The 144,179-nt window shown below is 43.7% G+C and overlaps 1 protein-coding gene and 1 long non-coding RNA gene across 2 annotated transcripts; both read right to left on the bottom strand.

Annotated features, from left to right (window-relative positions):
* Window positions 1-58,535: 58,535 nt before the first annotated feature.
* Window positions 58,536-88,300, bottom strand: LOC119704402. Its single transcript, XR_005257964.1, has 6 exons — window positions 87,480-88,300; window positions 71,874-72,039; window positions 70,482-70,851; window positions 66,149-66,320; window positions 65,070-65,161; window positions 58,536-59,937 (listed from the first exon to the last, which is right to left on the bottom strand). It is a non-coding gene; the product is annotated as an uncharacterized LOC119704402 (long non-coding RNA).
* Window positions 88,301-94,636: 6,336 nt separating this feature from the next.
* SOX2 (SRY-box transcription factor 2) lies at window positions 94,637-96,125 on the bottom strand. The gene has a single exon (XM_038145606.1). It carries the CDS (start codon window positions 95,725-95,727, stop codon window positions 94,780-94,782), a length of 948 nt encoding a protein of 315 aa, XP_038001534.1. The 5' UTR covers window positions 95,728-96,125; the 3' UTR covers window positions 94,637-94,779.
* Between the last annotated feature and the right edge of the window lie 48,054 nt (window positions 96,126-144,179).

Below are 144,179 nucleotides of genomic sequence, written 5' to 3' on the forward strand. Positions count from 1 at the left end.
TGTGTTTATGTGTTTGTTCTATTATCTTACCTATACTATCTACAGTTATCAGCTTGGATAAAACAATTGGAAACTTTGGTTACCCAGAATTATTAACTGTACAGGAATGCACATATTAAAAAGCATACATCCTCTAAAATGTTTATTCATGGTCATTTCTTACTTTCATATTGTGTCAATTTAGCACTGACAAGAAAATCCTGTGTGTTTGATGAAGAGCTTTTTCCATACTCTAATCTACTTCATACCAATCAAGAGAGGTGAAAAATATTCTTTAACAATTAGAACTCCACCGATACATGTTGTGCATTAAATGGTAACTATGTAATTAAAAGGAACAAATTTAAAATCTGACAACAATTGGTGCATCTCCAGCATTTAAAATGATTCAATTATTAATAATTCATGCTCAAAACCCCATATGTGGGCAATGAAGCAGAAGGAGAGATGAAAACGAGGTCTGATCCATGACTAACCTTACATCTGTACAGAGCCTGACTAAACAGAGTTACAGCATTATGTTTTCTACAACATTTACCCAAATACAGTAGGAAATTGTCATACCATAATATGTATTTGCAGTGATGCTCAACAGTTAGTTAATAGCATGGGGGAGGGAAAAGCCATGCTAATGCACAAGAACACAGTTACATGTAGAGTTCCATACCAAGCCCTGTGAATCAGAGCACTGAGTGGCTTAGACACCTGAAAGATTTACATTTCACATGAGTTAAAGACAAATTTGCTTTAAAAATTTTTGAGGCTCCAGTTGAGTCTTTATGATTTTTGGTGCTGTTTTGAACAAAAATCAGGAAGTTTAATCTCTAGTACTGTATGGTAAGACTTTTAATGAGAAACAGTCATCCTTCTAAGATGCTAGTCTTACATTTTAAATAGTAATTAGAAGATGATTCACATTGTCTCGTAGCTCACTTATCCCATCCAGCAACTTGTTCTGAAGTGTTATTAGATCTGCTCCCATGAATTTATCCTGAACTAGAAATTTGCACAAGCAACTCAGAATACCACAGATGTCTTTGTATCAATTCAGCCCAAAATCAAACCCCCTAAGTGAGAATTCATCTGTTAACCTACAAGAAACAATTCATTACTTCCAGATCTAGGTTTTTGCCTTTTCCTCTTTCCTTTTTTTTTTTAATCACCTTTCCTTATAAAGATTTCTTGGCAAATTTGATGCTGCAATAATCTGCATATGAAAACAACAGCAGTGATGTGTCTGATTTAGCTACATATCCATTTTTCAAGCAGCCCAACTCAACGAAGCTACACATTATGCTAAAGCCCTCCTGATCCAAGAAGCTTTAAAAGACTGAAGAGCACAGAAAGGGAAAAGGTACTAAATCCTTGCATTAATAATAATAAAGGAATATTGAATTACTACTGTAATTTGTACCACTACTGTATTGCTGGACAAAACCAAGAGGAGGAGACCTCCCAGGACAGAAATGCACAAACAGTATCCTTAAAAATACAAACTCTGACAGGCATATGCAGTGTTGTACCTTCCATTAAATGCCACAAATATTCAAGAAGCAGCCCACAATATATTTATGAAGAACATATTTTTACCATTATGAAAAACATAATTTTACCATTAAAATATATAGTTCATTTATGTGGATTGAAAGAGATTACAAATACAAAGTCAGTATTTTAAACACACTCAAAAAAAAGTGTCATAAGTAGATCTGTTTACTCCTGTGACCTTTTTGATGTCCTGGTTCTAATCACTGTTCCATATGTGGGGGAATGAGAAAAGAGACATGTTTATTCTGCAGCTGATTTATTACAAAATTAAGACCATTCAGATTCAAATTCCACTCCCCTTTAAATACATTGTTGCTGTTCTCTCTTTCACACAATTTGCCACCACATGTAAAGGTCAAGTCCACTGGTAAAGTAATTCATATGGTTATCCAGATCCTATCCAAGCCATAAATTAATGTGACATAAACTGCCTACAGCATTTCTTCTATTTCTAATGTTATACACAGGCAAGTCCATCCTAGTGAACTGATAATTAAAGCAAAAACTGCATATACCTCCTCCAAGAACACACAATCCTAACAGTTGGTTCCAGTGTAAGACTTGCTGAGGGAGACAAGCAATCACCTGTAGCAAATGTTAACTTTCAGCTTTCAGTGGAAAATTAAGTCTGCTTTACTTCACAGTTGCCACCTGTAACACGATCACAGAGTGAAGAGCCAAAGGAGGAAAAAGGAGCTGCAAAATCTCATCAGAATCCTGATGTTCCTGATTTTACACAAAGCAGCCACAAGAGCTGCAGGCTGGTCTCCTAATGTTCTGAAAATTAAGACTTATGGAAATCACATGTGAACATATTGTTTCTCAGAACTTGCTGCTTTCTTAAAAATCTCAAGCCCATGGTGGAAAATAGTTTGTAAATGGGCTTTACTTTCTGTAGCTAAAATAAGCTTCTTTATTTTGAAACCACAGACTGATCATCAGTAATGCCCTCAAGAATAGTCAGAGAAGATTAAAATAGGTGCGTTTTCCCCCTTTTTTTGGGTACAGCTAACAGTTTGATTACTAAACTTAATCCCATAAATAAACTAGAACAACTCACCCTGCAGACTTCACTGGAAATGAGCTAATATGCACCTGCTGAAGATTCAGCCCACAAGGAGGTAGTCTCCTTGGAAACCACTCCTGATGGTCTGAAATACAATAGAAATAGTCACTGAAGAAACTTAGATTAGTGTAGGCGCTGGGAAAGGTGATGAAAGATCAGGATTTTGCCCCAAAAATTAACTGTCTGAAGAGGGAACACTCAAGTATGTTATGTAGTGTAAGTAGCATGGGGAGTCCAGGGTAGACCTGGGAAGAATCTGTATTAAAGAAATCAAGCAGAGCCTATGATATGTCATCCATCCCTAAATTACTATTTCCTTCACCAAGGCTCTGTGGCTGAACTAACCTCTTCAGGGCAGTTTAACCCATGAGAAAGTAGTTTACCCAGCATGGCTCAAACTCTGGTCTAAGCCTGGACATTTACAGCACCTGCTAATATTGGCCTGTTCTCACATGTTTTTTAGAACATCTTTCATTCCTGATTAACATTACAAACAGCTACTTTCGGCTGTCCTCTCTCTCCTCCCAAGTCTTTCATAAAACCTGCTGACTGATTTATTCAAGCACTTATCTTTTAACCTGTTGTCACCAGACAGGTGCACACTTGCAACAGCCCTTGTAGCTGAGTCCATTTAACAGCTCTGTTAGGGGCCCATCCTTGCAAGACACTGAGCTGCAGAGAATTTAGATACACATCGAAAGCAATGATTTAGGGCCCTCTCCAGCTTGCAGGCAGTGCTCAGTGCCTTAGGCATCAGTTTCTTTCTTGTTAAGAAGACTGTAAAAGGACCATCCCATCTAACTGTTTAATGTTATTTTAATGGGCTACATTACATGAACTTGATACAGTAGTGGTTATCTGGGTCAGAGGCTCCATTTGCTCCAGGGACCTCAATCACAAAAGTAAATCCTAGAACACAGACAGATAAGAGAGCTTGGACAGTGTTAGGGTCCAAGCCTGGGTGATCTTGTTTGCATATTTCAAACCCACTTGACCACACCTGCACTCAGATATTTTTTGTTGACATTTTCCTGTCAGAGACTAGAGATGAAGAGGAAGAAAAAAAAAAAAAGAAGAGCAAATTCAGAGGCAGATTTACTCATTCTTTAAAGTCACTAAGACAGTAAAGAAAATCCTGAAGAGGTAATTCACTTAAGCAGTTTCCAGAATCCCTCTCTTCCTGCCATTCTCCACTACTCATATCACAGGCAGACCTTTCATAGGAGCTGAATTTTGACACTCTTGGGGAGCATGAGGGACAACGGCCACAGTTTACACAGACACATAAAAAGTGCATTACTTAGAAGCTAAAGCAAAAGCTAATAGGGACATTCTCCACAGAGATCACTCCAGCTGCAGGTGAATCATAGATGACCTCAGATACATCCACACACACTCCCTCTTCTGTGCTAAAACCAAGCTCACTGCAAAGAAAACACCACCACAGAATGTGAAGGGAATGTTTAAGCAGTTTCAGTTTACTTCCCAGATATCTTCCACTAGTTCTCCCACAGAAAATTATCTAGAACTCTGCATCTGAACTCTGGACTAAAGCTTTTTTGGAGGTGACAGAAGTCTTTGTAAGAAGGAAACCAAGTGCAGTCTCGGTAATTTCAAAGACAGAAGATTCTGTTGGGAACACTACAATGTTTCCTTCCAATTCCAGCTCAGTATCATACAGCATGTTCTGCAGCTACAGCCCAACAACTTGGCTAAAATATCTGGGCTCAATTCAAAAATCTTAACGTAGTAAACATTTACTATAATTTCCAGGAAAAGTTACAAGATCACAGTCAAACACACACACAGTATTGCACACAACACAAACAGCATCATGTGTAAAATTAACTGTCAGCTCCTGTAATTTAAATTTTTTTTGATTCAAACAATATGAGTGTTTTCATGAAACCTGAAATCCCAAAACAAACCTGAAATCCCTTGACAAAGCTCTTGAGTATAAGGTTTTTTTGTCCTAAACCATTGAATCAAATCGCATGAAAACAAAATAAAGAATTCAAGTAATTGCAGTGGGAAGAAATTCAAACCAGCACTAAGTTTAAGTGTCTTTTCTTTCATTCCTGGGGCTACCTTTTCATTTTCTTAACTTATATATCAGGAAAAAGTTTCTTGACAAACATCTTCTCATCTAGCCAGACTCCTAATGCCCTTATTAGCATACACTTAAATGTCTTGTTTTCAAGTAATCTTCTAACTTAGCTCTCAAATCAGTATTAGATAGTTCACTTTTGAACCTTAGTCAGCAGCATATCCTCCTCATACCTCGGGTACATTTTTTTCTCCCACACAATACAATCAGTGCAACCAACTCTCCTGCGTGGTGTGAGCCACAAAGCCAACAACAAAAGCTTCTGAGTTAGGGCTGACAGAGACAGCCTTCTCTGAGAGGACCAGGGGATAGTTTTGTGCTGGGAGTGTTCCACCTGTGGTTATGCCTTTTGGAGGGTGCTGGCAGGCTGGAGAAGGGGCAGCTCTGTGCTCATGTCCAGCTGCTTTCCAAGGTCTCAGGTTCAGAGGGTGCCATGAGGCTTTGGTCAGAAACAGATTATCCTGACACACTCCCCATGGTCAGCTTTGGGAAATGGCTGCATACCCAGAAAAATGTAATTTTTGAGGCACCCTAACAAGCAGCACTTTTGAACGAAGGGGACCATGGGGTTTGACATTTTTGTTACTTGCTTCAGGGCTGAAAAAGGAGGTTCACAACCCTGCCATTTCATTTATGGATAATGATACCCAGCATTTAGGACCAGACCTTTTTAAACATATCCTATGCTGAAAAGATGAAGGCTATTAATTTAATGAGAGTCATACCTCACATAAATCCTGTAAGGACAAGCATGATTAGAATGAACTTCTCACAAGAGACCAGACACATCAGTGCTGTGCCACAGCAGGTTAGCTGTATCAGAGGCAGAACTGTGGGAATAAGGACCACTTAGTCCCTAGACAAAAAAATCCACAGCAGGCTATGAGATGTGGGGATTTCATGTCATCATTCCGAGGGTGAGGTGAGGACTGAGGCTCTGAACCTGACCCAAAGCTTAGTTGCAGGGAGATGCAGCTGGGTGGCCTGGCTGAGGAGGAGCTTTTCCCACCTTCAGGGAGGATTTCTGCCCTGGTCCCAGTGAAGCTTCCTCACAACAAACCCCTTTATACTGCAAAACTACTCAGGACTGACCCAAAACCTGGAGGTTTCTTGTCAGAGAGAGCAGGCAGCTGAGGGCTCCTGAGGCACCTTCCCAGCCCCTCACCTTCCTCCTCATGGCACTGACACCAAATGGGAGTACCTCAATTTGCTGCTGAACAGGAGAGCCCCTGGAAGAGGGGCTCTTGTTCAGCCACTTCCCCAGAACAGGGTTCCCCCCTTCTTAGCCTTGATTGACATTGGATTTGTTCCAGACCATAAAGAGAATGAGTGAAACCTATGAGCCTCGAGCCTCAGGGCCAGATTTATAGGCAGAAAGAGAATTCTGTGATCTCGTTTCATGTGTTTATTGTTACGGTCAAAATGGGCCTCTTACTTTCAATCTGGAGTCACTTTTATTGCTCACCTTTTCTCACACGTCCTCAGGCACATGGAGTCACAGCAGAATTAAGGCAAGCCTGGGACTCAGTGCAAACCATTGCTTGTGTGGAAAGCTTTCTGCTCCCTGGGTTCCCTGGGAGAGGGCAGACAGCTTCATCTGCACTGGTGTAGATCAGTCTGGTACCAGCAACTGAGAGAGCTGAAGCAGTTCTCAACCTTTACAGCCCATAGTTAACCATTTCATTAAAAACACCATTTGAAAAATTTCCCTTGTCAAACAAGGGATCGAACTCAGGCAGATAATACATCTTCTAGAAAAATGTCACAAATTCAAAAGTTCCTACTCATTACACCTACTACAGTGTTTTCCTTGGCTTTAAATGAATTTCAAGTTGGACAAGGCACACGGTATAGTTGTTCTTGCTCCTTGGTAAGAGACTTCCTTTGGTTCTACACCTTTACAGCTCCCGAATTTAGGGAGATTGAACTGATTCTGACTACTTCCAGAAACTGGATCTTGCTCTGGCCAGTTAGTCACTAAGGAAGACACCTTTTCATATATAATATGTAGATGCTCGTAGTAGCCAAATAGTCACCAGAGTCACAACCTACTAACAGCAATTCAGCTGAAACAGTGACACTTTTTACTTTGCACTGAAAAATATTAAGGATGCTCAAATACAGACACATCTCTGCTTAGGGGGACTAGCTGCTTGAACTGTGGTGACAGATGACTGATTCACAGCTGAATATTTATTACATCCAAATTCTTCCTTTGAAGGTACTTGTGTGATTAATTTGCTTTTTATCCAACTGTTAAACCAATTTAAGTTATTATATGGAAGAAGAGGGTTCATTCCATTTAAAGCCTTCTGAAAACAAATACCATAACCATAAAGATGTGGGAGTGAGTTTCCTTGACTACTTAGTGTTCTTTTAACCTTAACTTGATCATGCCAGATTTAAAAAAAATTACTTTTACAACAAGAGTATTTATTATTCACAAGGCACAAACCTCTGCTTAGAGCTCTGGGAGATTCTGCAACTACAGTTCCATTGCTAGGAAAAATAAAAATTAAAATCATCTTTAGAAAGGTTGTGCGAAGGAGTAAATAGAGGAAGTTTCATGAGAAACAGGCAGACAAAAGTAGCCCCTCCATAGTTCTTCCCCATCCTCAAGAACTAAGTTCTGTTCTCAGTGAAACCTTTAGTGGTGACAAAATTGTCTCCACTGAAAAAAATGGAAAAATTCCAATGGCCACCAACTGGTGTCAGCTGGGGTGGGACTTGATCTTGAGAAACTTCTTTAGCCTCAGCTAAATGAGAAGGACAGATTAGACCCTGTTCAGAGTTTTTAGCATGTTTGCCTTCAATTCCTGCATACCTCAGAACAAGTTTCTGCTTTAAACTCTTTCACTGCCATTTTCTCTGCTGTAGCTTGAGAATATTTTGCTTTGCAACCATTAAGAAAATAAATTAATTCAAGGATATTTTAATTTATTCTTTGTTAAAGGAGAAAAGCAGACTTTTTTAAACAGGAAAAAAAAAAACCCTACTTGCTAAAGAACGTAGATAGCCCTTCTCTACCCAGCAAAGAAGAGAGCTGAGCTGACTTTATTAATTTGTCCCAAGTGGTTGAAGATCTTCTGATGGATTTTTACAAGATACAGAGCATTATTATTGCACTATTTAACCTGCTTCACTTAGCAGATTTTATGGCAAGATTCTCAGGGAGCTCCTGTAGAGTGTAAAAAGGTAACTTCAACTGAGCTGTCTGGGAGCCTGGCATTAACCCTTCCAAACAGGTTTTGCTTTATGCTCAGGACAGGGGTTTATTCATTGGTTGAATGAATCAGCCAGCACACTGAGGTCTTACAAATACAATCACTTATCTTTTTACATTCAGTATGGATATCTAAGTGCCTGAACTTCCATGCTTTTACCTCCACCAGCTTAAAAGGGGACTAATGCCTGCATTGCTGGGCTTGTTTTTCCCCCTGAAGCCTGCAAGCTGCATCATGCCAGAACGTGGCACTCCTCTGAGATATCAAAACTTTCAGACAGCTATGTTCCTAAAGCAAACACCACCAAAGATTATGACAGCCCACACACCTTTAGGGCACTTACATTACAGACATCACTACATGTCAGAAAGGTTTAAGATGGGATAAAATAAACAGGCATAGAGTTATTGTCCTTAATTATCCTATGGATTTTCCCCTTTTCCATCACCTTTTTTTTTTTTTTTTTAAGCACAGAACCAGAAAAACATGAATGATCAGCAAGTCTGGGAACACAGTGAGAATCAGTGCAGTTGGACAAAATCTTTACAGAAGCCTCAGAGCCAACTGGGACTTGCCAAGAGACCACCCACAAAAGCGTCTGGAGACCTCACCAGTGCAAATCAGACTGGCTCCCTGGAAAGTCCATGAAAAGAAAAAGCTTCAGAGCCTCACTTAGCCAGACTGCCTTGTGCAGACACTGCTATCATCTCCCTGATTTCAGTCCCTTTAAGCCATGCTCCAGCCATTCCTGAGCAGTACAGACTGTTCAGCACCATCCCCACAGCAGGCCTTGCCCATGATCATTCTGACAGTGGCAGCCAGGTTTCACAACACAGACACCAATGTGACTAAGGGTATTGCCACTTGTAGGCAATGGTAACAATCCCAACAAACTTCACTATTCTGCACATCAAGTGTTAGAACCCTCTTTCTGTTCCTGGACTTCTCAGGAGGACACCTGGGGATGTTGGGAGCAAGCACCAACTTGTCATCTCCTCTTTTTTTTTCCCCTCAGTTCCATTTCATTATTTCATTTCAGTGCCTAATGTACTGCATAGGATAAGGAAAATTTAACAACAGTTAAAAATCAGTGTATATTAATTGATAAATAAACTTCACAGAGTCATCATCTCCTATCACCATCATTGCAAATACTGGCTGCACAAAGGAATTGGATAAATGCATCTGAAACTACCAAATCCATTCAAAACAGTTCAACATAATGTTTGGATCATTCATTTTGAGCAAAGCCTTTAATTACCCTACAACTTTCTTTTTATTATTAATGTGTGCAAGATATGTAGTATGAACAAAATAACATCCTGCAGGGCTTGATATTATATATTGGATACATGGGGGTTTTTTTAATGAAACCAAAAAATTGATGTGGTCAAGTAAATATTGTAAAGTCTTTCTTTGAGAAAGGAAAATTTGGAGAGCAGAAGACATGAGGCACACCACTGCAGGTAGGATGTTACCCTACAGGAATCCTCTTCAATGAATCAAGCAGGAGACCAATAAGTTTGAGAAAAAAAAAAAAAAATAAATACTACTTAACAAAAAAAAATTCTTCTATCCAATTTTGTAATCACAAATTTCAGGCTGCTGGACAATTTTCTGCATCCGAAAATAAAGTAACATTTTAAGAAATGTTGACATCTGGTTGTGGAATTATTCATGTAGAGATTTCTTTGAAATTTAAGTGGAGCTACCTCAAACATATACAGGTGTGAGTAGCCCAGTCGCTTCAGGATTAGCTGTTCTTGAGAAACCTTAGCAATGATATGAAATTTGAAGCTCCTCTTGAACTTTTCTACTAATTCAGTAATTACTGCTGTGCCTGAAATTGGCCTCCTTCCTGTAATTGCTCAGCATGTATTTCCAATCAAAGAGGTTAACACCTGAATTTAGATTCCAATTAACACCCAAAACGGACTTTCAACAAAAAGCTGAATAAATCAGGGACTTTTCCCAGCATAATATTTCAGTAGCCCACATAGGCAAACACACAGTACGTGCTCTGGAAATTCGAAGATTTGCAACAGAGCATGATCAAACCATAGTCAACTCATCAGATTTGTGGAATATTAGGATTACAGACATCACCTGGGATTAAGCACTTTGCACGTGAGCACACAGACACATCTGTTGCTTTGTCACCAGCTACAATGCAGACTTTTCGCTCATGCAATTTAGCATGCACAGAGATGGCACTCCAAGTTCCAGCATTGAGAAATGCATATAGAAAACATTTTACATATTTGCACAACTGAAAACCACGCTTCTTTAAAGCCCAACTTCAAACTCAGGTGAAGGCATGCAATCCTCCTTAGAGCAGCCAGGAAGCACATTGTTTTAACCAGCTGTTTTCAAAGGGGTGTCCTGCTAGAGATGGATAGGGGCAGGGACAAAGGGCAAGTGAGGTGAACAAGCTTATATTAGACATGTGATATTTAAAGAATTGGACACATTATTAGCTCTTAGGATAAAAGTGTAATGTTATAAAGGGGGTTGCTATCTTCCACTTGTCATTCTGAAGGAAAGCTTATGACGCCAATTCTTCCCCCCAAAAAATATTTCCATGCTGAATTCTAGACAGTCTTGAAACATTTAAGGAAACAAACTAGAAGGCATTTTCCTTGAGGAATGACTGAATTAACAGCTAAAGGCTGTCAAAGTACCCCTATGTTCTCTATGAAATGACATTGCTGCAAGAGTCTGATCGTAAAGACATATCATTGTGCTGTACAAGGCTTTTCATGGTAGCAAAAAAAAAAAAAAATTATGTTGCTTGTAAGGCTGGCAGCTTTGGCTCAGGAAATCTTTGAGTCCAAAACTGCTAAAGCAGAATTTCTGGAGCAGTGTTGCCATATGCTTGTTATTGTTCTGATGCACCTCCCCAAGCACCTTCCATTGACCACAGCTGGATACAGGACACACATCTCAGTAGACCTTTGCTCCATCTTGCTATGGCTTTTTTTTTTTTTTTTTTTTTTTGTTCTCATGTGTCCTCTGTTGGGTTTTTTGTTATTTTCCTTAAAAATGAAAATTGTTTCCATGGAAACAATTATGCCAGTGGCATGTATGAGTTTAGTAATGTCCTTAGGAAACATTTACAGTCAGTTCACAGAGGTCAAGATGTCTTTATGAATATAGATCTTCAAGCAAAGGTACTGTTAAGACAACAAAAACAAGTTCAGAGGTTTTCCAAAGTGATAGGTAGTGACCACATTTCATCACTGTCCCTTATTTCAAGTTTTACATCAAAATGTTTCCTTTTGAAAATTTGGCCTCAGCTGCGAGTGCTGAGCTTTTGAAAATAGAATGCAGAATGCTCTGTAACGTACAACTTACTACAGGAAATGTTGTCACGCTCAATAAGTTCTTTGTCATAACTCTGAGTTTCTGTACACAGACTGTCCCAGAGGTCTTGGTATAAACATAATTCTATTATAATCAGTGCTAGAAGAACTACCATACAACTGGAGCTAAAGGGAGGAAAAAAATAAGATTAAGACACGCTCATATAATTATTCCTTTGACCGCAGAACAAACCACAAGACAATGTGACATTATACTCACTGTTTGCCAGCCCACATTTATAAAAAAAATCTTATCACGCTATAAAAATATTTCAACTTTTAACCTAGCAATCAAGATAGTGCTTTTCAGATAAACAGGAGCTTTGAGAGCCAGCCTGTGAATGCTTCTTCTTTGCATGAAAGGGATGCAAAGCATTCTTCTTTTTCTGGCCTTCTCTATAGCTACAAGAGCATCTCTGTGTGCTGGTTTGTGGATGTTCACACAGTCCACAGGGATGAAGTGATGGGCTTACAGCTCTGCAGAGAAGGAGAGCAGAAGCACAAGGCCATGCCAAGCTTCTCCCAGGGAATGTGTGAGGCTGCACTGCACTACTCCCTGCTCTGGGCTGCATCTTCGTGCAGCTGAAGCATGAGGTGAGAGGTGGCTTCAAAGGCTTATGGCACCGCTAAGCTGATATGCTGATCTCTGCCCAGCACTCAGCCATCCTGTCTCTTCTACAGCTCTGCAAAGAGGATGTGCAGCCAAATCCACACGTGGAAAGAAACTGGTTCACAGCTTGCTGGCTGGTAGAGCCTTAAAGGAGGTCAGGATTTTTAGCAGCATTTTGAAAAGGTACAGAGAGAATTAGTGTGGGAGACCAAGGTAGGCAAACTGTTCCAGACAGCTGATGCGGTGGCAGGAGGAGATCCAATTTAAATTCACTTTAGTATTAATTGTCAGAAAAGGATGAGATCAGTTTATGAACTAGGAGCACTGTGCAGTCAAAAGTTACAAGCCCAAGTTGTTGCCACAAAGTAGCTGAAAGGCTTTTCTTTTGAAAAGATTAAACTTCAAAGAATTGCAGAATAAGATACACAAGAAATGGCATGTGCTTTTGCTCGATAATGTTTGATTTTCAGCCACCTCCTCCCCAGCCCTATCACACTGTAAATTCTTAACACTGAAGTTGCAACTAAGTAGCTGTTTTATAAGATAAATGACTGGGAATAGGAAAGACTTTGACAAAAAAAAATAAAAAAAGGCTGCATAAAACGGATTGAAAGAAGCATGGATAGCAGAAAACATTACCCAGTGTAGGAGACCAAGGTTTTGCATATTTCTTGACCTAAGGAAGTAGTACAAACTAAGAGATCACTGTGTCCACGACAGCTTAACCCAGTGGGATGACATTTGCCTTGTAAAAAATACAGGATATAACATCTCAGACAGACCCTGATGCTGTGTAGAACTTTTCCCTCTGTGGTAGTAAGGGGTTTATTTCTCACTGAAACCAAAAGGAGAGTGGGTCACCAAAACATGTTTTCTAACTGGGACCTAAATGATTAAGGATAAGTAAAACCCTGAACATGTTACTTAATGCAAATAAAGGTAAACTGAGGTAGACCCACTGGTGACCAAACTTAAAGAGAGAAGGCAGTGGAAATATTTCCTCTTGAGGCATGAGAGGCCTTGCTGGCACTTCCCCTTTTTTAAAAACACATTGCTTTGACAATAAGAGCAATTCTCTGCCCAATTCAGTGGGCTGTGGGGCCAAAGACAGACAAAGGAAAAACTACACAAGGACTTCAGTCTGTTTGGAAACTGGGGCAGGCCTTTCCCAAGACAAGGCTGATTTAAGAGCTGAAAGTATATTTCTCCTTTTGTTTGTCCATATCTAATGAACTGAAGGATTTCACTGACTTAACTGTGTAGAAAAAGACAGAGAGATTCAAGGGAGATAGAAATAGGACAGTTAGCTAGAAAAATAATTTAATCTCTTTTAGGATAACTGCCCCTAATAATCTCTTGTGATCAAGAAATGCACTGATGTAATAGAAGTTGGAGCACATGTACCATACCAGGGAACTTGAGAGGTTTTTTCCATTCACTCTGAATGATCCCAGAGTTTCTGGTTTAGGATGATTTTTTTCTTCTGTGGTTCAAGAGGCAGTAATATTTCCAAATACAGCAAATGACCCCAAAATCCTGAAGATAATTAAGTAGTGCATCACAAAGCAGAGAAAAGCAACACTGATTAGAGAGGAGGAAGTGGAAAAGCAACACCCTTTTACTCATCACTTAGATCAGCTACAGCATCCATATGAGAGTCAAGAGTTCCTTGAGTCCAAAATCCCTCACAGACCAAGACTGAGCTGGCTGAGCAATCCTTTCTTCCTTAAAAATTATGTTCCTTGAGAACAACAAAATCCCACAACAACAGCCAAGGAGTAACCACACACCAGATATTTTGGCAACCAACATATAGCATGGAACATCCCTCCTGAAGAGGCAAAGTCAGCCTTGAGTCTACTGCTAAATTCACCTGAACACTTAGCTTTTCCCTGAGCAACAAGTACACTAATTTAAAAATTAATAGCAACAATTTGCTCAGAAACTTTGGGACAGGGAGGGAGAGACCTACCTGAACAGCAAGAATGAGCTTCTCGTCTTATTTTTTTGGTAAGGATTCATCTGCCACAATCCATGAGTGTATGGCATAAAGCCCTGAGTAAGCAAATGGCTTCAAATTATCCAGTGGCAATTATGAATGAGAGAATGCATGCTGGAGGTGGAATGAAAGAATATTAAGAGAGATTAATGTGAAATATAAGGTTATAATTAGGCATAGGTATCTGTTTTCTGCCTGCTTTTGCCCATGGGGAATTTGGAAAAATAAATACTCTTATTTAATAAAATTCTCAACGCCAACAGAGAAGCAGGGCAACTTTTTAAAAGCTGTGACAACATATGCCAGACAGGCTGTGTTGCAATGGGTTTACATTTCAACATGGAATGGGTTGTAAGAGAACACAGCCTGCTATAGCATGCTTTGACAATAAAAAAAAAATTATAGCTAAAAAATTATTTCCAAGGGGAAACAAAACCAATGCACTGATCCTGCACTAGGACTATCTGCAGAAGCCCCCATGCATGAAGGAACTGGTGTTTCTAAGATATGATTGAGATATTTTAACGCCTGGGGGAAGAAAAAAAAAAAACCCAAACCCACACCACCAGAAAAGCACCATTCACACAGACAAAAATCAACAGCACAGCTACTCTGTGAAAGAGACGACAGATTCAAACTGCTCAACTTGTTCTTTGCTCATCTTGGCAGTTATCTGGAGGCTGAGAAGCAGTATTCTGGTACAATGCAGGATTGAATACTGATTTTTCCAAACAGTTCTGTTATCCTCCCACTTTGAAGCACCACTACCTACAGCAGTTGAGGCAACCTCTAAGAACCTACTGACAGATGCAAAACAGTTTCAAGCATGTTTTTCCTGAAAATTCCAATCCCTCTTTAACACATTTTTCTACATCTAAATGTAGACTTTGGGCAGCTCTGAAGACGGTGATGTTTATTTGCAAGAGCTGAGCCTTGCTTTGTTGTTGCTTTTACTCTTCAGATACACATGGAGCTTTCTCTCCTCAGTCACAATGCCCAAAAACATCACCTGCTCTGAGCTGTGTTTTCAGGTTCACCACATCCCAGAATACTGTGAAGAAATTTCTCTTTGTTAATTTCTAGAAATCTAAGATGAGACACTACTGAGCGAACTGTCCATCAATTCACATCAGCCATATCAAGACTTGATACTGAACCACCAAGAGCAGCAGAGATTTGGGCATTCATGCCTGTAACCAAAGTATAAAATTACCTCACTTTTTGGTCCTAGCTGGAATAACACAGCTCTTGACAATCAATGGCATTTGTATTTTAGTCCCCTTCTATCTGAACCCATGTGCTTTAAATTTATTTCAGTAGGTTGTGGCAGATGCTGTTCTTAGAAAGATATCTTGGGCAACATTGCTTGTTAGACCTCTTTGAAAGAATAGAAGTTTATTACCCACCACAAAAGGCTTCTCTTTCTACCCGTAAACATCAGCACCAACTTCTAAGGCTCAAGCATTCATTCTTGGGCAAAAAAAGAAAAAAAGGACACTTTTGTTCATCTGCTGAAGAGTTCAACACAGCGAATTTACCCTAGACATCAGCTCCGTTTAAAAGAGCATAAGACATCTATGGCATCCATGCAGTCTATTTTCCTGCACTTGTTCCCTCTCTTCAAAGGGATTTTCTGTATCTAGATCAAAGTCTTTAGGAATTTTCTGGGGTTTATGCACCCTTCACATGTTTCCTACCAAACAATAGTTCACCTCTTTGCTCCTCCTCATCCTCTACCTGCCCTTTCCTACCTGAACAAGTTTCTTCAATTTCACTGGTCCAGCAGCTGGAAACAACGTTACATCCTATGACTCAGCAAGCCTTTCCCAGCTAAGGAAGTTATTCCTCCCACTCCAGCAGAAAACCCAGCTTGCGACATTTCATCTCCCAGATATTCCTTCATGGCCTTTCCACCAGCTACACCAACATAAATAATTGTCAGGCTGCAGCATTTCCATCCACAGTGCAGCCCCAAGGCTTTGTGTTGTGCTGGTTTTTAGGTGTCAATGAGCAAGCAGAAGTGGTGGGGTTGGGACTCCTCCAGGTGAGGGATGCCACCAAAGGCAGCACAACGTGAAACTGTGGAATAATTTCCTGCCAGCAAGCCTTTCACTGGGTTTAGATGAGTCAGAATGTCAGGGTCTGGCCAGCTGTCAGGGCTCTAAGTGTAGAAAGCTTTCCTTAATGGCATTATTTCTGATAAATAAACAATTGTCTGTCACTCATTACCACACGCAGGTCCTCGCATCTCTGAAATGCTAAAGACCAGCATCTTACAAACAAGGAAAATGAGTTGTTAAGCAATTGGAAAATGATTATACAATTATGTTCTGTTCAGGTACCATTAGTCACAAGGAAGATGGAATATATCCAAGCTTTAAAAGTCAATTACTCATACAAAATTATGTCTGCTGAGAGTCACTTCTCCTCTAGGGTTCAACAGCTACAGTGCAAGATTTTCAGAGGAGACAACGAAGGAGGGTATTGTGGTTAAACATAAATACAGAAGCCAGATTTGAGTTCTATTCCAGCAGCGGTGAGCAAGCTGCAATGGGCATTAAGTCTGAGCTGGTATAGACAGTCACAGACTGATGGCAGCAAAGCTAAGCAGGTTTGCAGCAATGCAGAAATCAGCTCCTGCTTCTCATTAGAATAGGTGTGCAAGAGTGGAAGCCAGTCATAGTTTACAGGCTGCAAATTCAGCAGTCCCACTACAGTTACGCTCTGTCCTACTTACAAGCAGGACATTTTCCCTTCAAACTAAAACAGAGCCCTGTTTGGCAAAGACTGCTCCTGATGGACCATTTTCACGCAAAGCTCTGTAACCTCCACGTACTCCGTGTCCTTAAAGAGATTAGAATGGCCTCAACTACACCTTTGGGTCTCAGTGGGCAGCTTTTGGTCTCTCCATTCTATAGCAAATTTTATGCAGTTAACAGTTCCAGTTTAAGTTCTCCAATTTTCTTTTCTGCTTGTACGTTCCAAATATGCTTCAAGTTCATTCTTGTGTCAGCATTAAACATTTCACACAGGTGTGGCCCCAGCAGAGCCGATAATAATGCCGCACTTTCCCTGACCTTTTGCCCAACCTTCCTGTAAACTGGCACATCATCTTCCCCCTTTCCCACCAAAAAAATAGTCATTTTGTAATATAATATGCAGCCTTCGACTGTGTTGGGGCTGCTGTGCTGCTCCATTGTGTCTCTTGGAATGCTTTTTACTGGTTCTTCAATGTAGTAAATGAAAGGGTGTGATACAGGACAGGTAATAGACAAGATTACAGATTGTGTCTACTTGTCATTAGCTGAAACTAAGTGCTGTATCAACAAACATCATCTGTCCTCTGCCAAAAAAAAAAAAAAAAATCAGGATGTTTCAGTTTAGGTAGCATAGGGTTAATAAAAGAAAACCAATCCCCTGTAGTTGATCCAGTACAAGTTTAGTCATTGTACCCATCCAGAGCTGACTCTGATTTCATTCCTTCACTTCCTCATCAAGCAAGCATCAACTTATAGCAAGTATCTTCTTTCCTCAGCTACTGTCTTATTCTGTTTCACTAAACACTTCAGGACATGAATTCCACCTTCAGGACTATCTTGTGCTTGTCATACTATGCAACTAAATAATTTCTAGTTACAAAGGAACCTGCATTTAAACCTAGAGTCTAGCTTTACCTGGCTAGTGAAGAAAGATGAGATCTGGGTCTGTCAGGGTGTTTTGCAACCCTGCTTACAGAAAGCACACTGAGAAGAGCTCCGGCACAGACTCTGAGTCATGGGCTATACCAGGGGTGGAAATCCTTCTCCTTCCCTGGACAAGCTAATGTTTGAGCAAACTCAGCCAAAGCCCCAGCCACATCCCTTTAGCCTGCTGAGGCAGTCACTCCCTGCCTCTGGTGCCAGTGCAGTTGCATGGATGGGTGCAGCCAGTGCACCTCCTGTACCGCTCCCACTGCAGCCTTCCAGCGTGGGGGATAGCACCAGCCCAGCTTGTTCAGACTTGTTTTTCAGAAGGACAACAATGAAACCTGTAGCCTGGATACTAGTAGCAAATTTAAATTAATAGCTCCTTGCACCTTGCCTAGCTTGCAGATACATTCTCACAGAAGTACATTTGCATTTAAGAAATATTCCCTGTATGAAGATTGTACAATAAAATATTTAAGTTCAGGGCTCCCTTTCATGAGCTGCAGGCTTTGGACCAGTACAAATCTACAGAGCTCCATCATGGTTCTGTAAGTCAACACCTGCCCAGCACATCAGTCCTTGCCCAACATCAATCTGTAGAAAAGTGCCATGAACTGGCATGGCAATCTGCCAAATCCCAACAGCTGAGGAACTGTCCTGATGAGCACACTGTTCTCAGGGATGACTCACCCTCGTCAACATCACCATTAGTCAGAATATTTTCCGAAGCAACTTTAACAAGGTTTAGGGGGCTCTTTAATAAACATGCATTTAAATAAGCTGTCTTGTAGCAGGGAGATAGATGAAGGAGGCCCACTGCAAGTTAGAACTGAAGTGTGGCAAAACAATTCTGCAAAATGTTTTATACCTTATATAATCTCTCCTGACAGAACCTCAGGGGTTCACATTAAACACCATAAATCAGACCACCTGGGGCTCCCCTATGATTATTGCAGCTGCATGCTGCAAGCTCCAGTAGAAGAAACGTTCCCTTTTATTGTAAGAAAGTAATAGGGCATAGCCCAAGTCTGCCAGAAAAATGCACAAATCAAAAGCAGGCCCTGCACAAAATCAGCTTCTGATGTGTTCGTTTGCTCTGGATGTACATGGCAAGCTGACAGTCAGAATCACTTTGTCCTCATTGATCACCAATGCTTTTGCCAGCAAGGTGAGTAACGTGTGGAACAGCCAATTCTAAAGAAATGTCAGTTCAATGGAAAATAAAACTGAGACATTTATTTTATTTTTCTATCTTCTCCTTAGTGAATTTCAGCAATTGGGAGAGGCGCCAGACTCTGCACTGAAGCCCAAGAGCACTCACAGCTCAGACAGCGATGCCACAGCCACCACAGACGTGCCTGCCCCTGGAAAGAGACCCTCAGGGTCAGCAGCACACACTCATCCACAGACCTGGACGCTTTGTGGCTTCTGCCATGTCCCTAAGGCCCATTTTCATTAGAGAGAAAGGCATCAACTGCTGACTGCCAGAGATGAGAAAGAGATGTGAAAAATCTCAGAATATATGCCCATGAAAAGTGATGGGGCAAAAAAGTAGCATTTTTTCCTGGTAGTATAGCAGTAACCTTCCTTCACTTCTGCCTTAGTCCCAAGCCTGACTGTTAACACTGATGAGGGGAAATTCTCTCTTGTGAGAACTTGTCTGAAGTGAGCCCATAACATCTTTCCTAGGAGAAATTCCCACTTGTCCTTAGAAACCCACATTGCCCAAGAAGTCAGAGATTGGTAGAGCCTTGATGTAGTGCTACAAAATCTTTGGTAACCAATATATGACAAAGAACATATCATTGCCATCAGTTAGCTTGAAGCAGGATCATGATGACTTGTTGAACATCCTCTCTGGTGGCCCTCCTATCTTTGGTACAACTGGCTAATTTCTATGGAAATGTCCTGCCTTGCTATCTGACCACCAAGATAGTGTTTGAAACATGCAACCACTCAGATAGGGCTTCATGCAGAACATTCTCTTATTGCAGTGATGACATCTCTCTTCTCAGACATCATGTCCCTTCCCATTCAATGAAACAAGGAGTGGATCTTCTGGTTGGGCTTAATTTAGTGTTTTTGTTGTGGGGGAGTGGATCTTCTGGTTGGGCTTAATTTAGTGTTTTTGTTGTGGGCTTCAACAGTACACACAAAATGTGACAGAACACATGTGTGTATCCAAGGAGATTGTGGAGGGAAAGAAAATGAGAATGTTTGCTAGATAATGGACTAGGGGAAAACTAAGTGCTGTTTCAGTCCAATACAACAACAGGAAAAAAACTTGCTAAGTTAAACTACCACCTGAAGGAAAGATTTTTGTAAGAGATCACCCACACCTGATGTTGATTTTGGTTAAGGTTTGAGGGTTTTTTAAATATACATTTTATTTATTTATATGCACACACAAGCTGCCTTCAGACATGTTTTCCTGTGCTCAGGCTGAGTACAGCACAGTCAGAGCAGAAAGTCTGTGCTTTATTAGGAAGCCTAGAGGAATTGCTGCTACCCAGATTGAGAGATGCAGGACTTGAGAATCATCTCAGTATTCAAGTCATCTTAAAGAAGAAAAAAAAAAGCCACCGAAACAACAAGCAACAAACCCAATAAAACAACCATATTTTCTTCCCAAGCAAATTAGTTACCAGAAAAAGCATTCTGCCTTCTAGCCCATCACCCTGTTTGACAGTACCTGTCAAAGATAAAATCTTTCAATGAATTAAGGGAGGGGAAAGGCCAATCCCTCCTAGTTATGGTGCAGCGATTTACATCAGTATAATTACATCTTCATTACTGTGGAGACTGACTAGACCTCCAGGGAAACACTACTGGTACACAAGAACTTTGATTTTTAATTGCAATAGATCTGCTACTATATATCTAAATCTATTAAAACACATTTGAACAAGCAAAGATTAATAAAAAGATAGTGCTACATAATTCAGATTTGTGAAATGTTAAACTAATTGCAGTGCATTCTTTCCAGCCTTGAAGTGGTAGTACACTGCAATTGGGTCATGACATTACATTGCAAGGGTAATATATAAATCTTTTTTTACTAGCAGTACTCTCTTCCAGATCAATCTTAATATAAATTCCTAATGCTTCACAATTCTGATACTTGCCCATAATTCAAATGCTAATATCAGTTTAACCTGGAATTTACTGCAATCACTTTCCCTCTGAAAAGTGCCCTCTTTTAATCAATGGAAACTGCCATTCTGAGGGCCTTCTCTTCAAACAGTGAAATCAATCCCCCTCATCACTGGCAGGCTCTTCAGATGGAAGAACCCCCAGCACTTGAAGAAACTAGTGCAAAGATGCAGAACGCACACACACACAGCCTTGCTTCTCCAGAGACACGCTCAGGTCTGACACCAGCAATAGCACATCTCACTTCACAGCCCCATCACACCAGCAAGCACCTGCAGCGAGCCTCACACTTTATCTGTGCCCTAAACAATTTCTCTCAGAGCTCTTAAAGATGAGGTTTTTTCCCCAAAAGAAAGCCTGAAACATCAGATCCCCCTATGCAGTACTTTTATACCCCTATGCACATATTTAAAGTGGGGAGTGTTGTTACCTCCCTTATGCTTTGTACAGGCTGGTGCTCATGTCTGTCTCTGTGCTTGGAAGGCACTTTACTAGGGCTGACCTGCAATATTCTTTTTTCAAGGTTTTCAGATCCTCTTGCAGTCTGCCCCCCCTCAGCCAGGTGGACCTGCAAGAATGGCTCCTGCTAAGATCTGTTCTCAAACTCAGTGCTTTATATAAGGTTACACTTTACACAAATAATCAAGAATATATGTGAAAATGAAGGAAAACAAATAAAACATTAAACCTATGGCATGTCCAAGAATTTTAAGATAAATACTAAATTTTCCCTGTTTTTTCAGTCTGTTGTTCATCCAGTTGATTTAAGTAGGGTGGATCCTTAAAACAGATTTCCATTTGTTTCAACTGAATTGGCAATTGTAGCATTAGAACCTTCATAGGCATATTTTAGACAAAAAAATAAATTAATATGCTTGCATGCCTGTATTGAGCATTAGTAAAGTTCCTGTAATTTAATTTTTAAAAACATCTTACATTTTCATAGTGCAGTTTTTCTGTCTCCATTCCACCAAAAGGGGTGGGGGGAGGGAAGGAGAGAAAGATCTAGGCTTAAAACATAATGCAAGGGACAAAAATCAAATCTCTTGTGAACTAAAACTTGTTCACCATGAGCTCAGAGGAGTTGGTACAGGCACTGCAACACAGGAATTCCATTTTGCCTGCACCCAAGAGACCCATTCCTTTCAGCAGACCTTCTTTCAGGTGCAAAGCATCCCCACAGCTTTTTGCACAGCAGGCAGAAAGCACCGCTCCTCATGTATGCAAATTCATCCATGTCTTTGGGGCTCCTCTAGTGCCCACCCATTCACAACAAGTAAATCACAGAGAGAAGCAGGATTTAACTCTGAATAGCTTTGCTTTTGCTGATATAACTTCGACCCTTGATGATAGTTAATGTCAGGGTTTTTTTGCATTCAATTAATTTAACGGTCCAGATTTTTAATTTGCATTTCATTTAACATTTCAGATTTTTAATTTGCCAGATATTGTTTATCAAGTATTCATTTCAGCGCCTTTCACTGTATATACAGTGCATACTCCTCAGTAATTAGTGTGCAGTAAATTAATTCTCTCCTTGTTCCTCCATCAGATATTGGATTAAGAAACTTCCACTGTAGCAACATAGTGAGCTAGATTAGGAATTTCCCATCTATAATACCTTTGTTGAATATTTGTCTTGTATATGTTATGCTGCCTTAATGCTTTACATGATAAGAAATGTTATAGTTAGAAGCAGAAACCTCCAATTAATTTGGAGTCACATATTTGTTTGAAATTATTAGACTCAAATTAAATGTGTTCACATGGTTCTACAGTGTCCACTCCTTTAGACATCCCTACATTTTCTTTAAGAAAAAATGGTTGTTGTATTTATATAAAGGATATTAAAGCCACCTGATGATTTTCATCAACTGTCATGAGCCTTAAATCAGATGCAAAGTAAACACGTCATTACAGATCTGTCTTCTACATTCTGTCAATATGGGCCAAAGACCAGCAAAAGTGTCCTCTTACAAATCCAGGGAAAATAATACACGGAAAGGAATTACCATCACAGTCCACTGAAATTCTGCATGTTTTGCAAACACTTTCACAGTTCATTTCACCTTTTCCACGTCCACTGAGACACACAGCACACAGACACGATTGTTCCCAGGTCAGTCCAACCTTGGAGAACACCTTTGCTCAGTGATTAAGGCTCCTCTGTGCAAACTATATTCATCTCAACCTGTAATGACCTTGAGAAGCTCACCCACCTGCATGGTTTTGATGTAGCAGGCCAGCTGTCCAAAAGGTTAGGAAATATCTTACAAGAGACATTTATGCCTATAGAGTCAGAGAACGTTTTATTGGGATGTGTTTGTTTTTCATGCTTTAAAAGTCTGCAAATTTATGAATACAACATATCCCTTCAATGACGAAAGCAGGTATATTGAGTGATGTGTGACAGAAGGAGGAAACACTGGTCCTTCCTGAACCTATGCCCAAAATGTCTTATGTCACATCAAGCGCCAGTGCAGACACACAGTACTGCAATCTGGTTTGGGCAAGCCCCTGCACTGGCCAACAGGGAAAGGCAAAGGAGTGGAGCAGGGATCTGGGGCAGAAGGGGTTTGGGGGTTGTTTTTTTTTTCCCCAAGCAACTCACTGCTGAGCAGTATGAACCACCTAGGATTGAAATTGTCCACAGCCATGTGGATAGCTCCCAGATTTCCCTATTGCTTTTCTATTTGAACCAGAAAGACATACAGGAATACCATTTACACCTGGGGAATAGCTGCAGAGGACAACTGCTGCTTCTGTTCTCCGCCAACATCTAATGTAAGACATACAAATGTACTGAAAAGAATGAATTTGCAACAAGGTGCAGGAAAAATATCACTGAAATTCTTTGGAAAGCTAGTAATGGAGATAACTGTGCCTTCCTTCTCATCCAAAGCAGTAAGAGCTTCCTTTTCAGATTTACCACATTTTTATTGAAAGGTTACAAAAATCACTAATACATGTGTGTGACTGTGGGAAACTCAAGTTAGAGCAAAGGGAAAAAAAAAACCCTGCACCTACAAACTAAGTAGGCCTGCTGTTTCTTTCTTAATGAGATAAGTAGATATTCCTAAAGATCAGGTTGCATTTGTACCTCTCTTCCCTGGCTGCTCACAGTCACAAAGGGGGCAAGGGCACATACCCTGTGCCAGCTCCACACTCCCACTCACTGAGTGTGCTTGGCACAGGAGAAGGGAACACACTTGAGCCACAGCCCCCACCAGTGCTGTCCAGAATTTTGTACGTACCCCAAACTCATGGCAAAGCACAGGCTTGGGAGCTGTCTACCCTCTGACAACTGTTTGCCAGTGGACACAGAAACAGCAGAATTTGGTTCCAAGCTCTCCATTGTAATTTCAGGAATAGAAAGTAAGTCATTAGTATGAGATATTGAATAAAAGCAGGTCTTTAAAGCTGTGACAAGTTGATAGTAATATTTCTTCTACTATTTGGGTCCCATAAGTCCCAGCAACGCACACCAAAACAAACAAAAACAAAACACCCCAACACACCACAATGATCTTACAAAAATGCAAAGTCAGATGAAGATCTTACATGTTGTATTTCTTCTCTGGTTGAAACATATTTTGTCTTTGAATAAAAGATAATGTTGGTGGGTTTTTTTTAGAAAGTTTAGGCTTCATTTTTTAAAAATGAAAATATTCATTTTATTCAGTAAACAGCCTATCAGGATAAAGGGTCACTGAGTGTGCCAAGGGAAAGTATATCTTTTGAATTAAAGGATCGAAAACTCAGTCAGGCAGAATACTGGTTGCTCTCAAGAACATTATGGGAACTAATGAAAGAACCCCATTTCCTGCCTTATACAATTAAGTAATCAGCTGCCTTTGGTTACCCCTAACAACTTACACAGACAAGGGGATTACTAAGCAAACAGACTGCAGCATTTCAGAATACACAGTCAACGGGAATGCTGAAACGACATGCATTCCCAGGGGAGTCACTACCTTTTCAATTTTAAGAGAAGGAAGTGGGATTATTGAAAATTTAGGACTTGGCAGACCTTTACAGAAATGCTCTGGCTGATGTAATGTGCACTATCCAAGGACAAAAATAACCCTTGCCATCTGAAGAATGTTTCCCTTACTACCTCTTCTCCAAGATACAATGAATTCCTGATCTGGTTCAAATGAAGGGACAAAATAAATCTTGTTTGGGCCAGAAGAGATTCTTATGATCATACTTAAGGTCTGAAGCAGTATGCTGTGGAAAAGTCTAACATTTAACAAACACCGTAGCCTCAGCTGGGGGTAAATTTTACATCTGAAAAGGAAGAAAATTTTTCTTAATGTCTTCAGAGAGACTTAGTTTGCACAAGCACTAAATAAGCAGTGAACAGCCTTCCCCACTGCCTCCATAGCAGAGTTTCAGTGCTCAGCAGTTACTAGAAGTTTATTAGATTTATGACTCTGGCAGAAGCAGTGCCAAGAAGTTTTGGGAATCCACCCCTAAACAAACACCTCGATGAGTGGTGGAATAAACACAGCTTAGTTTTCTCACAGCAGGGAAGTAGTATTTGGGGTTCTTTTCTCTTCATGTTAATAGACTTTGCTGTCCTCTTTTCAACTAATTGGTACTGCTGGTGGCAGGACTAGGAGTGTCATAACAAAACCCAGAGGTAGTTTTGTGACATTCTGCAGCCTTCTGGGGAGGGCAAGGGGAAATTTCCATTATGTCACTGCAACCTGTCAAATAAAAATCTGAAAGTTTGTAAGCAGAAAGGAGTAATGAAGATATTTATAATTTGTTGAGAAATAAAAAATAACGGGAGAAAGAACATGAGCAATAGTCTTGTTCTAGAGTGACAATGTCCAAAGTAAAGAAAAATTAAAATGCTACACTGCTCACTTCAAACTGCCAGAGTGCTAGAAGTGCTGACTGGAATAGTGCTTCAGAAAGAAGGTAAATATTCACTCTGACTTGCTATTATCTGCTGAGCCACTAGAGACATATTAAATAAACAGCTATGCAATGTTGAAAATACTTCCAAAAGAATAAAAGAAAATTGTCAGCATTGCCAAAAGAAAACACAGAAAGAGAGAAAAAAAAACTTGTCGTTATGAGACATGGAAAGTGAAATTCATTGTAGAAGCACATTGCCTCTCAGTTTTTATAAATGTGAACTCTCTCCTGCACCATCTGGCTCCACCATCCCCACTACAGGGTGATCTAATTATTGGGGAAACATTTGCTAAGGACAGCACCTGGCTGCTCTTTGGTGTTTAACTTTCTTTTCCTGCTCCCACAGCCTCAGGTTCACAAGACCCAGGCATATCTGCAGAGTTGCTCATGGATACAATAACAATCTGACTAGGCCAGTGGTGGCAAGTACAATAAGTGACTTGGCTGTCATTCCTCAATTGCGAAGCTTTGAGCTGCTCTAAAATACCATGATTTTCCATCTCATCTTGGACAGATCCAAAGCTGGCTCCAAAATTTCTGATTATTTAACTTATCCCCCTTCCCCAGTGTCCTCAGGTGTTGAGCTGAGCAATACAGCTGTATTTTACTGCTGTACAACAACTGTGTGCTGTTGGACAGGTGGAATTTATAAAGAGGATTAGGCAATCTGACATCAGAGATGAGATTAACCACTGAAAGAGAACCTCAGGTCTTTTGGTTGTCCTAGTGGGCTGGATTTAATTGCAAATAGATCCTTTACCAATTCCATCCAAAAATATCAAAAATGCCACTAAAATAAGCCTTCTTTGAAATCTATCGTGTAAGATCAGCCACAATTTCTAAAGAAAACTTAGGGGCCAAACTTCATGAGGCACCCCACCACTGCCTCTCACCGCAGATGTAAATCCCAAACCAGCTCAACCTCGTGAGCAGGTCAGACCTTACCTTGCCCCTGGAGCAGACATAGCTGCCACCTGTCTGGCTTGGACTGACATGAGTTTGTTGGTAAAACAAACCTGCTCCATGACTTCATGAAGTGCAGTTTGGCATATAACATCACATGACCCTCACACTGCTTTTAGTACACACTGATGGTATTTTCCTGCACAGCATTAGAGAGCCAACACTCGGAACCGTGCAGCTCCGTCCCTCCCCAGACACATTTTTGTCACTCAAAGTCTTCCTATACTATGCTGCCTCCTCTTGACCTGAGTTGTGGATTCAACAGCTGGGATACATGATCAGATTTAGACCCCTGGAAAGAATTTTTTAAAAGGTATTTTTCTCCTTGTTTCAATGCAAACAGAATAAGTTTTCATTTCACCTGAAAATAAAGTGTTTTTAAATGCCCTCTGTTTCTTTCCTGGGAAACTTCCCACAATTTGTTATCAAACCCAACATTATTTTTTGTGCTAATCCTGCCTCTGGTTTTGGGAAAGGAAAGAAGCAGTAAGACCTGAAATAGCAGACTTAGATCACAATCCAGAGAGAAGCTAACTCAGCAGAGAGGCAGCTAAGCAAATCAAGATGCCTTAAAGGAGGCAAGTGGTTTATTTGTATTGCTCTGCTCTTACAGGTGGAACAACACAGCTCCAGACAAAGGACAGGGGACTTGGTTACATCCTTTCTGTCACGGTGAGACAGAGCTCTGCTAACATTCCATGCATTTATTTAATTACTGCTGTTCAGCAGAGCTGGTCAGAGACTGCACTCCCTGGAGATGCTGTGCCAGATCCCTAAGGAGATCCATCCCCAATGTTCTTTTTTTTTACCATATTTAACAGCCACAGTGCAGAGTTGGCAAGGGGGCATTTCCCCGTTCCAGACAGGAAGGTTAGAAAAAAAGTACAAGGCATCACAGAAAGTGTCAACACAAACTGTAAGATTCAGTGAGTGACTAAAGGCTGCAAACAGAAATAGAAGCAAAAACTAAGCTGTGTTTTCCAATCATACTTCACAGAAATATAGGAATTGCTGTAGGTTTAGATTGTTCTCTGGACAGGAATAGCAACACACCCAGAAATCTTAATATCTCATGCCAGAATTCTGTACAGAAAACATCCAGCAGGTAGCTGTTATAACATAGATCTAGAAAGTAAACTATCAGCTTCCCAAGCAAGAAAAGGGCACTGAGTGCAGAGAGATGAAAGAGATTAAAGAAACAAATCAGACTACCAGCAATAATGGATGCTTCAGCCCCTTCCTATGCACTGCTTATGTATCACAGTGCTCAGAATTGCTTTTCTTACTTTGCCATCTTGAGATTGCTCTTTAGATTAGAGAAAAGCAAATAAAAACTAAGACATAATGAACTGTAAAGGATTAAACTGGGTTCTTCACACAACTTCTTCTGCAATACAAGAGCAGGGAGATGATCAGTGAAGTTAAAAGGCAATGCACCTAAACATACATGTTTAAATGCATAGTTTGCTGCATGCTGTGGGAAAGTCTATCCTCACTCCCCCTCAGCTTTCATGGTGACATGTTGGGAGATGGGTAGGTTTTATCCTGCCTTGCCTTTTTACACAGAAGGTCTTATTCACTAATTCATCATATCTTCATGGCCCTAAAAATCTACATCTTTACTCCAGATCTCCCTGCTGTTCCAAATTGATTCCTTTTCTACTGCTAGGATACCTGTGAAGGATAGTAATTTTAAAAAATAGCCACACCACATCCAAAGCAGATGGATTAAATTCTCTCCCTCCACAGTTTTGTCCTTTCCTCACTCTTGACCATACCACCATCTTTTCTATTACTTCAAACATAAGCTTATCTTGCTCGACAAGGTGTTTCACACCTTACCCCATCTTCTGCTTCATCATCATTCCATATACCAGTCTGAAAAACATTTGCTACAGTGACAGACAGAAAAAAAAAAAAAAAAAAAAAAAATACACACCTTCATGATTTTAACCACACCACCTCTGCATTCAGTGGGGCTTCCTTGCAAGAACCTGCAGGCCTGTTAATACCCTCATGTCCTTTCCCAACCACCTCACCAAAAATCGCAGGTGATGCTCTGACAATTCACATTGCCTCACCATTACTTTTTGTGTTGGTCAATAAAATCTCATAACATTCTTTCACATTTTCCTATCCATCTGCTCTTCTCCTCTAAGGTTGTAAGCTCTTTGAGGCAGCAATTCACTTTTTGTTTTCTGTGTTTGCTTAACACAAAGAGGTCCAGCCTTTGGACAAAGAACAAGCACTTACTGTGGTCATCATCACAAGATACCATTGGCATATAGAACTTCCATAATTTCAGGAGATAAAACAAATCATGCATCATCATTATTAACAGCTCTTTTCCCATTCTCTTTTGAGTCAGGGAGCCCATATGTTCTCACTATGGGTTTTATTGTATTCCCTCTGAAGAATCTATTACTGACCCTTGTCAGGCTACTACTATGGCAGCAAGGAAACCTGTTTTATGTAGGCTGATAGATGAGCCAATAAATTCTAAATCCACTGCCATGGATGCTTCAATTATTACTATTATTTATTGTCATCTGCTATGTGTTAACTGTCTCCTTGGGGCTGGACCAGTTGGCAATGCTGATCAGGGTGAAAAGTCTTCTGTTGTGCTAAAAAGAGAAAACTGGTCCTGTAGAACTTAACAGGGAGGATGAGAGGAATATTAAAATAGAAACGTTTCACATGTAAGCAAGAACTCCCTGTGCAAGAGTCCTCACATTGTTTGCCTCTTTTCACCTGTTGCATTGCTGATTACAAGCTTAAATTAAGAATATTTTGCAAAAGGAAACCTAAATATTTCAGAAAGATGGTTGGCTAGAAAACCAAAGATAACTGATCTAAAGAAATGACTGCGTGGGAAGAAAAAAGTTAAGGACAAGAGATATCACAAAAAGGAAGAGCAAGTCTTACACAGAGAGCCAAATTCTGAGATGTAAATACCAGTTGAATACCTCAAGTTGGGATTTTCCACAAAAATGTTAAGTCAGGGATAAACTGTTAGTGCTTGAAATACCTGAACTTGCTTGTCAAGTATGGGGGTGGGGGGAAGCCAACAAAATACCAAGGCCCACATAAACAAAAATCCCAACATATCTCTGTAGAATTCTGGAAAGGGAGATGGTGAAAAGGGATGAGTGAATGGCATGAAGAACACAGCACAGACTGCATAATATTAACTGGGGATTAGAAACTCTTTAACCCCTGCAATCAGAACATGATAGCAAAACTTTATGCCTTCTAAATGGGAAATGATGGAATATCTGGGTATTTATAATACAGCATACCATTTTTTAAAATTAGAATAAGCTAGTTTTTAAGAGAATTCAGATATAGAAATGTCATACACAAAATGCACTGAAATAGTGCTTTCCTAACCAGCACTGCCACATGCATCTAGGGTTGATTTGCTGTGAGATTTACAGAACTATACTGGGTTATTGCTCAGCTCAAAACACATCTCTGGTACAGACAAACAAAGTTGAAAATGATGGATTGGTTGTATGCAATTCATTTGACAAGCACCAGAAAGTGGAGAGCAGGGAGAGGAGAAAACCCTTTACTAAAGCCATGTAACCTGAGTTAATGAAATTATATTTAACTAAGGGTGTGTATTTAGACTTGATCTTACCTTGGTGACTTAGCCATTAGTAGGAATTCATTGTTTACCTCCACGATCCTTATCGGTACTTAGGCAGTGTTTGCACGTGATTTTCAACTGATTGCTCAACATGCTCTGTGTTAGACTGTTTTGAAATAAATGAAAACACAGCAAGATCACAGAGGGCTAATCTCAATTATCTAATCTGCTTAAAACTGCATGGTTTCTTTTCTTGTTGAGGCCACATTACGGCTTCCTCTATGGGCAGAACTGTACCTACTGATGCCAAACCAGATACTTGTTTCTGTTTCTACAAGACTAAAATTTCTGTCAGTGAAACGGAAACAGTTATTATTCGAAATTGTTTTTCTTAGGTCATTTGAGGACCACTCCTCAAGAGGTAATAACCACCTATAATGATTATGGGCCCCTATTGGTATCTGTGATAATTGTGAGTGACACATAGATGATCAAAAAAATTTAAAAAGCGCCTTTCCCCCCTAAAAAAAAAAAAAAAAAAAAAAAAACAAAAAAAAAACCAAAAAAAAACCAAAAAAAAAACCACCACCACAGAAACATCACGGACCTCTAAGAAACTTATCACAGGACAGAGAATACTGAGCTTTGAAAGCTCAAGAAAGCTGGATAACTCCTCAAATCTTTAACAATACAGGGTAGGGTTGAGAATCAAATCTGAATATTTTGACTTAAAGTCTGGCCTCTCACTGCCTCTGGAGCACAGATCCTGTCCAACAATTCATGAAAATGATGAAAAACCAAAGAGTTCCTGGAAAACCATTAATCCAATAGGCAATTTGCAAAAACAACACATAATCAAAAAGTTGCTCTTTATAGTTTGTGCGTTTGCACTGGAGAACATAACAGCCAAAACTCTCACCCAGAAGGACTTATGCAATCAGTTCTAAGATTTCACCTTGTGCACCTGAACTTCTCAACGGAACTCCCTGAGTAACTTCAATTTCTATGTCAGCTTCTTCCAAAGATAGCATTAACAATTAAGAGGAAAACATTCATCTTAGCACCTAGAGAGTTAATGCAGATACTAAAGAGTTTGCACATTAACCTGCCAAGATCTGATGTCTGTTGTCTTCTTAGAGAATAAGTTTGCCCTTGGGACACATCTTTCAAGCAGCCGGAGCCCTTGAGACAATTAATGAGAAAGACTTCCAGGAACACTTTCACTTAAACTTCCATGCAGTTCTCTCTCTCGTTCTACACCAGCCATTTTCGATGCATCCTCTGTTGTGGAGTTCAACAAAAGAGCAATACCCTTGTGCCCTATGATCCTTGTAACAGGCTCCCAGTAGCAACAGCCAGGTAAATAAACCAGAAGTATCACAAGGTGCTATTTTACAAGGGGGGAGCATCCATATCAAAGCTGTCGAACATCTGGGTTTGAAGCACGTGGCCAAACTGAGCTGCTACATTTTCATCTTTCCCAACATAACATTTCCCATCCAGCTTCCAATTGCCTCTAGGATTAGACTGAGCCACGTTTTCCCTCAGACTTTGTGACCATTGCTTCTCCAGGACTCCTCCAGCATAAGGCACCGCCACTGAGGGAATAATCAGCCTTCAGTGCAAGGGCCAGGGAGAAGCACATTAGAGCAGCAGGAATTAGAGCAGCTCTGGCATTTTCATTACAGAATACACCAGTAAGGAAGAGCCTGGCTCAGGATGGAGCAATTGAATGGCAAAAAGACTCCATAGGTTTGCTTAAGATTTCCTGAAGTCTCAGTACTTGGCTGATGACCTTCCTCTTGAGACAGGATCTCATTACAGGTTTTTAGCCAGGAGTTCAAAGGAGTAACACTGACAAAATAAGGGAGATGATTCCCTCTACACCCCAGATCACAGCTTGGCAGAGTGGTAAGGAATTATCTTGCAACCTTTTCTTCTACCATACAACATGAATGCTCAATCAAGAAGCAGCAATGAACATAAAGGTTCAGAGACAATTCCTGGTTAAGCACCAACATTTGCATGCTGTTGGAATTACTTGAACTTCTTGAGACTGCAAAATGAGGTTGATCTTTTTCCAGAGAACCACTGCTGTCTGATTGCATTCCTCATTCCTTTTTTTTCCCAAAAGGGAAAAAAAATCTGAAATATTGATTTTCCTCAAAGATGACTAGATACTAGTACGAAAATCACTTCTAGCTGAAGGAGAAAGCAAGATTGAAAAGTCTGGGCATTTTCTTATATTCTAACAGCATAAGACTACCTCCCATTTCAGCAGAGTTCAGACTTAAATGACAGAAGCCCAAATGCTCTAGAAAAACAATATGCAAGTGGAAAGTCTGAACACTCTCTTATCATAATGCTCCCTATAAACTACAGCTTTAGTTTGATTTCACACAAAATATGGTTCAGAGTCAAAGCTCCGTGTCTGTACTGTGATGTTTTCTCCAGAGCTGTCCAATGAGCAGTGCTAGCAATTTTACCATATACCATTAGAGCAAGACCAATTTATAACTGTTTAAACCCTGATTGAGCCAACAGGTCACAGATTTTTCTTTAGCACAATTGGCAACTGTATGGCTTGTTTGCACATGGCAGAATTGAGCTTTGTTTTTGCCATGACTATGAAATGCTGATGTTCGTACTGTGAAGCCTTAATTGGAATAGCAGCACATTCTATCCAGCAAGCAAGGAAAAATTCAGGAAATGAAAGTGTCCTTATTATTCTAAAACTACAGAAAACTGAAGGATACACTTTCAATAAAAATAACCTGGAAATATTGCAGGGGGAAAGACTTTTTTTTTTACGCATGAGAAAAAAACATGATTTGTTGTAAAAGAAGACATAGAAGTAGACTCTTGCTTTTGAAAAATGCCACAAATGTAAATGACTTGATTGGCCTGAAAGTTGGGGGATTTTTAAGTGGTCACAAAGCAACGTGATTGTTGCCAAAGCTTAGAATTTTACTATAGTATTTGTGATAACCTGATAAAAACCCACAAAATTTTCATAAACACAGTTTCCAGAACGTTGGCATTATTTGATAACCTGTTTTATTTACAAGGCACATATTTTCAATTCTCACTGATGTGAACAAAGTAATATTTTTAATCTCTTTCCATTGTTTTGAAAGATCTGACTCATAAATCATAAATATTCGGGATTGGCCTTGTGTATTTGACAATTTTTTTGCCTAAGGAGAGACTCAGGCAACACTTCTCTTTTGCCAGAAATAGTTGCTGGCTAATGATTTCTGGGAAGACTTGATCATTATTTTCACAGGGCAGTGGAACAGATTCTTTGCATGAGGCCAACAAAGGAGTCTGTCAGAGAGTAACATGAACCTTGCCATGCTGCCACCCAAAAAGGAAGCCTTTTATAGAGAGCTTCAGAGGTATCTGGGAAGGAGGCTGCTGCCTCTGCTCTACCCAAAAGCAAAAGGTTCCTGCTGCCTTTGAGGACTCAGGCAATATGCAACTTACCTCTGCAAAATTGAAATTTAGTTCTGACATGCTGCTCTTTCAATTTCGCTCAGGCTGTCGAGCCTGTGCCTGCCCACACCCTTTTACAGGCTGGATTTCACTCTTTGGCAACAAGCAAAGTAATTCCTGGGACTATCAAATCAACCAGATGAAGACTGCCTTCTTCTCACTCAAAATATTATGCAGCACAATTCTCCAGTTATTTCCCTGCAAGTGAGTCTGACAAGTGCTGTATAATGTGCAAACCAACTTACACAAACAAAAGCATAAGAGAGCATGAGCAGAAATAAAATTATGCAGAACAAACTTAGAACAGTTGTGAGGCTGCACAGACAGCAATTAGTTGACTGGCAATGCAAGAAAAGATGAATTTACCATTCAGAAAAGCCCTGAGCAGTACATCCAATATGTACTCTACAGGAACCAAAGACAATGCTTCCTCAGACAGAAGAGCTGTATTGACACCAGCATGAATACCTTTTTTTTCCCCCCTCTCTTTGCCAAAAATTAATTTTCTAAGGAGCAGTCTCAGGTGGTAATGTAAAGATTGCTGAATTCTATCACCAAGTCATTATGTGACCTTGAGGAAAAAAGATTCAGTCAAGTGCACAGGGTCTCCATTTACCTACTTTAGAATGGGTATATAATCATAACATTTATTGACAATGCAGAAGGGTACGGGTTGTGAGGCTTTAATGAATTGTTAAGCACTTCAAGGTCCTCAGCTGCGTAATAGCAATCTTCATTAGTAAAGTTGTATTTATTGGCTATCACAACTCTCAGTTCTGTAAATATAACAACATTTATAGCAGCTCTAGACATGTTTAGCCCTATTTTTTGCCATGTTGTAGCCCAAATATTAATTTTTATGAACAGCTAGGACTGACTAATGGAGGAGAAAGAGAACACTGTATCAAAACTCCAAATCTGTTCACCCATCGCATCCTCTTGGCTCTGTCAGAAGTATGTAGGGGGGCTACTGCTCGTCAAAGTTTGACCAATTAAATGCAGCAGGAATCCATGAAAAGGGAACAAAGGGATATGGCTGTTATGAAGAACGAAGTTGGTTTTTTTCCTCTTCCAATTCACAATCTGCCTTAAAGGCAAATTTTACAATTTCCCCTTCACAAACAATAAATAGGATATCACCAGTCTGCTTAAACACAGCATTTCTTCCCAAAACAATAAGCATCATTATCATAATGATTGGTGCCGCTTAACACCCTTTAAAAGTCAGGTTTTAAACGCAGCCTTTCTAATGCAAAGCTCAAAACCAGCTGTTGTGCATGCCCTGACCTGGGGTGAGAGGCGAGGCAAGAACATCCACAGCTCCTACTCAGCTCCTTCTGAGAGTTTCCCCAAGAACCCACTGACCATATCTGGCCTTTGGCATCTACTGCCTTTGGCTCCAGATCAGTATTTTACCCACTAAATTTAAAAATTAAACAGCAAGTGCATTAAGGATCCTACCTGCAAAGAACTGCAAGGAAATAGATAAAGTTCACTTCCATCTTAATTTAAGCAAAAAGGAAATGATGGGTTCTGGTGTCTTACCTGGGCTGACAGGGGGAGAAGGAAATCAATGAATGAAACATATTGTGGGGGAGGAAGAAAAAAAAAAAAAGATGATTTATGTTTCTATTTTTGGATATACACCAAATTACTTTCTGCCTCACAGTTCTGAACTATCACAGAAGTAATATTTGGTATGCAGCAAAACTAAGAAACTCTGTCTGTCAAAAGAAAGAGTGTATTGTCTTAGGCAGCAACACCTGATCTATTATTAATCCATACTTTAGAATAGACTTAAAATGTATTGACATCTTCAAGCAGAAAATGACAATGTACAGGCTCTTTTAAACTCCTAAGGGAAATCTAGAACCATAGGTGAAGCTACCATTAAGGGGAGAGGGGAGGGAAAGCCAAATTATACTTCTTTACAAATAGCCTGAATTAGTTATCATTAGTTATCAATTACATGTGCCATTATAAACATATTGTTGGGTCATTGATGAGCTCAACTTCATGAGGTGTCTGAGAACGTGTGTTTGGAAAGGGATACTCCAACTTGGGAGCATTTTGAAGTAACTCACAAATCATCTAACTCAGTCAAAAATAACTCACTTGAGAATGATATAATTACTTTCAGTTTGCTTAAAGCCAAGGAAAAGTTGACACAGTGATTAAAAGGAGGGGGGGAGCGCAAGCAAAGGAGGGAAAAAAAATAGTTACTTTATACTGCTTGAAATTGGGCTATTCGGAGGCCTAGGACCTGAGCTTATTTGAAGAAAGATTATCTTGACAAATTGAATAAACATTTTGTGCATGACAGGACGCTGATGGAGAGTCTGTTCTGCAAGCACACCTGGGGGATAGTTTGCTTAGTGTGTGACCAAGGTGTTCAGCTAACCCCGAGTCCTCCCAGGGCGCTTTGTTTACCCTGTGACAGGTATAGGCAGATCTGAAGTCGAGGCCTCCATAACAGTTCCTGCAGACTTTGCAGATGCATTTTTCCCTCCTCCTTGGGACAAAACACCTCTCTTGGCTAGACCAGACTACAAAAAGCTACACCAGCATTCAGCAAACAGCTTGCATTTAAGGAAGCCTGCAGTCTGGCATGCCCAAAGCCAGTGAGTGACCTGCGCAAGTAAGGCCTGACATCTCGTCCCTCCTCACCCCTCAGCATTGACCAGGGGGGCACCACTCCAACACCGTGCTAGAATCATCATCAAGTAGTGGAAGAAGAACATGCCTAAAAACACAACCTACTGGTTAATCAGAAGGGGAGTGATCACCTGTGGAGGCTTTGGGCTTCCCTGCCTCAGAAAACACAGTGGCCATTTTGTTCTGCCTCCACTTTGATGTCAGAGGCTGAGCAACACAAGACACCAGACCAAGGCAGCTGATGGCCGCTGTGCAGGTTGTTGGTGACACCTGTTAGCACCGCCTGAAGGATTCCTTTGTCCAGGCAGGCAGGATGCACACTCATGCTTCTTGCAACAGAAGCAGTTGTACTGGCAACTAAACCCTGCAGATCCCAACACTCCTCCCTCAGGGCTTTTTTCACGAGTGAGTTCAGGAGGACAAGGATTCCATTCTCAAGCCTCACATTCCCAAAACTGCCACAGAGCCCTCCTTCCACCTTCCTAGGGTGGGCTGGTTTTCAGCCAGATGAACTCTGGGGCTGTAGCAAGTTGGTTCAAAGACAAGCATTTATGGCAGAGCAAAGGGGCAGAAGGATGGAGAAAGGATAGTAAAAGAGAAACAATTTCATTAAGCTGAAGCTGTTATGTAGCCACTCTTTAGGACTACAGAAGTTTACACCAGCAGATGATAAAAGCTCAGATCAGAAATTGATCTGTCAATTTCCAAAGGCCAAAAATTTTGTCCTAGGACCACTTTCAGAAACTTAAACAAGCAATCCCTTAGATGTGCTGTCTCCCCAGCTCAGTGTGGCTTTTGCCTGCACTTAGTCCATAAACATGGCTTCAGCCACTTCCTACCTCAAAAGCAACAAGCAGGGCCCAGGGGGCAGTAATGGGGGAGACAAACCCTCTGGAAAAAGGCAGGATCAGGACTCTCCTCATTTTGGCTGCTGTGGGTTCTCTACAGGAGGTCAGTCCTAACCACCAACTGTCAGGGGAGCACACCCAGCTCCCTGAAACTGGATTCCTAATTTTTGGGTGGCTAAACTGCAGGGGCCTGTATATCATATCCTGTTTCTGAGCCAAGCTCAACTTCAAGCCAGTGTTCTGCAAAGTAATTAATAAGCAGTGTGGGTAGAGAAGAATATCCGTTTTACACTCAGCAGCACATCATCCCAAATCCTAATTCTCTACCTTGGCATTGCCTGGTCTGTTTGGGGACAATTGGCTTCCTCTACCTCTTTGTAATCACAAAATATTTTAAGAGGGGACATTAGAGGAAGAAGCCTAAAATTGATAGCTTGGATTGACCCTTTGGTAACAGCCATTGATGACAAAAAGTAAAGGTGGGAGAGGCCCATAATGCTTCTGCCTCTGGTGTCCTCTAGACCACAAAGGCAAGAAAGCACTGGTGACTTGCCATTTAGCACAATATTGCTTACTGGACCAAGGCAGGACCAGGGAGATGTTCACAGCATTTGTACTGAGAGGTAAGAATGGACCAGTTGCCTACAGCAACAATCAACCACTTCTGTACCACACCAATAAATTATTATTCTTCCCCTCTGACTAGCAGTGACAAGCAAACAAAAAGCCAGAGCTGTTCTGCAGCAAGGCTACAGAACCTAGGCTGTAACACCTAACACAGATTTAATTTAAAGCCTGCACAAGAAACAGGGAAGCATTACCAAATGCCTCAGAAATATTTAAGAAATTGTTTTTAACATGGGAAGGATCTTCATTGATTTTTGCCTTTTGAACTTAATTTTCCAGAATAGCTGCCATCACTGTATCCAAAAAGCAGCAATCAAAGCAGTTAAAGGTATTATAGAATTGCTCTGCTGCAGAAAACATTTTCACCCAGGCCATTTACATTCCCTCACGTGCTCAGGCAGAACACCCCAAAGCTAACACACATTTATCTTGTGAATTATGACAGCAACTCAGAATAACTTCAGATAGTGCTCCCCATGAAAGATATAAAGAGGTGAGAGAAATAATTTATCTCCATCCTGTGGAAGGAATATGAACCTTCATAGGTAGACCTGGATTTAGCAAACAAGTAGTCATCAGAAAGTGATCTGAAAATAAAGACATTGAATGATAGGAAACAAATATTTTTCCAGGATATAACAGCCTAAAGGACACCAGCAGAAAGTTGAGGAGCTCCTAAAAGCAGCTATGTATCTCTGGCGTGCCCTGGGGTTATTTAGGTGTTGAGGAACATTTTCATGATGCAACCCTTGCATCTTGTATTTCATTAGCTGAGAGTGTTGTCACTATCCTGACAGGAGGGATTGTCTTTTCAGGGTGACTGAAACAGAATTAGGACAATATTTCATTCCAATTCATACAGTTATTATTAAAAAGCTATTTTTCCTTATTTACCTGTGACACTACCCTGCACACACAGAAAGAACAAAGGTTGTCAAAGGCAGAGTCGGCCAAGCAGGAATGTTCTGGCTCTGAATGTACGTGATGATGTGAGCTATTGTGCCCCAGCTGACACGGCCATGGCTCCATGAGCACTCGCAGTCAGCGCATCTCTGCTTGTGGGAAGGAATCCAGGCTACAGAGGAAACAATGACTTTGCAGTTTAATAGAAATCCTCAGGTACAGAAGCAGCAAAAAAAGGCAACAAAAGCTTAGCACAAAAGAGGATATTTAGTGATCTAACACCAGACCTCGATGCAAATCTGCCTGTATCTAGGCATGAGTCTCAGGTGTAAGCATCCCTTTTTGATGGAATATGCATGAGACACACACATTATTAAAGTCCTTTCTCAAACAATAAACTATACACTATCCTTCCCAATTTTATTCTCTTACTTTCACACCTCAGATTTGACTTTATTCAGTTTCAGACAAATTATTTTAATTTTAAGCTGGAGAACATGCAAAATAATATTAATTTGCTCTGTAAAATTGATCTTTGCACACAAAATACCCCACAAGCCCCTTATATGTAAAATTCCAGGTGTCCTGACAAAACTTCCAAAAGTAAATTTAAAAAAAAAAAAAAAGACATCTTTGTCCTCAGATTAGTTTTGCATTTCCCTTTTAAGTGATCCCCACATTTCTGAAGATTACGCTTGTGCTCAAGCGGTAGAAGTCAGACAACAGCAATATGTGATACTGAGATGGGTATGCTTACAACAGAACTTTCCATCAGCACAATCTATCAGGCTCCAGAGGTACAAAATTAGGTTTTCAAAAGTAGGTTTCCTTTTTAAAAATAGGACTTGCATGATTTCTAAAAATGGAGCAGAGAACAGTGCCAGCAGAATGTCTGCAAACAAGCTCCCTCTATATATTCCAAGTTCAGAGAGCAGTGAAGCTGCAGCATTCCTGCTTATTCTGTTTTAAAAACTATGAATTTCAAGATCTGGAACCACTGATTTGATTTAGGTGGTCAACTCACTTTTGAAAAAAATCTGTTCTTCAAGCTTTGGCTACCTGTTCTATCTAAAATTGGCTACCCACGTGTGCATCAGCCTTGGGTGCTATAGAAAACCCTGTCTGTAACCAATACTGTCACCATACAGCCCATTCTTGTTTCTTCTTCTTTTTTTTTTTTTTCAAATAATGTGTGTGATTTTAATCTCATAAACAAAACATTCACAGCTGCAATGAGCACTCTCTCGCCTTACCCTGTACGTCAGGGTGTGCCCTCCCAGAATATCCATCCCAGCCCGTTATGCAAAAGACAACCAGTCCTTTATGGCAGAAACTGCCGAGCCCCATTAGCCAGGCAGACAGATGCTTTTGGAGCACAGATCCCAGAACATAGGGGAGCCATTGTTTCGTTTCAGAGCAGGCCAGGGAGCCTCCATCACGAGGGGGAAACCTTTGATGTCTCTTGGATTTAGAGGACAAGTCCAAACGAAAGCAGGGGCAGAGCAGCTTCTGCTAAGCAGGGCAAACTCTTCCTCTCTCTGATCAGGGGAGGTTTTTTGTAGGAGCAAAACAGGCTCCCACAGATGTGACCAGTGAGGAGACAGAGCTGACTGGCAGGACAGAAAACAAGGGCTACACAGGGACAGCCTGGCAAAGCAACTAGCCCTGAGCAGAAAAAACAACCTGGTGTGGTGACTAAGGGGAAGAAAAAGAACACTAAGGGTATATTTAAGTATATGTACATAAATATGATGATATTTTTAAGCTCTAAAATATTTTCTATCAAATTAACTTGCCATTAAAGATCTGACTGGTGATCTTCCTCACCACAATAATTCAGTATAAAGTGACAAGGCCTGGCAATATGAGCATCTTGAGGACCAACAAGGTAAATCCTTAACTCTCTTGTTCTTCTGGTTTTAGTTTAGTTCTGTACAAAAATTAAGATGCAAGTCACACCATATGAGACAGCAGCCAGAAGCAAAGCCAGTAAGGTCACAGGCACAAAAAGATCTGAAGTCTCTCCTACTTCTCAACTCGCTTCCAAATTTCCAGGGTTGGTTGCAATGGTGCATTGTTACTTATGATCCATCTTTAAGCTAAGAATTGAATGTGGATTTCTTATCTTGCAGATAAACAATTACAAAAACTGCCTACACTCAACGGTGACAAAAACTGAGTCTCCTGGACAGTGCATTTCCCAACCACGTGTCTGGCTGCCAGTCAGACTCAGGATCCACAGAGCACCAAGGGAGGAATCACGTCCAAAGTGTCTGTCAGAGAGCAGGGTGCATCTGGTCTTACACTGGAACACCTTGTCCAGACCCACTGTGGGGGGGACAGGGGAAAGAATGAGGAGCAGAGGGAAATTAAAAAAAAAAAAAAATTTAAAAAAAAAATAAAATAAAAAAATGAACTAGATCCTCAAAATGCAGCTTAATGTTTTAGCAAAAACAGTTATGCATTACTGTGGAACACAGTTGTCAAATTGTGAGAATCAACTCAGAAATAAATACAGTAATCCCTACATAAACAGTCTGTAAACCACTTAGTAATCTTGGAGACAAGAACCTGCTATTAAACATAAGTGGTAAACTCATAGAAGCATTTAAAATGAAGTGCAAGCAGAACATACACAACAGATTTTTTTTTGTGCCTTTAAGAAGTCAAACAACCCATTCTAACTGGGTGAAAAAAGTTATATGGATCCCCAAGCAAGCAGATCCTTTTTTTTTCCCCCAAGTGCAGTCATGGAAGATGTTTTGTACAATGTTTGTACAAGGTGAGTATTTCTTCATGTTGAATCACATTCTTATTGGAATGCTGGATTAATGCTCAGGACAGGCATCTAGATGGCTTGGGCAGCTTCCCTGTTTCCAGGGTAAAAGAAGTATTCAGAGAACTATCAAATTCATATTCTAGTGACATGAGAGAGTTTATTCTGGACAATCTATAGACAAAATGGGTATTAAGTAGACAGTACTTCTTTTGTAACAAGAAGCACAAACCTTGCAAACTTGACTCCTATCCAAATCATAAAATCTTAAACCAGAATTGAGAATCTTTTGCTCAAATTAAGTTTTGTCATACAGAATTTTCTTTAACGTGTCCAAATACATCAATCCAACAAGCAGAGATGTATTTTGAGACACCTTATTTAGAGTTACCACAGCCAACAAGACTTCCTCTCTAACTTTTAAAGCTTTTATGGAAAAACAAGCTATCAGAATATTTGGGGTTAGGGTCCGTTCACTCTAGTTACAGATCCAAATTCTATCCCTAAGATCACTTGCTTTTACACTGGCACATCATGCACTCGCTTGCTTTTTTCTGATTAGGTTTATTCTGTTCTGACATTGCCCTTGCAGGAGCACAAGAATGGTTTATTGGGAGGCCAAACTCTGTGGTCCCAGCCCTCCACTGCAGATCCCATTATTCTGGCATTACTATTCACCCCCCAACAGAAGTGTGCTAATAATAAGGGGCTCAATGAAAACCAAACAAAACTACCCTGCTACAACTGCATGTGAAATGTTGACCCAAGAAAAATAAAGTGTGCCTCTTGGATATACATCTGCCCACTTTGCACAGCAGATAGCAGGGGGCCTGCTGCAGGTGCTAAGGAGAGGGATTTAAGCCAGCTTCCAAAGTTCATATTGATAAATCGTGAGTGTATCACAGCAGCCATCTGCACACACCTCGTCACATCTGCAGGCCTTGCAGGCAGCTCAGGGAGGTTTAACATACAGCTGAGCAAACCCTGCCCTCCTCCATCCATGCTGGAATTTCAGATCCCTCATGCTAGTTCAGCTCTTACCCTTGCCAAGAACCTTGTTTTTCTCCACCAGGTCCCATCTCAAGGCCCTTCTCTCAACCTTGAGACACACAAGAAACTCTTGTTTCTTATCATCATTTTCATCTTATTTCACCACATCCTTGTCTGTATTTACACACACACACATTCTACCAAGACTTCTCTCTTGAGACTGCAAATGCAAATCTATCTGGACAATTTTGGGTACCAATATAAAGACATCTCACAGCTCACATTGTTTATATTCCAATCTCACAGTTCTTTCCTTCTGCAGACTCAGTGCCCACTTTCACAGACTGACATTAAAAAAAATCCAGATATGTATGTGCTATTCTCATTAACAAAGAAAGGAGACAATAAATGTAATAAAGGAGACAATAAATGACAACCTTGCACCATGATTTGGTGCTTCTACGAGCACTTTAGCACTATTTATCACTATTCCTATTCACCAAAACAGAAAAAAACCAACATAACTTTAATCACATTTACATTTTGCAAAACTTTAAGCACAAAATACATTTTGCTGAACAGACACAAGTAATTTAAGTCTCCTCCATGAGGGCGCTGGTGAATTAACATCACAAAGTTGAAATTTCAGACTGACAGAAGTTTTGGGTTTTTCCTGCGCACTCTTAGATTAAACTCCCCTTTAGATAAAAAAAACACCTAAATTAAGCTTAACTTTTGCCAAGAGAATCCACTTTCAGATTATTTTGTTTTTCTTTTGCATAAGCCTGCGACTTTCACATAATCCACAAGCAAATAGCTCTATTCTGTAGATTAGAAATTATAAAAGACCATGTAATCAGCTGACAAAAGAACTGAAAACAACCCCAGAGGAAACGCAGAGCTGCTCTGCAGGCTCACAATGTGCTGCTCTGTCAGCCTCCCACTCCTTCAGCAGATACTCCTGACATTTCTTGTGTCATTACTGGACTTTATGAATGGGGCTGTAGGATGTTTGCTGGAGAATAATCAGAAAGGGAAGGGGCATGGTATCACAGACAAGGGAGCTGCTTCACTCTCTGCTGACCAGACCCAAGCAATTAGTTCACTGCTTTTTCCTACCACCAACTATGAATTACAGCTCTGCATTGTATTAAAGGCTGAATTGTTCCTCATTTTTTAATAAGGATGCTTAAGAAATTAAGCTATTGTAACCTCAAATAAACCGCACGTGGTTTGGTGGCTTTATTTATTTCACATGTATGCAAATGTTTAGGTACTTACACAAAGTCTCATCAACCTTTTTGGACCAGAAAAATCAGCTGTAATTCTCACCAAAGAGAGTTATCCTACTGAGAATACAGCTCTTTCTATTTCTGGTGCAGACAGAACCATCACAAACACAATTCTTGCCACTGCATTCCCCTGTTCCCATTTGGCTTGCCCAGCCACACATGAGATGCAAATTACACATAAGGGAAGGGAAAGCCCTGGTGGAGAGAATTGGTTTGCAAGTCTGAGATGAAACAGCACTGCCAGTTGTGCAAGAGATCACAAACAAGCAGGAGGAACCCACTCAGAGCCTTCCTGTTGTCATCTGCTCCTTACAAGCCTCAGGAGCATTTTGAGTATTTTGAGAAAGTTTTTTGGAAACAGCAGCCTTACAAGTTTGTGGGGAACAGACACTTCTAATAAAAGCAATGGCCCAGCAGATTGAAATGATGCAAAAGGAAAATGAACCACAGCACCTGCTTAGCAAAGAACTGACACTGCCTGAAAGAAGGGTTGTGACAGAGCTGAGGCACCCATGGGAGTCCCACCATAGCAGGCAGATCTATTGAAGATTCCTTCTGCTTCTGGGGCTGGTTTTTTTTTCTTCATTGATTTCCCTGGACCTTGAGTCTGCCAAGTCATGATGCATCTGGGGCAATATATGACAAATCAATAAAGATCTTCAGACGTTTATTAGGATATCAGCATCACCACGGCCCTTGGGATCACAGCCAGTCCAGTTCCCCCATTCTGCTGATAAATAACACAGCTCTCAAGGATCACCTGGCCAACCATCAGTAGGTAGGAGGAGGGTGTTTTCTGCGAATTTGGAAGCAAAAGGGCTTTTTAGGGTGATTAAGCATTGGGTATTTTGAGGAAGGAGCCTCAAACCACTGATACAGGTAACTGTGAAGTGAGGTCTGTTTCCACCTCACCTGCCAGCCTGGCACACCCAGCAATGGCCACTGATGGTGGCCAGCAGCCATTAGCAATCTCAGAGCACTTTTCCAAGAGAAGGGATCTCTGCTGAACTAAAAACTTGCTCTGTGTGGGATTTCTTGGTGAGGTACTTGCAAGATGCTTACCTCAGAGACAAGCAAATAGAGGAAAAATTATTCACAAGTACTTGCTTGAATACAAAGGAAACCAAGTTTTAATCTCTTTATAACGCTTTTGCATTAATTTTTGCTAAGCTTTAGAGTACTGTGATTAGTAGAGAACATTTTTATAAATGAATTTTGAGTTTAAGTACCAAAATGTTCAATTAAAGTATGAACAGAATATTATAAAACTCATAATTCATGATGTCTGGTGGAGTTACATAAGCTAGAAAGGGAACTAATACCATCTGCCATGTAATTGCTCAGCATCAGCAAATGACAGATTTTGCCCAGACCAGGAATAATTTTCATATGGACACACATAATCATTACAGAATGCTTTAAAAAAATAAGAGTTTCTCAAACTCAGTATTATCTCCCTGCTAAGTCGATATAATTATTATATTGTAAAGGCATATAGACCCTAGATGCATTCTTAGTTATGGAATGTAGCTGCTCAGTTCACAAAAGCACAGCTACCTTAATGAATTCATGGAAACTAACATCAGGTGATCTAGCTTCAAGAAAAGAAAACAGCAGAGAACAACAGATATAGGACAAAAGATGTAATATCGAAGAAGATTTAGACAATCCATTAATAAATCAATTTTAGCCTTTTTATGTAAAGAGTTTGGCCTGTTCATTGTCGAGTTTAGTTGTTCAATCTCTACAATTCAAACTTTTCTTCAAAAAAGGAGACTTTTCTTTTTGTATCTATTTAATCAGAAAATATTTTTTATTTTGCCTATCTGGCTGAAGATGTGCCCTTAAATACTGAGGTTTGTACAGCAAGTGGAGCTGAAAACTGAACTGATCCCATCACAAGCAAATTATCAGCTCTCCAACTGTGGAAAGCAAAACTTCACTTAATCTGATGGCAAATAACATGCATTTCTCCAACAATTCCTGCTTTGGCTAATCAGTCAGGCTGATGGATGTTTAGCACTTACCTTAATGCAGATTTTTGCTTTAGCTAACATTTGTAGAAACAGAATCAATTACAAGCTGGAGATTACTGGGCTGATGGGCTTTCATGCTATAGCAGTTGACCGTGCAATTGGGTTTCTAAGTGACAGACACCACAGGACAGTCTCAGCTTGGCAAAATCCTCCTTTACTTTTCCACTTATCTAACATATTTTTCATTCAGCGCTTTAATTTCCCACCCTTTGCTTTTTTTTTTTTCCTGAGCCATCTGAGCAGAGCCTATGCACACACATGTGCTTTGCTCTTTCCTGATGAGGAAGTGCCCATAGCTGGGTGCCCCCTGCACAGTGGGACAGCCCCACTGGCACAGCCCTGGGACAATTACAACGTTATCTTCTTGACCAGTCAATGTTCAAATGTGGAAGCACTGCATGAGGGAAGGCTTTAAGTGTGGGAGCAGCACAGAGGGCTCTTGGTCAACACAAAATAAAGCTCAGCAGCCCTCTAGAGTAAATGAGAAAACTGCACAATTGATGCTTTTTGCCAGCATGATCCCAAGCAAAAGAGCATTCTTGCAGTTAAATATTTTTAAAGAGGTAAATGGTTCCTATTTAAATGAGTTTGATTGCTCCTTTCACAGCACCCAATCTTTACTAAATATTATATATTTATTAGCAGTAATCACTTTCCTTTTTCACTTTCCTAGAAAAAGTTGTAGAATTAGGAGTCTTCAGTATCTCTATGAGAAACACTGGTGCTCAAAATCAAACCTCCCCAGCAAAGGTGGGGAAGGCCCAGCATGTCACAGAATCGAGCCCAGCAATAAAGGTAATACAAATGTTTCCAAAAGGTCTCATCCATAGATTAGATGAGTGTATTTAGGAGAACAACCCCATTAAAATTTTAGCAGGTAGGTAGCATATGTAAGAGGGAGGGTTGTTTTCTTAAATTGTCTCTAGCCTAGACCTAGAGTCTCAAATGTTTTTACAACACAGCAATACTCCAGTTCATATCTGTCAGCTGTAATACTTGCAGCTTCATAATTATTAAAATTATCTGAACTGCAGAGCTACGAGCTGGATGGGGCAGTCTGCCATAAGGTACAGAAACAAGGCACTTGCATTTAATCAGGATCTGTCAGCCACAGTTTCTCTCTGCACCCAAGTTACTTCACTATAAAAGAGAAGTGACATTACCGCTTTTTACCATCCCTGATTAGGACACTTCCAGAGTCTCTCTGTCCTACTCATAGTTTGCAGCCATAAGTAGAAACTTGCAGCTCCTTACCAGGTGGTTGGTTTTGGCTGAAGTCAACCAAAAGCATCAGAATTTGCTGAAGGGAGAGACAGAATGGAAATATCCTCACCTGGGCCTTAACTGCACAGAACTGCACTCAAAAGCCAACTTGTGGTCAGCATAGCACTGACAAAAGCCAATCCAGCACCAACAAAAACTCATTCCCCCTTAAGCACCTAGAAGTGGGATGACTAGAGCGCCACCAACTCCAGGAGGAGCACAGAGCAGATCCCAAGGGCATAGGTGAATTTAAAAGATATGATGCGGCCTAGTTCTCACTCCTCATGAGGTTTACTGAATACTTGCATAAAACATTTTTTTTTAGGCATAAAAGATTTTGGGACCTTTTCCTCTCCCTCCAGGAGAGTTATCTAAACTCACAGGCACCCTCTGTTTTATTAACATCATCAGCTCCTCTTGGAACAGGCCTTCTACTGAAACAAGGTGTGCAGCAGAGCTGAGAAAAAAAAAAACAAAACAACTGTTTTCCACTGCTTCCTTTCATGGCAGGTTTTCCCAGGGCCTCAACAGCTCTCTGGCACACACCTACTGCCAGGTCTGGGGCCACAACCTGTCCCAGTGCTGGGAAGGACTCGTACACAGGAGTCATGCCATGTTGGGGACACCGTTCTTCATGCAGAAGGTTCTCTAAATGATATTTGCATTGAAAAATGTTTACCCTCGGTGTGTTCCTCCCCAGGAACAACAGAGATGTGGCTTCATGTTTTTTAAGAGACACTTGGATAAGTGCAAACACATCTCTTTTGTAATCAGCCTGGGCTGACCCTGTTTAGCCTGAGGTCAACGACCAGTGGCATCTGACCTGCCGAAGTTAATGCAGCAGAACAATAGCAGAGGGTTGGCAAGGCCTTATCCTATTACCTTTTTGATACCAAATTAATTGTTTTTCTTCCTCTCAACGATTCTCTGACCTTTCAGCTATATGTGTTGCTGGCACAAAGTGATGGATTAAATTTAAGCAAGTACATTTCTTGACATTGTCTCGCAGATTTAAAAGTTATTTAGGTCTTCCTTTCAGCACTAAGAGGTTTAAGAATGTGCTTATGATTGCAACCCCATTTGATAGTTAAAGAACACCACAAATATTAATTAGCTTGGCAGTATCAGAGACAAGAAAACCAAAGAAAAGATCACAGCACTTACCACCAAAAAAAAAAAAAATTAAAAAAATTCCACAAGTAATGAAGGGATACAGATGCCCTACAAACCATAGGTAGGTAACACTGTGTGTCTGGTATTATCTTAATTGGTAGTGCTTTATTAATTGCCAAACCCAAAATTCTTACTTGTAGAATTAATGCAATTAGTCAGGCTGATATTTTTCAAATGGAGGAACAATCCTAGATCCTTTGCTGGATGAGAAGTGTGCATGGAATAGCTATTGGTTCATATCACAGCTTTGATTCAAGTTTTTATTTCCTTGTTGTTGGACCATTTCACCGCATAAAATAAACCGAGGTGACGTGGTAGGTACCAACACCATATCAAAAGAATGGAAAGAAATCTCTTCAGGATTTCCCCCACTGTGCATCATAAAAGCAAGGAATCCTGAAAATCTGATTCATTAATCTAAAATTCAAAACATTAAAATTTGCCTGTAGGTGATTGTGAAGCATCAAGGCACTGAGCCCAGATGCATGTTCCTTGCTTGGCTCAGCTCTCTGTGGGCAGAGCCACCTTCCCTGCTCCTCACAACCACAGAGCACAAGTGTCACGTTCTGTCAGGCTGTTACACCCACAGGAGACTAAAATAGTTTTCCTTCAGACAGTATTTTTCACCTGTGCTAGCTGGTTGCAAGGGCCACGTCATCAGCGAGATACAACCCGGATCAGTTCCTCTGAACTGTAGAAACTAACTTGAAGCTGGGGCTAACTCATTTATGGGTTTCAGGTGTTTTAGAAGACAATGAAACCTGGTTCCCACCATCCTTTAGCCTCCCCCCTCCAAAAAATCCAGCCGCACAACCATGCCTGTGGAAAGTTCGGTTCACAGCTCCCTTGATCCTCTGCCCAGTTCAGCTATTCTCTAGCTCAAGTAGCACTACAGCCTTAAGCATATGCTTAACTATCACCAAGAACACTGCCAAAACTTATTTACTGGAGATATTTTTCAAATAAACATGCTAGACTATTTTATTTAATTGGTAGAATATAGAATCTCATTGGCATTTTCTCAAGATAAAGAAAACACCTTTTCCTGGTTAGAGCATCAGGACCCTGAAGAATTGCATATTTAGCCACTGAAAAACATATTAATTAAGGTATTACACAAATTAATTTATTCTGATTTAAGCAGTATTGGATCACAAGAAAAGAAAAAAGGATCAACAGAAAGGAAATGTTACATCAGTGGTACCACTGGGTAACTTCACTTATTCAACAGAGCTAAATATTCCCTTAATTCATACTCCAAACTTCAAATACAGATGATTAAGCATATACATTAGCAAGATGAAGAGCGGAGGATTTTACATGTCAGCTCTGCCCAAAAGTGACAATAAAACCTGCCTTAGGGAGAAATTGGGAGAGAGGTAGTAAAAGGCTAATCTTGTTATAATGATTTATGGTTTATGGAAAAAAAAAAAGTCATAGTCTAAGCTGTCTTCAATTTTTCCAAAACATTCATACCTGCATTTAAATACTTCAGGAAGAACAGAAACATTCCCCTCTTTTTCCAGGTTAACAATATACTTCATTAATCAGAAGCTAACAGCAATAAATTCAGAAAATGCAGAATTGGATTTGATTTTCAAGACTGATAACAGCAAGATGAATTACATAAATATGAGCATGATTGTCTACACATTTGGGTGCCTTCCTGGCTGTGGGATAACTCTGCAGACACACTTTTGGCTTCCAGTGACTGTAGTGCAACAGGGACAAGCCCCATGACATTATCCTGAGTAATTATAACTGTAAATAATTTGGAGGGTGTGGAAAACAGATAAAGTCAAATTGCTAGTAAAAGAAAACCATAAAAAAACAAATATTGTGACCTTTCCCAGGGCAAAGTTATTAGAGCAGCTGGATCAATAACAGACAAGTCAGAATACCTATTTCAACTGCATTTTTCATTTTGGAGAGATAACACCAAAAGTTGCCCTAAAAGGTCAGTCTTAAATACCTATCTAGTGCAATTTTCTGTATTGCTGAATTAGAATAGTAAGGCTTTGTTTTACATATATAATGGGGAAGCAATACAGGTAAGAGAAAAAAGGGGAAAAAAACCCCTGCACTAAGAATGGTAATGGAGGAACTGGGATTAAACTCCAAAGGAAAAAATATACAAGCAAAATATTTGCAAGAAGATGCCAAATGTTGCAGGAATTATGACAGGAGAGATCATACTCTTATTGCTTTTTATCAGTGTTTAGGAACATTTAGCACAAATCTTTGTGCTCAGTGCAATTTCATTTCTGGTGTAAAAACCTGTGCTTTAAAAGCCTGATGCATTTCAGCTAATTCGCCATGATTTGGGTCTAGATATGGTGCAAGTGGTCAACACGCGACTAACAGCTCACACAAATCTCCTCTTAAATAGGCTGAGGAATTAATATGTAATCCAGGTGAAAGGACTAATTATCTTCCATAAATAATGAGATTGGCTTGGGAACCAGCTTTCAGAAACTTCAAACTAGACGAGCCAATTGCACTCTACTTTTGGGGTGGATGGTGGTGGCTGCTCAGAGCATTTCTGAAATGAAAAAGCAAAGAGTGCACTCAAATGGAGAGTAACTGCATGTCTGTGGTGCACAGATTAAAAATATTTACCTTATGACTTAGAAAACATCCTTTAGGAATCCCACTTATTTCTCATTTTTAAATAACAGAGAGAACAGGAAACTTGCTGGTAAAATCACAGTTTAAAAAATTTATATCACCACACTGCTAAGTACATTATTTCCATAGACCCTAAGCAACTTCATAAATGTAACAGCTGACAGCTGTACATATCAAGAATTTGAAGTGACAGCCATGTACTATAAGATATATTTCTCTTCAGGATTTCAGTTCTTATCCATCAGACTTCTAAGCAACTTCTGTTTCATATTCCAGTAGAGCAAGGCTTTATATTGTGGTCCACTGCTCAACCATGGATCAGCCCAGAGGGGCAGTTGAAGCAACCACAAACTCATGCACAAAAGACCACAATATTCATCTTTTTCTACAGCAACACAATGCAAGTTTTTGTCAGCCAATAAAGCCACCATGGATAACATTACTTCCCTCTTTCAAAGAGTGACACTAAGGGAGAAAAGACACAGTTCCAGAGAAGAGGAAAAGCTCATTTTGGTTACACCTCCACCTTAAGCACAGCATGGACTGGAGCAGAGGAGCTCTGGGAGATGAGTCTGGATGCATCTGGCTGGAATGAACACAAGCACTGCCTGAGCAGTTCCTTTGGCAAAGGGAGATAAACTCAGCGGAGCAATTATTATTCTGGTATAAAACAGCTAGCAGAGGGAATACTTGCTAATACCACCAAGAACCATAATTCCCTTATTAGATGCTCTTCTGTCAGATCAGTATCAGCTATTATTGCTAAAAAAATCCTGAGCAGGAGGAATTTTCCAGGCTGCCCCTGGCCTGTGGATGATGTGAGGCACAGCACTGCTCTCCTCAGCATCTCCAACCATAACAAGGGTGAAGCCTTGTCGCCTCTTTGTGTCCAGTGTATTTCTCGAGCATCTCAGAAATGGATAGAAGTTTTATTAAGCTGCACAAAAATTCAGTGAAATTATTCCTTTTTCCAGTTCCATTTTAAAACAGCCACATCTGGTTGGTTCTGTTCATACATCACTTTTCTAGCACAATAAATTCCCCACAAAATTATTTTGGAGGTTTTGGTCAAACAGGCAACTTCATCGACATTATTCACATGGTCAAGTGCTGCCATCAGCTTGAGAAAACACCAGATCCCAGGGAAAGCCTGCGCAGATGGACATCACCAGGCACCACCCCAAAACTCCTCCTTCAGCTCACCCAGCCCCTCTCCCAGCCAACTTGCCCAGTGCCATTTTATTAAGACTGCAACTCATCGAGCATTCAAGGGCACAGCTCCTCACATGCCTCAAAATAAGCCAGCACATCAGTACTACCCTTCCTCCCCTGCCCTCAGCTTTCAATTAAATTTAGAATTGACTTTGAAAGTACAACCTGAATGTATGTAGTTCAAAATGACCTTGTTACACCTTTCCTTACCTTTCTGAGGAGGGCTCTTGTACTCCAGCTCAGGTTTTAAAACCCAGAAACAGGAATTTTCTCTAAGCTCCGGCAGCAAGCTACAAGTCTCAAGCTGTTTAAAGTCTTTAAAGGTACATCCAAAGCTAAAGTGTGCTCTGCAGAGAGAGATCTGGGAGCCCAGGTCCAGGAGCTTTCAGCAAGATATTTAAAACCTTCCTGTAAGTCAAATGTTTTTTATAAGACGCAGCAAGTGTTGAGCTCCCACCAGACCCAGACAGAGTAACTGCAAGCAAGAAGGTGTTATGAATATTCTCAGTAACAATCACAGCTGGGATCTATTGCATTAGATTAGGGTCTTCACTGCAGAAAAGATTCCTATTTGCAGCCTTAGCTGATGCACTCAGGTGATGACGGTTGCCAGGCCCAAACATTCAACACTGTAAGAATAAAATCCTACCCCTTGTACTCAAGATGTAATGACACAGAGTTAGAGGTTCTAACTGGGCCATGCCCATCACTGACCAGTGAATTGCACTACTCCTAATTTGTTTTGTGTACGGGCAGCCCCAGTGCTGTGACAGACACAGCAGGAGTGGCTCCAGCTGGGATAATGCCTGAGGTTTTGTCCAGAGCCAGCTGATGTTGCATCTTCTTTGGGAGCTACCACCACCTAAGGCAAAGGGTAGCCCCAAACGGTTCAGTTCAACAGTTCATATTTGTGAAAAACAAATTAAGAAATGGCCAAAGCACGGGCACGTGTTTCAACACCCACCTCACCCCACCTGGGAGTGACCCCCTCAACTGCAGTGGGCTGAAAAAGTGATCAAGACTGCAAGTGCTGATGCGTGTAGATACTGGCATCAAACAGACACTGAGGAGTTGAGACTTCCCATCAAATTCTTCTGCTACAGGACATCTTTGTATAAAGTTAAAAATAAAGGCTGGGAGACAAGGCTTGATAAAATGGGGGGTGAGGCAAATGGCTCTGTCTGACATTGTTCACTCTGGTGTTTCACCAGAGGTAGCTGGATTGCTCAAACTTCAGGAGAACTGCACTGAACTGACAGAGCTTAAACCAACACTGAGGATATGGAAAAGTTTTATACTAACAGCACCATGTCAAATTTCCTCAGCTGGAGACTGCTAACACAGGATTTGTTGGATTTCTGCACCTGCAGACATGCAGATGATGCAGTTGCTGGTCATGGCCAGAAATGGTCTCCTGATAGACACAGATGTGCTCACTTCTAAGACTTTGCTTATAGAAGAAAAGTGGGCCGGTTTATTTTTTCCAATGGCATCAAGTGCCTGTATAAACACCTGATTAAAAAATTCAAGACCCATTTGGGCCACATGAAATGCACCTTTCCCATTCTGTGAGGATTTCAGGCTATATTTTAATTCCCTCACTACCATCAGTCTAAAATGTTAAAACTTGTAGAGCACAGCATAATAAAGCAGCTTGAGCCTGAGAGCTCTGCCAAGCATAACATCAAATCTTTCAGAGAGTGAGGTTAGATAAAGCACCAGATACAGAGCAAATTCTTGATTGAAATAAAACACCAAACATTTCTCCTTGGCTGGCAACAGGTGAATTCACAGAACGGGTTTCCTTATTCGCAGGAGTTTCTTTTATAGCAAATTCAAGGGTTTCCCTGCTTCCCAGGGAAATTCCGTCTTGCAATATGTTTAAAATGTTATCAGCTTGGAAAAAAAATAACACTGCTTTAAACTGATGGGAAAGGAGCCCATTGGCTCTAAAGTTACCATCCCCGAGTCGGGCACTCGGTGCTGTTTGGGGCCTTTGTTCAGGCTCAATCAGCCGTCGAAAATCAGCGCTCCCGTCACTGCCCGTGCTGGGCGGGATGACCAGGAGGGATTCCCGCAGCACGGATTGGGCGCTAATTACCTGTTCAACCCCTTTGTAAATACCTGTCAGAGGAGGGAGAGCTCAGCTACCAGCTGAGAGGGGACTGGGGCAGCAGGACCTCGCTGGGGTTCCCCCTGTGCCCCCCACGGCAAAGACATCACCACAAATAACATCTACAGCTCGCTCCTTCCTTCCTTCCTTCACCTAACGTGCAAAAATGTGTTTAACGGACCCTAAAGCTGAAGGTGGAGGAGCCACCAGAAAAATCCCTGTTCATATTAGTACCTTTGCAAAGCATAAAAGTCTACAGGTTGTTTTTACCGAGGACTGGCAGTTCACCGTGGTTGTTATAATCCCGAAGTCCTAGGCTTCACCTGCCTGAATAGGATGGGGAAGGTGACTGGGGCTCCCTGGGCCTGCAGTCACTGAAAGGGAAATTTATCTTCCAAACAAATACCCAAGAAATAATGTGGTGCTCCAGAAGCCTTTATTCTTCTGTCTTGCACCCTCAAAAATAATACAGAAATCCTTTGAAAAAAAAAAAAAGATAAATGAAAAAAGTTTTCTGATAACCACTGGAAGTTTTTTCCTGTCACAGCAGGAAACGCCATGGGGGAGTGAGAGCCTCTGCCCGTCAGCAGCAAACACACAGGGTGGCTTGGCTGGGCTGTGCTCCTCACCCCGACATCAAAATAAGCCTTTCATGGGCTGTTTCCTGGGGAAAGGGTTTATTTTTCCATCCAAATGGGAATGGTGGGAGGCTCAGCCGCAGCCCCCCGGCCGGGAGCGCAGGTGGGTTCGGTCTGTACGCGGCACTGTGGGACCAGGGACCGCTGCCGGCAGCAGCGAGGGGCAAAGGGAGGAAAAGAGGAGGTGGGGGGGGGGGGGAAGCTTAAAATTTTGCAGGAGCAAACAATCCTCCCGCGGGCAGCGGTAAATAAAATAACAGCAGCGGGGTGATTTGCAACCATGTAACGGGCTTTTGTCCGGGCCCATTTCTCGCCGCCGGGAGGGTTTCTGTGTTCCCTCTCGGCGGGGTCCCGATGTTCCCCCTCCGGCTACAAAGGCCGGGGGCTGCGGCCCCTCCCCGGCGCTGCCCCCGCTCTGCCCGGCTGCGCTCCCCTCCTCCCGCAGCCTGGGGGGCTCCGGGGCCTGGGGCTCGGCGATTTCGGGGTCTGCAGTGCTGGTGTAGGATTTGCCACCTTTAAAAACAGCTTTTACTCATCTTTTCAACTCTTTTTTTTTCCTCCCCAGTTTACGTGAAGCCCCCTGGGCATTTTGTTCCCTGTTGGAAAGTTAGAAGTATTTATAAGTCTAATTAGAGGCATTAATAAGAGTGATTAGTGTGAAGCATCAGCTGCTGGCGGCATTCTGTGTATGTGTGTGTGTGTGTGTGTGTGTGTGTGTGTGTGTTCACACATGGATGCAACACTGCAGTTTACAATTTGTTTCAGTGCCTGAAAGCTGTGAAATGCCCTCAATTCCCCCGGCAGCGATGGCAACAGTGGGCATTGGCTTGCTCTGTCCAGTGGCTGAGCACCGCACAGAATCACAGCTCTGGGGAGGGGTTGTGTCTCCCTATCTTTGTCCACTGATGTAGGAGCAAGCGCCTCAGAAAAAAATTTTTTTAAATTAAATATACTGAATTAAAAATAGAAAAAAAAAAAAAAAAAGGAATCAAAAGCATGTATGTGTTGAAAGCTGCTGTTAGACCCGTACGACAGAAACCAACATGGGCCCCACTCCTGCCTGCCCACGACTGCCTTGCAATCCCTCACCTCACAAGTGCAACGTTGTCTTTCTTTTTCCTCTGCTGCTGGGTATTACCCCTGCATCCTCACCCTCCCTGGACCTGCGTTTGCAGCGCAGCTGTAGATGTCTCCTGGGGAAAAGGCTCCCCCACAATCTGCTTTGGGGAGCAAAACCATCAGGATGTGAGCTCCAGCTCCAGCGGGGCCTGTGGGGCTGGAGGAGCGGCGGCCCCAGCGTGAGGGGAGCTGGAGACCAGGCAGGCCACAGAGCGGCCCAGGGCTGAGCCCGGGGCCACCGGGCATGTCCCTGCCGGGGGCACAGGGATTCTCCTCCGGGGCCACCGGGCATGTCCCTGCCAGGGGCACAGGGATTCTCCTCCGGGACCACCGGGCATGTCCCTGCCGGGGGCACAGGGATTCTCCTCCGGGGCCACCGGGCATGTCCCTGCCAGGGGCACGGGGATTCTCCTCCGGGGCCACCGGACATGTCCCTGCCAGGGATTCTCCTCTGGGCACCGGGCATGGCACAGCCGGGGCTGGCTGGTGGAAGGAGGGTTGCTGGTGCAGCACAAGGTGTTTCCAAAATACCCATGCTGCAAAACTCGGTGCTTCCAGCCTAGAGCCACTGCCCTGAGCCCGGGGCAGCCCCACGGGTCGCTCTGGAGGCAGCGAGCACCCCCCAAACTCCTCAGCCCACTGAGAGCACCCCAGGAACCGCAGCCCAACCACCACCCCCAGGGCTGGGCTCCAGCTGCCCCAAACCGAGCCAGGTTTAAGCCCTGAGGTCCTGCTCAGGCACAGGACAGAGCACTGTCCCTGTCCTAAGACTCCTGGGACCCGTGTCAGTGTCCCTGTGCCTCCCCTGGCCCAGGGACAGCCCCGCAGGTGCCGTGCCAGAGCTGCTGCCTGCGGAAACGCCTCGAGTTAGAGCTGGTTAAAACGTCTTGGGGCAGCTCCCACGAGCTCAGGCCCTCCTCGACCAGGGATTTCTTTTTTCTAGCCATCATGTAAACAGAATTAAAAGGTCAGTGCTGCCCCCACATGCTTACAAAAGCTTTTGGTTGGAATGGCTTGGGAAAGATAGGGAGATATGTAGGGAGCACTTTAATAACGTATTTGTTTTGCATACCTGTGGTCTGTTTCCCTGTCACAAAACAAACAAACAAATAAAAACTCTTTCTTGATTTCTGCTTTCAAAAACTTATGTGAAAAATATTTTCAGATTTATCCACATCAATTTCAGAGATATGATTGGAGCATTTTCTGCAGAAACAGTCTGCAGTACAGCTCCACTGACACACAGGGATGCTTTAATCTGATTTTTTAGTATTTCTTTTTGGGGAGACAATAATAAACTGATGGTCCACAAAATCACCTACAAAACAGTATTTTTTTTTCACTTAGTCTCCCTGTGTCTAGCCCATGCTGCCCTCATAATCCACGTAGTGATTATCCTGAGGGCAGACAGAAATTGCTTTTTCATTTTTCCTATGTCCATGTCTGTACAGCTACAGAAAGTCCCATACAAACTGAAGGTGAAACACAAAAGAGAGGAGTTACAATGAACTCACTTTACTCCAAGTAGTAGCAAGTGGCCATGTGAAGGGATGTACAAAAAAACCAAGCTATTTTTCTGTCTCTGGTCTATTCAGTTACAGGGAGGTTAAGGTATCCCTCCTGGCAGGGGGTGAGACTCAAATGTCACGCTGAAGAATGACGTTGTGTGTGTCCCTTTAAAAACTTTGAATAGAAACTAGTTTAAATTTGAATCTAAAAAGATAAAGTGAGCTGGGTTCAACCTGGAACTCCCTAAAATGTTTCAGGCTGCATGTTCATGAGGAAATAAAAAAAAAAAAAAAAAGAAGCCACTTTTTTTTTTTTAATCTAAACGTTGCTTTTGAAAATTTTCAGTGGCAAAACATTAAAACACTGCTTTATTTTATGACAACAGACAGTTTCTTTCACTTCAGAGTTACAACAAGAGCCAGACCCTGCAACGGGGTGGAGTTTCAGCTTGGAAATCCCCTGGATTTCTGGCTCAATTCATCGTTGTGCACAAAAAACCATGCACCACAGCCAATAAATTTGTTTCAAACAAGTGATGTGTACCCAAGCCCACCCTGGGCGTGTGGGCAGGAAGGATCACGCAGGATGTGGGCTGCTGCAGAGCAGCACTGCCCACCCAATCTCCATGGCAATGAGGGGTCTCACCAGCTGGGTCAGCCCCAGCAGCCCTGGAGGTGTCCTGGGGTCTCCATGGTGGGCTTGCAGCAGGTGGCAGCCCCAGCCACGTCCCTGCTGAGCTGGCAGAAAGCCATTCCTCGTTCTGTGGGACAGAGGGAACCACAGGAAGGTGCTGGGAGGGACGAGGGGACAAGGAGTTGCAGGTCCAGTTCTTCTGCAGTCCACACAGGAAAGTTTGCCACAATAAATTTCATTCAGTCTTCATTTTAGTCTTTGGCAGAAACTCATTTGAACACATCTACTAAACAAATCTCTCTTCTTGCCCAGACTTCTTTCAGCTTTAACTGTCCTGAATATGAAATCTCCCAACTTGGAATACAGGTACTTCAGGGCTTCAGCAGAAAAAAAAAAAAAAAAAAAAACAAAAACAAAAACCAAATCACTGAATTTAGACAGTACCAAGACCAGAGATGGGGTTATAGAACAGATTGACTTGAATGGAGTAACAATAAAACTTATGATCCTGCTTTCCCAATTAGTGTGGCTACATGGGTACCAAAATCAGAGCTGGAAATATGCAAATGTCATTAAACCACACAAAAAAATAATAAAAATAATACAAAAGTATTTTAATGTTGTCTGATTAGAAATTCCATTTTCAGAAATATAACAAATACAAATGGCATTATTACTCTGTAAATATATTCTCTCAGACCCTTTGAAACCTCCATGCAGATTTTTAAATACATTTTCACAAAGAAAACAGTGTAGAAAAAGAACAAAGAATTACAACACATTTGAGAGAAGTCCTGAAATTAATTTCAAAAGGACATGCCTTTAGCATAAGAATACATTTGGAGGAAGAGTGTTTTTTGTTTGTTTAGCAATCCTCAAATTTTTCCAGCCAGAAAGCTGGATGGGCACACTGTGTACTGTCCCTCGTTATTTTCAATTAGGTAATAGACATGAAGTTACTTTGGCTTTGTTATAAACAGCCAGTGGTAGTTCTGAGAAAGGTATATTAAATGCCAGAAGGAAAATGAGCAGGAAGATGTAAGATGGAGCCTGATCCTGCTAACCCCTGCTCTTCCAAACAATCCTCTTTCTTTTCTACTTACTGTGCAGTCTAAGAACTTCAGGATTAAGTCAGGTCTTAGAACCATAATTCCATTTATTTGTAGAGGCAAACATGCCTTTCGCTTAACATAAATGTTTTTATTTAAAAGGAAGTTGTCAATTTGAAAGCGTTTTAAATTCACGTTTAGGAGAGGCTTTGTGCAGTTTCACACAGGCCGGGGGATGAGCTGGATCTCGGCAATTCCAGCACCCGGAGCTGCCCTCCCCAGCCGCAGTCACCCCCTGGCAGAGCTGGGTGAGCAAGCACGCCCTGTGTGGATGCACAGCCCAGAACGGGTTAAGCCCTGCAGAGCTCCAGGACCAGCGGTGCTCCCGTCCCGGCAGCCCGGCCGGCCCCACGCAGCCCCTTCGCCGCCAAAACCGCTGCTCCAAGTCAGCAGCGGGGAAAGAGCTCCCGCAATTCCAGCGTCCCATCCCTGCCATCAGCCTGCTGGGCGCAGGCAGTGCTGCAGCGCCTTGGGAGGGGGACCAGCAGCTCTGGGAACAAACATCAGAGCCCACACTGAAACAGAGGGACAGGGACTGAAAGTTATGTTGTCACCCATCGCTGAAACTCCTCCTGAGAGCCAGTGTGCCAGCAGTCGTACCAGAACACACAGGGGTGTGCATGCAGATGCTCACAATTTGTTGTTTCATTTAATAGCTTTCTTCCTCTTCAATTATCTCCTGTAAATAAAGAAGACAGAACAAAATGTGATTTAATGCTCACAACATTTTTCAAACAGTATTACACAAGTTAACAGCAAAAAAAACCCCAAAAAATGTTGTAGCAACCTTCAACCCCTTTCTCACATGTATTAGCAAACAGCTAATTCTGCTTTGTTGCCTGCAAACCTCAGGTCTGACTTTTGCTGCATTTTTAAAGCCTGCATCAGAAGCTTAACCAGAAACAGTCAAATCATCCTTTTCAGGGCATTCCTAGTTAAATAGCATCATATGTAGTCCCTGCAAAGGACTAAAAACATTCAGCTGTGGTTAGGGGTTTTTTTTTTTGTTTATACCTTTCATCCAGCTCAGGAGTGCTCTGAAAAAAGTCAGCAGCTGTCATCCTTTTTTTTCAAATAATATACTTTCTAAAAGGAGAGTTTTTATAATAGTTTGGATTCAGCTAATGGATGAATATCATAGATTCATACATTATTTTTCAAAGACAACTGGGCTGAGCCATTAAATAACCAAAAATAAGTCATTTTTACCCCCAAACTCTTAGATGTTTTCTCTTAAAAGAGCAGTGGGGCATATTTTTTCTCAGTTCAATATGAATCCACTCATTACCCCAATTTCAATTGGTTAGGTATGAAAATCTCAGGACTTACTCAGGTTTTTTTCAGTGTTTCAAGTGTAAGAAGAGAGTCATGTTACTCATGTTTACCTCTGCCAAACAGCAGCTGGAATATAGCCCCTCCAGGCAGAACACTGTGAGTGTATTAAAGTACTAAATGATTCCCAGGAAATTCAGAAAATGTCCTTTTCTAATGGTTCAAGGTATTTTTGTGGAGGCAGATTATTTACTATTTTTAGCTTTTCCCAGTGTCTAGCTTGTCTAATTGCTCCTTGTGCAAGTGCTCTGGCCCAGGGCTATTTTTCAGCTCTAATTGCAAAAGAAAGGATTACATGGCTTTGCTTGTGCTGGAGATGGGGCTCAAACCCTCCAAAAAAAAAAAAAAAACCAAACAAAAAACCCCGACTTTCCACCCCCCCGATTTCATAGCTACCCAGAACATTCACTCAATTTGCTGGTCTCATCTATAACTGCAAACCTGCTGACAACAGGGCCACAGGTAGGTACCTGCTGTGTGCTGCCAGGGAGCAGGGCAGTCTGACCAGTGCTGGAGTTTTCCAATTGATCATTCTGTCACCTACTTACACAGTGCAGCAATTACCAGAGGTGTTACCTTTGCAATTTTCTTTGAAAAGTCATGGAGAGATTCCCATAAAATGCCCCTTGTTGCAATTCTAGTTGAAAATCCTGGAAACAGCACAGAGAAGTCAGGCTCTATGCTGGGAATAGGCAGTGAGCAGCCAATTTTGGTTATAAACTTACCTACCTACCTAAGCCTGGGCAAGGAAAACCAAAATGTCAAGTTATTTTGACTTTGTTCAAAATGCCACAATGAGAACTACCTAAGCTGTACTACCTGAGCTTTCAGAAGATAAAAAAACGTATTTTGTGCCCAGGTTTAGTTAACACTGTTTTGTGGATGCTCTTCAGGGTGGTTTCATCTCAGCCCACTGGGTAACTTTACCAAGCAGCAGTCTGGCAGAAGCCTCTCTCATTTCAGAGCTTCCAACTCACAGCACAGCTCCTCCCAGAGAGGAGAAAGATGGATCTTCTCCAGGAAAGTGGAAAACCTCAAATCTGCGATTTTGCCTTGTCTACATAAAGAGTGCTTGCATTTTGGCACAAGCCTGAATTTGCCATTAAAGTAGCCCTTGTCTATAGAAATGTTAGGAAACAGCCTAGGCACCATCACAGCCTGGTACATCCCGGGAAAAAGCAGTCACTGTCATCTCCTGTGAGGGTACAGCACTCCTCCAGAGCTGCAGCTATCTGAAAATAATTTAATTTTCCTGATAATACAAACATCAGCACAATGGCCCAGCCTATGAGAGCAGTTGTGCAACACTCAATAATTTCACATCCTGGTCTGAAATGTTCCACAGGCAGTTGGAAGGTCCAAGGCTGAGATCCAAAAGCACCAATGTATTCACAGCTATGCAAATATTAGGATCTACTGATGTCTCAACACATGCAACATCTTACATTATATTTAGCAGACTCTATTTAAATTCACCTGCCTACAAGCTATAAAGATTTACCAGAAGTCGTGAAAAAAACCTAGAACAGATTAAGCCAAATAATTTTTCAGCTATTACTCATTTGAGGTTTGTTTGAAGTTTTTACCTCTTGGGAGATAGAGGTTCCTAAATATTCTGGAGGGCTCTGAGTCAGTAACAGGTCTGAGACACTCTGTCCTCGAGCATGCCCTGATAGCCCTGGGTTTGCTCCCTGCCTCCTGCTTGCTCTGCAGCCCATGTGATGCTTTGTTTACCCACTGCACAAGCAGATCCATGCACCAGCCATTCCCAGCAGAATGATTGGGAGTCCACGGCTTTCTTATGCCTGAGTCTGCAAACACTGGGCACTGATGTGTTCCCCTCCTTCCCACTCAGCTCCCCTCTGTGTTTTGGGTTCAAAGTGAAACTATCCCAGACTCAGGGACCTTGAGAGAGCAGGACTTGGGAAACCCCAGGAGAGACACTGAGGGCACGAGCGTATTATCAGAAAGAATTTGAGTGCTCCCAGCAGCCCAGCAGCAAATTAGAAAGTTTTGGCTCCCAAGAATGAGTTGTGTTGTTTGTTCCTGCACACTGCAGCTGCTCGTCCCTCTCCCTCCCCACCCCCCTCCTTTGGGTGGTTTATTACACACAAGCTACTAATGAATGGGAGCCGCTGTTTTACAGTACACCACACTTACAGGACTTATCTCTAGGCCTACCACAGATTTGACTGATCAACAGCAGGGCACCACCATCATAATTCTTCCTAGAAACAGGAGGATAAAAAGGGGTTTGTTGGAGGTTGGCTGTGTCTGCAGAGAATCCTGCCTGCAGGGCCTGCTGATGCCATCACTCGCTGCTATGGTCTTTGGCCTAATAAGGTACAGAAACAAAGATTGTTCACTTGTTCAAGAATACTAAAGTACCCAAGTGACGGAAAGTGGAGGCAGCAGGGCACACATCCAAGTGGGATTAAGGCCACAAGTGCAACGTTACAGGGCTGACTGGGTGGCAGAGGGAATATCTGCCTCTGAAGAAAAAAAAAATCCAGTTCAAACATAATTTATAACATGTCACTCACAGTCAGAGGTGGCTGTCATTAAGAGTTAAATGCTGCATTGTGTTCAACTTATTCCGATAAGAATTCTCTAAGCTGCTTATATGTTATCATAACTCATGAATAAGTGGAGCGTGGGCAGGGGAGGGGGGAGAGGCTCTCTGGGGCAGGATGGGACCCAGACTGGGAGGCAGAAATGCTGGAGCAGAGCTGGGCTGCTGGGTCCTCAGTGTGGTGAATCCTCACTTTGCACATTCCAGGGACTCCACAGTGAGTCTTAGAGTCTGCCAAGACCATGGGACTTGTCAGTGTCCAGGCTCTACTTGGACTGATCCATCTTCTTTGCCTTTATGCACTGCTCCAGTTAGGGAGCCAGGCAGTAACACCAAGAGGATCTAAAATGGTGCATTCAGGTTCAGCTGGTCTACACAGCAAGGCTCTATGAAGGTTTAGGAGCTGGAGGTGAAGGAGGAAAAAATGGGCAATGTTGTAGTCAAGTATAAAGCCCCTAAGTTAATACTGCTTACTGGAAATGGAACTGGGAACCCAGCAGAAGAGCAGCAAAGCAGCTTCTTTAGGGACAATATTAAATTCCTCTCACTGACTTGGCAGTTTGGAAGCAGCAGGATTGTTTTCTCTAGCTTAAGGAAACCCAGCAACAGACCCCACGGAAGTTCAAGCAGCTAGATCAGGCCCAATACCACTAAACTTTCCAGCCTTATCAGGGAAAATTTTCCCTGCAACATTTTCTCTCCTTCATTTTGGGTGTAGAGGGAAAAACCTGTGTGGAATAAGAGTTAGAATCATAGGAGCCCACTCATTTTCACAGAATTAATCACGGGAGCCTGTTCATTTGCACAGCTCAGTGCAAATAGCCACTGTAATTCCCAGCTAGAAGCATTTCTCTGGTGCAGCTCATTCAGAAAGCAGCAGTTTGTTTACTCACTGGCTTGGGCTACCTGGATCACGTTACACCTGCTGGGGCTGCTGGTAATGTGGGAGGTTGATTTTAAACTGGCACTGTTGCTTTTATAAAGCCTTTAATGTCCTAGGCTCTGGCTGTGTTCAAGATCTCGCCCATGAAGCCAAGGCTTAAGGGACTTTGGGCTGAGACATCCCAGTCCTCTACTCCCCTGTCACTCAAGTCAACAACCACAACTTTGCTGCGGTAGGTGTGGGACAAATATTTCAATCCCTGACCTGTGCCTGGTCTGACTAAAGACGCAGGGTCTCTGATTTGCCCACACCACAGAAGCACTGCAGCAAGTACCCAGTTTTCTGAGCACCAAGCTGAATACAAGTATCTGACCTGCTGCCTCAGGGCTGTCTTCACCGGTGTTGGAAAGCCAGAGGGCTGACCACAGAGAGCTCTTGGTACCCAGAGGTGGCTGCAGGACACTGCAGGTGCAGGGGTGCGTGGTGTGTGTGCAGGCACAACAATGCTGCAGTGCATTCACGTTTCTGGCCTCTACAGCTCTGAGGAGCTGATAACCACCACCCTCTGTCCCTGCAGAGAGCAGACAGTTCCCTGCAGCCACCTCTCTCCAAGAGGGAACAGAAGATGACTCAGGAATCCCATCCACGTATTCCTTCCCCCAGCCATGGCAGCATCTGGAGCTCACCCACGCACGGCAGGTGAGCCCACGGAACCGTTTTTGTGGGTGGATGTCCCCAGGGGGGATGTGCTTGACTGTTGTGCAGCTTTAGGAGCGTGCAAGTCCAAATCCATTTGTCTGGGTACAAGTTACAGTAAACAATCAGCAGAACTTGTCAGAAGAACAGTTAAAATAGATGTAACTGATGTTTGAAGGCGTATTTTACCCAGCTCTAAATCCTGTTGGCTGTGTGAGTAGAGGCAGGTAGTAGATTAACTATGCAGCTCAGAGGCCATTAAGGCTTGCAGAGGAACAATTAGTCCAGAATTTGCATTTTATGAAATTGAGCCTTTTATAAAACTTACAGCACGGCTAATGACAGAGGTTTCTTCAAATAAGTATTTCCTTCTGATCTTTGTCACATGGGGTTTGTAGCATCTTGCCAGGGTATGAGAACCTAGAAATGTAAAAGGCAATTTTTCAGCAAAAATTAAACCCGCTGGTTTATCTTTACCATCTGTGTGAAGTGTAAACAGAGAGAATAAATAAATAAATACTGAAAAATACATTTGTTTTAAATAAATGTGAACAAAGGGTTTGACACATTTGCAGCATGTAATGCTGGTTTTAAAACATGATTTCAACCACCTGACACATTCAGTTAAATACAGAAAACTCTCCAGGTTGTATTTGCATTCTGGAAGAGCAGCTACAAAAGAAACTGTAAGTGCAGCAAATCATTCTGAAAATAAACTGATTTGAACAGAGAATGAGTTCTCCCTGAAAGGCTGCAGCACCACTGACTTTGTAGTATTACTTGAAAAAGCTGCAAGTATCTTATTTTTCCCCATAAAACAGATTCACTTTGGGAAGAGCAGACTGACAGTTTGATCTACCTTCCAGGAAACCACGACAGAAAAAAAAATCACTTCTAGGAGCACAAATTTTCAATAAGGCCTCTTTTTTTCTCCAATATTCAGGGAAATTCCTAATGCAGTTCATAATCTTCAATAAAAAAAAATTTAAAACTGCAGCATTAAATGATGGAAGAAAACCAAATCCCTTTTCCAAGCAGTGACACTGCCACTTTAATAGTTTCCCACTGTACTTGGGGTTAGTTGCCAGAGAAGCCTTGTTCAGCCTATTTGGGGGCCCCATGAAATGCTGCAAGCGTTACTGAAATGAGCACTTGTCTTTTGTTGAGCTGCATGCTAGCACCATACAGTGCTGAGCTGATAAATCCACTTTTTCTAACACAAGCATTTTTCAAACAAAACTACCATGAGACTGATGAGTAATGCCAGCTTGCCAAAAAAAAAAAAAAAAAAAGAAAAAGAAAAAGACACACACCCCTCCCAGGCGCTGCTGACACTGACAGCTGCTAAATTCACATATTCACAAAATGAGATGGGTTACATAACTGGAAATTACAAGAGCGACTCACCAGCGAGAGGAACTGCAAAGCAAGGCATCACTGGGGCTTGGGGAGGAACAGATCCCACATTCCCATGTGCACTGTCTCGCTGAAGGCTGGGATAAAGCTGTGCCTTGAGCACACAGAGGTTGCTGGGCACTCCTCACCCTGCTTCATCAGGCTGCTTGTAGTTTGTTCAGCGCTGGGATTTTTTTTCAGCAAAGTGAGGATGCATGTGGAACAAGGATATATTAGTTCTGCTATGTATGTTATAACACAAGGGTAGTTTAAAAGCCCAAATGTCACATTTTACAAGGCATGATGCAAAAAGTCTACAAGGCTTATTGTCAAATCTTGAGCAGCTGAGAGGGCAGCAGAGAAGGTGAAGTACTGGGTAGAGATAGGTTTGACAAAACCTAGGGAGCTTTTAATTTGCATCAATTTTTTCAGATATATAAGCACTTTGCAAAGATGTTGTTTTTATCATTCTCATTGCATGGCCATGGAGCTGAGCTCTGGAGAAGGTCTGTAATCTTCCCATGCAGGACAGGAAGGCAGTGACACCATGTCACCCCACCACCACGTCACCTGCCTTTATTTCAGAATCTATTTCTAAACTGGTTTGAAAACGTTGACAAAAGGACCTGGTTCTGGAAGGGCCATGGAGCAGATAATGGGGGAAAGGCATCATTAAGGGCTCCTGAGGAATGGCAGGCTGTGGAGCTGGTGGAACAGCTCAGGAGAAGGAGCAGTGAGGGAAGATGGCAATGTCTGCACAAGTTGCCAGGCCCTCACGTGTTTCTGAGATTGCCAGAAATGAGGTTCTAAAGGGGACTAATCTGGACATAAATCAAAGCAGAAAACAATGGATGTCTTTATGAATAGCCATAACAAAAAAAAATCCAGTAATTAAACCACCATTAACATCAAGCTAAATTTTATACATTCAAAATGATCTAGGCTTCAATTTTTTCTGCTCATGGCTGAATTCATTCTTCTTGCATAGTAAGAGGGGTTTTGTTGTTATAAAAAACTCACCTAAAAGTTTTTTATAAGCAAGTTTATCAATCAAGAAATTAAGATGAAATGACAACTAAATGCATAAAGTTCCATGTACTTTATCATGTTATCTATAATAAACTAGGCTAATGCAAAATCAAGATGCACAGACAAATCAGGAGGAAAAAAAAGAAACACAGAAATTAATGCTTTGAGAGTGATGTCACCTAAGCTGGTGTGTAGGTACAGTCTGCTGCGTAGGAGAGCAGTGAAAGCATAAACAGAATACTAGATGTGCATTAAGCCACAAACAGAAATAGCTGGGAACAATGGCAAAGTCTGGTTGCTCTTGGAACCTTAATGTAAGGAAACATCCTTATAAAAGATGAGACAATAGCAGGTCTATAAATGACAGCCCCGCAGGCAGGGAAGGATTAAGAACTTCCTATAGTTCCTAAAGTATCAACCTATATTGTAACCCTTCCACAAAGGCTGCCTTAAGTGCTTTCTCTGAATTAGTCCACCCAGAATAGGAAAAAGCATCAGAATTAGTTTGACTTTTCCTCTGGACACCAGCCACACACTCTCAAGGCAGAGAGGAAGAAGTAAAAGCAGACGGAAGCTCAGCACTTGTTTAGGACCTTTTGCCAGCACACCTGTAAGTCCCAGTGCTCATTTGCCCTCCCTGCTTCCTCCAGAACCCAGGGACCTTTGCCAGCCCTGATCCAGGCCATGGCAACGTGCTGCTCTCTAAAGCTGAGCTTCTCTGTCTCTGCAGAGCACTGGCAGTGCAGGCTTTGGACACAAGCAAACACAAACTTGGCTGAAGCTTCAGTGTCTATTTATCACTTTTATTTTCTTTGTTTTATTTTGAACTGGGGATTTTGTAGTTTTGTCTGTTTGCGTGAGTAATAAAAAACATTCACTTAACTGGACACATGTTTAATTTGAAAACATTAACAAGATACCTCCCAACACCTCATGGCCCATGACCTGGGACATGTTCCTGTACAGCAAACATCCTCTGAGCTTTCAGGTAGCAGATTACCCTCAGATTCCCCTCCAGACTGCCAGATACTCCACTAATAAAAATTTAAATTGAAGACTATGGACATTACTATTTAATACAATTCCACAGAGCAACCACAGCGAACTTTGAAAGGCCTCATGGGTTCTCAGTGTCCATAGGACAGGGGCTAGGAACCACCACAGACTTTGGTGGTTCTACTGGTTTATCTCTGACACAGCACTAAGCCCCTTCACTTACATCCCTCTGGTGAAACTCAAAGAGCCTGCACTTCAGAGTTTCCAAGAAAGTCAAATGAAGCTGTGTGAGCACTTCACTGCACTGATGGGGAAGAAGAAGAATTGTCCACTGCAGCTGCTGCTATCATGGGCACATCTAGGCACTTCAAATGCTTGGATGTGGATGAACTGAACAACGTGAAGAGGTACAAAACATGCAAGACCAGGACTTCTTACAAGTAACATTTGTAGATTTGCGGCTGATTACAAATTCAATAGGATCTACAGAAGTCAATGCTGAAGAATTTGCAGCAAGTTAAAGCTCTTGAGATCTCCTTGCTGTTACCTCTGCCAACAATTCTTCATTCCATGCTGGAGACTTTAAGGCAAATTTGGGGCAATTCTGGTCCAAAAGTTCCAATGGAATATTTCTATCTGTTTTCAGAAGTGAGCCCCTGTTTGTCAGGAGAACTTGGTCCTTGAGTGATGACAATACAAAGCAGATGTAAATATATATATTTTTAAAATGCTGAAAATTACACAGATGCTTTTGAAAATATTAAAGGTTCACCATCCAGCTATTTACAGTCTTATTTTTAATTTTTGTTTTCTGAAAAACAAGCAAATATTCTGATCCTCACCAAAGGCTGTAAGTTTCATCTTCCCAAGCTCAATCACAGAAGCCCTGAATCAACACGCTTCCTAATGGGAATGAATTCTTTTCAGCACAGGTCTGTTAAAAATGACCACCAAAAGCCAACTATTATTCGTATTCAGGGTAGAATTAAATAGTGTCACCATGGATATCTGAATGTGCAGGTGTGAGCCTTAAATTATTTTATGGCAAAATTCAGCCCCATTTCTTACTCCTGGTCATCAAACCTGCTCACACTGGAGCAGATTGTGATGACCCTATAAGAGTCAGGACCTTGGCCAAAAATCCATGGATTTTGGGGGGCTTTCTGCAGGGTAAGGTGTTACTGCAAGTAAAAGTTAGATGTTCTTGCTGTTGCAACCTGTGGGACTTCTCAGCAGTACAATGATGTTCAGCACAGCTCAGATGCTCCTCCTGAAATGTGTTTTATGGCCCTGTCTCTGTGCAGCTCCTCCAACCTAGGGGGAACTGCTCAACTGGGAAAGGACTGGGAAGAAAAATGGCAGAGCCAGGGCCTGCCAAGCACAAGAAGTGTTTGGACAAGGGTCTCACTGCACAATTTATCTACGACTGGGAACAAATATTAAAGCTATTTTCTTCCATCAGAGCAGTTTTAAAGTCACTTGAAGTCTGATAGCACTTTCCAGCCGGAAACTGGACATTGCTCCTCAGTGTAGTTCCACTTTCTCATCTGACAACTACACCAATTACTCGTGTGAGCAATGCACGAGGTCCTGTAGCAGTGGGAATAAAACACGAGAGCAAATCCACTTGCTCAGAAGGGCAAGTTTCGAGATTCAATAACAAAATCAGAACTCTGCAACAGCCCCTCCCTCCCCCACATAGTTTGTAGCTTAAAATCTTACAGGAAAAAAATATCATTCATGTTCTCTATGAATACCATCTTAGCCTGATCAATTTTTTTCCTACAAAAATACACAATCAGTTTTGTAGCTTTTCTACTTGTACTGAGAAACAGTAAAGGAAAACTCTGTGAAACTCTCACACTTTCATTTCACACTATTCTTAATGTCACCTAATTTCCCAGTTTAAAAATAGATTACAGGGATTAAGAGACTTTTGAATTTAAAAAGAATGCACATATTAGGGAAGTTACTACCTAAAGTAAATAGCCTATTTTAATAAGCAGTCTCCTAGTTTGTATGATATTAAGGAAAAAACACTTCACAGGCATCTAGTTTAACACATCTCAGACAGCTTCATTTACAAGTTCAAAATCCAGAGGTAGATAAAGTATTAGTTTGGTTTGGAATATGCAAAGTGCCAGTTTTTCGTATATTAATGCACTGAAGCACTTGATTCAATGTTATTGTGGAAGGAAGCAATAATTGCCAGAAGGGTTTATTTAAGGAATGGTTACTGCAAATAAAAACTTTCAACTAAAAAGGATTTTTAAAATTGTTTTTTAATATGCTTTTAATGACCTCTACTCCTCATACCTACCTCCTTGCTTCCCAAACTGTTTGTACTGTCCCCAATAACACTCAGTGGAAAGCTGTCGTTCCTGGCTAAATCCTTACTTAGGTTGGATGCTATGCCTCCGTTAGACAGGGTCACAAGGTCACAATCGATTTTGGAGGCCACCTGGAGAGTCCAGGCCGTGAACTGACTCAAAAAATTTATATCAGAGCTGGAATGGTCCACCTCCCAGGGCTCAGCCTGCGTTAACACCCCAACCGCAGGATGGAGCCTGCCAGGCCCAGCTCAGAGAGAGGCCAGAGTTGTTGACCCCGTTAGCTGACCTCTTCAAACTTCAGGAGAATTTTTCTGGCAGTTACCACGGTGACTGGGCACTCCAAGCTTATCCTTCTTACTGAAAAAAAAAAAAAAAAAGACGAAAAATTAAGAAGGAAAAAAACCCCCAAAAACGTTAAAACCTACCTCGTAGGGATGTCTGTCAAGAATCAAATATGTAAAAGTTTTAATTGTTTGCTTCTCTCTTGGGCTGCTCTGGCTCTAACTGGTTACATCCGATGTGAACATCAAGAAAACAGTTTGGCTGAAAGGATTTCAACTTGTGAAGAAATAATGCTCAGTGGATTTAGCGAGAAGCATTTCTAGTATCTGCTGGTGATGACAAGTGACACACTAAGAGGTTTATTGTGAAATAATGTTTATTTTTCTTTCTGTATCTTTCTCCAAATTGCTACCATTTCTCACTGAATTTAGAAGAAGCTGAGACAAGGCTCAGGGAAAGGATTCTATGCTGCCTTCTGGTTTTTTTCCTTTCAAAAACTATCTGCTTGGAGAAACATCAAGTATGCAGCCATATATTGCTTTGGTCTCTCAGAAGAGACTGCATAACCTATTCAATGTACCATGAAATATTATTTAAGAGGAAAAAGCAAAAAAAAAAAAAAAAACCCAAAAGTTGTCAGACATTGTTAGTGCTGTTTTTTTCAGGCACTTTGAACACTAATCACTTCACACATAAAATTTAGCAGGTAAGCAAGGTCTCATGATGCTGACAGAAAACACTTGAAACACATCAAGGAATCACAGAGTGCACTAAGTAAACAAGAAAACAAAGTGCACTCTTCATTTCTGAAAAAAAAAAAAAAAGAAGGGGAAAACTGGTGCTTCTTAATTTCAGAGCAATCACATATTACATACAAAGCTTTTATGTAAATTTTCTTCATGCTCCTCTACTTGAAATAGCATCTTGCAAAAGGGAGCAGCGAAGAGTACACTGCATTATAGCTGGAAAAATCCTACTTAAGGGCTCCTGATGGCAAACTGTCAATCAGTATTCCCCGCTTGTTATGAACTGCTCATTTCTGGAGTACAGCTAAACAGAGGTTTAATGATTGAAACTTTAATGGCATTTTGTCTCACACATGGTTCTGAAGTATCTTCTGTTGTTTGAAGAGTTAAATATGGATATTCAAATTGCTGCTCAGCCACTGCTCTGCTCCTCCTGGGCTTCTCCAGTGGCAGTGCTGAGATGGCAGAGGGGACCGAGCTGCTGAGTCGCCTCTCACAGGAGGAGATCACACAGACCCTATGGACACAAAAATAAAGCAGGAGGTTTGGGTGTGCGAAGCAAAAAGCACAGAACTGATCTTTTGTTCCAGACTTACTTTTCATTTCTGCTGGAAGGATGAGAAAAAGGCAGTCCAGCGTACCTGTGCTAACTGACATTAAAAAAGGGGAATGCAGGCACGGTACAGGACCCTTTCTCCTTTCAAAACTAGTTCAATTGCTTTGAAATATCATATGCCTCAATGCTAAATAGATATAGAGACACTTAATAATATTATTTAGCAATAGTGAATTAAACATGAAAACAATTCAAATTAAAAACACTTAAAGATTGTTTCCCTGTTATTAAGGATGTGTTAGAAAAAGGCTAACCCTCTCATTAGGAGATGGATTTTTTCATTTGTGTTTTTGTTATGGCTATACAAGATGTTTTTATACTTTCTCTTTTATTCTCTGCATGAAATAATGTAAATTGAAACAATCAGGTGGCTGATCAATAGGCTAGTGGGAAGAAAAAAATGTTTGTTAAATTCTATTTCTTCTCTTTCTTTTTGAACAACACTGTATATATAAGCATGTGCCTTTCAATTAGATACCATGATTTATGAAGTCATGCTCAGGGCTAGCCAGGTTGTTGACTCAGATTAGAGCTATGATGCCAGCTCATTCCCTGGTGACAAACACTGACTGTCCTTCCCGCAGCCAGGCACCCCTGGCAGCCTTATGAAAAGACCTTGTGGTTGGCACAGCACTGAGCAGGAAATGAGGTCCTCTCCGGTTCAGGACAGAGATGACTGGAGCTACAGAAAGCTGTAAAGCAAAATCAGCATCTCCTGAGTCACAGACTTTAAGCTCTGGTGGGCCCCGCAGTCCCCAGGGTGACCTGGCCACCAGCGCTGCCTTCCCACACCCCCACCAGCCCCCACCAGTCCCAGGGGAGCAGTGTGGGCTGTGCACGCTGGGCTGCCATGGCATGGGACTGGTTTCATGTGGGAGAAGGGAACAGAGGGCACTGTGTTCCCCCTATCTCCCCATGTGCCCCATCCTAGTGCTCAGCACCCTCCTCAGGGAATCCCTTTCTTGCTCATCCCTACCAGAGAAATTTTTTGGCAAGCTGTGCGGTGTTTTTCAATATCGCAAGGATTTTATGTCAGCCTATAGCTTGGGGATCTCTGTGTGGCCTACCCTCCTCCAGGAATTTCACATATAAATCACTGGAAAGCAGGAAATCCTTAAGTCCTGGTAGGAAGCTGTTCACCATGTTTGCCTCAGCACAGACAGCTGCAGACCACAGAGCATCTTGCCTTGTAGGTACCACTGCAACCCAGGCACCTGGACCTGAAATAGCGGAACTTGGTCCCCTTCTTCCAAGATCTCTGAGCCTAAAAGTGAGCTCCTGGAATGGGGTTAGAAACTCCTCTGAATTCATGGAGTAGAACTCCCTGATCTTCTCTATGCAACACTTTCACTCCAAATTCCCTCAATGCCGTTGAAACAATAATATTTAGACCATTTGGGGCTGAGATTATTGCTTTAATAAATTGGGTTTTTATTGGTTCATTGTGGCAAATAAGCCCCCGATTGATTTTGCTCCTAATCAGCATGGAGAATGCATTCCGCTGTAATTAAATCCCGTGTAACTGGGCACTCTGTGTTCGCTTGTCTCTTAGCTTGCAGTGGCATGAGATACAGCACATCAAACGCTATCCTCGCCACGATAGGCACCCTGCCAGCCCGCGGAACGATGATGCTCGCCTGTAGCGTGCTTACAGTGGCTACGGCTGGAGCGCGTTTGGAGCAGCGGGCAGCGCTTGGGAGACGAAGGAAACTTATGAGAGGAGGAAGATGGCCAGGGATAAGGTCTTTTCTCTCGAGGAAGGTTTAACCCCCCTCTCTGAAAACACTGCGAGAGAGGCGGGGGCCGCTGGCCCGCCCGCTTTCCCCAGCTCCCCGCAGCCCGGGCGCGGCTCCGCTGCCGCTCCCGGGGGCTCCGGCCGGGGCGCCCAGGGCAGCCGGGTCCCCTCGGCCGGCGGGAGCGCGGCCGGGCTGCCAGGCGGGCAGTTTTGAAGAGTCGATCTTCATAATACAAATCCCCCGGCTTCGCCTCCCCGCCAGCGGCGCGAGCCAGCTTTTTAATTGAATCCCGGGGATTTGGCCGCAGCCGAGGGCCCCGGTTCGGGCCCCAGCGCCGTGGGTCCCCCCTCCCGAGAGCGGGACCGTCTCTTGAGGGCTGATCTCTCTCAACCGAGGGAAGGGGGGTCTCCGGCGGCCTGGGGGAGCCCCCGGGCCGGGCCCCCGGGAGGCAGAGCGCGGGCTCGCTGCACCCCGGGGCTGGGGGCGGCGGGGGGGCCGGGGGCAGCTGGCGGGGCCGCGGCCGCTCCTGGCTGCTCCCGCCTCTCGCCCGGGCAGCGCTTTAGGGGGGGCTCAGGCCGGATCCTGCCCATTCTATACGTTAATGCTCTTTTCTCTCCGGCTGCAGGGAAGCAGGCCAGCGGATAATTACCCCTCACTGCAATCCGCAGAGCTGGCCTAATCCGAAAGCTCAAGTGCCCGTAAGTAAAACTTCAGGAAAAGTTATTGAAACTGACAAATACAGGGTGACAAATAATCAATAAAAGCCCAGTCCCACATCCCTTATTGTTTCCAGGCACTAACAGCAAGTAATGAAACCTCGGCGAGGACGGGGGAGGGAGCGGCAGGGACCGGGCGCTGGGCTGGCTCCTGGAAAGCCCCCACTAGAAGAAGCCCAGGGAAGAGCCCGGCAGGATAAGGGGGACGATCCCGTCTCCATGGGGGAGAGGAAAATGCCATCCTACCAGCGCCATCTCTTCCCCAAGCCCTCCCTGCCGCCCGGGGCGGGGGCCGGGGCGCTCCGGTGGGCGAGCCCGGGAGGCTCCTGCCCGGCCGGGAACTTCTGCCCGAGCCCGCGGGCAAGGACGTCCCGGAGCCCGGTGCCACCCGGCAGCCTCGGCCACGCACCTACTTCACGCACCCGCACAAAAAAACATCAGGCGCTGTGATCTGAGTCCTGAAATCTATAGCATCCCTGAACACCCAACGCGCTCCTTCTCATTAGCATCTCGGCCCTGGATTTTCCACGCCGCAGTTTCTAAAGTTTCAGCGAAGGACGCCGGGCAAGATAAATCCGTGCTGTCGTTTCTCTCCCTTTCTGTCTCTCCAAATTAAGTTTTGATCTATCAGTTTAAACACTGGCCAGAAAGTTGATTCACTTTCTGTTAGGATTTCGGGTTAAACCGGGGGCTCCTCCAGTGTCTTTAAGCTTTTGAGCTGTGTAAATGAACTGCAGTGTCACATAATCGATGGGGAAAACTCAGCTGTCACAGATACGAAAGCAGCCTCCTGCCACAGCAGTAACGTGATTTGGCATTTCAAAGTTTGGAAACGTGCTGTCTGCGCGTCCGGGGCTCGGGGAGGAAGAGGGACGGGGGCGATGCTCCGGGGCGGGTGGGGGGACAGCCCCCAGCCACGGCGGCCCCCGGCCTCGGCAGCCCCAAGAGCCGGCGCCCCGCACCGCGGCACCCGCTGCCGCTCCACTGCCGCTCCCTCCCTTCCCGACACACGCTGCGAAAGTTGTTTCCCAACTTTGGCGTTAGGGGAGGGTTGACCCAGAACAAATCTCAGTGTCTCGGTGGCCTTTCCAAAGCGGCCGTGGCCCCCCCGCCCCGAGCCTGCGGGACGTGCCCATCTGGAGCACGCACCGTGAGAGCAACTGTGCCGCGTACAGCCACAGCGGCCATCAGTCACTAAAAGCAACACGCTTCAGTGGACCGCGGATAAAACGAAGTCCTGGTGACGCCTGGTTAAACCACTGACCCTCTTGCGAGGGCTGGAGAAGGGGGGAAGGCGGCCTCCTCCCGACCAACGCAGCTTTGGGGGGTTTGGCTCGGGGCTCCGCAGGGCCGTGCCCCTCTCCCGGGGCTGCCGGCGCTGCCCAAAAGGGGACTCGGCGCGGCCGCTCCGGGGAGCCCCACGGGGGAACGAGGGACGGACGGGGAGGGCCCCGGGCAGAGCCCCCGGCCCGGCCATGCCCCGGGGCGGCAGCGGGGGCGGCAGCGGGGGCGGCAGCGGCAGCTCCCGTGGGCACGGGGTTCCCTCCGAAATGGTTCTTTTTATTTCGGCTTGGGTGGAAACACCAACCCGTGGGTAGGGTGTGCTCTAAGCCGCGGGGTAAACACTGCCCTCGGCCCTCTGTCCCTACTGCACACCCCGATTTACCCGCACACATGCGCAGGAAAACAACTCACACACATGTTCAGATGTTTTCTGGAAGGGGACGGCTTTAGTTTCAAATTAGGAAGCGCTCTCAGATGAACGATAAACTCCGCTTTGGTCAGGCTATGGTGTTTAATCATATCTTTGTGGTTTTGAACTCACCAAAAAGAGCCCCGGAGGCTCAGTCAAGAAGCAGGATTTCAGATAGTTTGATTTGGCATAAAGAAACTTTGCATTTGTAATATTATAAGTCTCCGAAGAGGGAAAATGCAACCTCTGTAGCTGAGACACGAAGTGTGTCTAAGTGCCACTATGTTTCAGTCCCCATTCGGATATAATTTAAGTCTTCTCTGGCTTACAGTAATATGCTCTCCAACCTTGAGGCTATCCAAAAGGGGGGGATTTAATGAGGCCGAGTTTATACACTTATATAATTTAGGGGCTTCGCTGTAGCTGTAAAATGACAATCGTTACATGTGTAGTGCAAAAGAGCTGAAATCCCATCCAGGGACCAAGTTGGTTATTTCTGAAGGAGCTGTCATTTCCAGCAGGGGGGCACAATGAGAAGGCCAGGAGCAATGGAGCTCTGATCTCCACCAAGGAGAGATAACCACCTGATTAAAATGGGGCTCTTGTTCCCTCGTTACTCGATCGTCGTGTGAACTTACCTTATTTACAATTATAGGCAATGAGTGAGTCGCCCAGATTGTGATACACCTATAGCTTTGGGTTTACTCCTCCCTTTGTTATCAAGACCATCTCCCGGACAGATTTCTGGACCACTCATAGCATGTGAGCACAGAAACGCTCTGAAGGAGGCAGGGATGTGGATGTGTCCGTTCCGAGCCCTGCAGTGCGAGCGCAGCGCCTTCACCCTCCCCACGCCCCCGCTGGGAAGCGAGCGGGAGGCCGGGCCCAGCAGAACCAGCCTGTGGAAATCAGGATGTTTACAGCACACAGCCACGTGTGAATACCACCAGAAAGCGAAGGGACAAGAAGGCATTAGGTGAAGGACTATTTTGTGCTGCACATCTGGTATTTGCTCGTTTTCCAGGTGAACCCAGGCACGGCGGCTGCTGCAGGGCACCCCCTTCTCGGGTCACTCTGGAGCCCAGGTGTGCACCAGTGGCATCAGACAATGATGCACCTCTACGCTGAAATTTAACGCACTTTGTTCTCCATTCTAACATTAAATGGTGCAGTGTTTGCCGGATTATTATCCCACTATTGCTTGTGCATTTGTCTCTTATGTCTAGTGCCTGTCATTACACAAAGCGTTTTGAAGAGCTAATTTCAAAAGACAGAAAGTCTACACTTACTATAAAAGTCATTAAATTAGCATGACAAGCATAAAGTTCCTAGGTTATAATTTGGTTATAGATCTGAAATCTTCCCTGCTTTCTCTCTCCACTTGAAGGATGAAGGCTGAAGCGAGGCACTGACTCGAAGTTAGGACAATTGAGCTGTCGATTGTTTGGTGGAAAAACAGGGAAGAGATGCGGGCTCCAACACCACCTTTTTGGCAGAACAGTGGGTGACAAGAAAGAGTTCTGATTTTCTCTCACGTCTCCCAGCCGCCAGAGAAAGGTGTGATCAGATGGTCTTCTACTACAACAGGTGGGAGCAAAAAAAAAAAAGGAAAAAATCTCGATGCATTTCTCGTCGATTAAAATGTTGCTGGAATAGCAGGACGCGTGCCTTTTATATCCCGCTAAATGCTGAGATGGGAAGATGTGTTATAAAAGCCGCCATTGGCTGTTTCCCCTAAGGCTGCAACATCCCCTTCATTTTAATCGCTTCTTGGTTTCGGAAGAAAGCCGTGGAGAGGAGGGGGAGAGCTCCTTCCCCCAGCTCCCCGTGCATCTGCAGTGACAGGGGACTGCAGGAAGCCCCGGTGATGCCAGGACCGGCAGCGTGGGAGCGCCCGCTCTGCCCGGCCGGGCATCCTATCCCTGACACGCTGCATTTCGACAACGAGAAAATTAGAGAAGGGACGGGGCATTCAAACGCGGTGCTCACAGAGGAGGCTGCCCTAGTAGTTATTTAGTCTAAAAATCTGCTGTCAACTTTTTTTTTTTTTTTTTTTTTTTTCCCGTCAGGATCAGCGAGGCGCGTTTCTTTGCGCTGGTTCGTTTGCTTTTAACCAGGCATGCTGCGAATTGTGGAAGCTTTCCATTTACCTTTTCTTCTTTAAGCGTTTTAATTATCATCACTGACCTGTTGGGCATACCTACAGTATCAATGTCCCTTTTACATCGCTGCCTTCCCTTTCTCTGCATGTTTCTGCTATTTAACACTTGCTACCTTTGCCATTAGAGTCCTAGAGTGACCCCCATGGGTATCTTTGAAAGAAAGACCCTCTGCATTCCAGCACTGCCTCCTTACCCAAGTAATAGCAAAGGGACCATTCAGACACATGGACCACACTGAAGCATTAATTAGGCTGATGAAATCCATAGAAATGTATGGATTCAGCATAATCGAGTTTCTTCTGCTGACTATAGTTAAGGAATACGTGAGCAGCTGGGAGAATAGAAAGTACTGTTAGGGTGAAGTCATGCATGTAATTGAGTATATTTAACATAACCATTTTAATGATCGGTGATTAAAAGTGCATCTACTTAAATTGTATACCTCTGCAATTTGTCCATATCAACTTTAGAGCGCACACAAAGAAAAGGTCGTCATATAAATTTATAAACAAGATCCCTTCCTAGCTACACATGACTCGAGCTGGAATGATAACTCAGTAGCAGCGAGGGGGGAAAGGCCTTCAGCGAGAAAATAGCTACGCCAGTACGATATTAATTAATCACTGGTTTGGCCCCTTTTCTCTCTTGTGCAGTCACAGTATTAGAAGTGCATAATAAGTGAGTTTTCTTTTCATCCGTAATTATTTATAACAATCAGATCACTCGGGAAAAAAAATCCCTGGGTTTCTTTCCAATATTCAAGGAGTATCTTTTCCCTCGCTTGACAATAGTGCGTGTATGTGTGTATGTGTGCATACACATACAGTCAAATAGAATATTTTGCTTATTTTTCTTTTTTTTTTTTTTTTTTTTTTTTTTTTCCCAATTCGCAGAGCCATTGCCGGAGATCCAGCAAAGAAACACTAAATGATTAAACTTCTCCTGACGCTAAACTTGCACGCAGAGAGGTTAAGGACTAGAAACACGGACAGTGTTTGGGGGAGCCGTAGTTGATGGGCACGGCCGTGTCTCCTCGCAGGAGACCCCTGAGAATGGGAAATTAGCAGTCGAAATCTGCTAGTGGGGACTGGATCCCACAAAGCCCACGCGTTGGGAAGGCTGAGTGTCTCTCTCTCGCCTATTCAATCTGCCCAGGCTGGTTGCAGCGAATAAATAGAGTCATTGTGGAGCCCATACACAAACCGACCCAACTCCCTCCCCCACCCCTTCTCGCCCTCCCCCCGTCCCTTTATGCTTAAACGCACACAAATCTGCAGCCGCTTTGCACTGAGAGGAGCCCAAAGTTTTCCTCCCTTTACTGTACAACGCCTGTGGGAAAGGTTTATTCACACGTATGGAATATGCACTTATGTCGGAGAGGCGGGGGTTCACGCTGGGTGAGGGCGAACAGGAGCCTGCCAGCAGCCGGACCCATCCTGCCCTCGCCCCGCCGGGCGGGCGGGCGTCCCTGTCCCCGCGGAAGATAACGGTTCAAAGTGGCCAGATGCATTAAACAGCCACAAAAGGGGCCAAGAGGGATGGGGGGCGGGGGATGGGGGGGGAAGATTCACTCAAGTTTCTGGTGGAAAACTTAAATGCTGCCGTCTCTCCCTCTCGCAGCATCGCTGCAAGGTGAAATCCATTTGGCCGCGTCCCTCCCAAGCGGCCGCAGCCCGGCGGGGCGGGCGGCAGCCCCGCGCCCGGGGAACTCGCTCCGTGCAAGAGAATTTGCAGCCTTGAAAGCATATTTTTCTTCCAGCTATGGTGGCACTTAGATGATAATGTGGGCAATGAAACTGGGGAGATTTATATCTTTTGGAAAGTAGGACGAGCCAGATGGTAATAGCGTCATTAACAAACAAACTTAGGATCTGCAAGTGAAGCTTGAAATTGGGAAAGAGATCTGGAGAACAAAAGGAGCTGCTGTTGGGGGGGGTGGTGGGGGGGGGGAAGAGTCCCTCTTCTGCCGGCCAAATCTAAGAGCACATTCTGGAGGGGCTGCTCCTGCCCAGCACTAGATAATAAACGACGGCTTTTTCCTCCCCCGTTGTGACTGAGAAAGGACAGAGAAAACTTTTGCAATAGGCAAATGTGGCATTTATTTATGTGTAACCCTTTGTAGTCTCAAGTGTCCCAAATGGGCCTTTAATTCAAATCCCTAGTTTGATACGGAGGGATCGCTTCTCCCAAGTTTATTTTAGAGAAACAAAGCGCCGCTTGTGGAAGTTGAAGGGCCAAAAGTTCAGTAATTATTTTTTTGAATTAATAGCAACGAATAAATATTAAAGGTTAAACGTTATTTGCTGTGAGAGTGGAAACATCTGAGGGATTTATTGAGTCTTCTAATCTTTTTTTTTTTTTTCTTTAACCAGCTCAAAAACCGCTCACTCTTTGCTAGAAGGCACTAACACAGCAGGGGCGAGGGTCCCAGAGCAGGGCCGGGATGCGGGACGCTCAGGGAGGCCCCCGGCCGGGCTTCTCCCCCGCATCACCCCTCGGATTTGCTCTCCAAACCCACTCCGGGAGGTTCTCGATGTCTTCAGCACAGATTTACCCAGCTGAGAGTGCATAAACACTGGAGACCCACCAGCTCCAGGGCTTCAGCAGGAGGGATGGGCTGTGTGCCTCCGAAATTTTAACCAGTGTGCTCCCAAATGCCACAGAAATGTTTGGAGGTCTTTAGAAGATGCCCGTATCTCCCTTCTAAAGTTGATGGTTATTAGATGATTAATGATTTAAAAGATGCCTGTTAACACCCCAAGTTGAGAGACATGGACCCACGCTCTAAAGTAAAAACCTAACGTGATTTTTTTTTTTTTTAATGTGCTGGAGATCTTTAAAAGCCCCGAGGACTTACCCTTAAGGCATTATTCAAAGAAAAAAAAACCTGAGACTGGCGGTTCGTCACAGGCAATTGTAAAGGGTTTCAAAGGACCGATCAAACGAGTTGGAGAGTAATCTACATTAAAGTCCGGATGGCAGTGTTACAACATGCACCTGCAGGGTATTTGCTATCCGTGCCCCTTACAGAGCTACAAATCACCATTAAAGAAAGCTGCTTAAGCTTCCTCCGCGCTTCTAGAAAGACTTACTCGGGCTCCTTCACTTTGATATTTATACATCTTGTTATTGATAAGTGTGGGGCTGTTCAGCGCTCCCTTCCCCCTCCCGGCGTGTCCCCGGGCACTTCTGCACCAGCCCCTCCCCGCCCCCACCCTGGAGCGCAGGGCTCCGGGCGGGTGTTCAGGGCCCGGCCCCACGAGCGACACGCGTGGGCGCGGGGTTATCCCCCTCTCCCTGCCTTGTGCCGGCTCCGGGAAAAGTTTCGCTTTATTTTATTTATGTAGTTCCCCCCCCCCCGCCCCAGGCTCTGTCACCGAGGCGACCGGGGCAGCCCAGGCAGCATCGGCACGCGGGATGTCCCGGCGGATTTTCTCACACTTGCGGGAGGGGCAGACATGGAAATGAGCTCATTGCGGGGGAGTGGCGGCCGCCTGGGCCGCCCCCGGCCCGGCACGGCCCGGCACGGCCCGGCCCGCTGCTCCCGGGGCTGCGGGACTCGCTCTCCTGAAGGCGTTTGGGGGAAGTCGCGCAGTTTCATCGCCCGGAGCGGGCGCGGTTAACCCTTGGCACGCCGCGGGGCCGCGGCTGCCGGTCGGGAGAGCCCTGGCGACCCCCGCTCCCTGCTGCGCCCCCTCTGCCCCCGCACTCCCGCGGGCAGCACTCAGTGGGCTCGGCGCTGCCCCCGCCAGGTGATGTCAGCGGGGAAAAGTAAAGTTGTAACACAAACAAACAAGTCGGGAAAGCTAGGAGGGGGAAAAAAAAAAATCAAGATTTTTCCAGCCACTCGAGGCGAAAAAGCTCAAAGGTCAACAGGGATTCATCAGCCGCTTCCCACGGCTGCAGACAGGGCGATACAACTAACTTGGATTTCTTTTTCGGGTAATTTTAGTGATCAGGTCTGTGTTTTCAGTACTTCCCTCGAGTGGCTTCTCGCAAACGAACAAAAACCAAGAACCGCACCCGCCGCAGGTGCGAGGCTGCGGTGCCCCGCTGGCCGGTGCCCGCTGAGGGCCCCGGGCACCCCCGAGGCAGCAGCGGGACCCGCACCGCTGGGCCCTGGTGGCTTCTGCCGCGGGCTCCCGGGGGAGCGCACCGGCCGGGAGCAGAAAGGGGCACAAGAGGATTGAAGTGGTTTTGTCAAAAATCAACTAGTTAAACCCCACGCACTAGCGTAAGGGACAATATCTCGAGTTTGGCGTACCTGCCTCATCTCTTGAGAGCCCTGGCAGCGATGGGCTGCGCGGAGGGCTGGCACCCATGGCCCTGCCGCGTCCCCTTGCTCCCCCCGCCCGTGACGGGGCTCTCTCGGCAGCAAAGCGCGCATTGTTGGGCCCGGGGGAGCCGGGGCGGCCCGGGGGCCCAGCAGCGCTGCCAGCGCCCACCGCAAAAGTTTGCCAAGTCAACTCCTCTCCTGGAATTGTCCTCGGAGGGGCGGCGGTGAGGAGGGGAGCGGGACCCGCCGCCCCGAGCGGCCCATCCCAGGCAGGGCGCCTCCAGCGCCAGGGGAAAGCCGCGGGCCGCAGAGCGGATGCGCACCGGACCGCGCCCCCCTTCCCCTGAAGCCGCCCAACTTCTGCCTCGGAGCCCCGGCCCCGCAGCCGGGAAAGGCTCTCTGCTGCTGCCAGGGTGGAGGGGCAGCGTTTGGGTCAGCGGGGCCGGGCAGAGGGGGCCGAGGCAGGAGCACCGCGGGACAGAGGGTGGCACATCGTGGGGCGCCGCCCGGGGGCCCGTCCCGCACCCCCCGGCGCTGGCAGGCCCTGGCACCTCTCCTGCCGCATAACGGCGAGCGCAACTCGCGGCCGCCTCTAAACTGTTGCAAAGCAAATCCCCGGTACGTTCCCAGGGCTGGCGAGAAGGTGGCGGAGCGCAGCGCCGAGAGCCCCGAGCCCCCCGGCTGCCCCCGCCCGCCCCACACCCCCCAGGCCGCCGCCGATGGGGGGGCCCGGGGCGAGCGAGGGGCGAGCGCGCCTTGGGCCAAGCGCTAATTTGGTGTGTACGCTTAAGGCGGCCATCTGAGGGCTGGATAGCAACGAGGGGAAAGGGGTGTATTCGCGACTGGAAGATTTAGGTTGTTGCTAGGATGTGAGAACAAAAAATCTTCAATAAGTCGGGGAGGGGGGAGGACGGGGCAGAGGGGGAGGAAGGGGGGTTACAAGGTTTGTCACAGGGAAAAGTGCAGACATCTGCTGGAACTTCCATATCTAAGCTGTTCATTTACAGGAGCCAACTTCTGAAATCTCCACAATTAGATCTGCATTGTTCTTTCTCAACAACACTGCCTAGAAAGAAAAGGTCTTCTCTGTCGGGGCCAATCCAACGAAGCGTTTGACGTTATTAAATAATAAAGCGATTGTGATTTACATTGTTGTTCGGAAAAAGGGCCAATTATCCACTGTTATGTTGCCATAAAGATCATATTAACTCGAATTAGTAATCAAACAATATGCTAGCGTTAAAAGTATAGAGAGGACAACGCGACTGGTCTTGTTGCATCCTCACTTTTTCTTGTAAAACCAGAAGCATAAATACACTTGAAAGAGGCGCAGAAACTTCATCCTTAACGGGAAAAAAGCGAAAGAGGTACCAGCGTTTGTGATTAATGGTCCTCTGTGTTGACTGTTTTCAATTAATTCAAAGCCACCCAAATCTCATATTGATTTTTCTGTTTACAAATTAGTTCTTCTTTCGAATATCACGGGAAATGTTTAACGGTACTCAGAGAACCAGGGCGATTTTTTAATGTAAAGTCTTTTAGGATTTTGATTTAGGGATGCTTTTTGTTTGTTTTTCATTTTGTTTTGAGTTTGGGAATTTTTTTTCAGACTAACGTTTTCTAAAGGCGTCTGAGTTCCAAGCAAAGACCAACCTCACCACCACCAAAACGCAAACCCAGCCGCATCCCTGCACTCCAGCAAATTTCCTCTGCCATAATCAAATAATTATTTTTATTAAAGCAGTTATTAGGTTTATAACTCATTTGCCACTTAAATTTGTGCAACCAACCAAGGCGATCTAAATAGGTTTGAGTTGCCCCTTGGGTCCGGGATGTAAGCGGTAAGAAGGAGGATTAATTATGGGTGTGTGCAGCAGGAGGACACAAAGGCTGTCCGGTGGCGCGGGGAGCAGCGGCGGGGCGCGGCCCCTTCCCGGGCGGGGCTGGCTCCCCCCGGCCCCGGCAGGACCGGCACCCCGGGCCAAAATCCCCTGCGTTCGTTTCTGAGCTGCCGCGGGGCCGAGGCTGGGGCTGGGGAGCTGCAACTTGTTGGCAGTAAATAAGGCGCTGCCAGGGGATGATGCTCCGGCGATCGCGAAAGGTCCCGAACAAAGTGCAAACGAGACGTTTTTCATACAGGATTATCGATGTGATATGATAGGAGATGATGTGATGAAATGATACAGCGGCATCGATCTCTTGCCTCCTCTTTGGACAAGGAACGTTCTTTGTGCGCGGGATGGCGGGATCTGCCCCCTGGAAACGTGCTCCAAGCGCCCAGCGGCACCTGCCTGGTGGCTCTAATGTCATTTATTGCCAACACGTTTTGTTATCGCCTGGGGGTGGGGGCTCCTCGGAGCTCAGGTAATAACCGGGTAGCTGTCAGCTTCTCCCGTTTAGCTCCACTCAGGCAAGAATGGCTTTGCCAAACTGTTCCAGGAGCTGATGCTATTTGTTACCACGATTAGGGGAAAAAAAGAACATTCACAGTAACATGGGTTTCTATAAGCAAACGCCGAGCAATTTTCCTCAGCGCAATGCATCAGCAAGTATATCCAAAAGAGCTTAATCTACTTCTTGCAGGTTAGGTGCAAGAGAAATCAGCAAGGGCTGCTCCGGGATGCCATGAAAATCCCGGCTCATTGGCTTGGCCGCGATAGGACGAGGCACATCAAATCGAGGTGGAGAGGGACAGAATCAATCAGTCCTCTTGGCTGAGGAGTGAGCCCTCGCCCTGGAAATGATTTCGAATAAAACTTGTGTAACCAAGTGTAACCTGTCTTATCCTGAGCAGACCGTCGTGAGGGTAAAAAAAAGAAAGTTTAAAAATATTATGGAAATAATAAAACAATCTGGACTGAATTAATGAGAGTGCAAAGTTTGTATCCATGTATAAGAATAATATATTAAGCCAAAAAGGAGACAGGTTATCTCTAAACAGGATTAAAATGCGTTCGTGTATGGGATTAGACCATTTCATCCATTTAAAAACAGCGTCTCTCCTCCTCCCCACAACACTTTATTATATATTAAAAAAAAAAAAAAGGCAGCAAAAAACTTTCCCCGTTAGAAGCTCTTGGGAAATGTGTTTTATTAATCGAGAACCTTTTTTTTTTTTTTTCCTTGCAATCAAATGCAACTGATGGCCCTGAATAAGCCGCCTTGTTAGGAAACGGGCCATTTTTTAAAACCTGTGATCAAAACAGACCTGTCTTCAGAGAGAGCACAGCAGATTTAAATGTTGGTCAAAAGGAGTCACAACTGTTCATTAAAAGCAAACCCTAACTAGTGCTAATGTATAGCCATTTTGTGAGCTCAGGACTGTAGAAAGAGGCGAAAAAAAGTCTGAGAGTGTGAGCTGATGCCGTGCTGGCTGGCAGTGTGTGGTCTATTGTAGGGAATGTGCTTTTTCCACTGAACAGAGAGCCCCCCTCTTTTATTCCCCAGCTCTACTGCACCTGCACTGGATCAGGGAGCTACTGCCATTCACCACATCAACAGAGAAGACATCTCTGACAGCACTCAATTCATTACATTTCTTCCTGCTTTTCAAACCAACGCACAAAAAAAAAAAAAAAAAAAAAAAAAAAAAAAAAAAAAAAAAAAAAGTATTGCCAATCAGTGCCTGGGGTGCAGGGAAGAAATCTTACAATACTTTATATTCGCCGCTCATTTTGGATTTCATTAGTCAGAAAACTCACTTCTCGGCCAGTTACAACTTTTCTTTCTTTCTTTCTTTCTTTCTTTCTTTCTTTCTTTCTTTCTTTCTTTCTTTCTTTCTTTCTTTCTTTCTTTCTTTCTTTCTTTCTTTCTTTCTTTCTTTCTTTCTTTCTTTCTTTCTTTCTTTCTTTCTTTCTTTTATTTTTTTTCTTTTCTTTCTTTCTTTCTTTCTTTTATTTTTTTTCTTTTCTTTCTTTCTTTTCTTTTTCTCTCTCTTTCTTTCTCTTTCCTTCCTTCTTCCCTTTTTCTTCTTTCCTTCCCTGCTTGGGGGGCTGCTGGCAGCGGTACCTGGGGCCGGTGCCACTCCCCTGCCTCGCCCGGGGCTCCGCAGCCCCGGGAGCGGAGATGGGCCGATGGCGGGGCTCCCCAGGAGAGAGTTTATTCATAATTCATGGGAGCAGAGCAGCTCTCCGGAGACGGGAGAAAGAAAGGGCCGAAGAGCCCGGAGTGTCCCGCAGCAGCAGCGGGGGGAGCGGGGCGGGGGTGTCACCGGGGGTGTCACCGGGGGTGCCGGGCCGGGGGCGGTGGGGCCGGCGGCCACTGCGGGGAGGGGACGCGCCGGCCCCCCTAACCCATGGAGAAAGTTGTTATCGGCCAAACTTCTCGACAGGGACTCCGAGGAATTTGGAGGTAGCTTGGTTTCTTGAAGGGCGGTTTTCAGAAGCATTTGCAAGCGAAAGAAACCGAGCCGAGGGGTTTAGATTCAGGTATTTGATCTCGCCGGACCCAGACATCTAATTAGAGTGGCCTCAGCGATTGAAATGGTGTTAATTCTCATTGTTCCCCTCTCAGATCCCTTGGCCCTCTACCGCTGGGATGCACTCCTTTTCAAAATTCTAAATAAAAATATTTCTATTTGAAACAACCAACCAACCAACCAACCAATTTCTGTATTTGCCCCTTTTCTGGCCCATTTCCTCCATCACAAGCAAAAGCAAAAACAAACTCCTGGGTATTTTTTTTCGCAGACGCTGGCAAAGAATAACACCCCCTCTGTGGGATTTTAACAGAAATAAATCACAAGGAGCTCTTGCCTACCTGAAGAGTAGGAGGAAATCCGACTGTCTGGTTTCGGGTGTAAAGTGTGTATCGATAAGGAAGACACAGCCGACTCAGAAACGGGACCCAATTAATCTATGGGTTTCTTTACATCACCCCCTGTTCGGATGTGTGCTTTGGAAATATTGATTCATTGCGACAGGAAAGTCGCAACTACTGTGTGTGCATAACATGGGGAGGACACGGAGCGAGAACCCGTAGCAACGCAAAGCCCACTCACGGGAGAGCCAGATTGCTTTTTAAGCTAAAACTAATAATTTCATAACTGATTCACATTCAATCTGGCGCCAATGACGTCACGGGGTATTAGCATACGAGGAGGGATGAAGCCAGTGTGGCTGGAGTTGATAAGGTGCCTCCTGAGGAATTCGCTGCTTGTTTTAATACATTAATTATTTCTCTGTCTTCCTCTACTTCTGCGATTTGTAAGAGCTTAAAGGAACCATCATTCCCAGCGATGCCAGAAGGACACGTTGGAGAGCTTCCCCCGTGGCACGGGAGCTGGGCAGCGTGGGGATGAGCCCCAGCCCCGCTCCCGGAGCCCGGCCCGGCCGCCCTGCGGAGCGCGGCGAGGCTCGGTTCTAACGGAGCCGGCTCCGGCCCTGGGCGTCCCTACTCGCCCGAGCGAAGTCGGCTGGTCCGGACCGGCCGCCCCAGCGCCGGGAGCTTCCCGCAGGATGGGAGGCGGGTTTGCAGGATCAAGCCCTCAGCTTGGAACGAGTGTGAGTTGTGAGTGTGCGTGAGTGAGTGTGAGCTGGTGCGCCAATACACCCCTGCGGAGCCTTCCCGCGGGAAACCCTCTGCAGAGGCCCGTGTCTTTCCAGCACCCGGTGGGATTCCCCCTTCTATCCCTCCCTATCCCCATCCCCTGCCGTTAATCACGATTTTCTGGGGAAAAAAAAAAAAAAAAAAAAAAAAAGCAAAAAAAAAGCGCCCACATTACGTCATCAGCCCTAACTGCTGCGGAGACGATGGGGTCACCGAGGACCCGGGGCGGGGGAGCCCGGGGGGGACCGGGCCTCCCCTCCCGCTCCCAGGGGCAGCGGCCGCCTGTCCGGGAGCGGGGGACATCCCGGCCGGGGCCGGAGCAGCGCTGCGCCCGCCGCTGGGCTCGGGACAGAGGGACGCGCTGTGGGGAGACGACAGACGCAGCCCAGCTCCGTGCCCCGGGGCTGGCAGCGCACCCCAGGCGTCCCACCGCCCCCAGAGCTTGTAGGAACCGGCGGCATCGCCGCTTTGGCCCCATCGAGCTCGGCCGGGCCCCGCAGAAGCGGCCTGACAGTTCCCCGCCCCGCAGGGTGCCCCTCGGGGACCCTCCCGAGCTGCGGCCACCTCGCTCCTCTGAAGAAGGCAACTGCCTTGGAATAACCGCTCGGTGACTTGAGTCAGAAACGCATTTGGAGGGAAGGAGGGAGGGAGAGGCGCTTTTATCAGGGACTCGGGGGAACGGGTAGGGGCGGGCGCAAAACACAAACAAAAGACAGAGAAATCCTAAAATAATTAAATTTAAAAGGGACAAATTAAAAAAAATAAACACCAAAACAAAAAACCTCGAAACATAAAGCCACTCTGTACAAGCTGTCGCCCACATGGCAGAGGTCCTGCGAGGCAGCACGCCGAGCCAGCCGATGAGCCAGGGACAAACTCCTGCAGAAACTTCTCCGGGCCGGGCCTGCTCCGTTCCCCCGGGCCCTCGCAGCGAGGACCCCCCGCCCACGGGCTTCCCCCCGCTCCTGCCCACAGGGCTGCAGCGGCCCGGGCTTCTCCTGCGGGACAGCCGGGCCCGAACCCGCACCGCACTGCGCGGGAATGGGGCCCGCGCTCTCCTCCAACATTGCTAAATTGTAATGAAAAACTGCAGCTTGTTTCGGCGCGCCCCCTCCCCTGTACGCACAGGCGCACACGGGCACAAACACACGCACACAGCACGCTCGCACACGCACTCACACGCGCTGCTCAGCCGCAGCGAACCCTCTGCGAACTCCAAAGCGCGGCTCCAAAACCGTCCTGCGAGGTCCGGGGTTTCGCTTTGTTCCTCCTCGCCGCTCCGCCCGCCCGCACCTGCCGGCGCAGAGGCTCCGCCGGGCCCGGAGCGGCCGCGGTGCCCGGGCAGGGCCGGCCCGCAGCACTCGGCTCGCCCTCCCGCTCCGGCACAGCCGAACGCGCGGCGCCGGGAATTTCCACCCCGGGTTCCTTTCCTTTCCAACTCGCAAGTGAACCAGCCCCCACACTCACTGTAGCGCTGTAGGTCCTCGCCAAGTGAATTGATTCCTCAAAAGCAAAACAGTACCAAACTCTAGCAATTCCCCGTGCCATCGTCAGAAAAACTGGTTTTAATTACCAAAACTGAAATAGCGGCGGTGCTAACTAGCAGGCGATCAAACCGCAATCAAACTTAAATCTCTGAGCAGTTAGCTATAAACTGTCAGCAATTGAAAAGTAAACCTGGTGCACACAAAGGCTCTGTTTAATTTTCTTGTTGTAATGGCTCTAAATGAGGACCCCATCACTATGCAGTTAAGCGGTGTTGCTTGTCCCCCTGAGGCGCTGATCAGTTCTTTTTAATGTGAGAAAACTGGCAGCTCGAAGCCCGTCAATGGAGCTCCCACAACAAAAGTCCTGAAAAGCTGAATGAATTGGGTTTGTAATTACTGCTTCCCTCTCCCCCCTTGCAGCTTATCTCTTATTCATTCAACATACATTATTGTCACCTAATCGCACACTCCCAACGTTATTTTGGGGTTTTTTTTGCCTTTTTTTTCTTTTCTTTTCTTTCTTTTTTTTTTTTTTTTTTTTTTTTTTTTTTTTTTTGGTATCTACTACTACGGACATGTTTGTTGTAGAAATTAAGCAAAATAATCCTCCCTTCTCTCTCCCCTCCTCACCAAGAAAAATGTTGAAACGACAGTGCCAGGCGAGGCTGACTGGCGTTGAAAAAAGCAGAGACGAAGCTCTTCTGCCATCAGAATGTCAGCATTTTGCATATATCCTCGGAAATCTCACAACCACCGAAGCAGGTTTTACATTTTAGTATTTGAATTAGATCAGGATTTAAATGACTGAAGTGTATCTAATCACACCTATCAGTAATGGGCCTCTTTCTTTCAGTGGGACTTACATTATATACTACTTAAATTGCTGGGCTATCTACCTCCTATTCGGAGGCAGATATCCAGCTCTGCTGCCCGTTGGGGACGGGGAGGAATTAATATTGAGAGAAAACACTCTGCTGTGGGGATCACTGTCGGCCCTGGTGTCCCACCCGGCACCAGTGGGCATCTCAAGGAATCAAATCGTGGTTTCGGCCAAGGAATGCCTGTCGGCAAGCGAGAGCCACGGGCTGGAGCCGGGGCTGCGAGGCAGAGACTCTCCCCAGATCCCCCACCGCAAGAAGCTGTCGGTTGCAGAAATAAGTACAGCTATTACAACCAAATCTACTAACAGTCTAAATAATTAATTGAACCATTGCTCTTTGACCCTTGGAAAGTCCAGTAGGGACCCGTTTGTAGTAATAATACCCCCGAATGAGCCCTTGTCAAATATTCATTTAGTGGTTAATGTGAGCGATTTCCCCCTGGGACAGTCTGTAATACCAGCTTCCCAGCTTTGGCAAGAAACCCTGCTAATCTACCTCTCCAGTTCCGCAAAATATTTTAACACCCCAGTACTTAAAAAGCTGTAAAAAATCACAGGGGAAACTATAATCTTATCCTTGGGTTCACTTCGGCTGTGTAGAAGGTTAGGGAAACACTACACTGGCGCTCTCGGGCCGAGCATCACTCTGGCTATAAAATACACAACAATTCGCGTGAGGGAAACCACGGAGAGCCCCAAAGGTCTTCAATAACCAAAATAAAAACATACCCACGAGCTCTGTTACACATTTCAGCTGCCATAAACGAAAGCCCAGGATAATGGCTGAGGTGTAAATGGCGTTATTGAATGTGTTGAATTTAAAATGAGCAGTGGACAATGGCGTTCCTCCAAGTAGCACTTTAAAAATAAAACTGTTCAGCTGTACATGTAAAACGCTTTGGGTTATCCTCCCTAAACGGGTAAATGGATGGATGGATGGATGGATGGATGGATGGATGGATGGATGGATGGACGGATGGATGTAAGGAATCTGTCCAAGGGATATCAGGTTTCAACCACATATATTCCAAATCGTACTCCGAAATCTAAGCTTAAACAAATTGCCCTTATAAAAAGTTGCTGAATTCACTAAGCCTGAATATGTGGCTTAGTGCCTTTTGTTTAGGGGTATTAGCTCGCCTTCTCTATGCGAATTGTAAAAGGACCAACATTTCCAAATACCCCCCTCGAATATTTTAGTTAGCACTTCAAAAAGGGGCCAGGTTTTATTGCTGTTAATTGGCTAAGATTTGCTTTTAAAAATGGAATCGTGATATCGATTGGGCTTTTATTCCTGGTTCTCTTTTCTCAGCGAGGCAAGCGGGAGCGGGGATGTGGGCTCGTTACCACGTGAATAATCCCCAAATGCATTGCAAACGCTCACAGCTCTGAAAAAGAATGTTTTACTCGTTGCATTAGCGTAAAAAGACACAGAAAAGGTTGAGAATCTGCAAAAATTGTTGTCCGGCCCAAGTACCGCGACGGTGCAGAAATAAAAGAGACAAAGGGAGCTAAACTACAAAACCAGGCAGTGAGCAAATCTCCACGTCTCCTGGTCTGGCAGTGCTAGTTTTCATCTGGACACCAGGCTTCAAGGATGGAGGCCAGAACTGAGCCTGAGAAATAGCAATACCAAATAAAAGCCACAACCAGCCAGGTAATTTTGTGTGTGCATGTGTGTGTGTGTGTGCGCGAGTGTGCATTTTACCCAGCCTTCTTCCCCCCCCTCGACCTAAAGCGAAATCCAGTGGCTGACAAGAAATACTGGAGAGGAAAGCTCAGCAACGCTTGCCCCGCGCCGGAGTGCCCACTTTGTGCCTTGCCTAAGCCAAACATCACATGCTTTCCTTGCCACGTACCACATGCCAGTAGCAGAACACACGACCAGTTCGCAATCACAGTACTTCAAATCCCAAAATCCATACCTTTATTATTATTATTATTATTATTATTATTATTATTATTATTATTATTATTATTATTATTATTGTTATTTACATCTCCCTCTCGCGCGTTTCCCCTTAGGGAAGCCGCGTTAGCAGCACCAAATACCCGCTGGGGCTGCCCAGGGGCTGCCCAGCCGCGCTGCCCATCGCCCCCTGCCCTGCCCGGGCCGCGGGGCCTGGCGCCGGCCCGGGCCGCCAGCGCGGAGCGGCGCGGAGCGGCGCGGAGCCCCGTCCTCGGCTACTGCGGGTACGACCGTACAAAGTAAAACTCTACCTGGCACGGACGGTGGATCTCTCCTTCTATATGGCGGGCGCCACCGCTTCTCTTTGGGGCTGAGACCGGCTGCAGAGAGTGTCCGAAACGGGGCTACACCGCGCTGGCAATTTAAGAAATAGGATTCAAGAAAGAGCTGTGATAAAACGTGAAAGTCTCTGGCATTCGACTGGTTTTGTTTGTTCGTTCGGTTTTTGTTGTTTCTTACCTCTGCCCGCCCCCACCTCTCACCTCCTCCTGCGCGGCCCAGGAGCCGGGAGAGGAAAAGTTTGGGAAGTGGCGGACAAAGGGAGCGGGCAGGGCTGAGCCCGGCCAGGCCGAGCGCTCTCGGCTTCCCGGCCGTGGGAAGCCGGCTGCCCTCCCGCCTGCCCAGCGGAAGGAGGCACGGCTGGGAGAGGGAAAAGAGAGGAGCGCATTCTCCGCCCGTGGCAGCCGGGAGGCCGCGGCAGTGCCCGCGGCCCGCCCGCCGCTGCCGCCGGCCCCGGCTCGGCCCCTCCGGGGGCAACAAGTGGCCAAAGGCAGCGGCCAGAGAACCCCCCGGAGCCGGAGCACCCCGCGTCCTCGGGAGGGAAGGGAAGGAACTGCGGAGCAGCCTCTGACTCCGCGTTCCTGTCCCCTCCGAAGGAGGCACAGGCAGTTATTCCATTAAAGCTACCGTACTTTCTCTCTCTACACACAGATCTATAAAAATATTCATGCGTTATATATATATATATATAGTTATATATTACTGCATTATTTATCGTACTCGGTTGGCTACGATGATACCTTCTACTGCATGAATTATTTAAAAAACATCTTGCGTTACAAAAATAAATCCAAGACTCAAGCGGAACTTCAGTGTCCATATGTCAAAAATTTATTTATCTCAAACTGTGCATAATGGAGTAAAAACTTAACTTGAATATGTACCTGTTATAAGGATGGTATTAGTTCAAGTATATACATGGACTGTCGGCAGACTGATTTCAAATAATACAGAGCCGAATCTTTAAAATACAACTACGGAAAATGAGGAGGAAAAAAAAAAAGAACTTAAAATATCATCACAATAAATTTACAGAAATATTACAAACCATAAGAAAATATTTCAAACACAGTAATTTCAGGTTGGTAATTTTCCTTTTTTTTTTTTTTTTTTTTTTTTTCCTTTGAACAGGATGAAGTCTGGAAACAAAAAGTTATTATAAATTAACAAACGGCGTGTGAACCTGCATGGCAATTTTTGCTTTTTAACAAGAAGTTAAAAAAAAAAAAAGAAAAGAAAAAATTTAGTACAATCTAAACGTTTGCCCTTATCCAGCAAACCAAGCCCATGGTTCGCAAGTACTCATCCTACCTTTTTTAATCTTTTGTACAATTTCTAAAACAATTTAAATGTCCAAATGCCATAAAATAATTTCCTCTCCTCTCGCAGCTGCTATAAATTCAGCTGCCACAACCACAATGGTCCAAGAAGACTCTAATTTTTAAAAATAATTGGCAAATTCGCGAGCTTGTTGTTTTTTCTTCTCTCTATATTGCCAATGGACATTCTGATTGCCATGTGTCTTTTGATAAATACTGTACAAAAGTTGCCTGCAAATATTAAAACATCTTCCTCTTCGCTCTTTGAGTCTAGCTCTAAATATTATTGGTAAAGACTTTTGCAAACTTTCTGCAAAGTTCCTACCGTTTTAACTAGAACTTTTTAAAAGTTTTGTGTAGTTGCTTCCCCTCCGAGATCTATACAAGTTCCTTGTCGGTTTAATTTCTGACACCCCCCCCCCCCCAAACCCCACCCCCACCCCCCTTCCGGAGTTTTCTCTGTACAAAAATAGTCCAAAAAAAAAAAAAAGTCCAGAATTTCTAATAAAAGTTTTTTTGTTGTTTGTTTTGTTTAGTTTTCCTTTCCCTCCCCTCCCACCCCCCCGGCCCCTTTGTCTTACATATGTGATAGAGGGAGTGTGCCATTAATGGCTGTGCCAGGAACAGGTGCACTCTGGTAGTGTTGGGACATATGAAGTCTGCTTGGGGCAGCTGGTTCTGGTACTTCAGCACCTGGTAGATACATGCTGATCATGTCCCGAAGGTCCCCAGCTTGGCAAGGAGCCCTTGAATGAGACGAGGAAGTGACTACGGGGGGACTGGAGCTGGATTCCGTCTTGACCACCGAGCCCATGGAGCCCAGGGCCATGCCCGGGGTCCCTTGCTGGGAGTAGGACATGCTGTAGGTAGGCGATCCGTTCATGTAAGTCTGCGAGCTGGTCATGGAGTTGTACTGCAGGGCGCTCACGTCGTAGCGGTGCATGGGCTGCATCTGCGCCGCGTTGTGCGCGTTCAAGCCCGGGTGCTGCGGGTAGCCGAGCTGCTCTTGCATCATCCCATAGCCTCCGTTGGTCCAGCCGTTCATGTGCGCGTAACTGTCCATCCTCTGGTTCACCCCAGCTCCCAAGGTGGCCCCAACCCCTACCCCAGTCGTCATGGTATTGGTGCCCGGTGCCAGTAAGCCCCCCGGCAACGTGTACTTATCCTTCTTCATGAGGGTCTTGGTTTTCCTCCGGGGTCGGTATTTATAATCCGGGTGCTCCTTCATGTGCAGAGCTCTGAGCCGCTTGGCTTCATCAATGAAGGGTCTCTTTTCCGCCTCGGATAAAAGTTTCCACTCCGCCCCGAGCCGCTTGCTGATCTCGGAGTTGTGCATCTTCGGGTTCTCCTGGGCCATTTTCCGCCGCTGCCCGCGGGACCACACCATGAACGCGTTCATCGGGCGCTTGACCCGGTCCGGGCTGTTCTTCTGGTTGTTGGCGGCCGAGTTGGAGTTGCCTGTGCCTCCCCCCGAAGTTTGCTGGGGGGCGGGAGGTTTCAGCTCGGTTTCCATCATGTTGTACATTCAAACTACTTTTGCTGGAACCAGCCTTGAGCAGAGAAACGAGGAGCAGCCGCAGCGGAGTCCCAAGCCGGACTTTTTTTTTTTTTTCCTAGGGAGGGGTAGGAAAGGGGGGAGGGGGACTCCCCAAAACCACACTTGGATCAAGATCAGGATCTTCTTCTTCGCTGATGGATTAATAATGCTAATAACTGCTATTATTACCGCCGGAGTCTTGATTTTAAAAAACTTCTTCCTCCTTTTTCCCTTTTCTCTGCCTGCCGCGCTCTCTCTCTCTCTCTCTCTCTTTCTCTCTCTCTCTCTCTCTCCACCTCGGTCTTAAAGAGCCAGCAAACTACTTTACCCCCTTTTGCAAACACACACACTCTCTCTCTCTGCCTTGACAACTCCTGATACTTTTTTGAACAAGTTAATAGACAACCATCCATGTGATGGGGGCTTGTCAGGCAATAAATGCGTTCGCTCCGGCCAATCAGCGCGCGGCGGCTCCGCCACTGAGGACAAGTCTCTTCCCCTGGTTTTGCATGAAACGGGGCGGGGGCTGGGCGCGCCGGGACGGCTCGGCGGGGAGGCGGGCCCGGGGGCGGCCCGGGCGGCCACTGGGAGCCTTTGTATCTCCCCTTCCAGCAACAGGTCACACACGCCTTTTGGAGGAAGTGGGTAAACAGCATTGTTGCTACGTGGTGGTTTTTTTTTTTTCTTTCTTTTCTTTTTTTTTTTTTTTTTTCTCCCCTTTAAGTTGATGTTGGCTTGGGGCTAGGAGAAGCCATGGGGAGAGCGGAGCGGGAACGGCTTCCCCCAGCCCTGTGCCGGTGCCCCTCGGGACAGAGGGGCTGCGCGGGGCCCTGCGTGTGCCTCGCTCGCCCCGTCCAGGCCGTGCAGTCCCCGTGAAGCGGAGCCTCCCGCCGGGCCCTGCTGCTGCTGCCGCGGCCGGGGAGCGGAGCTCGCAGCGCAGCGCCCGGGCAGAGGCTGTGCCCATCCCCGGGCCCTGCTCCGCGCCACAGCGCGCCGAGCCCTTCCCCCCGGCCTCCGGCCTCGCAGGAGGGGGACGTCCAGTGCAAACACGGCTTTCCCACATGCCATCCCCGCCGAACACAAAGCGGGGCCGGGACCCCTCCGCAGCTGCTGGGAAGGGCTCCGGGCCGCGCTCCGTGCGCCGCTGGGCCCGGCGGCGCCCTCACCCCGCGCCCGCTGCGGGCCCGTTGCGGGCGGCGCGGGGTGGGCGCAGCCCGGGGCTGGGGGCACGGCCGGGCGCTGCAAATACGGAGTTTTGTTTCCCTTGTTGTCACTACACGGGCTGCACAAAGCCCCGGCTAAGTTTACTTCCACTCTCTTGTTGGGATCTTTGTTGCTAAACCGCACTTGACGACAAAGGAAGGAGGGGAGAGAGGACGCGGAGCGGGAGCGGGGGGGAGCCTCTCGCCGCCCTGGCCGCGCTCCCCCGCGCCGCTCCGCGCCTCCCCTGCCTCCACGGGGTTGCTCCGCCTTTCGGCGCGATGGCGCTGCCGGCGCGGAGCCGGAGGGGCGCGGGGGAGCCGCGGGGGAGCCGCGGGGGCCGGAGCGCGGCCGGGCCGCGGGGCGGGGGCCGGGGCAGCGCGGGGCGGCCTCAGCCGCGGCGCTGCGGCGCCCCCTGCCGGCCCGGCCGCGCCCCGGGCGGGAGCCGCGCGGGGCCGGGGGGAAGGGAGCGGGGAATGACACCCGGCGGAATAGCGATAGTAATAATAATGATGATGATAATAACAAAGAATAATAATAATGATAATAATAATAACCCGCCGGCCAACAGGAACGCTTTTTTTTTTTTCTGTACGTAGATTACGCAAATAAATCCTATCGGGTCCAATGCGTTTAATTCGAAAATGTATACATAACCCCTGGATGAGTGATGGGTTAAACCGTCGAAAAACAGGGGCAAATTATGAGATGGGGGGTATACCCGGATTGGGATTGTCCAGACGTTGCTGAATGCACGGCGGCAGTTAACTGTGTTATTGTTCTCCCTTTGGTCTCCAGTTGATAAAGTTATTAAAAAATAATTTTAAGGATAATTATTTTGAATTTTTTTTTAAAGGGGGTGGGTGGGTGGTGTAGGTGCTTGCTCATTGTGCTAAACCGATAAGCGAGGGCTGGCGGTGCACAGGCAAGGGGTTATTTTTGCTCTGGCTGTAGCTGCGGGAGGTGCGTGGGGTGCTCGGCCCAGAGCTCCACGCAGGACCAGGCATCGTGGGCTGCCCCGTGCTCACTGAGAGCCTTTCGGGGCCTGGTCCTTTCCTAATTGCATTTATCATACGAATAAAGCATGGGAAGTGCCTAACAATTGTGCTATCGGGAGTATTTACGGCTCTATTTTAATTAACGCTTTTAATTATCGATGCAATAAACTGGCATATATACATAATAGTGCAATACAGGAAATAACGTGAGGGCGATGGATCTTTTGGGGCATTTAGTGCCTTTCCTCTGGGTATGGAGGTTTGCTTGGCTGGGAATACACACACGGGTGGGCGGAAGCAGAGGCAGACCGGGAAGCTGGCTACAAAATAAAAAAAAAAAAAAAAAAAAAAAAGAAAAAAAAAAGAAAAGATGAAATGGTCCCTGATTTTCTATATTAATGACAATAACACCACTGCTCTCTAAGAATACAGCCAGGGAAGGGAGGCCTGCAGAGGGACGGTTTAATCTGAGTGGATTTAAAAAATCGTTGCCTTTGGTATAATTTATGGAAATGAAAAGTGCTTACATTAAACAAATAGTCTGCAAATGTTCTCAGCGATGAGCTCTGCGGCACACGCACTCTTATTTCCAGGTTATGAGTCTCTTAAAAAGAAAATGAATGTTAACTACTTGGATTTTATGTATTTATTGTTCTAATGCTCGCCGATTTTTCTAAAAGCCCTACGGATACAACCTATCGTGTTAACTGTATGGGAAAGAATATACACATTTTCATATTATTTTTTTTCCCCTGAACCTACTAGTAACCAATCTAAAGCAAACTATTAAGCAGACTTGTGGAGATGGGAGATTGCAGCTCCATTTTTTGTCCTTAGCTGCAAATAGAGGTTTAACTTGCAGTAATTAGGTGAGAACTAGCCAAGCATCTTACTATTATGATGCTTGTTAAAAACGCTTCTTTTCTGCATCTGCATTTGAGTGTGTTCCCCTCCACTCTTAATCTTCTTATGGAAATGAAGGCGAACGGCAGGGAACCTGCAGAGACTTAGAGAATGTCCTTGTTAACTGGAATTTCTCAGCATTGCTAATTAGCAGAGTTTGACGACCACCAGTATTGGGGAAAGCTCTGTTTAGCCACTCACAAACCCTTCCGAGGAAGAGCAGACTAATTTTATTTTGTAATTAAAATCTGAAAAGGCCCCTATTTGACAGTTAGGGCTATGAGAGTTTTATCTCCCCGTGAAATAATTACTGCCTTGATAACTCAATTTTCTGCAAAATGTCAACTGTGAGCTCCAAAAGTTTTAATTTCATTACGTTAAAAAAAAATAGGCAAAGACGAAAATGTACAGATAAATTTCCTCTTGCCCCTCTTACGCTGTAGCGGCCCAGCGCTCAAGTTAGTCAGGGAAGTTTTAATGAACTAACTACACCCCAGTCTCTGGGGAATTTCAGTTATCACATGGTGGGTTTGCAGTGGTATCCCGAGGAAAAAACTTGGGGAGATTTAGTCTGAAATGCCCTGGCATAAGGGCCGCATTCGGAGTGCGTATGGGTCAGGGGAGCCTTCCCCAGCCCCGGCAGGGTCCCGAGCTGCTGCAGGTGCGGGATGTCCCCGGCCAAAGAAGGATCTCACACGGACAGCCGGGGACACCCTCGGGGCGCTCGAAGGGCTCCCGGGAACTTGGGAAGTTTGGCGGGGCCGAGCTGGGCTGAGCTGGGGCCGCTGTGCCTGCGAGGCCCGAAGGCGGCTCTTCGGGGAACCTGGGGCGCCGCGGCAAGTGTAATCCACTCTGCTTGCGTTTGGGATGTTTTTTATTATTATTTAAAACGGTTTAATCTCCTTTTTGTCCCTCCCTGTCCAGCAAGTAGCCCGATTGTCGCTCTCAGAAGTGGCATTACACGTACAAACCAAGGAGGGGGCGAGCCGCGGCCGGTCCCGCCAGACCCCATTTCGCCCAATAATTTCATTCAAGGGCTCTAAGGACCCTTGAAAGCCGGGGAATACCGAGGGAGCCCCGCGCTGCTCCCGGCCTCTCCTTTCATCCCTGTTCTCCCGGATGGAAACGCGGGGCGAGCACGCGTGCGGCCGGCGGGCAGCGCACGGCCCGGGCCCGAGCGGGGCTGCGGGGTCCCGGGGCTGCGGGGTCCCGGGGCTGCGGGGGATGCGGGGGCCGCTGTGCTCCCCACAGCCCCGCCGTGCCCCCGGAGCGGCCCCGCGGCCACCTCCCCTCCCCTCCCGGCGACCACCGCACGCGTGAGCCGGTGCTGCGGGGCTGGGGAGGCGACAAGAAATAGCCGAGAGGTAAAAAAAAAAAAAAAAAAAAAAAAAAGGTGGGGAGAAACAAACAAACAAAAAAAAGCAGCTCTGTTTTTTGGTTTGTTTTGTTGGTGTTTTTTGGTTTTTTGTTTTTGTTTTTGTTTTTTTTTTTCAGTGCTGCAAGAAGGAAAATTTAAAGAAAAATTAAAACTCGGATCCTGGAGGGAGTTTAACGTACACAATAAGCAGCAGAAAAGCCGAATCGCTCACACCACCTCTCGAAGTCGCTTTCAAAAGGCTTCTCAATAAAAGGAGAAGCCGATTGTCCAAACAGGCTTCCATGACTCTTCATAAAGAGCCATCATCTTCCTCAAACTGTCCGCGATTTTCGCTCTGCATCTAAAATCACACTCCCGGGATTTCTTTCCCAAAGGAAAATATAAGTGAAGCCCGTACTTTTTCTTATGTGATCTTTAAAACAAATCAGAAAATCAAGATCAGTGGAGGGAATAAACTTAGGAATTACTGTACAACGTAACGGGGTGAAATTACAGTTGAATGTTGGCTCTTTAGCAGGAAGGCAACCCCCTCGAGCGGGATCCTTTTTGGCAGTCTATTTAAAGTTATCTTTCCTTCCTAGTTTTATAAGAACAAATGAGTTTTCTTTTCCCATTGTAGTTGAATGAACTCATGTATATTAAACACAAAACCCCTCCTGAAGAACGCTAACTGCTTTGCTTAAACCCACAAAAGCACAAAAATCCAGAATTGAAGGTTTCCAATTCCCGAATAAGTCCCCTTAACTCTCTCAGGCTCGCAGGAGAGAGACTGGGGACATTCTCTGAAAGTCTTAATGCCTGGAAGGGGCTATCTCGAAAGTATTGTCTTTTCCTAAAGTTGAGGCTTCTATTTTATTTCCCTCTTTCCCCTTCACCATCTTTGTGTTGACTTAAGAAAATAATGGTCAAAAAAAGTGTCTGTTCATGGGATCACACGTGTCGCCCAAATCAAATGAAGTCCTCTTTGGCCCCAGCACAGTTTTGATGGAATTATTCCGGCTCTTCCATTGAATTCACACCGTTTCCCAAAGAAGCTGTGGCAGTTTCAATGGGAACGCCTGAGGCACAGCCTGGGGTGCTTCAAGGTTGCTTCTCTCAGCGCACCTCAAACCCTGGCATCCCGAGGCATGGTTTGAAAAGTACATTAAAAAAAAAAAAAAAAAAAAAAAAAAAAAAAAAAAAAAAAAAAGCCCTTTCCAGTGATTCTCAGATCACTGACAAGATCGCCCATAATGGAGCCAAGACGGTGACTTTTATCTCGCTGTTCCTCATAGTCCTTAATTTGGAGCTCATTGACAGGACAGACGGTAATGACACTTTCAGAACTGTTATGGTCTGGAGTGACAATCTCTCCATCTCGCCCATGGTTTATTGACACCATGGGCTCATTGTGTCAACTTAGGCTTGTGATTTCAGAATTCTCCAGCGACTGGCTCGTTGGAAGGATTTTAATTCAAATTATAGACTAGCTGTCTATACAGTGAATTCATATTTAGACGGCGCTTAATCGGAGCAGAGGGATGGTGCTATAAATAATAACAACAACACTTCCCATGTGTCTGTCCGCTGTCCTCCATCGGAAGATCCGAAGAGCCTTTGCCGGAGGAGGCCGGGGCGCAGCGGAGAGAGGCGAGGGGGCCTGGGGCTGCTCCGGGGCGGCAGAAGGGAGCCCGTGGGGGTCCCGCAGGTGTGTGCGGCAGGCCGGGCGGCAGAAGCGCTTTGGGCGCTCAGCCATCTGCAGCGCCGCGTGGGTTTGGGCGCGGGGTGCTGTCGGCGGGGTGTCACAGCCCTTTATCCCTGGAAATCGCTGGACAGCGGGGCTTCTCCGAACACCCCGCCTGTCCCTGCGGGAGCCATCCCGGCGGGAGCGGGTGAACGCGAGGGGAAAGGCCCAGGAGGTGCACACAGGCTGGGACAGAAGGGACGGTGCTGCGGGTGCTCAGGGCAGCAGGTGCCAGGGACGGGCTCGGGGGAAGCAAGAAAAGGTGAAGTGCGAAATTGGCCTTTCAGGCTGTTTTTCTGGTTTGTTTCTTCAAGTCTCCCCTTCCACCGCTCAACAGGGAGATGTAGAAAATGCCGGCATCCAGAAACAGCTCCTTCCAAAAGACATAAATAAACTAAAAACGCACTTTTCCTCCAAGTGGAGATGAACGAGACAGAGCACAGAGATAACCCCCCCTTGCTGCCAGCTGAGCACAGAGCTGACCCCCCCCTTGCTGCCAGCTGTCTGCCAAGCCTGGGACCCGATCCCAGATTTACAGCATTTACTCCCTTGAGTAAGGTCCGCAGAATAAAACCCGGCAACTGAGTTACGAGCCGAGCCCAGGAAAACCGCATTTTGGTTAAAGTGATCACTCGGGACCCTTGATTTTATGTGCCAACTCCTGCCCTAGGGAGGGGGGAGTTTACGGCCCCTTTACAGCCCCCTCACAACTGCTGTTTCTAAGAGGAGCACTAACAACCCCTCTCCTGGAACCGGGTTAATCATTCACCTTTCGGCAGGAGTCACTAAATTTTTGTAAAGTGCCTCCTGACGTTAAACCATGTGTACAGCGCTCCGTATTTTTTCCGTTTCCTGTGGTAATTGACATATAACGCCTCTGTTTATAACTGGCTTGACAGATCTATACAGATGCATATTTTTGCTTAATTTTGGAGTTATATATACCGAACGCATGCTAACTAAAGAAAGAGTAAAGGAAATCTGGGAATTCCGTTGTGCAGGAAATCTGTGCAGGGCTCTTGCTATTATTTATAGAAAATGCCATGTCTTTATTTTGGGCGCTCTTACTACAGAATTGCCTTATTAGGGAGTCTCGAGCGGAGATCAAACTGAAAGAATGGAGAGAGTATGCTCAGCGCGACAAGCAATAATATTTCATAAAAACCTATCCGAATATAATTTCTAAAGTGAAAAGTTTATTGTGAGACCAACAGCCATGGGGTTCATTTAATAGAAAAACTGCTGCGTTATGACTTTCATCCAGGCTGTCAACAGGAGATACAAAATAACCCCAATTTAACAGAAATAATTTGGTTTCCATTAGTCTTTCTCTTTGCATGCAAGATGCATAAACCGTGCTGGGTATTACCGCATCTAGCAAATACCACCGTTAAATGCTCTACACTGAGCTACGTGCGTGCTATAAAATAAGTAGAGAATTCATCTAAAAAGTTGATGGCAATGCAGCACGTCACATATTTTGGCTAATCGTTTTATATCACCAGGTTTCCTTTAAATCTGTCATCTCCCTCCAGGCATTCACTTAAGATAACGCTTCTTCCTTTTCCAGGAGTTGGGGAGGGGGTGTTTATTTTACCTTTTTTTTTTTTTTTTTTTTTTTTTTTTTTTTTTTTTTTTGAGGGGGATTGAAGTGACTTTATTGCTTCGGGTTTAAACATATGCCATTTGAGAAAATGTTTCCTTAATGAAAAGGAACTGTTCAACGCTGCTTACAAGCAACACCTGTCAACACTGACTTATTTAAGACACGTTGGGAGGAAAACACAAGCACGAGCATCTGAAAGGCTGGCATTTGCTGACAGCACTGGGACACCGAAGTTGGGAACGATGAAAAATTAATCCTGACTTTTTGTGCCTAAGGCTGCCAATAAAGAAGTTGGTCTGCCGGGGATGTCCCGCCGCACGCCGGGGCGGCGCGGTCCCGCAGCAGCTCCCCTGCTCTGCCCAGCCGTGGGAGAGCATCACTTATCAGCGTTTCTGGAAGACCCAGGCTTGTTGAAAGCTCTGCTTAGAGAAAAGTCGGTTACACTTATTTTCCGCCCACATTCATATCTCCGGAGAGCAAGCGGCGCAAGCTGGAGGCGGCTTCCCTGCCCGTAGCTCCTGTGCCGGGCTCTCTGCTCACCTTGCCCGTCCCTACCTCACCGCGCTCACTTTAACCCCTGCAGCGACTCCCAGCCAGTTCCAGGCGCTGGCTCCCGGCCCGCCCGGTGCTGCCGTGCCGCTGCCGGTGCCGCTGCCGGTGCCGGTGCCGGTGCCGGTGCCGCTGCCGCCGCTCTGCCCGCGGCCGCGCCCGTCCCGCGGAATCCCCCGGGCACCCCCGGCGCGGCCGACAGGGGGCGCCGCCCCCCGCGCGGAGCGGCCGCGGGAGCGGGGGGAGCCCGGGAGCCCGGGGGGAGCCCGGGGAGCCCGGGCAGCCCGGAGCCGAGCGGGGTCGAGTACAGATCTTTAGTCGTCGTGGATAAAAAGAGATTAAAGGCTAAATTCTTTTTCTTTCTTTTTTTTCCCCCTCCTTTTTTTTTTTTTTTTTTTTTTTTTTTTTTTTGGTCAATTTTAACCACTACGGAAATGTAGAGCTTTCATCCTTTGATGTTTCCCAGAAAGAAACTGTTATATTGGTTGTGGAATTACATCGTCTCAGAGCCAGCGAACCAGCCGTGGAGTGCTAAAATAATTTAATTAAAAATAATAATAATATGAGGGCCCGAGCTTCCGCAGAGGCACTTAAAAGCTGACACGTGCCCCTCCATCTCCCCTCTCCCTTGAGCTCCCGATGTTTCCTGACTGCCGTTTGATGGGAATAATTAAAAATAAGATAACCCCACGCTAGCTGGAGGCTCGCATCCATCGCTTGCGGCTCGCTGTCCTCACCCTGCCCCTGCACGGCCGACCCTGCCGTCCAGCCCTGCTCTGCAGGGGCAGAAGAGTGCAAAAAAGCAAATCGCTAAATTCATAAATCGAATGCTGGACTTTTACCATATTAACCATAAATAAAATTGTAACAGGCTACCCACTTTCCCCCTAATACAAAACCCCTTCACCTGTATTTAAATAGCACGTCTTTAATTACAGCAGTTGGGGATGTATGAGGCTGAAATGAAATTAGCAGTCATTACCAGTCCTTTAACTCTGTGGTGCTTTTGATCAGCACTAAATTAGCTTTCCAGTCCTAACAAAGGCTCTATAGCAAGCAGTGGGCTGTAAATAAGACAGCTCGACCTGCCCTCAACACCTTTTCTCTTGTCAATCACAGCTCTATCATTCAGCCCAAGATTAACCTTTATCTACCAAATTCTTACCAAGAAAAAAAAAAAAGGGGGGGGGAACTGGGAGGCGAAGAGGGGGGAAATCCAACCTCAACTTTGCTAACTGTAACTAAAAAGAGTTTCCCTTTAAACGTTATTATAATGAGCCAACATGTCAAATTCGGGCCTTTCCCAGCCCCAAGTGCATCAGAAGGCAGCGGCGGGCAGTTAAAGGTGTTGACGATTTATTATCGATTCTCCCGGGCGCGGACCCCGCGCAGCCGGAGCCCGGGCCGGCGATGCGCCGCCTCTGCCCGCGGAGCAGCCCCGCTCGGGGCGTGCGGGCGCTGCGCGGGGCCGGCCCCGCTCTGCCGGGATTGGGCCGGAGCGGCCGCGCGGCGCCCACAGGGGGCGGCAGAGAGCGGCGCGCCCGCAGCCCCCGCCCGGCGGCCGCTCCGCGCCCCGCGCAGCGCCCCGCCCGCGCCCGCGGAGCGCCCGGCCCGCCAACGCGCCGAGCAGCTCCGCGCCTGCCGCCCCGTGCGATGCGCGGCCGGGGGCTGCGCGCCTCTCCGCCACGCCACAAGAGCGGCCCCGTCTGGGACGCCCCGGGGCCGCGGCGGAGAATCCCGGCTCTGCTGCAGCCCGAGCGCTCCCCGCGGGACGTGAGCTCCGCGGGAGAGGAGCGGACAGCGCAGAGGCAGCCCGCGGAGCGGGAGCGCTTCTGCCCGGCGCTTCGCTCCCGGTGCGCGGCCGCGCAATTTCAGCCGAGCCCGAACCCGTCCGCCAGTCCCCGAGCTTAACGCGGTGGAGCTCAGAGTGGCGGGTCGTAGGTGGGAGCTACATTTCCAGATCGTTTTAAAGGTCATGGGGGAGGAGGGGGAAAAACTGTGAATGTCAAAGTTGTGCTGCAGCTACTTACGTGTCGGTGCCAGAGCAGGGTGGTGGCTGTGAGCGCTTTGATTGGCAGCTCAGCGCGAAAGTCCGCGCGGACTCCGGAGTCCGGCGCAGCCCCGGGGGTCTGAGCACTTTTCACCGGACAGAGGCAGTTGAAGGAAGCTCGCACGTCCCCTTCCCTTCTCCTCTCCTCTCCTCCTCCATCCAGGACAGAGAATGAATCCATTTCGGTTTTTCTTCCCCCGGCTCTCTTTCCGTTTGCCTACACATCCTCCAAGTCCTAGCCCTAGCTCTTAACTGCAGTCCCTGGAACAAGAGGGGAAAAAATCGTTTATGGCTTAAAAAAAAATCCCAATGGCTGATTTTGTGTGTGTGTTATAAGAATGCACCCACAACAACAAAAAAGTCACTTCTCCGTCCCCCACCGTACAGCAGAAGAATAATAAAAAAGCTTTATATTTTTGCAGTGGGTATTCAAAGATAATTTGATGCCATTGTTTCTGCTACAGATGGTTCTTTTTAATACAATAACACTGCTCTTTGTGCATACTACACACAATAAAAATCGAAAGCGTTCTCCTGAATAACCATTTTGTTCTCGCTTGTATACAGGCCAACAAAAGCTGCCGTGAGGTAATGGGTTCTGTTTATTGAAGCCATAGAATAGAGGTTTGATAAAGATTTTTGTATATGGGGGAAAAAAAATTAAAATAAAGACCTCGCAAGGTCGAGCTGATCTCTGCGTATTTATTACCGCTGAAATATTTTATCAATATATTTCTTTGAGTTGCAGCTGCAGGGATCCCTCCTCCCCTCCCCCCATCCATAATCAGCCCAAACATCTGTTTCTTTGAATTTGGGGAGATCTACAGTCGTTCCCAGACCTGAAAAATCTAGACTTTGAGAGCGAGTGGGGCGAAGCGGCTCAGCGCGAAGGCAGCAGGCGCTGGGGAGGCGAGGCTGAGCAGCCCCGGCCGTGCCTGTGCGCGCCTATATTTTGTGCCCGGCTTTGCAATCTGCTGTCCACGCACACGCACACACAAAGGCGCAAACTGCTGCTGACAGCCCCCGGGATTAGCCCACGGGATTTTCCTGCCTGCGGCCGCGCCGCCTGTCCCTGCTCTCCAGCAGCCTCCGCGGCGCGCAGCTCCCGCGCAGCGCGGCTCTTGCGCGGCTCTTGCGCGGCTCTTGCGCGGCTCTTGCGCGGCTCTTGCGCGGCGGCGCAGCCCGCAAAGTTCCGGAGCGCCTGCGGAGCCGCCCCACGAGCGGGGCCGCGGATCTGCCCAGGATGCAGATCTGCCCAGATCTGCAGCGGGCAGCGGCAGCCGGGCGGCGGCGGGTGCGAGGGTGCTGCGGGCTCCAGCAGAGTTCTGCCGCGCTGCGAACTTTCTGCCAAGTAATGAATAAATTAGCGCCGCTGAAGGGGGAAATAAATGTTAGAGGGAGCCGCCAAGACCCACAGCGATTTTTGTCGTGGAAATTGTTTCACAGGACAAGAATTCTGCGCCCGAAAGTCGTCCCGTTACCTAGTTTGGGATCTGGTTACTTCTGTGGCAACTCGAAGAGAGCCCCAAAGTGGTAGAAAGTGCTTAGACAATAGGTCTCTGCGGGAAAGTTGTTAGTCAGTGACTGTGTTTGTCTACCTTTCTATAGGAATTAATGCCACAGTTCTCTGTGCCTCTGTAGCCTGGACTGACAGTAATCCACCTCTGTGACTTCTGCCCTTTGTGTTTTCACAAAACTCGGCTCAGTTGTAGCACGACAACAGCACGGAATAATGACTTTAACCTTCAAACGTTCTTTAATTAGCTTTTTCAGCAAACTAAAACACGTTCAAATGAGCCCTTTGACAAAAACTGACCTGAGCCTTCAAATTCTACTTTCACTTTTGGGACTAAGACGTTATTGGTTCACAACTCGTCTGAAGTCATCTAATAAGGGATTATTTAGGAACTATTACCCACACGCCAATTAAAGCCTCTCCGATGAAATTCGGGAGACAAAGATAAGCATCAAAACGGAAAATTAAACTATTTGCACATGGCTTGTTTTTCAACAACCCATTTTGCATCTCAGGATAAACATCTTCTCCCCAGCTCGCTCCGCCGGCGCGGGGAGGGTGCGGGGAGCCTCTCCCGAGCGGCCGCGGCCCCGCCGGAGCGGCCGCGCCAGCTCCGCACGCCTCCGCGCAGGGGCGGCGCTGCCGGGGCCGGGGAGCGCTGCTTGCCAGGCTCAACGCCAAGAGGGGACTCGAAAGGAGGGTGGCAGAGCTCATCTCCAGCCGCAGGGTTCAGGCAACCTCCCGTCATTTTGCAGTAGCCTTTACATGCGCAGGAGGCGGGGGGGAAGTGGCATAAAAGAGCCGAGCGTGTCAAAGTTCAGGAAATCGTGCAAGAACTTTTCTAGGATTCGCCAAGAAAGTACCGCTTCTCCTGAAGGATTATTTTATTTCTTAGAGCAGGGAAGGAAAGAGATTAGTAGGAAATGCATATTTTGAACCTACGGCGGTTCTTTGGGATAAATGGGAACCAGGCTGTGAATAGTTTAATACTGATTTATCAATGATTTTTTTTTTTTTTTCTTTCCAGAGAGTGCAACCCGATGGCTCAGAAATCTTACGTTGCTTTTAACCGCTGTATACAAATTTTGGAGAGAGTTTCCAGGCAAATTACAGCAGCATCCTACGGCAAGCTGACAAAGAGATTCCAGGAATGCCACGCATCTAGGAGGGAAATACGAATCCCTCTCTTTAGCCTGAAGCACGAAATTGGCTTAAAGCTCATTTTGCAGATAACCAGAAACGAAATCACCCGTGTGCGGACCGGGTAGCTACAACTTTGTAACGCGTTGCAGCAATTTCTAAGACTTTCTGTAGGGAAAAACAAACAAACAAACAACAGTGAAAAAAAGTGAACCGCTTATTGGAAGGGCTCTGAGGGAAATTTGCCTATCAACGTGCATTTTTCGCCCTTGGTCTGAGAAGGGCTGGGCTCCCGCACGAACATTGGTACCCTTAAGTCTCCATGCCGAGACCGATCCCACGGGGTGGGAAAATGAGCGTCCTAGATTTTGACTTTCACAATTCATTTTAGGATTGGGGAAATAACCCCCAGAAAAAAAAAAAAAAAAACCAAAAACATCCAAACCCAGACCGTCTGTATCCAGGTGCATAGATGAAATAACGGGTTGCTCCAAATTTGCTATATAAAGATATATATCTAGGCTGCATATTCCAGCAGACCAGTAAGGTGTTTGCCAGACACGGTCTCCCGCAGAGGGGCTGAGTGCCTGACCCATCACTGTGTCCAGAAAGAAAAATAATTCCAGAATTTTGGAGCTCCAACCCAGGACAAAGCACTGAAGCTGTTTCAAAGCAGAGCGGGAAGATAGGCTGCTGCTGGTATTTCTCGCCCCAGCCAATATTTCTGCCCCTGCCGTGACCGCAGTGCCACCGCTCAGCCCCAGCCCGAGCCTGGCTCCGCCGCGCACGGCCCGCGCTCCCCGCGCCCGGGCTCCCGGCTTAATCTTCCCCGGAGGAGCTGAGGCTCACCCCACGCGGGACAAGCCCTTCTTTCGCATCCTGGCTCGCTGACTAGAGGGTTAAAGTTTAATACCGGAGGGTATCAATACCCGCGGCAGAGCCCACGCGGGGTGTGAGCGGGGTTCCCCCGCGCCCCCGAGCAGCGCTCGCTCGGCCGCCGCCACCCCGCGTGTCCTGCGGGACTCCTTTCCTGGGAGAAGGGGCTTCCCGATCTATTTCCAGAAGTTCTCAGCCTCTCGTTTCACTTCAGCAACGTCCATGCTTTTTGAACCGAAAAGCTGCGAGTGGTAGCCGGGCTGTGTGCCCGTGTGTGCTCCAGAGATGCGCACCCGGGGAGGCTGGACCCGCTTTCCAGCACGCCGCAGCCTCAGCGGGACACTCGGGACACCCCGGCAGCGGGGTCTTCTTGGCTGCTGCCCCCAGCCCTCAGGGATGTGAAGGGAGAAAATCCATTTTCTCAAAAGCAAAGAGGCTGTAGCACAAGAGAGGCTCTCGAGGAGCAGCAGGTTTGCAGGGCAGGCAGGCCTTTTGCTTTTTGCTGCATGGAAATCTACGGAAGAACTTTATATGCGCTTCCTAAAATTGCTTTTCTTTTTTATTTTTTATTTTTTATTTTTTTTCCCCATGGTTGCTATGAAAGAGCCTGCTCATTTATTACCTCAACACTTTTTGCAATAATTTTGCTATGGGTAGCTGTGGTGCTAAATATGCCTTTGGTGAAGGATGACCACTTGGTATAAGATAAATTTGTCCTGGGAAGAAGAGCAGAAAGTACAGCACCAGTAATATTCTGTATTTTGTCCAAATATCTCTTGGGCATGATACTTTATTACATTCAACTCCTTAGATGTCAATTTTCTTTGGAACCAGACATTTTTTTACATACTAAAGATAAATTTATCAAATAAATGACACTTGTTTGCAATAACTCTTCAATTTCTGTGTATGTTATGTCTACATTACAAATATATCTCGATTCTGAACGTGTTTTGGCAAATGAAAATAAAATAAACATACAATGAGCATACATGTGCACACAGTATATACCAAATTTACACATCTCATGCACATGCTGTACATTGTACATATGATGAAATACAGTCTAGGGCCTGGTGTGTAATGCTGCACATTTATAGGAGCCAGGAACTCCCTTCACACATACTTCCACATGTTCACATGACATTTGCATGTGCTCTTTACATCTTAAATACTGTGGGAAACATAATTTTGAATGCTGAATTTTGACTATATTACCGTGGGGTAAAGTGACAATTCACAGCCCGCAAGCAAGTGATTTCACAAAACTTACATTTTCATTGCATCCCTATTGCTGCTGTGAGCAGCCTGGAGCTGGAAAGGAGAGATCCAATCTTGGCAGGAGGACCCCAGGGAAGTCCAGAGAGCTCTTCACTTGGAATATTTTGACTGGCACTTTTTTCATCATCATTCATTTGAGATACACGGGGTGAATTTGGGGAAGTTAATTTCTTTCCCTGTGGTTTCAATAAAGTTTCAAGTAGCCCATCACCACCTCATGACAGGATCATCTGTTGATCCCCATAACTTGCAGTGGCTTACTGACTTTATGAGGTAAATTCAGTTTATTTGGAGACACGCACATTTAGTATGACTCTCACAATATTTGCCTGCTGTTATTCTATTTTTTTCTCCAATGCCTGCTTTCACTCTAACCACCACAGAACTCAAGTCAGTCAGGGCCCATAATGGGCCAAAACACATGGTACTCAACACTTCTTCCTCTGAACAACACAGGCCCTAGGCAGGAATCCCTCCTCATAATTTGAAACCCTCCACAGTATTACAGAGCAGCAATTCCAAGGTTCCTGACAGGTCAAGAAATCCAGGTTATTTGAAAGAACACTAATAAATGAGAATACGCAGAAATGAGGAATATAGTTATTTGCAGCAGGAAAAGGGCAAAACCCTCATACTGCAGCTGGCACTGAATTAAAAAGTATACAGAGGATTAGATATCAACCACTTCTATCAAATGCAAGGCCCAGGAACCTAGGGGGAGTGAAGTGTGTAAGAACAGATGCTTAGAAGGTAAAACACCCCAATTAACCTCATTATCTGTTACAAAACTGTACTATTAATATTCTGTGTTTTTTCAAATCACTGTTGCTGTTGTTGAAGAGAATCTGTTGACTAGCATGTTTTGTTGTAGTCTCCCAAATCAGCACTGCCCTTCTTAAGGTCAGGGGAATGTATCTTAAAACATTCATATATTTAAAAAATATGTATTGTCATTTTAATAGGCACTGTGGATAGTTTAATTTGTATCTGTATTAAATTAAACATATGGTGAACAGGGTATAATAGATTTTCTATAATTTAGCTGCCAATGTGGCAACAGAAGCCAGTTACTCTCACCAGCAGACTTGTCAGTGGTTTGTTTACTAGCTTATTTGAATTAAAATAAAGCTTCGCTTCTGCTGACTGCACATCATTATCTATGAGACCATAATCCTGCTAGCAAATCCTATATCTTCCAGAACTGGCTCTTTTGTTTGGGATTACTGAGAGCTTAGCCTATAACAAAGAGGAATAAGGCATCCCTCTCATCCTCGTAATTAAGTGTGGGGAGTAATTTAGAAACAAACCCAGAAAGATGTACAATTTGGAGTTCTGCTGCTATACAGGATTGGGGAACAGAAGACAAACACTGATTATGTTAGCACAATATTTAAACTATTAAAATACTGTACATCAGGAATTCAGCTTTTAAAAAGAAATGGCAACTATCAATAAAGTATTAAGTTGTCTTACTCTAGAGACATTTTTTTACCTATCTGAAGGTATGCTGGCAAATTTGGGTGGAGCTTGAAGATGACCATTTTAAATGTTTCTGTGCATGCATACATTACCTATATATCACTTTTATAAGATCTTTATTTTTAATTAAAAGAGCATAATTTAATATATGAACCTTTATTTGTTTTTTAAAGTACCCCTCAAATGTTTTAACTATTTCTGAGCAAAAAAAATTCTCTAGGAATAGGAATATCTCTGGCAGCTGAACATTCTTGTTTAAGTTCTCTATTTTGATACCGCCAAGATTTATATTTTCCTTTGGGAAAACAAGTAGCTTGAAGTTGCCAGCATTTTACAGCCACCTTAGAAATGACCATAGCATTCATCAAGAAAATAAAGAATATTTTAACATAGGTATTCTGAGGTCACTCTAAATTATAGCAGCAATCTTTTGACTCTGGTGCTCAAGCTGTATTCATGTCACCCAAATCTGTTTCTTCTCAAAACAAGAGTTATGCTATATAAAAGTAATATAAATTAATAACTAGGTCACAAAAAAATAGAAGCCTCAGGAGTATACAGATACACAATATCTATTTGCAGAGGGCTAATAAGGACAGGGGTTGATTTATAAAAGTCTTCGACATTAATTGTCACAGATGGGAATTCTGAGAACCTCTGTGAAACCAAATGAGGCCCTAGTGAATTATAAAGCAGGTCCTTAGACTTTAAAAACATTTAGGCAAAGTGACAGTTCAGAACATCTGTTAGCCTTCTGTCTGAGTATAAACTGGATGTCATGGAGTGCACAGCTGTAGGCATTTTCTGCCTCTTTTTGCCAACATCTGTCACAGCATTACAGTAATATAGGTAATTATCAACACCTCATATAAACTGTTTGCTATTTTAATTTCTGAATAAGTAAAATTAGCATTATATCCTTTGGCAAAAAAAAAAAAAAAAAAAAAAAAAAAAAAAAAAAAAAAAAAAAAAAAAAAAATCATCCAGCCAGGGAAGAATTCACACTCCCTTTTAAAGCTGAATGACAGATCTCATTTTAGGAGAGCTGAAATTCAGACAAAAATCTCTACTACAAATAAGGTCCTTAGGATAACATAAAAGACTTAGGTGAGAACAAGTTTAAATATTCTCCTTTTCTCTCTCTGTCTCTTAAAAAAAGACATCTAAGTCTCATCTGTCATAAGCAGAGAAGATCAGTAGCAAGGAAAGATAGGAAACCGTTAATCATCTATGTTTTTTTCCATGCACAAGCAGCTGTCAAATGATGTATGTTTTACCACAGTAACAAAGCCCAGGGCTCATCAGCACCAAGCAGTTTTACTGTCAGCTGGTCATCCTTCTTCTCAACACTGAGAAAGTAAGAGATCACCTTGGAGCAGTGCACGGCAGCTCGACCTCACCGGCTGAGGCTGAAGTGAGCAGGGAAATTACCCACAGGACCTCCAGAAACAGAGGCACCTGCCAGGGCTCCCCTGACAGCTAAGCAGGAAGGGGTACACAGGAAGAGATGCTCCAAACAAAGAGGCCTTCAAGCCAACTTCTCAAGACCATGTTCAGTTACCCCATCAAGAGACAGAAACCACTGCCCAGTCCCGAGGATCATCTACGTGAGTGTGGGCAGCACAGAGAAGGTTGCAAAAAGTGACCACGTACTTTGGGCTCCTTTTAGTTTGAGTTTTAGAGGTCCAGGTGATACACTCTGTAAGAGCATGACTGGCAGAAGGCAGTTTCCTATCATTTGTGATAATCAGGCTCCTGTGAGATGTTTCTAGCTGAACACCAAGATCATCAGCCTTTGATAACAGTGTCTGACTTGGTGGTTGTCTTAATGAAAGTGATTTTGTGAGTGCCTTTTGCTGTCTTTTAGAGCACAGGATAAAAAAAAAAATGGCAGAACAACAAAGCAACTGTCGAACAACAGCAGTGGCAGCATGTCAGCCTGAACCTGCAAGTATGAACCTGGTAGAAAATAATCACGTGGCAATGAGTTTCACAAAATTTCATGGAAGCAATGATCATCCCCAGCTCACACTCATTTTGCTTTCACCACAAAAAGAATAGCACCTCTGCTAGAAGTTAATGTTCCAACATGGAAAACCTGAAAAAGTGCCGTTAGCTCCTTTTGTAAAGGAAGCATATGGAACAAAGTGGTCACCAATATGCTATTTTTAGTGCCCGAACTCCAGTCCAAAATATAATACCCAATTACTTGATATAGTGCTCTATACACTGTCTGAACAACAATAGTGGAGTGAGAAGCAAGAGAAAGCACCAGAATATGGTTTTGAAGTCATTCAGATTTCATGTATTTTATTTTCTTCTAAAAATAAAGGCTTTGAAAGAGATGCAGTGTTGTCCAGGCTGAAGGAGGAGGGGGAGGGAAGAGAAGAGCTGAAAGGGAGATGAGAGCACATGGATGTTGGGAAAGAAGAGAGAGAGACCTTGACTAGAGGAAAGGACAGCTAGGGCACAGATAGCCAGAAATCCAGAGAAAAAAAAAGACAAAATGCATCTGAGGTGCACAGTCAGTGGAAGCCACGCACACAGCTGTACATCAAACCTGTAGGAAAGACCACAGCTCACCACAAGCCATCCAGCTGGGGACAATACAGAATTTTACTAATTCTACCATTTCCCCTAATTTTCACTCTGGTGGACTGTGAACTGTGGTGGCTGAGCTGCAGATGCAAATACATCTTTTACAGTCTCTGCTAGCAGTGCAGTAATTGTACTGAGGACACAGAGGACAGCTCTGTGCCAGTATGGTTTGTGGCTGATCCAGCAACTTTGGAGGGAGATGCACACATCCCTTACTGTCTAGCATTCTTATTTTCCCCATCTCTGTCTCTTACTGCCTCCTCAGCATTTATTACATGCCTCCTCCTATTTTCTCCCTGTGCACAGTCAAAATTAGCTGAAATTGTGGATCTGTTCCATGCAGTCTGAGGTCCACCACTCTAACAAAGCCAATTCAGTGGTGAGGATTGTTTTCACTATGGTCTTAAACCACTTGTGAGATGTTTGTAGGCTGAGACTATTTCTTTCAAGAGCACCATCCCTCCACTGAACAATTATTGTTCTGGCTTTTCTTGCCAACTGGATCACTGCATCCAGGTGGATGCCAGGCAGGTTTTACCAAATTATAAGGTGCAATATAGACATTTTCCTCCTACTTCTGGTTTCAGTGTTAAGATTCTCAAACATTTATTTTAACACTTGCAAATAAAGCCATCTTACATATTCCCATCACCCTACTCCCTAAATGCACTGTTCAAATGTCAAAGAGTATGTGAGCTATTGCAGATCACATAATAGATGCCTACACATTCACTATTCTAGTAATATTTATTATTGAAACAGACTGTTTTGTAAAGAGCTTTGAGATACCTAGGCCATAAAAAGTGTGATATAAAACAAAATGCTATTCAGTTCAATAGATGTCTGATAAGAAAAGAACCCTAAAATTTGAACAGTTCCTCCTCCCCTTAATCAGCCTTAACAATGGTACCCTAGTCTTGGTGCTCCTGCACACAGCAATATCTGTCTTTTAAAGAGAGGAATAGGAACGTGCCACTAAAAGAGAGTGCTCATTGGTAGAACATTGTTAGGTGCTTTATAATTGATAGTTTTCAGCATCAGCACAAAGGTGAGGGCTTTAGCCTTGAATACTACTCACTAACAATATACCCACACACAGAAAACTAGTGCTAAATGTATTTATTAAAATAAATGCTTTAAAATAGTCTGCTTTTCATACAAAGTAATTATCTTACACTATGTGTAAAAGGTACTTTTGTAATCAATGGTATACAACCAGCTTCAGATACAACCACACACACATCCCATTACACACAGTGATGCTCATCAGTTTGCATGGGACTGAATCATTTCATTATGTTCTGTAGCTTAATTCTTCAATTCCTGTAGCTTCAGCTGGAATTCATCCAGAACAGCCCTGTTTTCTAAGATTAAATCAAAATACTTCAAGGCCACAACTAACAAATAGCACAATCAGCTCTAAACACAGAATAAGGTATTTCATACTTTTTAGAGGCTCATAGTTCCTGTTATAATAGTGCCAAAGCAACAGGATTTTTCTTTCCTTTTTTTTTTTCCTTTTTTTTTTTTTTTTCTTTTTGGCACTTCTAACTTATTAATTACCAAAGGACAAGAGAAATATTTTGTGTATATGAGGGAATTTTGTAGCAGTCAAAATAGACAGTAGCAGCCAGCTGGAGCATTTTAAATGCCCTAAATTTTCACAAGTCCTGCCTAAGAAGATAACCACTTACAAGCTAATGTATTAATTTGCTTTTTTTTTTTATATTCATTGGATGTTCCAGCACAGTTAAGCAATAAAAGAAAAGGTAAAAACCAGAAAAAAATTCATATAGTAACAGGTCGTGTTTTTTTCTACTGAACTGGACAAAAATAATCTCACTAGTAGAATGAGATGAGTAATCATAAGGGTAAAATGTTTTAATTACTAAAAATGTTCAGTTTCATTTGGTTATCTCTATAATCCTATCATCTCTTCTAATTAATTCATCTGCAACTATTTGGATGACCATCAATTTATTCATAAAAAATATTTGAGGATTGCAGGTTATGCAAATTCTGTTGCTAATTAGTTAATGGCTACATTCACCCTGTCAGTGTCTGATGATCAGATACTTGTGCTTGTAATTCTTATGCCTACAAACATTTTTTCATACAATGCACCAGAATATTTCTGTACTTGCTGAGAGTGGACAGCACTGATCTTGAGTGGCTTTTTCCCCCCAGGATCAGTGTTTCCATGGCGAGTCCTGTGGGGATCTATCTTGTCTTTTCTTCTCCGCAGTAGGCATTTAGGGATAATAAAATAGTTAGTGAAGAGGTATGTTCTCTGCTATTTTCAATAAGCTGATGACAGTCAACATTACAATCCAGACCCTCAAAGGCGCTGGGAAATCAAAGAGCCTTAGGCTCCTCAATACATTCATCCACACGAGCCTACATCTCTCAAGTATCTGATTTATCCTTTTAAATGTTCCACCTTGTGGGGACAGGGACACAGAACAGAGTTAAATGACCAAAGATCTCTGGATAAGATTGAGATAATGCTGGCTGATCATCAAATGAGAGTGACACGACTTCTCTACCTTTGATTTTATCCTTCCTTTGTGATGCCCATGGACAATGTGGAGCTGTTGTTGGCCCTCACTGCTGCTGGGTGCAAAGTGACAATGTCCAGGACACTGCTTAGCATCCAGAGAAGCAAAAATGAACTGTGCTGCTAATTCTAATTTTAATTGATATTCCCATAAATACTTGTGGCAGCACTACTCAGGTAGAGATAAAAGCTAAGCTAGAAAACCAGAATCCTGTAGACTAATTTACTCCTGTTATTATAAGATCCCAGGATCCCATCCAGCCTAATATTTATAAATAGTTCCACTAGGAAAAAAATCACGGATGAACTTCATCACATTGGTAACTGCTGGACTGCAGCCTTGGTGAGCCAATTCATTTTGTTAGTACTGCTCCTCCAGTGCCAAATGCTTGAAATTTGTCTTTTTGTGTCCTTTTTCTACATTTACTCATGCTTTACTCATACTAAATATCATGATATCATTTAAGATGCTCCAATTATGGAAAAAAATAATCCAAGTGAAAAGTCCTTTGCAATACACATCATCTCCTCATCCTATTGCCATTAAAATGTTCAATTTTCAGAGTACCAAGCATAATTTTCTTTTCCTTACACTCTTTTTTCTGGTATCTTGTTATATTTCCATTAGAACTCTGGAAAAGGATGTATTTGAGTGGATGATAACCAAGATTATAATATTTAATAGATGCAGCAGCTATTCTACATTTCAGAATGACTAAATTTAGTCCTACTAAGAAAGCAGAAGTTTCACATTTCGTTTAATCAGGACACTTTTTGCAGATTAACTAACACATTACTTTTATTTAAGGAAAGTAAGAAAGAACATTTTTTTGATTCTAAGCATTCTATGTAATTAAGGACGCAAATTATAAACAAAATGATACATGCACACACAGAGATTGGAAAAAGCCACTTAAATGGCCAAATCACAGAAACCCTCATATGAGCTAATTTACTATCACTTCCTGCTTTAAAATAGCACAGAAATGGGGGTGCTCTACCGGGGAGAGTGAATAACAATTCATTTCCAGTGTGTATAAGCCAGCTTAGCAGTTTCAGGATGGTAACCAGACTTTTCCAGTACCTTCCATGGACTTTCATGGCTTTATTTTGTGTGATTGCAGATTAAAATAGCACAAGACCTGATTACATGAAATCTGATGCCAGAAGAATGGTGGCACCATGGCTGCATCCAGTCCCGCATCCTCCTTCAACAGGAAAGATCAGTGCTAGTGTGCAGTAGAGCTGCAGGACAGGGTGTGCAGAAAGTGGCAATCCCTTGTCATATTCACCCCATGTCCAGCCACCTGAAGATCAGGAACTTTCTAAGACATTTTTTGATAGGATTTTGAAATTTTTTTTGTTCCTTTATTTGCCCCCCAACCCCCCCCCCCCCTTTTTTTTTTAATTCCTAATCATATAAGCATTACCAAAATTCCATGGCAATGAGTTTCACAGATGAATTATGGACAATGTGGGAACACCACTTCTCAGTTTGTTTTTAATCCTCTGCCTAATAATTTTCTTTGCTGCCCTCATTCCTTGCTCTGGCTTTTGCTGATTCTGCTTAGGAGATTACTGTCACTATCTTTTCTCAGCTACTTCCCACTGGAAGTTCCCATTCCAGCAAACCTGCACATATACTCAGCCTGTGAACAGGTGCCATTAAAATTGTCTAGTTTATCTTGGAAATGTTCATAATGTTTGATTAATTTTTCCTTTGCTTGTTTGCTTTAATCACATTTTTGTTTAATCACATTCATTGTTTGCTGACAGGACACATGCAGTTCTGCCAGCAAGTGTCCAGCTGCCACAAATGATTTCAGGGAAGGAAAAGAAGGGACAAGTAACAGGGACAAGAAGGGGTTGGTAACTTTTCATCCAGATCAGCAACACATTCTTAACAAGAACTCACATGAATGCTCCCCAGGCTTCAGGAGTCACAGTGTCACTGTGGTGTCGTGGCTTTAAGTCTGCCATGCCAACAAGTGGAAATTTGCATGGAAACCCACTGGGATGGAAAAAGGGGTCTGTGAGTGGTTCTCTGCAGTTTGGAAAGAGCATGTTCTTTGCAGTTCTCTGGTTGGAAAGAGCATGGCAAACCTGGTCCTACCCTGGCAGGAGGGTTGTGATGTGACTCTTCCTCCACGGCCCTTCTTTACAAGTAAATGGAAACTGCTCACCTATCCTGGCCTCTGGTTTTGCTATTTTTAAAAGATTTTGAGTTACCTATATATTTTTTTTGGGGGGGTCTTTTTTTTTCTCTTTTTCAATATGAAGATTTTACTTCAGAATTATCTCCACAGGCTGCAGTTACTTTCTAGCCTAAAATGTTAATAAATAATAGTTTACTTGCCATTGGAAAGGAAGGGTTTGTCTGCCTACAATAAACAAGGGGACAGAAATACCCTATGGAATCCACACTGCCTGCCTGCAATTATGTTGCAGGTAACAACACCACCCAGATATCTTCCTGTTTTTCTATCAAAAATTGAAACAGAGGAACTGCAACATTTATTTCAGCTGCTAGAATAGTTTCCACTGGGCTTAGCAGAGAACTCGGTGTTCCCATCAGCGGACTTGACATTCTTAACTCTGAGGACTCCACAGAAAGCTCTTTGCCCAGGGCACAGAGTATTGCAGGAGCTGCTCTGCAAATTGACAGGTCCTTGTTCCAAATTATCCAAAGCTTGCCAAGCCTTTGGGTATGTTGTGTTATCCAGCTTTGGTTCATCATCTATTCAAACTTTTGGGAACAGTGTGGGAGAATTATTTTCATTTCTGGGTAACTTAGTGTCTGGCTTGCATTTCACTTCTATTTGTGGTTGGTTGGTATTCATTTAATCATTTGAGTTTTCAGATGAGAAGATATTGCAGGATTTATAATTTATTAGTAAGTGAGTATTTTATAAAGATTGGGACAGATATCTGATACTGAAATAACACAAAAAAACCTTTTACTTCTTGGAATGACAAAGGCACTGACTGATTTAGCAACATTTTCTCAAGTCTTTCCTCAGAAAGTACTTTTTCTTTTTCTTCTTTCGTGTTTCATCTTGTGAGCTGCTGTTCCTCCTGCCAGCATCTGCTGGAACATAAATGATTCTAAACCAAGATGATCTGTCAGTTGAAAACAATACCAGGACATTTATTTTTACATATTTTGAATAAAAAGTTAGCTGTGTCTACCTTGAGGCATTTGGACAATATAAGCCAAATTAAGAAAAAGGGTGAACTCAAATTTAGCTTGCATTAGTTCAAGTAAATAATTCCTGCAAAATAACTTTGATTCAGAATAAACTGTCTTTGGCTGTATCCCTGTCCCATCGAGTCAGTTACTTTTTCTACTAAATCTTGGTTTTGTTCAGCTAGTGAGTCCACAGAGCAGCAGGGTGTGTCCCTTGCCCCCAGCACTGCAGTAGCATCTCCCTGCACCAGAGCTTCCCTGAGTACCTGACTAAACACCCTGTTTTTTTCACTGCCAAAATATAGGGAGCCTGCAAGGGAAAGGGAGTATAAAGGTGTTTTCTTGCTATGTTTAACAATTAATTTGATTGCTTTCATTAGCTGCTGTTGCTCACTTGATGAAAGTTGTGCATATCCAGGGGTGATTCAGGAGCTGCTGTAGTGGCATGAGGTGCAGGGAGCTGGAGGAGCTGGCCTGGAAGATTCCCTTCCTGCACAAGGACAGCAGGGCTGTGCTGGCAGCAGAGTCAAAGCTCATTTGTCCCTTTCCCAGCACCAGGCAGCAGAAATTAAAAATGAGAAGAGTTGGCTAAGACACTGTCCTCCAGTGGCAGCTGATTGCCAGGGAAGTTGGGAGTCTTGCAGCCTGGCAGAACTGACGGGCAGCTTTACAGTCCCTGCCCTTTCTTCTCATCCCCGTGTCAAGCCAGAAGCCAACCAAAGCTCCATCCAGCCAAGGGATCAGCTTTGGTGTTGCATTACTTTTTCTAGGCTCCCTTTTCCCAGAGCTCTGTTTTCAAATTTGTAAAAACAAAACTCAATGCCACTGTTTCAGGGTTTTTTAAAGGGATTTCAGTGTTGCTAACATCTAACTTTTATGACCAACACTGTTGTTTGAAAGTGTATCAAAACCAAAATGAAAAATTATTCCTACTTAATATGTGAAATTTGAAAAATACTTTTTTCTTTTCATAAATCTCCCAAAATAAAACATTGTTTCATGAAAAGGGTTTGTTTTCCTCAGTTTGGAGACAAAAGTAGGAATTTAATGATATTAGAATACAGCTGTACTGTTAAGTCCCATATTTATTTTTGATCTTTGATCCAAGCACAATGTATGTTTCGAGCATAACTACATATAATTGTAATATTTCTTCATAATGTGATTCATGATTTTGAAGAAACTTTTTTACATACAACATATTCCAAACTTCTGCCACTTTTACAGATTTATATCCTCACTGTTAAAAAAAGTCTTTTAAATTGAAAAGGTGGGTACTATTAAGTGAGATCCTTGGAAATTTTCACATAAGATTGACTAATCCTTGGGAAGAATCCATTCTGTGTGGCCTAGCTTTTCTCTTCTCATGGTAGTTTCCATGAGCTGCGAGGTTATTAATACTCAACATTTTCCTAGATTTTCAAGAGATTTTCTTCTCAGTTATTCTGTTCTCAGATAATTGAGAAACATGGACATGAGGACTAAGAATTTCCACCCAGTTTTCTGGGATAGCTTGCATTTGGTGAACAGGCCTAAGGGTGTCAGTAACCAGTACCACCGAGGGAACACTTAAAGCAGTTTTCTCCACACTCGTGCCTGCACAGGCTGCATTGCAATACATCTGGGAAGCAATCAAGGCATACTCAGCTGTACCCAGATAAAGATGTGAGAGAGCCTTATCCACAAGCATTTTTCCCCTAAATAACCCCAAACTGCAGATTATTCACCCAGTGCAGCCTAACAGCAATGCTACTGCAACCACACACACCCTTTTCCACAAAGGATGACACCTCCATCCTAAATCCAGACACAATTTAGCTCTGTAACAGGTCCCTCAGTCTGGAAACACTACAGAATACTGAGTGCAAATCAGTGCTGAAAAATGCCCTATAGAACATTAATTACATTTTGCAGTCACTTCTTTTAGCTGCAGAGCTCAGCTTCCCTAAGTGTGAGTCCCAGTGTCCTGAAGCAGAAACAATGTGGTGGAATTTCTCAATATAACACCCCGAAATATTTTGAAGAACACCGTGTGTCATGTAGACACATGCACAGTCCAGTAACGAAATAAATAAGCAATATACACAAACGATGAGCCTTAAAAACTGCAGGTGAAATGGTGGCTGTGCTTGGGGACTCACAACTAAAAGGATGATGTTACCTGTCCAGCTTCCCAACCCTAGTGCTTTGCTTTAGGACTGCCACTGCCCATTAATGTAAAACCATCACTGCGCCCCAGATGGGAACCGGGCACCTCAACAAAACTGCTGTGGGAGCTCTCCAGCAGTGGAGGGCCATCAAGCTGTATTTGCTCCTGAAAACCACACTCCAATGCAATGAACCTTGCAGACAGACCCCTGATGGAGACAAGGGCTGTTCCTTGAGCACAGCATAAGGCTCTCCTTGGAAGTGAGTGAGCCTCAGAAGTGGAGGACTGGTTTTCACCCAACGCAGAGAGAACTCAGAAGGCACTGGCTGCACCCAGGGAAAGAGGTCAAGTATGGAGAGGCCTGTCTTTATTCAGTGTTTTGTAAAAAGGATGACAGCTAGAACATTCACTTGCTAAGGCAAGTGATTCTTGCTTCACTCTCACATCACCCTCAAGGCAAGAGAACTCAAGGAAATGCCTTCATTAGCTTGATGCAGTTGCTGTGCTTACACCAACACCAACTACCTGCTGCTGGGCCAGTCTGTGTGAGGCTGCTCCCTGTCCTCACAGAACTGCTGCAGCCCTGCACAACTACAGCCAGCCAAGGAGCTGACAGGAGCAGACAGGGGCTGCAGCAATTTGCAGAGTTTTGCAAATCTCCCCAGCCAGTACATATCCAACTAGCTGGTTAATTGCCTCCAGCTGCGCCTTCTTTCTGTTTCAGTTGGCAACATGCATCCCTTATGAATTTGTTGAGAAATAAAGTGCAGTTCCTTTCCTTCCTTCATCCAATTTACTCTGCTTGGAATTTTTTGCTTCATATGGCCAATTTTTGTGACCATAAGCCAAAGGTGAGAAAAAAGACTCATATACAGAGAGCACTCTACTTTGTGCACTTCTCTGGGCACAAGCCAAGGGCTCAGAGGAGGGAGATGAACACACAGAAAAGGGCTTCAGTAGTTTCCTGCAGCTTTCAGATTCCCCAGCTTTGAGTTACAGTCATGTCTTTCAGAATACTTTCATTTACCCATATCTGGTTCAATTAGATTAAAATGTTGAAGTGTCCAGTTACTAAACCAGTTAAAATTTACTGCAATATGAAGCAATAAAGTCTGGTAAATTACAGGAGTGCATGGTAACCATCAGCTAAATTTTGGAAAAATCACAAGCCTTTGACCAAGTATTGTGCCTTTTATACAGGGTTCTCAAACGATTAACAAAGCCCACAGTGGCTGTCTCTTAAAATCACAATGAACTTCAGCACCAAGGGGTGCCACCTGCTCACAGTGACACAGCAAATCACGGCAAAAAGTCGGGGATCTCTCAGCAGCCCCAAATTTCTATCAGGTAATTTGTATCAAGACTTAACCTACACCTGTCCCAGTGTGAGCACACAACACGCCTGTCACCTGAGCTGAGCAGAGCCAGGGGAAGCACTGCCCCACACTGGAAATAAATTGGACGCTGCAGGCACAAGGAACATGCAGGATCTGGAGTCACGCTTTCCCTGAGCCGTTTCTTTCCATGTGGGGAAGAAAAAGGACTGGCAGTGACAGGAGAATAACAGCCTCTCTGCTAAAATACATTCAACCAGCAGTGCCAACAAAGAGGGAAAGGTTCCTAGTTTTCTGTTTGTGATTACACTGTTTTGTCATTGCTGTCAGGATGTGCCTATGCAATATGTGCCTCTCTGATGTCTTGTGCCTGTGTTTCATTTTTAGTTGAGTGGGATGTACAGTAATTAGCCACTTATTCTCCTTGTCTATTCTCTGCATTTTGTTTCGTTTCCTTCACTTACAGGATTTTGGCAAGCCTTGGGCCTTATTGGCAACTCCTTCCCTTCTCCCCCATCTGAACCTCCTCTGTCGCTTTTCTTCTCACTGCTTGGGAGATGGCAGTTTATATATTTGTACACAGGAGTGAATGTGCTAATATGCTCCAAATATGGACTGTGCAATCAAATTATCATGAGTTTGGTGGAATGCTTTTCTCGATTATTTCCTCCAAAAATATAACATTCCAATTGCAAACAATTTACAGCCAACAGAATATTGTTTGAATCAAACATATGTGGGGAAGTTGAGGGTTTTGTAATTCAAGATGGAAAATTTTTGTTCCTGTTCTGTTTTTTTTTTTTTTTCCCCTCCCTTTCATTATGAGTTGTTGCCTTTGGGTGGATTTTTGCTTTGAGAGTGCAAGTTGCTCTCATTGACATTACCAGGACTTCTATGAGAATAAAGAGTGGAAAATGAATAGCTTTCAGAGGCTTCAGGTTGATGGAACAATTTAATCTCTTCTGTTAATGCTTTACAACACTCCATGAGTTTTTATCTCATATCAGAAGTTTTACAGCTGTAGGGACCCATTTGAAGATCCCCTTCTGAGTTTTCTTTTGCAGGAACATTTTCAAATTAGCAAAAATAAATGGCACAGAATCAAATCCAAAACAAGCTGAGAAAAACTAATAATTTTTCATTGGCATTTTATTTTTTATTTGTAGCTTTCTAAAATATATAAATAAATTTTCATATTTAATAAATGGAGCTCTACAATTTTGCATGTGATAAGTGAAGAAATAACTCTTTTATTGCTGCAAGAAAATTCATAATGTAATACTTCAGAGATTTTTGACAAATCCAGACCAGTCAATGATTCTCCTCCTGTTTTTAAGAAGTAATTTAACTGAGGTGTGGAAATTAAGCAAGAGTCTTCTCCTAGAGTCCTTTTCTCACAGTTGTTGCTTTGGAAATACACTTTATTATCAAGATCTGCTTTTTGTTTCTTTGCATTCATATGGACATGTCAATTAAGTTGCTTCAGATGAAACCAATGTATAAAATACATATTTGAGCATATACATATGAATATATAATAGCATATATTTATTTTGCTCAAACCAGACTTGGGACCACTCAGTGGAAGAAATGCTGGCTGGCAGTGGCTTGACTGTGTCTCAAGAATAAAACCAATTTGTATACCTTTGCAAAATACCAAACCTATGTTTCCTTGTTCTACTAAGATATTCCCAAATTAGGATATAAAGATGAAATTGAAGAACTTGTCTCAAAACAGTCAGAAAGTGTTTTAGCCATGCTATCCCAGCTCACAAGGAAGGTCAGTACTGAGTAGTACTGACCAGCTCACAAGGAAGGTCAGACATGGGATTATTCAGGAGAAACCCTGCTACTCTTGAGAGACCCAGAGCAAGCATTGTGTCCTGTCTGTGCCCTTGCATGTAAGATCAAGAGAGAAGAACCCGATTGCAGGTGAACTTTATCTGCCCAGAGAGCAGCGATGGCACAAGATGAAACAGAGCAGCATTTACTCTCATTACAAATAAATTCCCACCAAACTAGGATGAAGATGTGAAGCAACAACACATACCTCTGATAGCTAGAACTCAGCTTTATGCAGCTTAAGAGAACAGTAATTGATCTCTGTAACCCTTCTTTGTAACAAGCCACTGGAGGCATCCTGCAGCTTGTCACCTGGGCTGTGGACTGCCGTGGGGGCTGGCACCTGCTCAGCCAGCAGAGCTGTGCAGTTGTGCAGCAGCTGTGGCTGCACAGGCACACACACACAGAGCAATCCTGCCACAGCACTGTGCTGATCGTTCCTCCCTGGGACATGTGGCAGGCTAAGAAGAAGCACTGCAGCCATCATTTTCTGTAGCTTGACATCATTTATTCTTTAAGATGCAGGAGAGGCTGTCTGGATACTCCAGCATTTTGAACTGCTGGTCCTTAGGGCCTTATGAAGCAGCTCTTACGTTTTGCACTAATCTCTTTTCTTCCCCAGTACTATACATTTTAAAGAGATGCCATATGGCACTTAAACAGACAAATCATATGGCGTTTTGCCCTTTCTTTCTAATTCTGTTGGCTTTACATTTCTCAAGTTGCATTCCCAGTTGATGAACAATGTCCTTAACCTCTTGAGTGGTCCTGGACGTCCACTAGACAGACCAACATGATACTTGTGTTGACTTCTAATATATACTGGATGTCAACAATGTTACTGCCATTCACTTCAGGAGCTGATTTGCATCTAAGCATAACATCAGGGTCTCTATTGTGGCATCTAAGAGTAAACTGAAAATACAGCACAGCTGCTACCAAGGTATGCCTGAGCAATTGCTTCCCTGGCACCCAGTTCCCAGACCGACAGCAGTCAGAAGCCATGGTGTTAAATGGCCAAAACTACATAAGTAGGATTGAACTCTGAAACATAAAGTACCCTTCCCATTGATGAAACCCTGTTCAGATTCATTTTTCTTTCAAAAGCAGGTAGGTGACCACTGTTTCTGTAAGCCTCTTTTTATTGTCTAAGGAACAGAGCCACATGTGTTTTATGAAAGTTGAAGTCCCTTTTTATATGAGTAATTTGTGTTTCATGAAATGGAGAGATCAGTACCACGAGGTAGTATAGCAGATACTGCTGGAATATAGAGAGGCTTTTCATTTATTTGGAATATCATACATGGTCATAGATCCTTCATGGCCTCTTGTCACATAAGACAGAGCACAAAATGAATGGCAAAAGGAACACATTGAATTCACAATCTTTTCTTTTTTTCTCCTCAGTGTACAAAATAAGCCCATCATATATCCTGAGAATGAAAATGGTGTTAGTGTCCTGTCCACTTAATACTTAGCACAGTAAAATGTCACATGAAAGCACGACACCCACTTGTGCCTGTGTATGTTTATCTATAGAAATGAGACCTAAGAACACACACACAAGCATCACTTGCATAGCAAAATAATGGTAAATGCTCATCTGTAGAAATGACTGGATACAAAAGCAATTGCAAGTGTTTATGCAGTACAAACATGGAGGTGAAGTTAAAACACCTTTGAAAATCTGACCCATATTATTGGCAGTAATAAGTAAATCCTCCCTCTAAAGATAAAAGAGAAAGTATCCTCATTATTTAGTCAGACCTTCACACCATGAGGACCTAAACACAGAGGGGTTATCAAAATGCCCTTAGAATAATAAAATCAAGCACTGACAGACCAAGAGACAAAGTTTTAAAGTGGAGGCCCCCTGACAAGGCTCTGCTTTACTCTCAGGTTGGCTGCTCTGATTACCACATCTGACTGCTGGCAGAGATACAATGCTGGATCTTCATTAGTGGAAACTGCTGTCCTAGCAAGAACATTACTGGAATTATGTCAATTAATACCAGCTGAAAACATGTCCTACAAATTTTTAAATACAGAAAAACCATCAAGAGATTTATAAAGTTTGAAGGTAAGGTTCTGAGGCGCAGATGGCTCCCACTGGCTGCCTGTCAGGGTGCAGGTGAGCCAGGGACCACCCACTGCCCACCCTGAGCCCAAACCAAGCAGAGCAGCTCCCGTGTCTCAGCCCCCTGCAGCTGCTGCCCCATGAGGATCGCGCCCCAGGAGGTCAGGGGAGAGGTGAGGAAGGTGGAGCAGTGCCGAGAACGTAAAGCATTCCCTGGAAATCCAAGGCCTGTTTTCTCTCCCTCCTTGAAGTACAATTTCAGCATCCCTTGTGGAGCAGTGACCAAAGGCCCTTCACTGCAGGGCCCACAGGCTGTGGGTGTAACTGAGTCACGGGCAGTGCTGGTAAACACAGGCTGGGCTGTGACTTTGGAGGTGCAGGCAGGGCTTCAGTGACTGCTGGTGGCTGGGTGGGAAACCAGAAGGATCCGTTTCTCAAGCAATTAAACGATGTTTCTTTATGGGCTACAGCAGCTATTGTTTGATTACAAATTACTCTGGAGACTGGTATTTAAAAATGGGATTACTTTAGACAGATATCATTAGTAACACACTGTTCACAAATATAGTGGAAATAAACTAATGTTTGCAGTCTCAATTTACTTTTGAAAGTTACAAATGTCTTTTCTTTCCCCTCTTTCCCCTGAGAAAATATTAGCTTTCTTTGGTCTTACTGGGGAGTGTTACCAGTTCTGTCACACCAGCTTGGGACTTAAATCTGGCAAACTATTCTCACTTGATTACCTCTTATTTGATAACTAACATGGAGATTTTCAAAGGCAGACAAATTTTCCATGTTTCATATTTAGACATTTGAATTAGTGTCTTTTTTTTTTAATTTGAAGTTATATGCAAATTGAAATGAGACCACCTATTCCCATGTCTAAATGTAGACTTACATGTCCTGCATCTGAGAGTCATGGACTTCACTGCATGCACAGACTTTAATCTAAAATAATTTCTTTGTGAGACATACAGAGACCTTAAAGTGCTCTTTGGTGCTAGCAGAGGTGTTCTGGATTTCATCTGGCATCATCTGGTATTCAGAATGTAATTTAAAAATTTTTATAACTTTCCATGTTCACTTGGTCTTGGTACCAACATCAAAAAATACACAAAAAGAAATAATTTGAAGATAAACCAACAATTATTTAATGCCAGCAGTATTCAACTACTCAGTACTGACTTTGCCCATACCAAATTAAAACTGGGCCAGGAGATTCCCAGACACAGACTTTCAATAGTATTTCTATATTTACATGTTCATCCCAATTTTGAGGAGCTGCGCTTCTTAAGTTTTTCCTTGCTTACCACGGAGTTCAGTTCAAGCTCTGTTAAATCTACAAAAATCAATATTGAGAATATGTATTATGTGACAGTTCCATCTGAAAGTATCTGGTGTAGAATATGGGCCAGATACAATAGAGCAGCCAAGCACATGTAATTTACCCAACAAACATAAAGCACTCCCACATTGATTTTTGCAGTTTTGTAGCCCCTAGTCACAGAGCAAAGAAAAAATGGCTTACTCATAGAGTGTGCCAGTACTTGAGGCTACATCATGTTTGTCTTAGAGCCTCTGATTTGGGTTGTCTTTTTGTTACCTTTGTTGATGGATTTTTTAGGTCATTTATTGCGTTCTCCATTCTAAAGTGTCTACTTCTATGGCAAGAAAATAAAATGCATTTTCTAAATTGTTCTGATCTGCTGATTACTTTTCTCAGAGTTGCAGAGTACAAATGGAAAATTGCAACATTTTAACAGTTTCTAAATGCAATTATTTGAGTGTGAAGAGAAAATTGTATATAAATAAGGGGATAAGCTTTCAGCCATGTATTAGTGTATTTCACACAATAGCTGGTATAAAGAGATTCCAAAATCATATGTGAGAATACAAATACATTTTAAAGGAACATTTTAAAAGTGACATGCATAATTATTTGCATAGTATACAATATCTATGTATATGTACTCTAATATGTAATTTAAAATGTTGTCAAATCATAAAATGATAATACTTACACATACACATATATATGTATGTGTCTTCATCCTTTTTCAGAAATAATAAATCCATAGGTTCTCAATGTATATTAGAATAACATTCTATTCATGAATGTCTGCTACATTAACCAATAAAATTAAAAAAAATAGAAATTCAGTCATAGATTCTATCAGCATTTGGAGCTAGGTGGCAGGCTACAATGTATGTCTAGATTAAAAACTGGAAACCCCAACTTAATAAAAAACCCACAGGATTTAAGCATGTTGCATGTCTAGAGCTTTTTTTCCCATTTTATTTACTCATAAGTATCATTAATACCAAAGATCGAAAACCTTTGGTGTCACGTATGTCACTCTCTCTCTTCAAGTCTTTAGTAGTTGTATGCTTATCTATTTCAGTCAAATGTATTTCTTATCGAAAAAAAAGGAGTGAGCAACCTGACAATACAGTGTTATCGAATTTTTTCAGCTGAGACCCACATGTCATTCAGCATTCAGACATGCTTGTGCTTGATTGATGGATGGGTTTGTGACAAATAAAACTAGGATCAAGAGCTTTGCACCTTTTCCCCCATCAGGAACCAGAGTAAAGCATAACTCTATAACAATGGTGGGATTAGGGATGCATTAGCTCTCCATCGACCAAAACCACCCATTCCCATCAATACTTTGCACTTAATAACCTGAAGCTATGATAAGAAAACAAAAGAAGGAGAAAGGGACAGGAGAAAACAAATCAATAGAAGAAGGGAATGTCTGAAAGATGCACTGTCCAAATGAAGAAAAATTTTTGCTGAATTGCTAGGGTAATGCCCCTTGACAAGAGAACAATGTACTGTCAAGGTTTATCAGCCAGGAGGCCTTTGGCACAATGTTTAGCACAGGTTTGGCATTTGAGTGGTGGCACTTACTGTAGATGTAAAATACATAATGCCAACATGCAGACAATAACCACTCATTTTTGTTTTGTGTTAGCAGTTTGGATACCCATAAGGAGCACAGCTCCTTCTCCAGGTGTCCTGAAACAGATGCCGTGAGCACAAGAAGTGATCCTGTCCTCCTGAAGCGCACGTGATCAGTGCTGGGCTGATGCTTCTCACTAAAACTTTGTGTTCAGAATAAGATTAATTTCTACTTGCAAATATATATTTCTATCTTTATTATTAATTTATATCTTACCTGTTCCTACAAACTAACCAGGAAGACCTGATTTAAAAGATCAGTAGATTCTACATAGCTTCTTCACTTGTTTAAAGCTGAATTTTGGGAACTAGCATTAAGACTGGAAGTAAAAGAAAAGTGTTCCTCAGCCTTTCTCCTCTTCTGGATCAAAGTGAGAGGAAACATATTTCTTAAAATATTTGAGGCTTACTTAGGAAGATAATGAAGTATCAGCCAAGAAACAGCTTGTGGAACACATCTTAATACAGAAACTGCTCCCTGTTTTGCAAGATTCGATGCTTGAACTTGCTTCTTGTGTGGGAACAGCTAGGAAATGCTTATGTGGGAACAATTAGGAAATAAGTTTTTCTAAAGCTGTGCTTCAAGTGCTGGAGGAGGGGAGATCTAATGATTTTGAGCAGGAATGGAGTTGATAAATGTTGTACACATTCAGTCTTTTACTCAATCACGTGACTCATTTTCAGGTAAGCCTCTGATATACAGGGAAAGTTCTAATATCTGAGATACTAAACAATGTTATTTAAGTTCTAATTTAATGAAAAGTAACAGAAAAGACTTTAAAGTGTTTTCTCTAGGTTTTTAAAGTCCACTGACAGCTACAAGATTTTACTCACTACAATAATATGCATATGTTTAATATCTCCACATTAAATGAGCACTAGAAAGGGCTGAAAGGGCCAACAGTAAAAGCCCAGGATTATAGAACAGTCTGTGCTGTGCTGCTCTCTGTGCCACACTCCTCCCTTGTCACATATGGAAAGTCATGGAATCTCAGCTTCCCTGTGTGTAAATGATGGCTCTGATTTACAGCTCCAGCCGAGCCCGTTCATTCCCTGTGGTCACAGCCTGCCCTACAAAGTAGAACCAATAATGAATTAAAGGAAGAGCCAGAAGAAACAAGCATGCTCCTACAGGTCAATACACTCTTTACAAGTTCCTTGATGACTACCTGAAGTTACTGAAAGGATACAAAATTAACTAAAAAGCACTACAGTGGCTGGTGCAGAAGCTGAAATGCATTCACATGAAGTGAGATAAGGACGGCAGGCAGAGGAATATTTTCAAGACATGCTAGAGGGTACTCAGAGGAAAGACGAGCAAGAATAACTATGAAAGGAAATAGCTAACAGTGACTTTTTCAATTCAGTGTATATGACAGGAGTAGAGTCAAATGCAGCATAGCATGTACAGAAGTAAAGGATGGAAATAAATTTATAAAACATGCAAGAACTGCAAAAGTGATAAATGAGGAAGTTTTCAGACAGAAAACTTTTTTTTTTTTTTTTTTTTTTACTGCTGCTCTTATAATTTTAGACTTATGTTGCATTGCCCTCTGAAAAATGAAAAAGGGGTTACTGTCCAGTCCACAGTTCTCTGTGGAGTAACCACCACAGTCTCTGTTATTCTGGTTTGATGGTATTGTCACTGTCAATCCACACTACCACAGGGCTGAAACTTACTGTGATGAACAGCCTGAAATTCAGCATGTCCAAGTTACCCCAGCTCTGATAGCACAAGGCATAACACAGAAGCACTTCTTTCTTTTCCTTAAAACTTTTCTGAATATTAGAGGGTCTGTCCAAAGGGAGGGGACAGAAGCTTTCAGATCTGCCAAAACTGAAAATATTGTTATCATGGGGGCAGCTGAGTGACTGATTCATCATAGCATGCACTCTATAGCAGAAAAAGTTACTTCAATACTATTACATATAACAGGACTCATTCTGATGAGTTCATTAGTTATAAAATGAAGTGCTAAGGGAAACTCTTTTATTTCATTTCACTACGCTTCTAAACCGTCTAAATGTACCACTCTACTTTTATCAAATTATCAAAAACCTGTTTACATTGTTTCTACTGGACAGATCCATGTGTCGGAAGTCTCTCATTCACACACAATCTTAAAGGTAACTGCCAATAACTAAAATAAATCAAAATATATTCTTTAAAACTTCTCAAAAACTTAACTTTCCATTCCAAAAAATGAACGACATAAATTTGGCAAGCCCACATCATGTAATTCTCACAAAATCAAGCAGCAAATGCCTGTTTTAAGTGCAAATCTCAAAGCTATTTTAACTACAGAGCAGCCCAAGCACTTGCATAATTAATTACTTATTTATTTCCTACCAGAAATAATAATGATCTGATCAAGATATCAGCAGTTTCAATCAGCCAGTTATTTCCTAACTAATTTTGGGAAGGGAGTGAATGAGAAGCTTGAATAATAAATACCCCAATTCTGCAGTGAGCTGTGTGGCATGCAAGGAGGAGTGAGGAAGCTCTGTGTTTATGTGCTCCAGGAGGATGCAGAGGCAAGCAGATATTTTGGCGCAGCACGGTGATGGTACCCAGACCTTCTCCCAGTGACCAGGCTCAGCTGAGGATCAGTTGTTGCTTGATGTTGTATTCTTTCATTTCTCTTCTTCCTATTATCTCTCAATTTAGAACTAACTATGGATTGAAGAATAATTCCTATGGTGGTAACTGAAGATTTTAATCTATGGTTGCTCCTTGCATGGGATAAAACTTCCAGAGAATTTAGTAACTACCCTTCTTTAGGAATTTAAACCTAGAGCTACACACCAATTTTCCTTAAAAACATAAATGACTGAGCTAGGCCAAGCTTTCTTCTCCCCAGTGATTCCAACACCTTTTTCTTCCTGTTTAAATTTATTTGGATTTATGTTTTATAAACCAGGTGAAAGATGCTTCTAAATCCATGCTTTGTCTATTTGCTTAAAAAGATCATACAATCTTAGCATCATTTCCCTCCAAATCTAGATACCGCACCCGGCTTGCAAGACACTTGAAAAATAATTGATTTCTAATTCTGATGGTCTCTCACCAAGTTGTTGAATTAGGAGAAAACAAAACCCCAAAGGTTTTCTCCCCCACAATAAAGTATGAGTAACCCTTTTAAAAACAGCACACTTGTGTCAATGCTGAATTCAGTGAGAGAGAATGGTGTTTTGTCATGCTTCAGCCTCAAGAAATATAAGGTTTGAGTATTATACTTAAATATGCATTGATGCCATTAATGTAAACATCTGACATTGATCAATGATCCATCCGATACCTTCCCTATTTTATTTATAGGTCTGTAGCTTGTGCATGGCTTCAGCTCTCATGTACAGTGAATAACCTGAAGAGCATTTAGCAAAAATTAATGGGGTTTCTTCCCAACTACATATCTCATTCTTCTCTACTACTATACCTCATTACATTTATCAATACAGGGAAATTGTCTGAAGTCAAAATCAGCAACTTCCCTCTTAATTGCATAGATATGCATGGGTAATTTCTTTTTTGTTCAACTGTTCCCAAACATCCCAAGAAACAATTCTGGGGAAGTTGGCGAGTCAATATATATTTATATTGAAACATTATGTGTGCACCTTGTAAAACAGATCACTAAAATTTATTCCTTGTGATCAAAAGGTAGAATCCAAAACAACATTCGGATGGCCACAAGAAGGTCCATCAGCTTATGAAGACTTTGCCAGTTGGATCTTCAAGTCCTCACTTTGGAATCAATTCTTTTTCTTTGGTGGAACTAAATACATATGCTCCAGAGGGTTTGCCCAACTTCTGAAGGACATGTGCCTATAATAGGCCTTTCTCATCTCTGTCTTGTTAACAAGTATATAAATAAGAGAAGGCTTCAGTAATTGGCTCAGAGTTACTAATGAATTAATTAACTTCAGTCTATTTTACCTAACCTTTAATAATAAGAATCTTTTTTTGGTCTAGCAATAGGTCTGACAGGCTGAAAAAACAGACATGCAGCAAAGCTCTTGAAAATTAATGAGAAACGAGGAAAGAATCAATGTACATTCTGCTTGCAGAGAACTGACACAAAAAAGACACAATAAACCATGAACAAACACAGTCAGTTTAAAAAATAGGTTAGAAAAAGTGGGCAAATTCAATTATAGAAGTAATTAGAAGATATAGGGCAAGGCTGCCTTTTGGGACTGTGCCAGAAAACATGAATTAATAAGAGTGAATAGAAAGCGCCCATGTAGTAATTAAGAGGCAATCACCTATGGCAATGAATACCTGAAAACAGGCTGCAAACTATTAATTCAGTGATCAAAAATATTTTTAGATGATTAATATGGCAAATTTGTTTTAAAAGACTAATTTCTGGAAAGATATCAAGACAATAGCACATTATTTGTTCCTCTGGCATTTATATAGCTAATTAAATTTTATAATTTGCAACAACATTAAGCATTAACTGAAAACAGTAAAAGCAATATTTCCTCCAATAATTCTTTATTATAGTGTCTTCAAAATCTGTGAGTTAAGACTAACTTAACTTTTTTGAAAGAAAATTCAAGTGTTCTGAGCCGATTGCTTTATTTATTTGAATGATTTTTGTTGTTGTTTATTAAAAAGACACCATGCGTGAATTTTACACAATCATTTTCAGCTACTTTAAAACAGGTACTGAAACAGTTTGATTATAATTCAAAGAACTGTAAACAGAATTCTTTGATACTCAAATAAGCCATCACAGATGTTAATGCATGGCCAAGAAAGATTTTTTTTTTCATTAGAGCATGTTCCTCTCCTTCAGATACAAAAAATGAGCAAGTTACAGTCGAGGTGTTCAATATCAGACAGGGAAAAGAAGATCTAAAACTCTGCTAACAGGTTATTTATTCTTTAGTAAATCAGGTAAGGGCTAATTTGCTTTCTCAATAATAAAACCAGACTGATTTCTCTGAATTCAACATTTTTCATTGCCATTTCTGAGGATACTAAAAAAACCACCCAAAATCCTCCAAATATGACCAAGGGAAAAAAAAAAAGGCTGGTGATAAGTTTCTACACTAATACTGACCATGAAAGACTGTTACATTCTATTGCTGCAGAAAGGAACAATCAGTCTGAGTGAGGCTGGCAACTTACACTTGTCTTGAAACATTGATTTACATCTATTTTTTGTCTTTCTATTGTAGTTTTAAATATCAAATTTTACATTTTTATGCTCCCAATTCAGAAATAGTATCAGAACTATAAGCAGTATAAAAAAAAAGAGCATAGCTACTAGAAATAGGCAAAATTGTCTGTACTAAATTAAAAACTCAAATTTCATGGCTCAAAAGTCTGCCCTGATCTCCAACTTATCTCACCCTCATTTTCTCCTCAGGAAGGACTGTGGTGTAGGAAAAGGACTAAAGGGAAAAGGATGGTAAAAGAATAAAACAATAAAATAAAATGGTGAGAGAAAATGAATTGAAGCAACTGAAGGAACACAGTCTTTAAAAAAGGGAAAAGAAAGGAGGCAAACATTACTCAAAAAGAAATTAAATTTATTGCAAAATTAAGTTGCTGCTGCCCTGTATCAGTGTATTTGGATATTTAGGGAGAAACTTTTCCCTCAATATGTTCTAGAGGTTTCCTGTTTCAGGTAGTAAAACTTGGAAAAATTAAAACTCCTGTGAAAAATACACAGCTTAAAACTACGGGTGGAAGAACTTAGTGACCTCACACTGGTTTTTGTGAATGTTTCAAAATGAAACCCAGTTTGAGATGTTGCTGTCACACCTTTAACTCCAGGTGGCCTTCACAGGTCTCATCATGGGCTGTTTTCTGCTACAGTGCTCAGACAGAAAACAAATATGAGTGCGCTGTGTCTAAAACAAATATGAGAATGTCAGTGGTTTATAAAGCTGTTGAAAGAGCAACTCCTAAAGAATGGAATATATGCTGAGATGCAGGGATGTTCTTTCTGTATAGGACAGAAGTAACTGGTGTTGGTTACAGCTTTGATTCTGAACATCCCTACCCAGCTTTATGGAGCTGGGGCCACAGCTCTGACTCCTGCTCACAGCTGTGTAAATATGACAGGAGCAAAGCCTCTAGACGGGATTTGAAGCTTTCTGTCCTCTGCATGAACTCGTTAACAGGAGTCACAATGTGATAGCTGCTTTCCATAGATCCATCCACAGGAACGCCACAGGAACCTATCAGGATGTTAGGTACCCATCTAATCTCCATCACCTTTTTAATTAATGGAGACAGAGAGAGTGCTTTGGAGTTCACATCAGAACAGGATCCTAATTTAGGTGGTCTTCATGGCCCAAATGGAAAAACTTTTATTCTCCATTGACTGCAGAGACATCCTAAAGCATCTAATGAAACCCAACTGGACAACTGGACAAAGTGCCTTGTAAATACTTCAATGTGCTCCATTTCTTAAGCACCAGCGCCTGGGTTGTAGCTCCAACTTTCTGATGTTGTGACTCAGCAAGGCACTTCTTTCAGGATTTCTGCCTCATTCCTGCTTGCATGCTGGAAGCTCACCATCTCCTCAGTTGTGCTAATGTATCTGTTCTGATACTGTGAAACAAGCTTTGGATCTGGACAAGACCTAGAGCTGTCTCAACCTGCCCCAGCACTGGTCATATCCTTTCCAGCATGCTGGTCCTCATCATTGGGTCACAGAACCATAGAATATTAAGAGGTTTGGATGGACTTTAAAGATCATCTACTCCCACACCCCCTGCCATGGACAGGGACACCTCCCACTAGATCAGGCTGCTCAAGGCCTTTTCCAATCCATCTTTAAACACATGCCAGGACTGGGGCATCCACAACCTCCCTGAGCAACCTGTTCCAATGTCTCGCCACTCTCACAATAAAAAAATTTCTTCCTAACATTTAGCCAAAATTTCCCCTCTTTCAATTTGTATACATTACCTCTTGTCCTGTCACTACGGGTCCTGATGAAGAGTCCCTCTCTGGCTTCCCTGTAGCACCTTCAGATACTGGAAGGTGCTGTGATGTCTCCACACAATCTTCTCCAGGCTGAACAGCCCCAGCTTTCTCAGCCTGTCTTCGTAGGTCGTACCCCTTGAACCCATTCTGTCATGGTGACCATTCTTGCCATCTGTCTTTCAACATTTTCTGTTCTTTCTCAGCTGAGGAGGCTGGTGCTGCACAGAATATTCAAGCTGTAGGTGTACTTTGGATTTATATACTGTCGTAATGATGGCTTTCATTTTGTTCTCTGCTTAAAATTTTGGTTTGGCTGTTCTTGACGTGACAGTTTTGCAGAGCTATCCATTTACTTCAAGATCTCATTTCTGAGAAGTGATGGTTAGTTCTCAACCCATCACTTTATATGTAAAGATAGACTTATTTTTCCTGTGTGCATTTGTCTGCACTGAATATCTTTTTTTCTTCCCATTATTGCCAGCATTATAAGATCTTTCTCAATTCACCATAGATGGCTTTTCTCTTAACTTTTCTGAGTAACTTGGTACCATCAGCAGATTTTGTTCCCTCACTATTCACACTCATATTTTCAGACCACTTACGAATATGTTGAATAGCACAGATCTCCACAGGGTTCTCAGTGATGACCTACCTCTACTGTGAGCACTGACCATTTATTTCTGTACTCTGCTCTCTATGCCAACTAGTTATTTATTGATGTGAGCATCTTCCTTTTTGTTCCAGAATATTTTATTTTCTTAAAGGCTTTTGGGAATGAACCTTGTTAAACCCCTTTTGAACACCCAAGCAGGTGATCTCAGCTGGGTCTCCTGGGTTCTCCTACTAGTAGATACCTTCAGAGAATTTGAATACACAGTTAGGCCAGGACTTACCTTTTAAAACTTACACACAAAACTTCACAATATGGCACAATTATTCAGATTACATGATTTCTATTATTTTTTATAATTTTTACTCATTTTCCCAGCACAGATGTCAGGTTTACTGGGATGCAGCTTCCTGGATCTGCCTGAATGTCATTCTAAAATCTGTTGCTTTATTAGTCAGATTTCAGTCCTCTGGCTCAAAATTATTGTACACCACAATCACCTGTTTCTCTCCTGAATTTCTTTAGAATTTCCAAATGAATATCTCTACTCCTGATGAGTTTTTATAGCTTGTTTTGTTCATTTACTCTATAACCTATTTATGGACGCTTCCATTTGAAGCAAATCCTAAAATGTATTCAATAAATTAGGATTCTGGGATGGGATTCTCACCAGCCTCCCCCATGGTAAGCACAGGTGCAAAAAAATCACAGCTTTTCTGCTGTGGCTTTATATTTTTTGAATGTTCCTCTCATGCCTCGAGCATCTTAGAGATTTTCTGTCAGTAATCATGCTCCTGATGTGTTTGAAGAGAAAGGATATTATTACTTTTTATTCCTTAAGTTGATTTTCAACTTCTTTTGAGCACTGTTGAATTACTTGTTATCTAGATTGACTCAAGGCTCTGGCTTACCATGCAGCCCTAAAAGCAATGTACCACAGGAGGTGCAACTTCATGGTAGGCTTGAACTTCCCCAGGTCTGAGTTACCACCTAGCAGAAGGCCACCTTTTGTTGTCACATGCTGGCACCAATGCTCAGTTATACTGTGAGTTGATCAGGCTGAAAACTGGCCATTGTGAGAAACTTCTCCAACCACACAGTCCCACCACACTTGCGCTATTGCAGGGAGAAGGGAATACAGAGATAAAGCTCATGGTGTAACTGGTGTTTTAACACTGAAGAATATTTAGATTAACTTGATTTTGAAGCTCTATCTAGGGACCAAACCTGGGCCAAGGACCAGAAATGAGTGGGTGGGTGGATGTGGTGAGGTGAGGACACCTAAGACTGCTCCCAAATCCCTCTTCTCATCAAACTACATGCTGAGTGTAATGCAGAATTCTGACACTCAGGGGCTTAAGATAATCAATTACAGTAATCAAAGTTAAGCCTTTTCTAAAGGGGTATTTAGGAAAATTTGCAGGGTGTATTTTCCCTGCCCAGTGAAGCTATGTCTTGATTTTCAGATTTACAAGTTAATTTATTGGAAGAGTAGGAGGGGAGAAAAACCAGGGACTGGGGAATGTTCTACACTGTTACTAAAATACAGAAAGCTTGTGGGGTACTTAATCCCTATCCTGCATTTCTGTCATCAGCTAAACATTGTTCCCCATTGTGCACACAAGGAGAAGTGCAAAGCTGACCCAGCAGATTGAGATGAAAAGATTAGAAGCAGAAATTAAAGTCTCCTGGAGAGATTGTTCAGCTATTATACACTGATAAATTTTTCATGGCTTTCCCTACATTTAAAAAAATCGTATTAATCTGAACTCAGGTGCTTTAAAAACATTCCTCTGATTGTCAGTATTTCCCTCTGATTGCCTGGTAGGAACACTCTGGTAGACAGACCCATTCCTAGTTTAGCTAAAGAGGAAGATTTCCTCAAAAAGGAGATAGAGATTTCAGCATTCAAACTATTTGCCCAGGCTACTTCTGCTTCAGTTCCTGACCCGCCCTTCATTTAGATATGGAAAGAAAGTGTGAGCTCAGGACACAAATGCCTGGTACCATGAGAACAGAAAATGGATGTGCAGGGTGAGACCAAGAGTCCCTCTGGCCGGGCACTGTCTCATTCAGCAGCCAGAAGCAAGTGCCTGGAAGAGGACAGAAGAAAAAAGTAATAACATTTCCCCCAAAAACTCTTCCAGCTTCCACCAATCTGAGTCTCAAAGACTACTCCAGCCAGATGAGGTTCATGTGTATTTTTAACCTCTTTGGATTTCCCTTTTGGGAACTTGTTCAAGCTTCCCTTGAACCCATAGAAACGTTAAACTCTGACAGTACCCTGTGGCTACTTAATTATGTTATGTTTAAAGATCTGCTTTTGCTTCTTTTCCAGCTGCCACATCTGTCATTCTGCCTTCATTTCTTGTCCTGGCAAAGACTGTGCACAAACCGCGTGAGGGAACCTCTTTGTGTGTGGTGCTTTAGTCGAGATACCTTCATCATCTCTCCCATCAGTCTCCTTTTCTAGGCATACAAAGGGTCCACTTTGCTTAGTTTCTTTTTAATGGAAATCTCTCTTCTTGTGATCATCCTTGTTGCCCTTTTGTGAAGCTTTTGAAAAGGTAGGGGCAGACAATATGCAAGATGTGGGTGTGCCATGTATTTATATGCTGGCATAAATATTCTGTACTTATCTTCTATCCCCTTCCTATTTATTCCTAATATTCAATGAACATCACTAACGACTAAGCAGATTCTTTCATGGCCCTGTCTTTTATCATCCCAAGACCTCATTCCTTCGTGGTCAGATGGCTGAAAGCCCATAATTTAATCTGCAAAGTTTTGATTATTCCCAGATGCATCACTTGAACACTTATCCAAGCTGAATTTCATGGGATAGTGAAGGAGTACTCATTGAGCTTCATAAGATCCTTCAGGCAGTCCTGCTAAGTGTCCTCAACTTTATTGTCCTGAAAATCTGGCATCATCAACAGACTGCCACCTAACCAGTCATCCCCTTTTCACTTTCCTCATGAATCAAAGAAGGAAGTTTCCTCATCTCTAGGCATAACCTCCTCTTTCAAAACGAGATCCCAATATTTCTTTCTCCACAGTGCTGCCTCCTTCATTTCATCTTGACAACTCCTCACCAGAGAGACAATAGCCAGTTTTGAATCTCTGTATCTTTTAACAACACCCAAGTATTTTGGGCTCTGATGGATGTAACGCACTAGACAAAAAGATTCTCACATCACCTCTCTTAGAAGGATGCCAGTCAGAACTCTCCACTTTTCTTGGCATTGCACATGCAGTACAGTTCTTAGAAACCAATTCTCTGTGCAGTTCAACATCTGAGGTCAGTGACAAACACAGCTTTGAAAGAAGGCTACATTTGAATCCACTCTTCTTGTCAGATGAATAACAACGGTAAAGTGATGCATCTCTAACAAAACCCCCTAATAAAGGTTTTAAAGCATGGTGATCATGGGAATTAGCTTGAGAGAACATGCAAAGTACAATCCAACTTAATCTAATTAGGGTTTTAACACACAAAAGTTAACACCTCTCCTGGCATTTATAGTTGATAAATTAAATATTCTTCCAAAGAAAGAAAAAGGAAATTTTGAAGGGCTTTGGTAAGTTTGGAACTGCAAAATTTCACTTCCAGCACAATGTTTCTGAAATTTTTAAAACAAATTACTGAGCATTTTTAGAGAAAAAAAAATCACTGCTTGAAAATAGAATGTTAATAATGAGAAATAATAGCATTTTGGAGATTTTTTTTTTTCCATTTGAAAAAGTATGAAAGACAAATTGAAAACATAAAAAGTGCTGTTTTGCTGAAATACCTGTGTCTGCCTTTGAGGTAACTGGCAGAATAGATCAGGAATGAATTCTCTCTTTAGTCCTCGTCAGCATATTTACTTTTACAGATACACAGAACCTCACAGAAGCCTGGGGTTACTTTCTGTTTCCTCTAGTCAGTGCCAACATAACGCAAACCAGCACCATCTTTTAGCTCTCTCCTTGATTCAGAACCTGTCATGAGGAAATTTCCAATGAGTAAGGGATGGCTAGCAGCAAGGAGTGTTATACTGAGGAAGCTGAAGAACTACACAATTTGGAAAGAGAAAATCTATAGGACTAAACTGAGAAGATAACTACAGAAAGAAACAGAAAGAAATAACAATCAGCTGTGCAACTAACACAGTAAAGAAAAATTTTAAGAACTACTGCAGGAGGAGATGAAATGGAAGTGAGGAAGAGGCCACCTCTACCATCCACATCCCCATGGAAGTGCAAACAACTCATCATAGACAAAGAAAAGGTCTGCCAGGGGCTCTGGGTGGTCATGCTGTTTACTATTTCTCAGCCTGTGATCAATGGGTTAGCTGAGGGTCCATGAAATACGTGAGATACCAGAAGATGACTTACAAAAAATTGCATATCTTCCACATCTTGTTGCAATGTATATTATTTGTGGTAGCCATCTCCTTACAGCTGACTTTTTCATAAGTAAAATACTATGTATTGCAGGTGTTAGGTACCTCTCCATCTTCAACCTCATTTGTCACTGCCATCACCATCTTCTGCTGACTAGCAAGCCTGTAGCTTGGTTTTCTTACTGCTTTGAATGCTCATTCAGTGCAGTTTCATGCAACTTCTGGTCATATCTCATTTTTGTGTCTTGATTACTTCAATTCTGTCTCTGTAGGCTCATCACAGTCCCTTAGGCTTGTCATTAAAAATCTGATTCCTTTTTGAGTCTTTGGCTAAGGCTCATGTGTTAACAAAAGATGTCTCAGTACACAGCCTGTCATCCCCTGCAATGGCACAGTTTCTGCTTGTGCCTTTGGGATCTGTTCTTTGAGAAACTGCTATCACCATGTCTTTACTAGTAATTTTTCCCCTTCTCCTTTATATGAAATGCCAATTGCTCAGATTTGTATAAAGTCCCATGAAATACGTGATCCAATCTCTTATTTCTTAATGCTTGTCACATCCCACTAACAGCCAATGCTCGCTCGTTCCACAGCCTGCCATAAGACCCAGGACAGAAGGCTCTCAATGGCATAAAGGAATTAGGTATTTTATTCCTATTGAATTTCATCTGAGTGAAAATTGAATTGAAAATCAATGGGAACTGGGAGCATAAAACCCTGTAATATGTCTAAAAATCTCTTACAGTGAGGTTTTACAGCTGCTTTTCCCACCCTGAGGAAGAGGATGAGTAGAAATGCTGAGGAGGAGCTGTCATGCAAGGGAAACATTTCCAGGAGCAGACAAGCTGGTAGATCATGGCTCAGGCAATGGGCTTGACCTCATTTCTCTTCTGTATTACAAAACCTCTGTAATTTTCTATTAGTGCCCTTAGTCCAAGTCATTTCCCAGATCAACAGGCCCAGTCTGTTCCCTGATATCTTTAACCACCGAGCACAGACAAAAGCAATATTCCCAAGACTACAGCTGAAAAACTGGAGACCAGGAGGTCCTCAGCATGTCAGAGCAGAGACTGGCTCCTGAA

Source organism: Motacilla alba, chromosome 9 (assembly GCF_015832195.1).
Source record: "Motacilla alba alba isolate MOTALB_02 chromosome 9, Motacilla_alba_V1.0_pri, whole genome shotgun sequence".
NCBI lineage: Eukaryota > Metazoa > Chordata > Aves > Passeriformes > Motacillidae > Motacilla > Motacilla alba.

What these genes read in the sequence shown, in the direction of transcription:
- SOX2 (XM_038145606.1), bottom strand. Translation starts at nt 95,727, where the DNA reads ATGTACAACATGATGGAAACCGAGCTGAAACCTCCCGCCCCCCAGCAA.